The 122,719-nt window shown below is 43.9% G+C and overlaps 1 long non-coding RNA gene across 2 annotated transcripts; it reads right to left on the bottom strand.

Moving 5' to 3' along the window:
• Nucleotides 1–1,995: 1,995 nt before the first annotated feature.
• Nucleotides 1,996–113,915, bottom strand: LOC105257725. 2 transcript variants are annotated; one of them, XR_889686.3, is made up of 3 exons: nt 113,649–113,915; nt 113,166–113,197; nt 1,996–3,747 (listed from the first exon to the last, which is right to left on the bottom strand). It is a non-coding gene; the product is annotated as an uncharacterized LOC105257725 (long non-coding RNA). The 2 variants fall into 2 exon arrangements; XR_002192845.2 differs by lacking the exons at nt 113,166–113,197; nt 113,649–113,915 and adding exons at nt 43,735–43,790; nt 65,430–65,666.
• Between the last annotated feature and the right edge of the window lie 8,804 nt (nt 113,916–122,719).

Raw genomic sequence — 122,719 nt, 5'->3', positions numbered from 1 at the left:
TGTTCTACATTTCTCCTATCTTTACCTGAATTCCTTTCCTCTCTCCCTCGCTATCACTGCAATTGTCCTCGGTCTCCCTGCGAGTGTTATAGCCAGAGGCTATAACACCGCTTCTCGGTATATGGCCTCATATCGATGCGACATCTTCCTTCCAAACCGTCTTTCCCCTTTCTAAGTTTGCAAACCTAGTTTCTTCTCCCATACGTCGATGTTGCGATGTTGTAAGCCTTCATTTTGATATACAGTGTATCTATGACGCGGATATCTTTTTTCTTCCTTCCAATTCGTTCGCGCAATCGACAAGGAAAAGCAATGAAGTAGGAAAACCGAAGACTGGCTCCTTCTCTCACTGTCTCTGCTGATCTATTGCTTCGTGTATACCGGATCGATACGGACCAATCAACTGCCACAAGTCGACCATGTCGTCCTCGATGTGACCGGAAGAAGAAACGCCTCTTCGGTTCTTCGAATTCAGCAGGTTTGTCTTCCAGTCCTTTCACATTTGACGCTTTTAGACGCAACTTGTTTCACGTTTTATGACTGAAGTTGGATGATTTACGCCACCGTCTATATTTCGTGATCTGACTTTTTCTTTGTATCCTTCTTTCATCGATACGGAAGATAACAGAAAAGGATTAAGAGCAGCATGCAATAAGAGTTTGTAGTTTCGAGGATGTATGTGTTTGAAATGTCAGCCGTACTTAAGAAGTTTCTTTGTTTTCGTCGGCGGAAAACCTGTTTGGAATTCGATACAGCAACGGAATACTTTATGTCTTTCGAGCGATGCCTTTAACTCGCGGTGTATCATGTCATGAATTTTCTTTCGTGAAACGACTCTCTCTCTCTTCCTCTTTATAAAATTCTCAGAAAATCGTTTAATCGACTGTTTCTTACTCCACCGGGATCCACCAATCAAAATATTTATAATATATTACGTCGATTACAAAGAATGTCAAATTTATCGTTTCGAATATTAAACTATCCTTGATTTCCATTATTGCAATAAAACAGATTCAAACATATGTACTCCTTCCATTTGTTTTAGCGTTTAATCTTACTGCATAAGATTTGCTACATAATTAAGGATACGTTTCGCCAAAGTTAATAATATAAGTAATGGAGATTGTTTCAAAACTAATTGAGATATACACTTTGGTAAATTGTCGCGATCAAAATCGTTATAGTACTTTAGGGTCGGGAACAAGAAATACGATCCTTATTTAAACGACTATCAACCGCTTTTATATTCGTGCGAGGAACGTTGCAAATATAATTAATGTCGTAAATAAGATTTTTTTTTGCATGAATCCAATAACAGAAATATAATATGTATTTTAATACGTTGCGATCGATAATATTGTTGAATGGTTTAAATAAGCAGCCCGTAGAAAAGATGGTGCATGATCGACGTCACTGATCGCCAAGACGATAAACAATTCTGTCGCAGTAATTCCGAGTTTTCTTTTCACCATGGAGAAACTTGAGTCATACGCATGGCGAGATTATTCGTTCGCGCCCCCTCTTTCGTATGACATAGCGACGATACTTAGCAGGTGCCATGTGAGATACGATGTTGTCGCAAGTAACGACTGTACCGAGGAGAAGTACGGTCGCGCGGGTCGAACTGGCCGACCTTCGTCGACGGTTCGACGATTCTGAAAAAGCATCTGAAAAAGAGTTTGCAGGGGTCGTTCCCTGCAAAGAGAAACGCGTAAAAGCTCTAGATAGGAGAATATAAATCATTTGTATTTGATGCCAATATGGATTAAGATAAAAAAATTATGTAATGCGTAAGAGAGAGAGAGAGAGAGAGGGTTGAAATTTTTATCATAACTAGATCATTACAAATCGCGTGCTATATTTAGTTCCTTTTACTATACAATATATAGCGTAGCAAAAAGAAAGTTAATTCTAAACAAATTTACTTTAATTTTTTAATTTAATTTTTTTATTACTTTTACATTTAATCTTTTTATTATTATTGGATTACCAAGTTATAGGTAATCTCCGCAATGACAGTTTCTTATGAAGCACGGTGAGAATATTTTTCAGTTTTCTTTCTTCAACTTTCTTTACCTTTATTTTTTTCACAAACTCTCAAAATTCATATGCTTTAGTAGCTGCAATAACTAATCACGAAAGCAACAATTTTGAGATTTTCGAGTATAATATACCTTTTTAGATAGGGGCTCATTGACAATTCGTTTGCACATTCATATTTTAAATATTTTGTTTTAAAATATTTAAATGTACTAATGTGATACTATAAAATATAAATAATATCAAATTGAATTTAAGAAAAAATTAATTTTTTTACGTGTAATCTTGACTTGTCTATTTAATTCAAAGATATTCCTTGCGTGAGTCTTTGATACATGTTAAGATTTGTACAAGTGACATACATGGTTAAAGTTGAACAAGAGAGTTTGTAACTTGAAGGAGAGAGAAAGAAAGAGACTCTAGCGCTATATTAACCCTAATGGCTCGCGTGGATATAAAGCACATCCCGCGCATATACTAACTCGTTATTATTGCCGCATAAATAACGCGATAATCCTGCCGTGGCGATGGAAGTACGAGGGTTCGGCTGAAGCTGCCACGCGGAAGCTGCCTTCGTGGCAACCCCCTGTCGACGGTAGCGAACCAGCCAGTAGGAACGAAGGATTTTGCAGAATGATACTCGACTCTCTCTGAGAGAGGCTGACTAGCTTAACGAACTTTGGTATTACGTGCTATGATCTTTACCAATGTGCGTATATGCGTTAAACACGCACTTTCAACACAGATATAATCTATATAGGTAAGATACATGTAATGCGAAAGCAGCACAGCCATTATCTTCTTTGCTAATTATAAGCTCTTTCCTTATCGAAATTTATAGCGTTAATTCTTTTGCGATGCTAAATTAAATTTCAGCGATTTAAAGATCCCAAGATTAAAAGTGAAATTTTTTTTCGAAACAAATGTTATAAACAGAGTAAAAAAATACACGGTGTAATTGCCGTAACCGATCCAGTGTTTATCGGTATAAAAATAATTAAAAGTATCCAAAGTGCTTTCGTCCGTTGGAATAATTACGGTGACGAAATTCGCGATTGGACGTCGGGGAGAGAGTCGACCGTGCTTTAAGCTTTCGCGGCGCTTTCTTGATATCGCCACAATAAAAGGCAAGTCGGACGTTGGGGCAAAGACAGCGAGCAAATGGGAAGGAAACAGGTAAGGAGGAGAAAGGAAACAAGACCGAGAGACAGAGAAGGGCGCTCCATCGAGGGATGCTGGAGGGCTTGCTGGAGGCTCTGCCTTAGCTGGCAGGGCGTGCGTCAATAAGCGTCCATCAGCCGTAATGGCAGTGAGCGCCACCTCGGATGCATTTAGATGGCTGTTTAGCCCCGGTTGTCTCGGTGTGGCCTGAAATCTCCTCCCCCGCAACCCCTTGCCGCTGCCAGTCTAGTCTCGACTGTTGTACAGCCCCGTAAGATCCAACGTCGTCGCCACTTCTCAACCTCCATCTTTTGTAGACAAAGCTGCCCGAGCACACCCGAGTAATTAGACAGTCCGGTATCATTTTACCTCGCGTCTTTTAATTAATTTGTATAAATTCTCGAGTAGATGCCATTCTGCGCTATGACTTATCCGCTTTCTCGTCAAAAGTTCCTCTTTGACGTCGACCGAATGTACAACATTTTGCTTCAGTTTCGCGGGATGTATGAAGAAGAGGAGAGACGATAGCTACAATTTCCGTTCAAGCTGAAACAAAAAAATTAAGTAATAAAATTATATAAATATGCTCATTAATTGTGAAACTAGTATGACATATTTACTTATCGATATAAAAATAACAAATGCAGGAGTTCAATTTTATTTTATATTATACGATTGACACAATAAGAAACTATTATAAATATCTGAAAATCGTAAACGTATAAGTTTGATTGAAATTGAAATTTGTGTCAAAAGAGCGACAAGTTTGATAATCAGTTTCGAACCACCTATTACGGACATGATACCCGTTCAATATAATAACATTGATGGAGAATAAAAATAATTTATCACATAAACATCCATAAAGTAGAGAATTTAAAGCATTATTAACGCGCATTAAAGTTTATGGCACAAGTCGTAGCATCTGAATTTGAATATCATTCGCGCGCTTATTTGGCATTTCTCCGGTTTTTTTCGCTTCTATTTACAACCCGCAGTTTTATGCCAGGCCAAACAGCGATCATTCCATCCGCCTCCGTAATCTAGCATCGTTCCAAGTACGACAAATACGACAATCCACGCCTGCCTGCCTGTCTGCCACAGAGAACCAACTCGGCCCGCTATCTGGTCCTTGTATATACCAGCGTGTTTTGAATGGTTCTCTTTTTCGTTCATATGTCAACGTGCTGTATATCGTCGAACCCGATGGAACGTCCAGGCCGCCGCAATCGTCTTCCCTGCCTACACTCGCAATCAGAATGGTCGTAAAGTAGATATCGCGAACCGCCGAAAAACCGTATCCGAAAGCGAGAATTCGGCCCCGCCGCCCAACTCGGTGTATGCTTTTGCACACACGCGGTGTATGCAAAAAAGCCGGTCGAGGGCTGCAGGATCGCCGCTGAGCTCGGGCTCGCGAGGATTAAGGACATTATTAACGGGCGTACCGTGGACCGACATACTTACGTCCGCTCGGAATGCCCCGCGATAAATACAACGGTGGCTGCCGAGCGACGAGGAGGCTGGCGTTTAAATAAAATCAGTATTTTATGTTACGAGGGCCGTTCTTCGATCGAGGCGGTGCACGACCGCATACGCAGGATAATACACTGGCCGCAACAACCGTCCATCCATCCGATGTCGAACGACGCGCTTATAACGATAACGATAATGATTCCTGCGCGTTGGTCTAATGGTATTTACATTTGCTAGAGAAATCAATGGTCCTGATTTAGAAGGGCCCTCTCGAATAGACGAAAACACAATTATAAATCAAGTCGAACGAAAAAGGGTCATCGTCAAGGACCGTAAGGACGGAACGAGAGACGTTTCGCTCTCTCGCTTTTTCCCTTATCTCCCTCGTCTCTTCCTCTCTCTCTCCTTCTCTCAGTCCCCTCTGCCAGATGAGAGAAGGAGGATGGACCGCGATAAGGCCCGGGCTAATGAATGCTGACGCGCCGCGCCGATCGTGCAGCCACCAAAAAGAAGTTTGCCGGCCCTTCGAGCGCGGACGCTCGCGCGTACACGTTCACGCTCCGGCCGAGTGTACCTCGGACAGAGGTTTGGTCCGGTGTAACTCCGAGTAAATGTGGGTCGTAATGTATGCCGTTGACGGGGCCGCCCTGTTGGACGCCCGCGCCGACACTAAACAACCTGATGGACCGCGATATCCTGCCACCGACGCGTCATCAGGATGAATCTACGTCCGAGACGCGGAGTTCGACGAATACTCGGAAATTGTCCTCTTAAGAGAACACGGCCGTGTTCATAGATTAGCGCGTGTGCCGGGCATTCTAGAATCCAGTTGACAGTTCGCGATTAAGTAGAAATTTAATGAACGGATATAAAACAGGTTCTCGCATTTGACAGCCGTTGAATAGACAATTCGAGATAAAGACGAGAGAGGCGGAATAATGTCGAGGAGAAATTCGAGCTGCTTTCACGAACTAATCTAAGGAATCGTAGTAATTTTGCCGGCGGAATTCGCATTTATAAATAAGCAATCGTATCGGGAAAGATAAAAAAAAAAAAAAAAGAGGACCCTGAACGGCTCGATCGAAGGACACGAGACTTTTCTAGTTTCCTCCGCGCATCGAGTCTCCCCGCTATCGGAAGGAGACGCGGTAAAATTTTCATTCTCCAACCTCGATATCGATACTTGAAATATACAGGCGTGTGTAGTAGACCACGCCATAGGTACGAAATATTAGACAAGAGGTCCGCGGCTGGGAAGGTATCGGATGGGCAGTGCCCGGGCTGGATACAACAAAGTTGTGGCTGCAGCGATGATTTAGTCCCGGCCTTAATGGAGCTATAAATACTAGCTTTTCGATAGCGCGCGGAGGATGAGGATACCGGGTCCCGTCCTGTACGATACTCGGCAGGACCGTAGGTTTGGATTTTGCGTCGCGGTTACTTCGCAGATTAGGAAGTAGCCCAGCGGTAACCTCGAAATTCGCGAACAATTATCTATTTCACGAGAGGACCGCTTGTTGTATATTTCTTGGCGTATTTATTATTCGATCGACCATCTATATAGCGTACATGTAAAATCGTTGCATACTTATGTTAGTCTAATCTTCAATTATGCGATTACATTTTTTCAATCTTGTATAATTCATTTGTCTTGGATATATACAAGTAATGAATGGGGAAAATATTTCATCAAATTTAAATATTCAAGTTGACACATCTCTTTATGATTAACGTCTAATTTAATCATAATGTAGGGTATGCACAATATATAAAATATGAAAAATTGAAATTATAATAATTACATAATTTTTCGCATAAAACTCTAATCAATAACATTGGCAAAATAAACCAGTCGTAATTCGATAGAACATTTTTTATCGTAAATGGCGTTCACACCCATTTGAAAAGATCCTGCAAGCGAAGCTCGGCTGCCTCGTCAAGCGCAAACATTTTGCACTTATCTCAGCGGCCGTAAATATTGCTCATAGAATATTACGGGGCCATAGATCTCACCCTGTGTCATCCTCACCCTCACGCGGTGGCGGTATTCGAGCCTTTATCGAATAAACGACCTGCATAATCACCACCCCTTCTTTCTCGCAATCGCTCTTCTTCTCATCGATCTCCTTCCCGCGCTCTTCTCTTCATTTATTCGCAATATCACGCGCATGCAGACTTTCGATACAAATCCGGATATTAATTTTCCATTATTACAAGTTTTGCAAAATTTATAAATCACTAATTTTTAAATCACTTTTATACAGGTCTTTTACGTTAAATTTATTTTATTTTACATTAAATCTTGGTAATATTTTCTCTCAATTTAGACTAGGAGATTACTGCCTTGCACAATTTTTACATTTTCTCTAATCAAACGATAACGATATAAAAAGCGATAAACTTTCGACTTATCAACCGTTCAAAGTCCTTAGATATAAAATAAATCTTTGGCAATAAAGGGAGAATAGAGGAAACGAGTGAAAGAGGGTAGCGAGCGACAGAAGAGCAATTAATGGAGAGATTAAAAAGTCAAGAAAGCCGAGTAACACGACGCCTGGATGGTCGCATCCCGCGCATAGCGACAATGTATATGTGTATGTGCGTGTGTGTTTGTGTGTTGTGCGTCTACAGAAGAGGAAAGGCGAGGAAAGATGCTGCACGGTAATTAATGGCGGAGCCAGTTTGTCACAAATCACATAGCCCGTCCTATAACTCACTGGGCTGATGTATATTTAAATAGAGCCCGATAGACCGAGAATGCCTTCGTGGTACTGTGTATGCGCCTATTTCTACGACATCAAAAACGATACGGTTGACGAACAGCGGCTTCCATTCTTATACTAGGTTTATAATCTTTGCATACATTCTTTGGCGTTGGATTGAAATAATCACGGATCCCATTATATAACACATCCGCTATATCACGAGAATATGCATATATATATATATAGTTCTTGTAAGAATTAATTTTTATATTGTAAATGTTTATTATATATTCCCTCATTAAAAATTTGATACATTTTTTAATTACATGCTTTTGTTGTAACTGATATAAAACTCATATACTGATATTGCATCATTGCATCGTATAAAATTCATTACTTTTAAACGTGTAAAATAACATTTAAACGAATAAAAGATATTTTTGAAATATTTCCTTGATAAAAATATCTTTTATTATTTTAATTTCTTGATTCATAATATTACATATCATATGGCAATATCAGATTATGAAAAAATTAATCTGATATAAAGTCAGTATTGCAAATTTCGCTTTCTTGTAAATATATCACGCAATCATGTAAGACTGGGAATAAAAGTTTTGATGCACGATAAACGCGCGAGTTTCTGCCCACAGATAGTTAACGACAAAATTCCACATTGATAGTTTACCAATTTCAGAGCCGACGTTAAATAATCGCCGCCCATACGAGCGCGTAACATGCCGATATCCGCCTCGAGTCTTGGTCCGTGAATTTACAATAATGGAAATTACACGGTCGAGTACTTTGCATAAATTTCTCGCAAGACTGCGGAGTTACTTTTGACAATGTAAGATATTGGTCGCGATAAGTACGACTTATCCGTGATTACAGCGTACTGTGAAGCAACGCGACATGAAACGTCCTTGATTACGAACTAAGGACCACCGAGACACTTCATATTTTAAAGCCACGGGATGTTCGCGCGCTGTTTAGATACGAGATTCGCCCATCGTAGAACGAGAGATAGCGCGTGCATTGATATTGAATATATTTTGCACGCTAGATACCGCACTATGGTATTAGTGTTTATTGCTACCGGTATCCCTCGGAACCTGTTCAGCCCTTTTACCACGCGGGTCGTGAATTAACTATTCCCGAAGCAGAAAGAGACGACGAGTATCCTCAACGACGGCAATGGATTTCGAAGCGATCGATTAAAACAATATGTTTATGGCGCGAGGTGCCTATACCGACTGCACCAAGATGACTCTTAAAACAGTGCTACTCGAAATGATATTCAATAATCTATTGAAAAAAAAACAAACTTGTCGCTTGTTACATATTTCCAAAGGATTCATACAATAGCAAATGCACAAGTATATAGCATCGCGAAAAAGCTGTAATAAATTGGTTGGCACATCTTCATTCGACGTAAACGAGTAAAACTGACGTTCTCACCTGACTTGAAGCGCGTAACGAATTGTGTTATCGTGTTATATACGAAAAAATGTAAAAAGAAACAGGTAGAGAGAGAGAGACAATGGCTTTTGCAAAAGCTACTTGTCGCTGTGCCGTTGCAGCAGCCGGACTAAATGTAACACAGTCGTAGCATTGCGATAAATCGACCAGGTACGAAAGTGATTGTAATAGAACTTACAGGAAACAGCTGTTACAATGCATGTCGTTAAGTAGTACAGTCGCTTTACGATCGCCGCAAGCTAAGTAGTTTGTTATTCTCAGACTACAAACCGAGTAATAAACAACAGCGATAATTGTGATAAAATCTACTTTATCGTTCGCATTAAGGGTACACGGTAATGCCACGATTACAACTTACACGCGCAGTTATCTTTAATCTGGGACTGAATCATTTAAGACAACCGCGCAAGATGGACCGGATCTACGAATGCAACGGGCTTGAGAAAAGCGATGCTACGAATTTTCGAGACAACGATAGGTACTCGGTTTAGATTCGTTGCCGGGTCCTTCGAGTGATTGAAACAAGTACTTTTGCTTGAATTTAGACATCTCATCGCGAAAATAAATAATGCTCGTACATATTTTACACCTATGTAACATGCACTATTTAATTTTTGCTCCAATAATGTGTACTGTGTGAAATTGTAAATTACTTAATAATTACAAAATTATTTGCTTATAAAATTTAAATCCACGCATACAGATTGTAATTTATCGTCTTGACGCACCATTGATTTCTTCCTCTACTTCAAGGAGACTGTGATAAGGCTGGATTACTGTTTCCGCAGAGTCTTCGCGTTTGATGAGGTGTACGCGAGTACATATTTTCGGTGCCAGACATGATAACCCCTATAGACAATAGAGGGATAAATCGAAAAGAGAGCGAGAGAGAAAGACGCTCCGTAGGCGGACGGACGCGAGATAACGCGGTACCGCCCGACACACATCCATCTCGCCACGGTCTGTAATTATCCATGTTCAGGCGAAATAATATACGAGTGTGAGAAAGAGGGAGGGCGGGCGGACGTTATACGTACGGGAATTGCACCATAGCCACAAAGTCTTATACCTCGAGTATGGAGGCGCGACGGGACGAAGGTGCTTGCTATGATCCTCCCTACGCGGTGGAAGATCGCATAAATCCAGAGACGGTAGCCTTCCCCCTTGCTTCGATCTTTTCCTATTACCCTTACCTTGGAAACACTTTACTTAACCATCGGCTCCATGTGTGCTCTTTCTTTTAGAGATATTAAGATTCCGTTCTTGCGTAATTTTTTAATAGACTTGGCATGGATGGATTTTATTTTTTAAATGGAAAACAGAAATTATGTAAAATTGAAAATCTCTACATAATTTACTTAATTATATGAGATAATTAATGACATAATGCGTTTTAAGAAGCTGAAGAAATATGTAATTATATTTTAAGATTTCAAATTTATATAAAATAAATTATTTGAAAAAATTTCAATTAATGTATGTCTTTATTATTTTAAATTTCTTTTTACTCCAGAGTGATAGGAATTTCAAAAAGATAGATTAAAATCTCTGCTAAAATATAAGCTGAAAAGCATCAATCAAAAGCGTTATCAATTTGTAATTTTTTTCTGTTATTATACAACATTAATTAAATGTGGAAAAATAGATACTTTTTTAACCGATTGATACATTAGCTCCAATAAAAAATAATAAAAAGTTATTCTATCAATTAGAAAATTTTATTAAAACAATATGCACCATATAGAGAGAGAGAGTAATCAGTGTTCTCTGATGTCGGAGCAATTTGCATCCATTCGATCACTTCAGTCATCTCATCGAGGAGGATATGTTTGTTGTATCACGGCACGCAAAGCTGCGCTAATTCCAGCAATCACGGATTTTCCTGATGATTGTCACCGTTAATTTCCCAACAACATAGAGCAACGTGTCGTTATCATTTCATCCGATACATTGGCAAGCGTGTTGGACTCTCTCTCTCTCCGTTTTCAGGATTAACGGCGACGTTGCGGCGCCAGTCTTTAAAAATCGCAGGAGATGATGCAGAATCCCGCATCTTTTCCTGAGTGGACGACGATGGAAGGCGCGTACTCGGACGACCCTCGATCAACAATCAATCGTGAAGCGGCCGCGATTATTTCACGTCGGTTTAATTAGCACGCGGCGCCGGTACGCCTGATAAAACTCAACGGAGAGGAGCAGCTATCTCACGGGAATCTGATTTATAGCGAGTGACCATCGCGCACACGCAAACGCGCTGCGCGTATGCACGCTTGTATCTACGTGGACGTGACAACGAAGCGAATGTCGGCGTCGTCGTACGTGTGCAACGAGGGAGGGGATCATTAGAGCGTACAAATATCCCGAGCGGGGAACGGAGTTTGGGGATTCGATGACAGAGAGCGAGAGGGATAGACGTATTCCGTCGGTTAGAGCATCGAGGGGTGCGGCTGGAGATTCAAGGGGGAACAGGTGAGGCCCCGGGTCGCTGACCTGTCACCTTGTCCGCGTCACCTTTCCTACGGCAAGACTCATCCTCGGGCTCGACGTATTCCGCGTTCGCTCCCTCGGCCGACAAAGCATCGCTACAGTTGGAACGTCATGAGTTCGCGGGATGGATAATAAGAGGACGATCGATAAAGAAAGGCAAACCGAGGCTCGCCATGATCGAGGCCATTCGTGAGCGCACATTGACGGCGTAGCTCTCGTTGAAAGAATGATTGCGCGGCGACGTCCGTACGGATAAAGAGCCTTTCAGAAATAAGTAATCTTGATCGCCAGTCCATCATTTATTAGCCGCGACGTCTCGCCGCTATGTATCGCAACAATAGCTCCAACTTTCTTCGCGATTACGTTTCTGAACTAAATCGTTATAGCGTGTCGTAAGGATCGGAGAAAATTATTGCAGCGATTGTCTCGTTTCCGTTTGCGACCAAAAAAATTATCACGTCAATCGAGAGAGAAATGATCGAATAATATTAATATATCGTAATTCACATGTGTATATTATAAGTTTAAAAATCTATTTTATATTAAAAATTATCTATAAAATTAATAATTTCGTGGCTAATTCAAATTTTGCATCTAAAACTCGATGCAACACACAATATAATAATGACAATTCGCAAACGATAATAATTTCAATAATGCTTGCATTTTTATATATTATCGTTTGACGTAAATCAAATATAAAAATTTCAAGTTTTGATACTTTCTTTCATTTTTCCTCATCCTATCAGCTCTTCCTACTCACGCCATCTCTTGACCCAGCAGTAAACTAAGGGGATTCTTATAATATAGTAATATAAAGAAATGTAATATATGAGGGGGAATCTGTGCCGCGTCTAGTGTTTGTGTCGCGATATGATTATTTTCATTGAGATTTGAAGGACGAGCGAATCGTGTCACACGCGCATTGACGGCAATGAAGCGCTCCTGATACAGGAAGCAATAAAAAAAGAACTGCGCATAATTTCCCTCGTTTCTCAAGACCTGCGGATGATTTATTTATATCCCGCGTTGTATTTCATCGTTAACTGTCACATCTCTGGAAACGGCACATTCTCATGGCCGATCCACCGATAATGCGCGTGCAGGCCATATCTCGTTACAATGATATTTAATGCATACAAACCGCGAGCGATAAAATTAGCATTCGACAAGGCGGCGTTGCTTAACGAATGATTAATTCGCCTACGTAATGTCATGCTCCTCTTTTCCCCGCCACCCCCAAATGCCATGCCGCGTGTGTCTCGTATTCCTAGATCGCGCTCGCGGATTAGATCGTTGATACGACAATCGCGAATCCGTTCCAATATTAAACGACCAAACTGGTCTCGCTGGTCGTGCCGAATCGACAGACTTGTACAATTCGCCGTTTAGTTGGCGATTGTTTGTACTCATTTTCTGTTGCGACTGCGGTTCACGCAAGAGAGATCACGACCTATTCACTTATGATCTTACTGTAATGCACAAATGTATATAGTCGGGATCGTCGATGCTTGCTGCCTGCGCGTTATTATCCTGCAGGTTCCTCGCAGAATTAGGGTCAACGATCACCCACTTGTTGCCCTTAATTTTTTTTCTCCCACTCGTGATAAAATTAGAACGTTTCTACTCCGACTGATTTCGTGCTCTCTTACAATTTATCCCGACACGGATCCTTAATCGCGTGCAATTGGTGCGCCGCATTTTGCTGATTTTATTACAATACCTTGCCCCTGTTGATCCGTCGCATTATGACTAAGAAAGAATAAATAACGACAACACATATATAAAAATAAAAAAAAAATATTTTTTAAATTATTTCCATAAATATATCATTATTTTTCTTATCACATATATAATACTTTCATTTAATTATTAAACGCTTTTCTTTCTATCAAGATTTTTTTTTCTAGTAGATACTTTTCAAATATCTTTAATGATTTATTTTTCGCACACAATTTTGCTTAATTATCAACTTAATTTTGTTATATTTAGCTGTCGATTTTCTCTTATATTCTGTTTATATAAAAGTTCTTATTTATGTATGTCTTGTATACGCAACTTTGTTACACCTGTAAAGAATTTTTTCTTCTGCTAATGTAATGCAGTGTCAATCTGCTTGAGACGTAATAAAGTGATCTATCCACCTCGATCCCCCGAGGGATGAAACGACCACCGTGGAAGAAGATCGAGGAAGATCGTGCCAGACCATGTACCCGAGTCTCTTGCCCGCTCTCTTCTTACGTCAGCCTTTCCTGCTTGCCCTTTCGCTCTTTCTCTTTCTTTCTCGCTGACTGAGACGTCAACCCCCACCCTTCAACCTCTCGGCATATAACCTTCCTACCTACTGCATCTACCTACCTACCAAACTACTGATCCTCCAGAAAGAAGAGGGAAGGCAATTTGTCGGTCCAGGCGATGCGTATCTTACGCAGCACCTCCATCTATGATATCTACGTAATGTGCTCTCATCTTTCATCCTCGTACGTCTTTTCAATCGAGTGTGCGCACATTTTGATTGTCGAAGTGCTACAATTACAAGAGAATATTTGAATGTCATTTTATGGCAACAACAAACATCTATGAGCAATGCAAAAAAGACTATAAAGAATATAAATTTATCCTTTTTCAACTAATATGGAATCTTGACAAATTTAACATTATTGAAAAGAAACACATTTTGAAATTTAAATTCTGTAATAATAAACATCTTGCAAATGAAATGTTGCTCTATGTAACCAATTTTATTAAAGTTTATTTTTTATTATCGTTAAATTCAAACGACTATTCAAAGGATTAAATATGGCACCGAAATATTGAAAAATAGTTAATTTGTCGTAATTAGAGGAGACAGCCCTTGAAAGATTACCAAGAAAGATTACAAAAGGATGACGCGAAGCCAATGAGCCGAGATTGCGAAATGCTGTTACCAATAGCAGCGACTATTTCAAGCAGAGGTTAAACGCCGTTCTTCGTAGCATCGTGTTAATCCTCGACTATCCTCGTCACGACAGAACGGACACCCGGAGGGATCTCCTCGAGTGAGTTCTCCATTGAGCGATCCTGGCGCGGTGCAGCTCGGGGATTCGCGCCTCGAGAGGCCTTGAATTCACCGGCAGTGATTTGCCAAAAAAGAGAAGAGGCGCGCGAGAGAGAAAAGGAGGAAAGGGGGAAAGGGGGGAAGGAGACGAGAGGAAGAAACGACGCTTGTCAAACGCGACTGCGGACACCGGTGCACCGCGGATATAATAAAGATGGCGATATAGGAGTCATAATGTAGTGGTGTGCTTGCGATGCACCGGCGCGCATTCCGACGTTCCTGGAGAAGGAGGAGGAGGAGAAAAAGAGAGGAGAGAAGCGAGACAAGACGGGGGATAGTGTCGGAGAAGGCGAAGCGTCGTCCTCGTCAGCCTCTCACTCACTCGGGCTCGGAGCCCGAGACAAGCCCTTACTAATGGAGGAAATAAATTTCGGATTAAATCGTAGCCCGGCTACTTTATAAGGCTGCTCGCTCTCGCTCGTACAGCGAGGCGAGGTGCATGTGTGACGCCATGGGCTCCTCCTGACATCCATAGACGGTCCACCATGTTCGGCGAACGGCCATCCGCCCTCTCTTCCGCCCTCCTATCCTCTTCCCCTGCCATTTCTTCTTACTCTCCTTTCCAGGCTGCGATCCACGCTACGGTTTGTCCGCGCGTGTGTCTCGCCTCTCTCCCTTCCTCGTTTCTTCCTCCGATCTCATCCTCCGATTCTGCATCCGTTGCCGATGCGCACATAGATGGACAATCAGTGTCCATGTGAAATGGAATATACTCGCGCGTGCTTCCGAACACGTGTACGTGTGCGATAATACGAAAGAGAGCGTGGCGGAAAAAGGAGATGGAGGAGGTACGGAGGAACGAAAGAGGTGGGATACCGAAGGGAGAAGTGGTTAGTGGAGGAGGACGCCGGGGGGAGGCAGGGGGAGGGGGCAGGAGGGACCACGCTGCGCTGTCCTCCATAAATCTATCAGCCGCGGTTGTATAAATACGACTCAATGAGGCGGCCGTGAATCACCCTGACGTGCTTCATAAGTCCCGGGAGTTTATTAAACCGGCGGGCATTTCTCATGTCGGGGGATAAGATCAATACGGCCGCGCGCGGCCACGGTTGCCCCTAACCTCCGCGGGATCCCTTCCTCATCCCTCGGCATCCCCCCTCGCTCCGGTCGTCCAGTCTCACGGACCTAAATAATAAGGTAAATAATAGGAAATAATCGCCGGCCATCGCGTGAGCGCGCCGCGGGATTCTGCCTCTCCTAACGCTCGCTTTATTCCAAGATGCTGCGATCGAACTAGGGGCACCGGGGGGCTCTTATCCAAGAGGGAGGGAAGCTGTTTCGCGCAACGACATTCTTTCGCATTACGTACCGCGTATCGCGATTACCGTATCGCATTAAACTCAAAGTAATGGGCGATGTCGAAATTGTTTCGAGAGCAATGTCGGGGGAGACGCGTTCCTCTCTCTCTCTCTCTCTCTCCGGAGCTTTAAAGTCTCGTTTCCGAAGTAGCATAACGGAGGAATTCAGTCCTCGCGACAACGAGCAAACGAATGCGAGAGTCGGAACGCTCGTCGTCGCGAGCGAGCTGCGCAATTCCAAACGCATAAATCCCAATTGACGCGTGCCTCGCTAACGAGGATATAACGTATGATGTCCTCTGAAAGACGTTCAGTCTTATAAACGACGCAAAAGTTTAGTCTCACGGTGTATGCCGTAAGTTGATACGCCGTGAATTACAAAAGGCAAGTGCATTGAATTGCGATAAATCATGATACGAATTATAAATAACTCCTTTCGGAAATATTAACTTTACGCATCTTTAGTTTCGGTCTATCACACCTTTGTCCTACATCTCATTACGACGCTCATCCTCTCGTAACGTTACATTTTGAGGATAAAAATTTTATTACGCATATATATTCTCGCGATATGACTCTATTTTTGCGCAACTCGCGAGATGCACAGATATCTCTAATTGCTACGTAGCATTACGAAGGTCGAACGGCTTAAGGCGGGTTGCGTAGAGAGACAAATGGCTGATGAAGACTCAGGAAAACAAGAGGCGTCTATATAGGTGATGGCGCAGGTCGGAGACTATATTCCTTATCCGGAATTGAGGGTTTAATTCGAATCGCTGCACGGAATCGCGCCCTCCTTCCGATGGTAACGCGGTCTTTAATTAGAGACCGATAAATTCTGACTCGGTAACCTCCCCTTTCTTCGGGATGTCAGATTCTCCGTCTCTCTCTCTCTCTCTCTCCCTCTCCCTCTCTCTCTATCTTATTTTTTTACGGTCTCTTTCTCTCAAGAGTGTCCAGTCTGTTAACCGATTAGATTGCGAGCTAAGAATAAGACGGTTTATTTTTATCCCACCAATTTCCCAGTCGCGTTATTTTCCATTCGCGTTGGATAGTTTCGATTACGAAATAACGCAACAAACGTGCTTTGCGCATTCGCATAATATAGATACATTCATTGTGGGCGTCATACTCGTATACAGTTGTTTTGGCATCCGATTATCTACTCGGCAGCATCGGCAAAGTTGTGATTTAGTATTTTCCACGCCGTTAATTTATTGCCAAGCCTACCACGTTACGGTTAAACATAGTTCATTACCGCGAGCTGTAATTAAAGCATATAATAACGAGTCGTAACCCTCGAGGCCCCCGCTCTTGTAAATCTTGTGGCCGACAACCCTGCTTGTGCTCGCCAGCCCTCACCTCAAGCGCCCTACTTTGAGATCCACGAAGAAGGTGGGAAGACGAAGTTGAAGATTGGCGAGCGAAAGAGAGAGAAAGAGAGAAAGAGAGACAGAGAAGAGGAAAGGAATCGTAAAAGAACTCGAGCAAAAAAGCGTAAAGGAGGAAGTTAGCAAGCTCGTTGAAAGCGAGAAAATAAATTAATGAACTCCTAATCAAAATGGTTGTTCCATTCTCTCCGTTCCTTTACGTATATGCGACGTGTTGAAGTTTTTAAACATCAAATACTCGCGCGCGTGTCGCTTGCATTATTTATTCTTAATCCAATTTTAATGGGACAAAAGTAACAGACGCAAATTTATTTTTACACAAAGTATATAGGATTAAACGAGAGAAATACTAATGCCTAATGTGTTGAGAAAAAGAGAGAGATGTGTCTTTTCATTTAAATTTCAAAGTCTCGTTATATAATTGTGTCTTACGCACGCAAAGAAGATAAATTTACTTTATTTTAGTATCACGCAAGAGTCTAAAAGCTTTATCAAAAATCTATAAATTGTAAAAGCTGTGTTAAGAATTTAACTGTCATAATTCAACTGTCATAAAATTAAATGTTGAAGCTCCGACTTGAACGAAAAGAATATATGCAACATATTGGCGCGAAAAATATATAAATCTGCTCTTTTTCGACGTACGTAATTAAATGACAAATTATCGCAAGCGTGACAATCGATTCGATTATATTTAAAAGAGAAAAATTGGTATTATTATTTACATAAAAATGGAAAAAGGAAGGCGCAAACGCGTGGCCGTTCTGGATACGCACATCTCGTAAGAAGGTAGAAAGATACGAGAAATCGCTAGTTGGCGATTTACCTCCGTCCTCTGGGGCTTTAACGCGATTCGTGCTATCCATGGATGAACACGCTGCGACGTGTTGGCACGAAAGACGGGGATGTCTGGGATGGTGGCTGGGTTCGGAAGGAGGATGAGGAGTAGATGGAGGTTGAATGTTTCTTCTAGGAGCCCGCCGCGCGATTTATGGAGCGAAGTGACGGGAGGTGTTTATTGTGCAGCATCTGTTACGTTACTCTGGCTCTGCAGGCCCTCTCCTCGCGCGCTCTCCCCGGCCCTATTTTCTCTCTCTTTCTCTCTTTCTCCCTCTCGCCGCCACTCTTTCTTCTCCCCTTCCGCCGCCGGCTTTCTTTCTCTCTCTCCGCCGCTCGTTCGTTCTCCGAGCTCTCGTAGGTTCACGCCAGCCCGCCGTCATACATACAACAGACGCCCTCGATTTATAGTTTTGAATTAGATGGAAGTAAAGGAAAGGTCGCTGGTTGCCGTTGCGTAAATTTCAGCAACGCCGAGCTTTCGACCTCTCGTCTCTCTCTCTCTCTCCTTTTTTCCCAATTTCACCCCCCTCCCTCCTTCTCCCCCTTCCACGCTTCTGGTTTCCGCGCTTTCGATCCGCCGCACGAATTCGCGCGACAATTGAAAAAGCTAATTGTCTTCGCTTAATTAAAATCCGGCCATTATCTCGCGAATGTGTTTAATCACGCGTATCGCGCGAGCCCGCACGTCTGCCACGTTAAAATTCCGTTCGCGCCAAGCGCAATTTTGCAGATGCAGCTTAGATAAAAACATAATTATGAAACGTAGGAAGAATACACTGTAGCGGACGTTCCGCGGCCCGTTTCCGCCGACAGCGACCGCACCGAGAAATAAAGGTAAGGTAAATCTGCTCCAAGTGTAGCGATGTAGGAAAACAAGTTGTCACCGCCGACTTCCACCTTCTTTATCTCGACGGTAGACGAGTATTTACAGTGGACGAATGGTATCGAGATTAGCGACGACGTCGTCGACTTTGAAGACTTGAAGATTTCTCAGCTATTTGGATCCCTTCGATGTATCAAATTTTCTCTTTTCTCGAACAAATAATGATGTATCAAATTTTGTGTCAAACATGTTTTATTTTCGTTGGCAATTTTAATCAAAAGGATATCGGATATTGAGTAGAGTCATTAAAAATGTATAATGAAGAAGGTAATTGAAATTTATATGAATCGGTTATAAATTGAAAACAAAAGCTTATAATGTTATCTCTTGTTGCAAATGTGCAATATATGATTTTGCGCGTTCTTAATTACAACAAGAATTGAATTTACATATTTTTTACCATTACGTATGTATATATAAAATTTGAATAAATAAAAAGCGCAAAATAAAAGTCCATAAAAGTATTTACATGGATAAATATGCAATAAGAGCATTTCAGCGGCACGCGACGTGCACAGCATTTGACACAGTATTATATTGTTCTATTATAAATTTATTACATCGCGATACTATTCATTTACGATAACTCTTGGCGGAATAAAAATTATATATCGATTAGCTCATTAACGGGCGAGCGCGTTCAAGGATTATTATATGTCGCGCTACTATAAATACACGGCTTACCGTTTATTTTTATCGATGCTGATCGACAATTGTCGCATCTTTATATCGTACTAGAAAAAAATCATATTCGCGGATCGACCGACTAGTTACTATAATTAGCAATTTTGCGCGCCGATAATTGGCCGGCCGAACGTGATACTCGAGCGAGATCTTAATGCTGGCAAGGGTGAACCACCTGGTGAAGAGAGCTCGCGTCTCTCGTCGTCTGTGTTGCACTTTTACGAAACGCTAATTGGTCGTCAAGACGTGAGAGGACATTCCAGGAAAGCGTGTACACTGTCGAGACGAGTGTTTCGTCGGCCGTTCATTAACGTGAGAAAGGGTAATGCGGATTGACATCAGGGACGCATGCCGCGCGAGTTACGCCGAGTCGTAAACGCATCGTCGAAATTACGCGCTCTCTTAGGGCGGTGCGGGACGCTCACCTTTCCTCTCGATGGATTTCAACGAGGATAATATCCTGTCATCGTATAAGCAATCTCGGCATCCGTTAATACGAGTCTTCTGGGTCGTCGCTTGCCTGTAATTTTGCTCCGATGGGTGCCCGTAAATGCGAGGCTTCGTGCTACGTCGATAGTCTCCTTTTAATGATGCAAATGGACTATTTGGGAATTAAAGAAACAAACAAAAAATTACAGCTTTTGTATAAAAATTACTAAAGTAACGATATTTTAAATACTTTGTTGTTCAATCAACAATAAAAATTGTATCGACTGAATATTGGCGTTGCAGCTTACGATATAATGACAATAAATGAAGTAAATCTAGTTGTACAATGGTACAACTAGATTCCAACTCCCTCTCGGTATATTTCTCCAACAGAATAATCCAACTCTCTCAATTATTAAATTATCTGGCCAAATTAACAATTCAAGATTACGCGGAATCTCGCAAGGACCAAGATAGACTTACATAGTCAGGATCTAAATATCTTTACGTCACCGCGGACTATTCCAATCGCTGGGCAGCATTTCGATTTCGGAATCGGAAGCAGCGAGATCGCTCGCGCTACACCGGTCCTCTTTGCAGTCTCGTGGCGGCGTCAAGTGCAGGCGGCGGTATGACGTCAGCGCGCGACAGTCAACAAAGACCGAGAGACGCGAGAACTAGCGTGGATGTTGGCTGAAGAGAGGGGTAGAAGAGAGGGACCCCCGTCGAAGTCCGCGTTCCTACGAGCGCGCATACGAACGTTCTCCGAGAGGGAGAGAGGGATGGTCAGGGGTGCGAGGGGCGCGGGGGAAGAGATGGGGGCGCGGGGGAGGGGGGGGAGCGACTTGCCAGGGAGAGAGACGTGTCACTCACTCACTCCGTGTCACTTACACAAACAGACGTACATCACGGGCAGGCAGGCAGCTAGCTACGTGTTCCCTTTTATGTTCCCACACGCGCGCTCGCATAAACCTGTCAGTCTCGTGTCACGTGCAGCGCAGTCATTCACTGTCGCCGGCAGCGTACCGGCACTCACGACCGTCCTGCTGCCGGCGGTTGAGAGGGCGAACCCTCCTCGCCCCTTACCTGATAAATAAGAGTGCCGTAAGAAGCGCGTTCCTAGAAATTCCGACCAAGTTCGAACGAGACCGCGAGTCGGAAAGTTTTAACTTTAACAATGCGCAAATGGGTGTCTATTTTTTAACCGAACAAATTGAATAAAAAATTTAATGTTAAAAAATACGAGTTGTCGCGCTTAAAGGTAATTCGCGTTACCTCGAGCAATTAAAGTTTTCCTCGAGCAAAGCTATATTTTAATACAATGTGTATAATGAGTTAAGAATGTAGCACGAATTGCAGGTAGCGATAAATTTGTATTGAATCTAGTTTAACTGGTTGACAGATATACGTAATCGTTTAATCTAGTTATATATATATATATATATATATATATATATATATATATATATATAATGTGCGATTTATTAGTAATATTACAGTTCTCATGGAAACATCATTAAGTTAAAATTGATAGAAGCGTAATTCATTGTAGCTGTAAATGACAATTTAACATTTCCTTCAAATTAGCATAACAGGCAGTGATTATTTGCACGTTATCAGAGTTAGACACTATCGCCAGACAACAAAATAATTTTATATGCGCTTTCCTATTACATGTGTATTTTAATTATATCGCAAATCATTATACAAGATAAACTCTTACAATTCTTACGTTTAAGATTCAAAATTAAAACGCCTAAACTTTGTAGAAGGAATATTCAATCAGCAAATGACACGCGAAAAGAAAAGTTGAATCGAAAGGATAGCGATGGAGCCGTTGGCGCGGTGAAGGGGCGGCAAAGGGGAAGATCCTGATAATTTCGCCACGTAAGTTAGATCGCGGATTATACGTATATCAAGCTCGCGTCCACGAACGAACAGCCCTCGAGGTTTTATGAGATATGAAAATGAGGACGGCCGTAATAAAAGTGATGTAGGAGGCTCCTCAGAGTCGTTCCTGAAGGCGCCACGAGTCACTCGTCAGGTTTATGCGGAGACGTCCATCATCCCCGTGACGTACTTCATTGCCTCCTGGGCAAACTCGGGCTCTCCGACTTGCCGCATCCCCCTTTCCTCTCTCCCCCTCCGTCCCACTTCTTCTTCACCGCCGCCTCGCACGATCTCGCCCTCTCTCGGATCCTCGATTCTTCTCTTTTTGATAGATTCTAGTTTCGTTTTATGCGAGCTCTTTTTCTCGCCCTGCTGACTTTTTCTCTTTGCGAAATTTACTCGCGCTAAAAAGTACTCGTCGCAATGTTCGCGCTTCAACATTTCTGCATTACGCGCACAGTTACATAGAGTTAGCCCAGAGAAGATTTCTTTCACGTCACGCGGATTTTTTTCAAGGGAACAACATGGCGGAAAGATGTCTCTCGATAATCTGCATGATTTCGAGCCAATCCAAATTGCGGTCGTTCATACCGATGATATCCGAGGAAAAACGTAAACGTGGAACGCGAGATTCCGAAGCAAAATGTACGGAATTAAATAAATAATCTGAATATGGATCCTTGGTTTTTTTCCCCAACGTCACGAAATACATACGAAGCCATATCCTCGAATCGCTCCATCGCGACGTCCACCCTCGATGAAGCCCGGAGCCGAATCCCCGGTGATCTACGATTTTATTCGCCGATATACCATTCGGTCTTATCTTAAGATGGAAGCCTTTTTTACGCCAGCGGTCCAGGCCACCTTGAACGACAGGATCTCGACGGTATCCGCTGCGAGTCGAGAGTCGTAAATACGTGTTATCGGCGACGGGTTATGAACGTATCTTCGGCCGCAAAAAAGGGGGCTCCGGAGCGACGGGTTACGTACGATCGCGTTATATCGATAAACTAAAGTAAAACGAGTCCGGGGCAACAAATTAACGGGCCGCCTCAACGTTGATTCGCGAGATCCCCGAATGACTCATGGTTGATCATAATTATTACGCGGGCTTAGCGGCTCCGGGCGTATTAATCGTAAATTCGCGCGACTTACGAGCGTTTGACGGCGCGCAATCGGACCGTTTCTCTCTCCAGGGCGTAGGTGGTGAATGTATTTTTACGAGTTCCCCTTGTAACCACGTTCGGAGAAATGTCACCTCGAAACTAACCGAGGCGATTCGACGATCGTAATTCAGCATCGAACTGTGACATTTTGCAAATCTGCATCGATAGGCCGGCGACTGTTTGTCGTGTCCGTTCGCTAAGTTACGACTTTATTCGCGACAGCGACGACGACTCGAGGAATCCGCGCCAGAGCGAGGTCACCGTTCTTTATGGATCGCGCGTTCACGGATACACGGGATCGACACCATCAGCCGTGACATTGTCGACTGACGACTATAATTCTGACTGATCTATGTCCTTGCCACGCTGCAACACGTATCAAAGATTCCAGCGAGCGGTTCGTCTTTTTTATAATCCCGGAAACCGATCATTCGAATACGCACGGTATCGTGTGGAGAAATCGGCGCGACGCGATCTTGAAATCCGACTACTAGCGCAAAATTAGCATTTACGACTCGCGAATAAATATAGGAGCGTTAAATAAATTGTCGCGATTTTTCGACATTGATTGTCAGATGCTCAAAATTCAGACGTAAAAATAGACGAGCGGAAGCGGAAAACTCACTCGCGATCCGTATTTCATTTTGCTCGATTGTAAATTCATCATACATCTTTCATCCCAAGTATAATTTAAAAGAAAAAAATATTTTTGAACCTTTCGAAAAAATAGAATTTTCCGACACGAGATATATTTGACACCCTAGACTCATTAATCAATTACAGTTATTAGAATAAGGGAATTTGACGAGTAGAAAAGTTGAGGATAAATATTAGATTTTAAATTAAAAACTTGTTCCTTAAATTAGCGCTTGCTTCGAAATTCTATGAATTTTGCAAAGATAAATACATTGTAAAATTTGCTAACAGTATAATTGGTTTATACCATTTCTCTTCATGACTTCATGATGCTCGTTAATCAAGTAATTATCATCGTATGCAATTTGATAAATTGCACAACAATTTCAAACATTCAAATTTATTCTTCAAAATTATTTCTGTGTATATAATCTATTTTGATGTTATCATCACTCTGATTAATTCTACAACTTTAATTATTTTTCTTCAAACATGAATTGTCTAATCCACTAATCTTGGCACAGCATATACTCGCCATCACGCGTTACTATATTTAATGATGAACTTGTATCATTTTTTGTTAAATCCAAATGGTGGAGTGTGCCGTTTCTATGAACAGCGCATTCGATTCTTACGAATCAAATTTTTCCACGTCTCGTTGGCATCCCTTCCATTCTCGAAGCTGGTACGGGACGACCCTTCGTTTTTCTCGCCGCGCAGCAACACGGAAAAGTGAAATATTCCCGTGTAAGACACGATCCTCGATGTACGCGAATACGAGGGTTCGCGCGGGAGTGCGATGGCAAAAGAGTCGCTAGCGAAACGAGAGAGAAAGAAAGAAAGAGAAAGTGTGTGTGTGTGTGTGTGTTGGGGACAAACTCGGTTACGAAGAGGATCTCGGCTGCGGGTAGAAGGAAGCAGAAGGGAGGCTGGGAAGAAACGTGGGCGCAGATAAATCGGTTTTGCCGCCGTGAGAGGCAGCTCGTGCGAACGTGTCTCCATTAAGGCAGGCAGAACTCGCCTTGATCTCGACGAGAGCTCGTTTTCGCGAGCCTTCTGTCCCGCGAGGTATAGTGTGGACGAAGCTTTAGGAAGCGAGGTGGTGGTAGGAGAGAAAGAGAGCAAAACTATTCGCAGGAGTGGACGCGCGCGAGGTGACCGCTTGACAGACAGCCGAGGCACTGACCCCGAGCAAGTTCTTGTTCCTCTCTCTCTCTTTAGCTTCATGCTCTACCCTTCCTCTTTCCACAATTTCACCGCGTATCCTGTGTTAACTGTGACTGCTTTAAATATACCAAACGATGGATTTCAAATGAAATTTGTCTAAATTTTAATATAGTCACGTGCCATGCCCCAACAAATTTTGGAATCCATTTTCGCTATTTTCATTTTGTTTTAATACGTAGATAAATGTATTTTATCATTCTCTTATTACTATCATTTATTTGACACTCTATTTTCCGTTAAAATAGATACTTTTAATTTCACTCGACATTACATTTTATACGATATAATATATAAGATATCATAAAGATATATAAGATATTAAAAAATATATCATTTAAAAAATTTTCCAATTTTGTTTATCGCAAAAATTTATTTCCGAAAAATAATATTTTTATCATTTTTCGTGCGTAAGCTATTTCAACGAATTCCGATTGCTTCATCAAGTTGTAAATTTCGTTTCCGTATATCCCGAGGCTGCTACGGTTATAGCTTATACAAGGTAAGTATCGTGCGAACAGTAGCAATTAGGCTCGACAAAGTTTTCATCATGCGCCTACGGACGATAACGACAACGAGAGAGAGCCGTGATGGCATCATCATGAAAATGTGGCATACTTATTGTTAATGGGCCGCCCAGTCTCGCGTCTTCACGGTGGCCGTAAAGTCTCCGCTCGGAGACGTTCACCGCTGAGGACACGAAGGAGAAGGAGAAGGAGAAGGAACAGGCGCGAAGAGAGATGGTTGCGCTATTTTTGCACGGGCGCTAAGAAGCCATCTCTTTCTCTCTCTCTCTTTCTCACTCGTCTCTCGTTGCTATCGCGTTACTTCTACGCGAGGAACCCGTCGCTCCTCGACAGGTGACAGCCTGAAATACGACAGTTCGATGTGGTCACTTGTCTCTCAGTCGTGTCTCGTCGCGAAATAAAACGTTCTCCGTAGGGAGAGCAGGGGAATGACGAGAAGGTGCGGGAAGAGGAGAGCGAAGAGGAAGACTTCACGCAGTGGGATGCCGCGGATGCTCTCTCGCATTGACTCTTTCCCGCTTCATCGTATCGCGGAGTCTGTTCCTTTGGCCTTTCCCTCCTTGTTGGCCCGATATATTCCCTCCGCCTCTCCTTCTCTCTCTCTCTCTCTCTCTCTCTCTCTCTCTCTCTCTTTACGGACTTATTCCGTCTTTTCCTCGCCGCGCCCGATATATTTACCGCCTCGTGTCGCCGAGTGGATCTTGTTTGTATCACACCGCTACTTCTCCGGGCCCGCTTGCCGTTCGTCCTCCAAAACTGTCTCGCCGCCACGATTTATGTTTCCTCCGACCCAGCGGCGGATTGATCCCTTTTTGTTGTCGGATGTGTACGTGTGCGGTAGCGTCTTCCTCCCGCGCATCTCTCCCTCGCGCGGCCCCGTTTCGTTTCACGCGCGAGCACGGATCTCCCGCGCGCACGACTGTCTGTCCCCCGCTCGTCACGCAGTCGATGGCCTCCTTGTCCCCTCGCCTCGGCTTCTTTCGAAACTTCTTTTCAGCGGTTCCGTCACCCTCCTCCCTCCCGCTCCCTCCTTTTCTTCCTTTGACGGCATTTATAGACTCGTGACTTCCGTATCGCGTGCAAGAGATTTACGCGCGGGCGCTCTTGGACGGACGATTGAGCATTACGACTTCTCGGTATGCCCGGAAGCTTTTACATCCTGACGGACAAATAATTTACAAATTAAAATACTCGCGGGTATTTTTCTCGACGTTTTAAGAAACGAAAGATTCAAATATTTATTCGTTCCACACGTAAATCCAGCAAATTCTGAAACTCCTTTTATAAGATTATCATTTATATTTTTACAAAAAATCCATTAATTCGCGTATAAATCCATATTTATCGCTCGCAGTTTCATTTAACATGTGCCTCGAAAAAGAGCGAATCATCTCATTTATTACTCGCGTTTCTCAAACGCGCCATTTTCACGGTCGCGTTCCACATGAACCTTTTTCAGCTCGTGTCACGCGACCAAGACGAGAGCACGACTCCGACAACGATAAAACCGCCTTAAGGTCGGCGCGAGCGGAAGAGGAGACGCCGAGAACGGAAGAAAGCGCAGGAGAAGGAAGCGAGAGAGCGAGAGGCGCATTTGTAAATGCGGCACGTTCGGCTTTTAAACCTATCTGCATGACACGCAGGCAGGCCTGCACTTTCGAGTTACGATCTCGCGCGCGCGGGGTTTCGATAAATGCTAAACGCGAACACGTGAGCTTTCTCGTCGGGACACACTTTATTGCCGAGGCGACCAAAGCTACTCCTCCTTCCCTCCTCGCGAACAACCACCGACACCGCAACCACCATCGCCGCATCGTCGTTCGCTGCATATGTACGCGCGAGATACATAAAATACGCGCGTATATGCGTTTCACCAGCATGGACCAACACACGCTCGGCCTCGGCATATCCTTCTCCCGCGCGTGCGAATGCGCGGAGGCAAACGGGCCGAGGAATTTTTCAGGCTGACTGACGAGGCGGGATCCTCGTTACTCGAGTGCCATTGTAAGGTTCAGGGCGTATACGTGCCCTTTCGCGCACGTCCACCACGTGCGCCCTGCCTTGTCGGATGCACCTGCATCCGCACCCACGTACCTGCTTTGTTTTGATCTACGTCGACGAGTATAACGTGGCGAATATCCAATATCTATGACCTTCAATCTTGAAAGCGTTCGCATGCATTTAATGGAATATTGAAAATACTCGAGGAGAAGAGAAAGAGAATTTCTGAGTTTGGCCAAGTTTATATAGCGATAATTATAAACTGCTTTTCTTTGTGTTGTCTTTTTTTTTTGAAATTATGGAATATTATTCGCATAAAGATATTACATTATAAATTTAACGTTTGAATTTATTATATCTGCGAAAATTGACAAATAGATACGTAATGTGAATATTAAAATTGTAATAATAGAAATTCGTTATTTTTGGCCAATCTCTGACACTGTCGAAAATAAAAAAAATATAGACATAAATATACGTCTAGATGAAAAGCACGCTTTTACGACACGTCGTCATTCTAATTTCAACATTGCGATAAATAAAGACTTCTCGATTACCACTCGTACCTCTGTCAACGCGAATACGAGCACCGGCGGCCTCATCTCCGCTCGAGTTTCTGATCCCTTTGCCGTACCTTGACAACGACAGAATTACTGTTGTGAAACGTCATAAACGTCTCGGAACAAGACGCGTTCGCGAGTATGCGAAAAAGATCAAAAAAACGCAACAGGATACGAGGGCGAGAGAGAGAGTGGGAAATGCGGGCCAAGTGGCAATAACTGTCCGTGGCTGCATCTGCTCAGAAGTCATTTGCAAACATCGCGAACGACGTAAATCAATCGCGAGCGCAGTTGTCACAAGTTTTCGCGCGCCGCGGGCAGATTAATTTTCACTTTGATACGCAAACCTTTCGGGGAAAGATGAATACCGCCTCTCTGAAACGCTCTTGATTCCCTTCGCCTTTGACCAAACTATTGCTCGTAAATTAATTTGCGATCTCCTGTCCGAAATGCAATTTCTACACAGTTACACAGTTATTTTCATTCGAGTCATATAATGTATAAACATCTTTATCTTTAATGTTTTCAAATTCGTAACAAATGTTATATATCAACGCTTAGATATGTAAATATATCGAAAAGACGTTTTGTTGCATCTACAAATTATAAATAAGATACGTATAAATTGAGTTTGGCAGACGAGGCATAAAATATTATGAAACGTGTACTTTTCATTAATGAAATATTCTACTAGGATGATATTAAAGGATTAAATATCTATTCTAAACTAGACGAACGAGATGAAACGAATCGAAAAACAATTCTCGAGCAAGACTAGCGAGAAAACGTATCGGCGAGATAAAGAGAAGACTTAATTTTCTTCAAGAGTATATCGATTCGCAGTCTATGTCGGGACCAATGACCCTGGATACCGGTATCTGCAGGCAGATGGCTATTGCAAAGAGCTCGAAGCTTTTTATGATAGTACACGTTATTCTCCGTTTGCGAGGCATTTCATCGCTGACGTGCACGACCCGATGGCGATCCAATTTATGATAATGAATCCGTGAATTTACGGCCGTCTTATAATAGAGATACGCGAGATGGTGCGAGATGGTGCTCGTGTAAATTTAGAGTTTGCCTCCGCGTGCCTACGGTCCATCCGTCCATCTGTGCGTCCATTAAGTCCGTTCCTTTCCTTCGATGGATGGGTGCAACGCCACGACTGACGTCAGAATACATTCGCTCGACAAATTTGCGTTCTCGCATTCCGCCGTGCAAGGTCGCTCGAATCATGCAAAACGATAACTCGTAAACTATAAAAACTATCGTCTGATGGCGTCATGTATATTTTATTATCGAGAAATTATTATTAAATATCGCAGCTCGTGGCAGCAGATTCGCGTAGAGCGCCCGCAAAGAGTTTAACATTCTTGTATCTGTTGGAGCGTTATTTGTCTGTTGATTTAACCCTGCAATTATAACGCGATTTAATGAAATAACTTTGCATAATGATATCGTTAAAATGAGAAATTTCATTTAGATTAAGCGACGCACGCGCGCAAAAATAATTTCATGTAAATTATCCTCAATGCGTCCCAGCATTGTACGTCTAAAAAGGCTTATCGTGATTTTACAAACACTTAAACGCTCCAGCGATAAATGTTTTATAAATCAATTTTTATTTGAACCAAGAGCTTCCTAACTAGTGGCTTTATATTTCTAAAATGTCACTTTCTTCAAATTCACATCTGTAAAATTTTTCCGTCAAGTTTTCGCGTGATATGCGAGAGCGATAGAGATACGAGTGTTAATAATGCCTAAACAAATCATTAATTCTAAACGACGACACGTCTGGCTCGGTCGAAAAAATTCGCCAGCGGTCCACGTTCAAGCGTTGCCCGGACATTTCCTCTACGTGATCAACGCCGACGACGCTACTGCTATAAAAGGCGACTCTCCTTCGTATCGTTCGCGCCGGGCTATCGATATTTAGAGGACGCTCCTGCGGCGGCCTCTTTATCCGATAGCAGTAAAATCGTATTCCAAACCGACCGTAAAGCTGGAGGACATCGTCGAGCTCGAGAATGCGGGAGCGGCGAGAGGGTGGGACGCGGAAGAGGGATAGACATATACTCGGTTTGCAAGACACGTCGCAGGGTTGACCCAACCCCTTCCGCCGGTCAGCTCGCTCTTGTCGCGCAGTTCTCTTTCTAATCCCTCTTTCTCTCTCCCTCTCTCTCCCCGTCTCTCTTTCGTCCTCTCTGCAACGGCGACCCCTCAGGGCTGCCCGTTACTTTAGCATCAACAACAATCTCCACCGGCCAGCGCCGTTATTCCGTTAGTGTCTTAGTGGCAGCGGAACCGGCGGCACCAATACACTGGTAGATGGGGTTGTCAGTGGTGTGCGCCGAGTTCGAGTGGACTCTCTCCTCCTTCTTCCTTGTCCGCCCGTCGTCTATCCGTCCCTCTTTTTCCCGAGGGCGCTCGCCCGCTACTCGTCCTCCTCTTCCTCTTTGTCGCTCACCCTCCCCCCGCTCTCATTCCTGCCACCCGAGCGCCGACCGGCCTTTCTGTCTTGCTCGGCCACGGTCCACTCTCCGGCCAGTAATTAAACAGCCACGAGGCGGGCAAATTGAATCAGTCGAAGAGACAAGGGAGCGTCGACGCAGAGGTGACGGCCAACTAGCCGCAACTATGGTGTCTATAGTGAAGGGGCCATCGCGTGGTGCTCTCGCGTGGGTATAGGTGCGAGGCCGGGCCGAACGAGGGGCAAAATGCGGGGGTGGGATGGGAGGGGGGCAAGAGTCGCTTGGCTTACAGGGGCTAGGTGGACGGATACATCCTGGTCACCCATCCACCCACCGAGAGCCCGGAGAGAGTTCGAGCTATGGACCGCCGCCCATCGCCTCGTCCTTCCACTGGCGTCGTTGTCTGACGATGTTGCATTAACTCCCCGTCCTCTCTAAGTGCTAAGTTTACCCCAAGATTGCATAATGCCTAGCCTGCGTGTAGACGAGCGTGTCGGCGATATATCCGTGAACGAGGAAACGTTCGATTATAGGCGTGTGCGCGTGTATGCGGGTAAACGCGTCACTTTTGTTGCGTGCATTTTGTAGTCTATTTGATAGGCCCGTACGTCAAAATGATACGCTGCAAAATGATGGATCATTATTGATAGCGGCCAACTCCCCGTGGAACGCATGAAGTTTCTTCCTACTTTGACAAGTAGGATGTGTAGGAAAGAGTAGTAATGGCGAGACGGGGACGAAATTTCAGTTAGAAAAACCATCTCGCAACCATTTCGTTTTCCTTTTGCAGAATTTAACGCGATTACACGACGCGTGATATAAAATAGAAATATATCAATATATCTTATTACTCAACAATTATTTTTTATTCGCAAATTGACGAATTTCGTACATTATTACTCGTGCATTTAGAATACGCGCATCATTTTTGCCAAAAGTGTCGTCATAGAATTGTGCGATTTTTTACGAAAAACAGTAATGCACGCGATATGTAAAAAAGTTTAATCGGAGTCTTAAATAAAAGTAAAGTCGTACTAAAGTTTTACACCCAGAAAAATGGTGAGCGCGCGCGAAGAAGAATCTAAATACCGAGCGAGCTCCATAACCGCGGCGAGGCGCTATTCCCCGGGATTCATCGAAGGCACCCTTCGTTACGACCACGGTGGTGTAATGAAAATATAACAGTTCCTATGCCGCGGAGTTCGTCTGGCAGCCTTCTGGCGCATCAACCTGACACATAAACTCTTATTATGCTATACGTTACCGGGCGGGGGCGCTAATGGAGCCACAAGTCAGCCGGTTATCGTGGCGAGCACCTTGCCGCTGCACCCGTCTACTTATTTTATATTTAAGCGCCGTAAAGAAGGAGCTACTTACCGGACGAAAGGGATATTTAATAATAAATTTTCGCGCGCCACGACTCTGGCCATCAGGAGCGCCGACGTTGAGCGTTTATCGGCGGCGAGCGACGATCTTGATCCTAATTTTTCTTATCGCGTAAATGCTGCGTAATCGAGCGCGGATAATGACGCGCGAATAAAAGCGGTCTCGCGAACGATATAAATATTTCAACGGCAAATGGGAGCCTCTATTCGTCCTCAAACTCCAAGCGTCTATCGCGGAGAAATTGAACGGCGCGACAGGCCTCGCTGTCATTCGGCGACCCGTCGTCGAGCTCGCGCGAAATCGATAATCGCGAGCGAAAACGTCGCCATAAATTCCGCGACGCGGCCCGTGTACGGCTGTATGAAAATTACAAAGCTATTAATTATGACCGCGATAAATTAAGCAGCCGTGGGGCCATTATAGAGCGCGAGCCCCGGTGAATTGTTGGTAAACTTGGTCCAAGTACGCAACACGGGCGTTGGTGGTGCTCTCTCGGCCCAACGCGGCTCACCAGGCATATAATAATGGTCGGTTAGAATGCTAATATATGTCCGGACGGCGGTGGCACCGGGGGACCTTGCATCATCGGAGGACCCAACTGGGCACTCGCCCGTTCCTAGCCGGACACCGTATAATCTACACCCCGAGACGTTATTACTCCCCGAGACACTAAAACCCCGTCGATGGTAGCGAGAGGGAGAGGGGGAGGGAGAGGTAACACCGCCACCGGCGAGCCTCGTTCGCTGTCGAAGGACCGAAGCTGCTGGCTCCTTCCGGCCACCTTGGTCCCGACCGCCACCTTCGAGCCACTCTCAAAGTCCCGTGAGGCTAATTGCCGAGGACCCGAATCCGACTACCTCGTAGATTCGCTCCCGCGCTCACCGCGTCGAATGACCGGGCAAACTTGAGAGAAATTGCGCCGGCGAATTTATGGAGAACCGCCGGTATACGCGCCGGTATACTATGTACGTAAGTGGAGAACGAGCGAGCTCTTTCCGTGATTGTTGGCGCTCGATACCGATCCGGCGGTCACATTTCAAAGAGCGACCCTTAAATCTCGCTCCCCTGATCCGTGGATCCGTCGTGGATACGTGTTTCTGAGCGCCTTGATCGCCTCGAGGTCGAAACTTACTTGGCCAGTAGCGGCGGCGGACACTGGACGGACATTTGGACCTGGCATGAGACTTGGCCGGCAGATACGACGAGCGGAAGGTCGTGGAGGGCAGAGACGGGGAGGAGTGACGGGTCTCGGGCAAGAAGGAGATTTCCTTGCTGTCCCGTCCACATGCTCGATTCAGTTCACCGTCGAGTGGCGAAGTAAGGAAGTGTAGGTTGTGCGGCGGTGGTCGAGAGGGCCGACACAATGCCCACCCTGCCGGGGGCCACGTCAGCTCGAGAGCACCGACCAGGACCTGGCTTTGTACCCGAAGATGTTCTAAGAAGGACTCGCAAACAACCGTCATCTCGTCGTGCTTCTTCCTCGCGTACATGTGCGCGGTCTTTGTTATACAACTCTGACGTTTGCCTGACTCTTTATCGAATTTTGTGAAAATTAATTAATCCAAATACATCGTATATATCGAAGAGAGAAAAAAGATGTAAAGGAAAAATGTAGCGTTACATTTTTTTATAAAGATTAATTATCGGCGTGGCGTGCCTCCCCTCGAATCATCTCGTCGCGCGCGATCGCGGATTCCGAGGCGTTTACATTATTCCCTACATCTTGATACGGTTTAAAATCGTCCATCGTTTAAAGCTGACTTTATGCGGTATTAGGCGAGACGCTCTCACTCGAAATACATGTTGCGTGCAGAGTCGAGACGGTGCCAGGCATACCGGCTTTACACGGGGGACGACAGGACGCATAATATAACGGACGTGCATAAATCCACGTGCCAGTCAACAATGTGCATAAATACTGGCCCCTTGTAACGTGGTCTCTGCGGGTGGATAGCCGGAGCGGACGGAGAGGGGGAGAGAGAGTTGATGCCAGGGGTGGTTGCCGGAGGGACGGTTTAGGGGAGAGTTGAGGTCGCGGCGGAGACTCGTGCAACAACTATGCGGTGTCGCAGTTCCTCACTCCGAGGGGACAGCCTGTGGTTATGCTCGTCAGTGCGCGCGCGTTCGCCGAGAGATATCTCGAAGCGTTCGCCTTCGGCTGGAGATGTTTCGAATGAAATTTCGAGTAGCAGATAGGTCGATCGAGAGGCGACTCGTAACGTCGACTTCTCATGGGACGTATAAACTTCGATAATTCTCGGCGCGCTGTTATCTCGGACTCGTTGCAAAGTAATAACGACCCAGGTTCCGCGGTACTTTCCAAAGAAGCAATAAGGGTAGGTCCGTTTAAGTAACAGGGAGGGGGGGGGGTACCCTTCGAAGGTGCGCCCGCGCGCGTTCGTAAATACATATATACGTTTCAATCTCCGGCGTAATCCCGGACGGGCGACGGTATTAGAAAAGTTTTCCCCGCTACTACATCACAACGCTTGCTTAGCCGGCTTACGCGTGCTCCCTGTGTACTCCGCTCCGCCTCGCAACCGTGTTACCCGAGCGAAACGAAGCGGACCATCGTCCGCGGATCGCCGACGAAAAATCAGAAACTACGAGCGTTGTCGATACGTAATTCCGGTTTTCTCGAAATACGAATGCTTCCGCAGCCGGCCGGCGCGCTATCTTCTCTACCCACCCTCCTCTCTCCCTCCAGTCCAGAGGCCAGGAGGTAAAGGGCACCAGGGACCGGGACACCAGTTTCGCAATCTTATCCGGCCGGTTCCCCGTTATCCTCCGGTGTGTACACCGTCTAGAGCAGATATAGGGTGGCCCCTCGCGCCACCCTTTACACGTGCGTTTTCTCTCTGTCTGGCTCCCCACGCGTCAACTACCCTCTCGGTCGCTCTCGCCAACTCTTTCGGATTCCCGCCTACGCTTCCCCGAGTATTTCGCCGATCTTTCCACGAGAACACTGTCCTCGTAAATACTCGAGTCCCGATACCCGGGGATATCGGCTAATATTCTAAGAGACGTCCTATCGTCGACGTTCGCCCCTATCGCTGGACTACCCTTCCCTCCCCTCTCCTTACATTTCGCTTCTCCACCCCCGCCGCTCGGATCGACCGCCAACGCCGACACACACACCGCGCAACGACTCTACAATATTTATATTATCCCAACAGGACACTCTCGGGTAACACGGACATGATTGCAATCCCGTTCATATATCTTCAGCTATACGGCCGCGCGCGACTCTACACCACGCTGGGGACATATCAAAACCGGCGGCCACCTTGCAACGGTAGCACGGACGCGACGACGCCATCATAATATTTTCAGATAAACCTACGATTCCGTCTCTTTCCTATCCTTCTCGTTTCGTGGCCGTCCACGGCCGGCTCCAATACACACGGCTGCGTTTTGCTCCTGGACGACGCGTAATGCCTTCCGAGCAAATTGATTGAGCACTGCTTCAAGCTTCTTCCCGGGAATTTCTTGTTCCGTCTCATATCGCCTCGCCTTCCAATATAAACAGGAAGAAACGACCGACCGCGCTATTTATATCCGACATAATATTGCAAACGGAAATAAGAATTGTGCCAAATAAACATTGATGTAGATGAAAAAAACTTAACATGCTTGGCGTAATCTGTTTCCTTGTACGTGTGAAATTATAATTTTCTTTACTTAACCATCGTGGTTAAAAATTTACATTTTTTTTTACGTTAATTTTCGTCAGAGATTAAAATTCTAAACACGGGAAAAAAATGAAAATGTAATTGCGGGAAAAAAATCTTAATGAAAAGTACGAAAGAATTTTATCTCAAAGTACAAAGTGAAAGATTAAGAATAAAATGTTCAACGTTTACATGTCGAGGAAAGCATGGAAAAACTGTAAGATCGTCAAAGCTAATCTAATATGATAACTTTGAGGATCGGTATCATCGAGAAAGCACAGACGACTGTTTTCAATTGATGGGAGGCCAAGTCGACAACGAAGAATACCTTCGCGTTAGCGAGATCTCGGAGAAAGGGGTGAGAGCTCGGGCGGAGAAAAGGGGTAGTAAATGAGGCGGAGCCAATCGTTTCATTGCATCAATAGTCGTAGCGAAGTTATACCAACTTTCTTGATAAATCCCGCTTACTTTGCGCCATAACATAACTTTACAGAATCGGAACCACGGCCATGGAAGAATTGCGATTTGTAACTTTAGATGAGGTCCCCCGCCACCGGCCGCCTTCCTTCCTCCCGTCCTCCTCTTCGATTGTATTACCCCGCTCCTTCCGTATCGCCGTGCTATCCTAAGGTACAGGAATTTTCCTACGAGCGTTCCTTCCGCCGGATTTCGACGGAAAGTCCTTCGGGATCTCTCCCGGTTACGATCGTCTTAACTCCTCGATCTCCTCCGCCGTCTAACGGGTTCATAGTCCATGGACAAATGCGGAGAGAATATATATACGGGGAAAAAAGAGCTACATAAACTTCTAGAGTACGGGAGCGTGGCCTCCTGACGATTGTATAGACGATTTGCATACAATGCATCTTGAATCGATACTGAATTGTACAGGTATTTCGCGGAGGACACGTTTAAAATGGCCCGACTTTGACTATCAAATATTCGCATTTTTCGCGTGGATTAACGAAAGTGTAATATTTTTTAAATTTTATTTTAATAATACCTTCCACCTCTTTCTCTCCTTTAATAACATTTACTACAATAAATTTTTTTTTATTATAATTTTTTTAATATTCTGAAATCCATATTTAACAAAGATATTAAATATTAGTCTGTGCCTTTGTTTGCGTCGTGTTTTATTATCTCTTAATTTAAACGAGTAGAAATTTCAATGCAACACGCGAGAAAACCATAAATCTTACGATTTAAAAAGATATTCGCATTCGTAGTCCAGGGAGTGTTAAGTCGGATTAAAAGCATTCGACAGAACGAGATGTCTCCTTCTTGACAGGCGCGCACACGCTAGTTGGTCGGACGGACCGGCGCTGATCTTTCAGGAATTCCGGCTTTCCGTTTCACGGATTTCCGTTCCGTGACGTTCGCCACCGCGAAGAGGGCTTTCGGCAAATTGGCATTCTTCTTTCGACCGGGACGATCGTGGATGCGAACGAGCCGGTTTGACGTTCGCCAGTTCCTTTGAACGGGAGATCGTCGGTATCCGAGTGAAGTGATCTCCGGCTGCCAGTGATCTCGGCTCTTTTCTGCTCGTCTCTCCTCCTATCCCTCGCCTGGAACCCCTCTGTTTTCTTCCTCCTCTCTTTTCCACCTATCTCTCTTTCGTCTCGCTCAGACGCTCTTCTAGCACCGTTCACGATGGCATTGTACGCGACTAATTAGTCGAAGCGCGAGATCGAGGAGTGAACGGCTTTAATTAACATTCCTGGCTCGCTCACCGCCGCCACCTTCTCGGAAGGGCAAATTGAAGGCTGTAAATGTCGGGAGAATCGCTCGAACCGAGGCAATGGCCCTCCATACCCTACGCGCTCGCCCCGAAATTAGACTTTCCGTCCCCGGATTTGAGCGGGCTCTAATTTTTCGTTTGATAGTTAAACTGGAAAAGAGAAAAAGGCAGATCTTTTTCACCAAACTTTCGAGATATCGCATTGTCTTTAGAATCGTTTCAAATTGAGTTCACGATACTTTTATTACGCAGTAATTTCAATGTACATAAAAATGCAGAGTTCTTCAATTTCTTACACTTTTATTTGTCAAAAATAATCTCGAGTGAAGAATATTCAAACGATACATTTTTATCGCAATTTGACTTTATCGTATACTATTTATTATTATTAATATAATTTTTTCTTTAAGGTGACACACATTTCACAGGCAATTGGCATGAAAACTCATTGGCAAAACATTAAAACACTCGAAAAAAATTTTGCTCCTTCATCTCTTTCATCTTTTTGATATACATTACAAAACAGCAGATGTAATGCAATTTTGTGTACAATTGTAGCAATTGCAAAATAAATTGTAGACGTACGCTTAGATGATATTCAATGTCAAGTAGAGTTATGTAGGTGGGTCGCGCACGTTGCGCAATTTCGATCATTAATCGCCGTCGATGGATTGCGTCGAACGCGGAAGGTTAATTTTCCGCGAATAATTGGGATCTGGTTGATCGATCTAAAACCCCCTGCCGAGAAGGTGGCGAAACGGCGTCTAAGTCATCCCATTCGTCTTCGGTAAGATACTCGGCAGAGGAGATCATCGATTCCGGTAGCGGGGCTAAGGAAAATTAAATGATGCAGACCCCCGTTGAAGGAGAGTTATTTGTCACGGTCGTTGAGGGAGTCCTCCCGCTTCCTCCTGCCAGCCAGAGGGTGGAAGTAGTTCCATCTCCACCTCAGCGCTCACTCGCCCCTTTTCCTACGCTGCTGAGAATCCCGCTGTTTAACCTAACCGAACCGCTATTTGTAACGAGTCTATTACATTGAATACGAAACGAGAGCGCGAACTTTGACCGGAATTCGTCGCCGAGTTACCGAACAAAGTCGGGGTGAGTCTTTTATTTGCCGTCTACGCTCGCGTCGGGAAGCGCACTCTAATAGAGAATTAATTTCTCGCGTTTCAATCTCGTCTTAAGGATTGTAATGCTATTAAATCGCCAATTATTCACAAGTAGAGTCGTACGTCATATTGAGATTATTCTAAACAATATGGTAAAGAAATGAAGATATTCATTTTTTATCGTTCTAAACTCACGTCAAGCGTAATAAAGCGACTGTTTATGCGATCAAATTTTCTATTTCAGAGCATACAGTATTTTAGAGCAAAGATAAAAATTTTAACTATTTAAAGATTTCTAAAAAATAATTTTAAACAATTTTTTGATAAAAAGTTTACGCGCCACTTGAATAGAAAAATTTATTTTCCACAATGCAAATATTAATTACACGAGGACGAAAGATTAACATGCGTTAAAAATGTCCTTTTATGGCCGAATCTTTGAGGGTTTCCGCAATATTTTCCAGGAGCGATAATTTGATGATTTAACGCGACACACGTTGGAAAAAATTGGACGATAAAAATTGTGCGAAACGAACGCGGAATCAAGCGCAGTTTTACGATAATGTGGATGTCGTGGGTGACGATCGAGAAAGGCAGCTGTGGATGCGCAAAAGTGGAGCGCTCGACGTGGCAGCACACCGCCACTCCGATAAACAACGTTGCATCGAGTGAGGGTATACAACTCTCTTCTCTCTTGCCCACTCCCCTCTCTATCTCTGCCGCGAATATAAATTCACAACACTTGCAAATAACTGCCGCGCGTTGCAGGATCGACGCGACGATCCCTCCGAGCAAGCGTTATCTTTTCCTCTTTCCGTTCTACGTTCGCATGACCAGACACCGAGTGGGCTTTTATTGGCAGTGCTCAGTTTCGAGTTAATGCGTGTTAATTTCATTACGTATTATTTGCACTTTATTTACTGCTTTCGCGTAATGTATTCCGTACAAGATGTACCTAAATTGAATTAAAATTGAGAGGCGTATCTCTCGACTAGATCGTACAACTAAATTTTCTTTTACAAAATTCCTATTGAATATTATATCATAAAATTGCAGAGGACTAATATTTAATTTAATTAAATTAAAATTTTATAAATATTTCGATTTATCTCGTCATAAAAATCTCGAAAATTAATTATTTTGATTTATATCGTCGTAAAAATCTATGCATCGATAAAAGAAAAAAGATTTCGGCTCGAACAAAGTTTGAAATGTTTCTTTTTGAACGTGGAGCAAATTCATCTTCTTTTACTTTCTACATTTATTCCGCAATTGTTATTACATCTAAATTATATATTTTTTATGCGTGCAAATCTAAAATAAAATTTGATTCGAGACAAAAGATTAAAAAGTCGAGCGCATACCTGTAATAATTTTAATACAGATTCAACTTGTGACACTCCCAATATATATGTATATTGTTTCCTATGCGACGCCGATGAATCTCACAAGTATCATCAGGCGCCGGAAGAATTATTAACCCTGGGCCGCTCTTCATTCCGCGACGTTACGACATTAACAGTTTTCGCTCTCCGGGTTTCCACCCTCTCTCGCGCAACATCACGCTGTTCGCCCGGCATTCCACCCCTATATCTCCTTTCTCTTTCTCCGTAGGGGGCACAGAGCGGCGAGTCGAATACGGGGCGCGCGGCAAGGGGGTGAGTTGCCCGCCCCAACCCTCGCGATAACTTTTTCCTTCTCCGCTTGTACCGTGCTCGAATTTATGCCGGACGGAGAATTAATGCGTGACAGATTTGTAGTTATTACGAGGAGGAGGCGGAGGCGGGATGGAAAGAGTAGGAAGACGAGTGGCCTGGCCTCACTCAGCCCGAGGGAACAAGCGGCGATAAGCGAGATGGAGAAACAAGGAATCCAAGATGGAGAAGGACGACGATAAGGGATAGTAGCGAGGGCGCGAGCCGAGGGAGCGAAAGAGAAGGAAAGAGACCAACGAGGAGGGCGACGGAGGCGCACCAAGGTTTCGCAGGGCATCGGAGGCATGACCGGGCAAGGCAGTGAGGCATTCGGGCAGCGCGATGGCGGCGGAAGTGAGCCCATTACTTATTATAACTGCCTGGCGAGCGAGCGAAGCGAGCGAGGAGCGCCTGTCAGGCATCCATCATCGCGACGAATGGCCTCGCTGCCAATAACATCCGCCGTCATCGCCAACTTTTCGCGGCCTTGCCTGCTGCTTGCCTCGCGCTCCACTCCGCCTCCCCCAACCCGCCGCCTTTACCCTCCGCACCGCCGCGCTACTTGTTTGTATTAATTTCCTCCGCGGAAGTAACCACGAGCGAGCGGACTCTTGTCCCTGCGACGCGAAGCGAAAGTCGAACAACCATCTCCGATTATTTCCGCGAGGTTTCTTAATAGAAAAGCTGCTGTGCTCGATATTAATCCGTCGCGACACGACGGAAACGTCTTCATTCGCGGCTTTAGTGATTTGAAAGAGTCGCTATCGGTGCAACTTGTAATTTCGTTCAATTCGGATTTAGCAAAAATTCGAGGAAATTCATTTTTTTCAAATTGTAAATGTGCGATTAAAATCAGAAACTGAAACATCAAATTTCGTGGAAATAAAAGGTACTTGAAGAATTTTTGCAAGAGAGACGAAACGTCAATTACATAAAATGTACACTCGATTACGAAACCTTGAAAGAAATGGCAATACGATGGCAAAAGGAACGACGCGAGCATGCATCCTGGAAACAATATGTTGGCTATATGTTTGCTTCGGAGAAATAATTCAAGGGACGATCGTGATTAAGAGGGTAGGAGCGACACGAGCGCACGATCTTGCTCCGTAATCGATGGTTTAAACGACCAATGGCTATCGCGCGAATCGTCTATGATACGTAACGAATACTGGCCTTCGGCGCTTCGCCAAGTAATGTAGGTATCGAGTGTTATGAGCGAAGGTATACGTAACACGTAAAGTAATACCTTTATCCCGAGCACGCGCGCGCGTATCCGTGTGCGCCGTTGCGTACATATGTATTATACGCCACGTAGTATAGGAAGTCGCTTTATGTCAGAGATCGATACTCATAAAATGTTTCGGCACGGTTAGGTGCTCCTTCTGCCCTGCCCGCCCTTCCTTCCCGGCCGATCCACCTTCTCCTTTTCTCCGCTTCACTGTCTCTATCTATTCATCTGCCTTCCCCTTTTCCTATCCTTTCGGTATCTTCAACGAGAGAGGGCCGTATCGCCGACGTATTTACGATCGTCGTAAGCCTCGATCGTAAGGTTCGCCATGGATGTCGATATCGAGCCTGTGCTCTCTTCCTATCTCCTTTCTTCGTAAACCCTCTTCCCCCCGCCTCTCTCCTTTCTTTCCATCTATCCTATCGCGGTCGTTTCTGATCGTTGCGCGCAGAGAGAATCTAAAGCCGCGCAGTAATTCCTCGATTCTCGATATTCGTCACGATTGCTTCTTCAATCGCGCATACCTGCATTTTTATTATATATTACTTCATTTTAATACCAAGTCTCACCCGCTGTCACGAAAGTGTCATGTCTCATACTTTAAACGAAAATTGCTTAAAAACTGTAATCTTAATTTTATCATATTCAAGAGTAGGAATAAACTTTTAATAGTACTTGTGTGTGATATAGATTTTAATTTTTCCATTATTGTAGTATTTTTCTAGCTTTGTAATAAAAACAATGAGAGATTTGTTACGCTTAATTATTTAGAATGGCTTGCTTTTAAAATTTCTGTACATATTTTCAGCGAAAAAATCAAGAGTCGGATAATTTTATTTGATATTTATAAACTCAACGTGATTAATCTTGTCGAATATATTAGAGATACTTGACGTCGATTCAATGAAGTAATATATTATGCATATACATATATTATGCATTGTTTGGGAGAAATCATTGGAACAAGGATGATCCAGCAACGCACATCCACCGCCGGTCAGTTAGGCTGGGCATATGGCAGGTCGTATCTATGTAGCCGGGCAGACAGCTGGAGTGACTCATGGCGGATTACAGTGATTGCTTGTTTATGGTCATTAACATCCTCGTGGTCCCATAACTACCCCGCATGGCGTCCCATCCCATCAGTAGGCCCCACCGTACGTGCTAGACTATATGCTTACGCTTATATGTGTTCGCAGGTACGTCGGATGCAGCCTGTACATCGGCACGTGCATATATACATGAGAGAGGGAGAGAGAGAGGGATAAAGAGCGAGAATATAGATCAATGTAATCTAAAGTAATTTGAATACAAGCCTTCAAATATATATGTATCTTTTACTTATTAATCTTTGGCCAAAAAAAATAATTATGTTTCAATATTAAAGAATACAATTGAAGCTTGTTAAATTAATAAAAGTATAAAATGTCAATTGAGAAGTAGCCATATTAAAACTTTCATTAAACATGTTGTTTGAAAACTTTATTAAGAAATGAGATGAATTTGTCGCATATACAAATGATGATAAATTCAATAATGATAAAGATGAATTTTACGAGAGAGGAAGAATTCATCTCGCAACATATGGATTGCGCGTTTCAATACATAGATGCGTTTTACGGAGCAATCACGACCACGTTTCGCGAATGCTAATGCGAAAGAAGCATTTCCAGCAATTTACCGCGAGAGAGTAGATCGCGCGCATCCTACATTTTTACAAAAGCGACGATTCGCTCAACGGTGGATTGTAAAAAAACCGTTATTTTGACGCCCTACGAGTAAAGCTCGTCCTCGAAAGCTCTCGGCAATCCGCCGCGAGAGACATAGATTGCGCGCGCGAACCGCATTCGGGGCAATTGCGATCGGTCGGCGATTCCGGCCGCGCGCGCGCGAGTGTTTAGCGCGGGCTGATTGATGGAAACTGGTCCTCCTAGAGCAACTGCTGCCCACCAACGGCAATTATACCCGCTACACGCAAGCACTGTATCGTCCCCGACACATAGATCGTCCGTGCTCGTTCGGCTCGGTGGCCAGTAACACTAATACGACCCTGGGACGCGTAACTCGCGCCACCCCGCAACACCGACATCGACCATCGATACCGTCAACCGATGCCCGCCGCCACCACCCTGCCGCCATCCCTTGATTGCCTCATTGGATCGCATTATGTCGGCGCCATTATCATAATTTAGGGATTTTTCACGGTCATCCTGCAGAGCACGGGCTTTGGCTCGTAGCCCGATTGCTCGCAGAGAGAGAGAGAGAGAGAGAGAGATGGGGAGAAACGCATGTCGATCGATCGGACGCGTCGAATCGACATTCTTTGAATTTTTGTACCCTAAGACGGCTTTATAGAAAAATCGATTATCAAACTTGTACAGTTGTACAGAGAGGAGAAGATGAAAGTATATAAAAAATAAAAAGTAGACGATTGAAACGTTGAAAATTTTCCCTTACCTTTTCCTTTTATCGCGATTGTCCGGCAATCGATCGTGGCATCGTTACGATAAGCTCTGTAAATGAAAAATGAAATCCGATAAGAAAGGATATCTTTTTCGGGAAAATCAGATAAAGAACAAAGCCAGGGACAGGAGCGTGTCGGAGAAACGGGGACACGGTTGCGCAACGAAAATAAGAGACGCCTCTAATAAAACATAACTACCGAGACGACGTTATGGATCGGGACGTCGACCTCCGGTATTCCACGACGTCAACCAGAGTTAGATTCGCACACGTACAAACGCGCGTACATGTGTGCGGACGCGAGGGGTAACGCGGTATAATATGATAATAACGCCCACCACGCGGGTAGATAGGTATAATTGTCGAGCATAACTCAGGGCGGAGCGACCTGGACGTCGGTGATGTACGCCTCGGTAAAGCGGCTCCGGGTCTACGGCGCACCGGACTCTCGCAGCCAGAGCTCGGTGGCAAGGGGGAGAGGGCTTGCTTATCGGGGGAAGGGGAGGTTGCAGCTTTCCTTAATTTATTGATATAATCAGCTCAGCTTTGTTAAACACGCATAATAAGGCTGCCAGGGGTGGCGTGAATAATCCGGCGTCGCCGATGAAAGTAATCTTAATTGGTCTACGAACGCGCGCGTCACGCGGAGCTTCGTCTAACGTAAGCGCAAGGATCCGCAGGGACAACGGCGGCGTCCGCGACGACGGCTTTTCCTTTTAACTTGAATTAAACACCACGCCAATTACGCTCGGTTTGCGCTAACGATACTCGGCGTCGTGTCGCACAGTTTGCATCCGATGGATCTGGAGCTTGCGATTTTCCGCACCGCCAAGTATGCCACTCGATTTCGTAATATAAGCGGTAAATTTGTACCGTCGAGCCGAGGGGCGTTTTCGCTAGGATAATCTACTATTAGGATTGGCTTCCCCGGGTTTGAGCCGCGTAAATTCTTTATCCGATTCCAACGTTTCGTGAACATTTCAATCCCCCCCCCCTCCTTTTCCTTTCTTCCTTCATCCACCTTTACTTATCTCTCTCATTGATCATCATATAAAGGGGGATTCTGTCAAGAAACAACTCAACATCAAGTTGTTTTTCTTTGATGAAGTCAACTGAAATTTGGAAACGTAACGTTGCAACCCTAATATTCACGAAAGCCTCAAATATCAAATAGTCTATTATTGTTATTGCATTATTGTAAGATTCAATATGTGTAAAAAATAAATGAATTTTTTGACAAAAGAATAATTTTTAAAAGAAAAAGAGAGAGGGAGGGAAGGAGAAATTTAAAAGAAAAGAACTGCAACAAGCTTTATGTGATTTCATTATATGAGTATGTTGATGTTAATCAATAATCATCATCTATTTTAAAAATATTTAAATGAATGAAAAACGTGTTACGTATATATTTATATATATATTTAATTTATGCAATAAAACTTAATGCTTTAAACGCTGCATTACTGCATCTGTGTTTTCTATGCAAAGCTCAAAATGATCAGATAGTACCGTAAACGATTTATGGCTTTTCAAGCAAGACTGAAACTCAGCGGATATTGCGCGGCGATATAGGACAAACGACGCGAGTAACGACGAGCCAAAAACTGAAATAACGGACGACCTCGTCGAAGTGCGACGCTTCGAAACATCAATCTCACGAGTTTTTCGGAAACTCGGTTTTCGCGATGATGCGCGGCTGACAAGCCGCAGAGGGTTTAGGAAACGATCGCGGGCCGGTGAATGCATCAGGATGCGACGCCGGTAACACCAGCGAGGGGGTACGAGGTGGAGGTAATCACTTGGTGATGTAGTTCCTGCGAAGAGAGGTGGAGAGGGTCGCGACGAGAGGGCGAACGTGGACCGAGGGGGTGGAACGGAATAGGGTATACGAGCGGCACCGCAGTGCACACGACCACCGATACACCCTCGGTGTGTGCCGCACCGAGTGCGAGTATTAGAGCGATTGACTGCCGGACGTAACCCGTACGTGCCGGCCGGTAACACGTGTAACATACTGCCGCCATGTATCTCCCTCTACCGTTCACGTGTTTATGTGGAATCGGGGTCGGTCGCCATCGCGGCGCGTTCGCACATCCGAAAGACGAGCCGCATTTTTGCCCTCCACAAATCGTCACCGAGCGCTATTGCAGGTAGGACAAAAGTGAAATTGTAACGTACGCGACTCGCTGCAAGAGTCATTTCGATTATTGTCGAGCACCTTTGTAAGAATGTAAATTGTTGCGAAAATAATATCGCGATAATTATGTTTATATTTTTTAGATCGACCGTCAAGCTTTTGACGTACAACTTGTCGCAGTTTTCATACATTTTATATTTATAATTTGTCGCATATCGATCAACGATTCTTGAAATAGACGACGATAAAAGGAACGAGCGTCGACGATGATTTTTGCACGGTTTGTCGATAATTTAAAACTCGGTAATAAACCTCCCCTCCCGTCGAGCCGCAAAGTAATCACCCCGCGAAACATGGCGCGCGCACTCACATTTTTTCGCAATGGAAATCGTTGGGTCGTCGAAGCGAGCGAAACGACGAATCAACCCGCGCGACCTCCGCGAAATCGCGCGCGTTACGAAACAAAGCTCGCTCGATCATGAAATACTGCTCGTGCCCCGGTCGCGTCCGGAGCGCACGGTGGCAGAGAGAGGGTAGAGAGGCGGGGTAGTTTAACGTCGGTAGGTAGGTGGTTTATAGTGATGCGACAAAAATGTAAATGCGATATCGTCCAGGATTCTGCGGTATAAATCTCGCGTTAATGTGTGGGGCGAACGACGTGGCGCTGACTACAGAAACGAGTCGAAGAGAGAGAGAAAGAGAGAGAGAGAGAGAGAGAGAGAGAGAGAGGTAACGCGGTAAAAAGTGAGAGAGAAGGAGAGATAACGCGAGAGCCGAGACGAGAGAGAGACTGAAGGGAGAAGGAGGATAAAAGAGAGAGAAAGAAAGGAAAAGAGATTCCGTCGTAGCGTTCATTAGGAATCCCTCCGTCTCCCTCAGCGCCACCCTCGTGTACCGAATCAGAGCGGGGGAGGGAACAGGAGGAACGGAGAGAAAGAGAGAGGAGCCTCCGAGCGAGAAGGAGAGGGTGGAAGAGCGAGGGTGCCGCGATAGATCACGCGGGCGGCAGCGCTCCTTCGAAAAACATCCATAAAACGCAGTAGGGCGGACTCAGCGACAATAAACTCTACATATAAATCTTGTCCTCTGACGCCGTGATACGCTGATGGCGAGCACGATAATCTCCGAGAATGCGGGTCCCTCTTCTTCTTCCTTTCCTCCTTCTTCTTCTCTCTCGCTCTCTCTCTTTCTTCCTTCTCTCTCCGTCCACTCTTTGCTCCCTCGCAACGCCACCGACTGTACTCTGCGCAGTCTTTCACTTTGGACGTTTCTTCGTCCCATACGCACCACCGTGTCCCACGATTGCATTTGCATTGCCAAAAGGCTCGCGCAGCTCGAGTCCACGCGCGACGTCCCGATAATAACGGATCCTCTCTCAAAGATGCATGTATATGCGCGCGAGCGTTGGGACGCGATTAGACGATCGGTGTAATCGCTAGACAATTCGTAAAAGCTCTCTCGCGATTCGGATCGAAGTCAATGACGCGCGGCATCGAGCTGTTGGTCGTACGACCGTGAGAAGAACAAAAGGGACGCGATTAATCTCGTTTCGCCGCGCAGAGTCGAAATCGAAGTCGTTTAGGCCGAAGAAGCGTGGCTCCGTGGATGTAGCCTGGAATTAAAGTCTCAGTCCCGGGGCCGGGGCCGGGGCCGGGGCCGGGGCCGGGGGCCCCCGCCTCCGCCGATCCACGGCATCCCTTCGACTCGTCTCGCCGTATCTTGGACCGTAATTCACAGCCCCGTGCCTGCTTGCCGCTCCCTAAATGCTTCTAACTCCTATTCCTTCGGCGGGATCGAACAATGGCGCGTGAAATTTCAACTTTGAGCCTGCGCTCCCCCTCGCCACCTGGCCCCAGGCCGACCCCGCAGGCAGTCGCGCGATCTCCTCGCTCGCGTAATTTAATTATTCACTCGAGAGCCGAACTCGGCGGATCTTGGCCGACTACCGTTCGTTCGCCGGCGTTTTCTTGCATTCAGCGGCGTTAACTCGTCTGCAGAATCCCGCGCGAGCTGGCCAGGGGGCAAAGGGGGAAAACGAGGGAAGGAAGGGATACCGAAAAAGTGTACCGGAGAAACGAGCCAGACATTTCCCTCCTTGCGCGTCTGATATCTTCTCTCCCGGCACTGCGTCACGTAAATCTTCCTCGCCGCGAGCTGCTGCTTCTGCTGCTGCTGCTGCTGCTGCTGTTTAGTTGCAAGAACGATTTCTCCGCCAACGCCAGAAACAGATAAACCGACGAGCGCTGCTCGTGCGAAATGAATCATTACTTTTTATCGGAGTCGCGTTGTTATACCGACGGTAATTAGCAAGCTTGCTCGAGCGCGCCGTGACGCCGAAATTCCCGTCGAATCGGCGCGAGCGGCGTGAGATTCCTACACTTTTATGGGAAAAGAATGTGACGAGGGTAGAGCGCGGGAGATATCGCCCGGAGAGAGATACGTGAAGGAGGCGAGTAGCGAGGGGGACTCCCGCAAATATCTTTTACATTGGCCACTTTCCATAGAAATGTTGTAAATTCGCCAACTTTGGCAACTCCCTTTAGGAGAATTTTAGATCGTGTTAACGATCGAACTTGCGTGCCTTTATTATTCAGACATTCAACATACGACTTTAGGGAGAGAATAGCGTGTAGTTTGCAAAGGATTAAATTGCTCCAGAGTCGCACAGTCAAATTTCACCGTCGAGATTTCATCCATGTATCTCGATGTTTAAAAAAATCAAGTTTTACTTTTGAAATCAATTTCTTCAATTTTATCCAAAATTCAGAGATTATTCGCATTGCTATCTCATCGATGATAAATGTGGCAAATTTATTTTGTCTCCTTCTCTGTCAATTCTTTTTCTTACGTATCAATTAAAATTTTAAGAATGTTGCAAAAAAAAACAATAAACTTATGATTTTTGCAAACTCAAACACAACTATTTCCGTTGAAACAATTTTCGAGAGAGAAGGGGAAAATGTTTCGCGCGCTTTTGATATTCCTTTAACTTGTAAAATTATCTTTTGACATGCATCGACATAACCGCATCCGACGTGTTAATCTCACGTGTCGGCTGCGCCGTTTTGAGATTCCGTCGATAATCGACGTCGGCGTCGGCGGTTAAGACAAGATGGATTTGTCACGCATCGCTGTCGTTTAGTCGATAAAGTGACGAGAGTCAGCCGGCGGTACAAGGTGCTAACTAGACAGAGCGGCACTCAATTATTACCGTCAGACCTCGTGTAGTTTAACTCATCCACCCCATTCCGACGAGCCCTGCCTCCCTACCTGCCCTCAACTAAACACTTTACGAGCAGCTTGCCTACACGTCGCGCGCGATCAGTGTCGTCCTTGCTACGCCTCTTATCGAGAATGGCAGCCCGTTAACAGCGCAGTCGGATGCCTCGCGCTCTCTCGCGCACCCACGTGTGCATAGGTGCCGACTAAGACATTGCTTCCTCGTGACAACACGTCGTCGTGAGAATGTATGTAGTACGACGATGGAACGGCGATTAACGCGCGAAATGCGTCGACGAGTCGCCTCCGAGAACAGCTGTCGATTCTCCCTGATCGATCCAACGAGAGGATACGAATAAGGAAACGATTTACAAAGTGACCCGTCGTAGCTAAAAAAAGGGAAAAATTCTCGTTTAATTCCTCTCTTTTCTCCCCATCTAGCTCTGCGTCCTACAAGCACCTGCGAGATTTTGCACCCGCGATCATCCCGTTATCGCTCGAAGAAAATTCTTGAACAAGGGAACCGTAAGAATCTGTCGAACCGCTCGGTAGTCATTCTCTCCGGCAGTATATCCTATTCTTCCCTTGGCAAGCACGCGCAGGGACGCGAATGTATCTCGAGCATTTTTCGCGCGATAGATGGCACAATGCGAAACAAATTTGTTGCCAGCACGCCGGATGATGTAACGCCGCGAAGATTTCTCTAAGGAATTCGTAGCAATGCTTGCATTCGTCGATTCGGATGGGGAGAGAGAAGAAGTCTCTCCACACACGCCGGCGGAAGTCTCCCGATACGCGCCGTTCATCGCGGGATCATGCAAGGAAAATTGGATGTGGAACTCCCGTCGAGATCGGTTCGAACCTTACTCCGGAATTTCATCGGCTATACAGGAAGATCCCCGTAGCTCATGCTTTTTATCGGAAGTTTAACTCGATAAGCTAATGGAAACTCTGTCGGTGCTCTAGAAAATATGGCAAATAACAAATCGAGGATGCGGACGCGTGATGGAAATACTTAACGGTTTTAGAGATCTCTTTATATTATCTCTTACATCGATGAATTAAATATATACGATATATAATATGCTGCAAAAATGTACGATTGCTTCCTCGCGAGGAAGCTTCCCGACAGCGAGTCATTTTTACGGACGAGAAAAATCACAGACGTCCCAACACTCCAATAGGGTGTAAAAATAAATTTATACTCGAGACAACATTCATTGCAGATGATTTTAATAGATCCTCCTTTAAATTATCCGCGTACATTTGTACAGGATTATGTTTAATGATATGTTAATATATCCGATGAGAGATATCCGTGAGAACTGGGTACGTGCGCGCAAATACGAGTTATACTTTCGGATTCGCGATATTTATGACGGGAATCCTTTTATCTTTTGTGCCCCTCTCTTAATCTATACATTTAAATTTAAATCCCTTCTGCGAAATTTAATTCTTCGAAAACACGCGCGCAGCGTACATTCTGTTACGCCTCTTCTCTCGGTGGCAATTACCGCCAGCCGTGCTTTTGGTCCTACGACGTACGCTGCCGGTTGCCTCGAGACAACGAGACAATCAATAAACAACACGTGTAGATAACAATCGTAGGATAGAAACCCTCTATTTTCCGGGATGGCCACTGTAATTGCCGTACGTGTTTCGGCAAGCTTCACTTGCTCCATGCTTTCCGGTTTGCGCGAAACCAGACGTACGAATATCCCGACGAAAAGCGCACATCTCGAATTGGCAATTTGTCTGCTCCCGAGTGACGTTTGAAATAGTAGCGATGAAAAAAATTATTTAACTTTCTCCTTGTAATAATTTGTTCGCGCGATATATAATTTTGCTCTCTAAAGTTACGCGCGAGTGATAAACTTGGCACGAAAGTAAGATTACATCGATGACTCCATCCAATCTTACATCCTTAAATCATCATGGATGACATTTTCCCTTTCACCGATATTCATCTTATTTATTTTTCGCTTCCAATAATGTAGCCGTGAAATAAGTGGGAGATAAATTACGCGAATGGCCAGGAAAGAAACGTTTCTTCGGAACGATCGGATAAACGTGGACGAAGATAAAGCGAAAACGGCATCTTTTCGTCCTCGATAAACCGACTTCTGGAATCCTAATAAGAAATACAGCGGGCTACCATAAAATAACGGGCCTTCTTCAACAAAGAAACACCGTGTATCGCCGGTGGCTGTTCGTGGAACATCGAGAAACGTGCGCGCGGTCTCCACCGACGAGGGTAAGAGATTTCTTCCCCGATGGGGATCGCGGGGGTAGGTAGGTCGGAGGGAACAAGAGCGAAGCCCGGGAATAAAGAGTGCGCGGATTAAGAATGCTTCCTCGGAGACGAGTTATAGTCGCTTCCTTCCCGTAGTTGGAATTAATCGGCCATTCCGGAGGCGATGCATTAACAGAGAGGGCGCGCTACCTTCCTCCCCCGCGTCTTCCTTTCCTCGTCGCGCCATCCCTCCACGAGTCGAATGACTCCTTTTATTCCGGCCTCATTCACTTCGATACCCGCGATCGTTGACAATAAAACTTCCATCCTGGCGTACGGCTGTTTCGATTGTCGAGGAGGTTTGCTGAATCGTTATTTATTCATCGACACGCTCGGCTTGTAACGCGCTCGCTACGTATATACCGGTATACCCAGGGATTAAATCTAAATTCACAGAGATACGATTGACGTTTCGACTAGCAAGATTGAAGTTTTGAAAGACTGCACTGATATTGAGTAGCGAGAGTATCATAAACGAAAAGCTACATTTTTATTTAAATCGCATACTCGATATTAATTTATAATTATTACAAACCTTTCAATTCGAATTTTTTTTAATAACTTTTCACGTATAACGATGCTATATGTATATTTTATCGAAAAATACGGTTGACAAATTGCTACAAATAAAATGTGTAATCATCTACTAACGATTAATTTATCATTCTAACATTGCGCGCGTAGCAAAAGAATTTAATGCGTCGACAACACTCGCATATTTATTTCGTAAGGCTCGTATTAAACATATGTACTCCGACTCGCATAATCATAATGGCGAAAACTTGGCAAATATCTTTGGGCTTGTGTTTTTCTTTGGATTAATATAGAAAAATATAAAAGCGCGCGCGTGTGAGGTGCGCGTTCGCGCATTAAGACTCGCTAAGGGAAGGCGAGTTGTTAGAGGAGGTATACCGAGGCACGCGATACGAAATTTTGATACGTGCTGTGCATTCTGCCTCTATCTCATACGCCCTCGCCGCGTCGACGAAATCGCGTAAACGCGTGCTGTCTGTAGGCGGTTAGTGTAGACGCAGTTGGTAGCTGGAGGGTGGTTCAGCGGGAGGGGAGGACGGGATCGCATGCAAATATACCGGGGAAACCTCGAAACTTAGCGCCGGCTAATTACAATCTTGACTTCACCCCTGAGCTTCATAACGGGTAACGGCTCCCGCCGTGTCTGCCTTACCAACTTTTTGGCTTATTGTCCTTACGTACTGGCCACGAGGGATATCTAATCTACTCACACTTTCCCGCTCCCGAGTACACACCTTCCAACGAAAAGCGCGATCCTAAACCAGCGACTTTTGTTCGGCTAGCTACTTTCCGCCTCGTGTATAATTCGTAATTCGCACACGACGAGACCTTTTTCCTTCGCTAATCCCGCACCGAGGTAGCGAAATTCGCCGTGGACTCTCTCTTGACTAATTTTAAATTCATCGCTATCTTATATTCTACTTCAAAGAAGCATACATTCATGACCTCACGTTTGTCTACAAAATCTCTTTTAATCTGATTTCATAAATATACAGCTCTTTTCATTCTTGCTCCGAAGAAAACGATCATATTAATCTCGCGCGATTCAATTGTTATATACGTTTCATCAATGGCAGAGTTTAATTTAATTGTCCAACTATTTATTACGTTGCAATATGAACAAAATGTTGCACGTTTATTTCGAAAAAACTCTTGAAATAAATATGACTTTGGAAGAAAATTACATTGTCATTGTCTTATCTTTCTCGAGAGAAGTTTATGTTATTTCACGAGAAGCAATGACGTTGGTCGAATCGGATTCGGAGCGCTTTCGCGAAATCCATGGAAGAAGTTTTCACGGTGGCGCTTGCGCGACTTCGAGTAGCTTCTGTCCAAGAGAAGACGAGACAGGAGGCTGACGGGACAGGCGGTCCACTTAAAATCGATACCGGAGTGCAGCCGTCTCCGTGGGGTGCAATTCCCATGCAAATGAATTGCACCGACACTGGCTCTGCGCAGCGAAAGGGATTGATTTTTCCAAAGTTTCGTGGCACTGCGTCGTGAACCTAGTCTGGTAAATAAGATTTTGCTAGACTAGAAACTGATGCATTACTCGCACAGATGACCAAATCATGTCGAATAATCGAGTCTTTTTTTTTTCATATACAATTTCTTACATATTTCATGAAAATTTGAAAATGTAGCAAGAAATTTTATCGATTCGTTTCTTTTTAAATGTCAGATGTTACGAAATATATATATTTTAATAATTATTTCAATTAACAATAATAATGCAAGAATATCATTTTTAATAATTAAATTATTTACTATACTTAATGTTTGCAAAAAAATAACAATATATGTATAGCTTGATTAATATAAATAAATATTATATTTTCTAATAGTTGGAAAAATATCTCAACTTTAAATTTTTTTTAACGTTTACAAATAATATAATTAATAACGTAAGTGATTATGTAAAATGTACAGATTAAATAGCTAAACATGTATTTATTAATAAATATGTAGAAATATTTTAGTAAATATGAGTGTCAATCTTGCATATGAATTATAAATTAATCATAATTATTAACTCATTTGAAAAAACTATTCAATTACATATATCCAACAACATTACTCGAATCCAAAATCTCTAAACAGGATTTTTCTCAGCGGATGCAAGAAACTTACATCCAACCCATGTCGCATCCTCTTCATTATTTGAGCAATAGCATGATTGTTTATGGTAATTTCCGGATAATCAATATCTCTGACAAGGTTCGTAAATATCTTTAAACTTGATCTCTGGAAACGTGCACAATTTATCCCTATTAATGAGCGATCGTATCTCATGTACGTAACATCATATGTGTAAATGCGAAAGCTATCTGGATCCTATCGCACGAGGAACGTGAAATGTCTAATTAACAACATAAATTCATAATGCAACGTGATGTTTAACAATTTCATTATGAAGAAGTCTGAAATTAATTAAATAAAGGAGAAAATCCTTGTGGTTTCTAATAAGTTTCATGTTTCTCAAACATTTGCACATGATATCAAATAATATCAAAAATAAAATACACGTTCTTTTTTTAAATACATTAAATAATGTAATGATACCGAAGCACGAAGCAATCTGCGCGGCAATAAAATGAATCATAATAAAGTTAATAATCATTTAAAGGATAAATAAAATGCAAGCCGCTGATAATTATTAACCACTGATGAGTGGCCCACATAGACGCACATGTTTACACGAACTTACTAGACGACGAGGGTCGCTTATGGTGCCCGTCGCATCGTTTCGCACCTCTCGGCGCATCAAGCAGGAAGAGAGACGCATCGCCATTATTATTCCGAGTGATGATTATACGCGCAACCACGGCTGTACTAATTATCCGGGTCATGATGGATCGCTTCCGTACGGAAGGCATGTACCCGAACACAATACTTAGTTATTTCCATTAAGGGCCCGATGCAGGGATCGTAACACCGACGCGTAACAATAATTAATCACTCGCGTATTAGCGGCCAAGGTTCGTTTAAGCCGGGACAAGCGTTTCGAGATTAGGTGAGCGCAACCGACGCCTGCTTCGGAACTGGACTTCCGGCTCTCGACACTTGGCCGGCGTGCGATTATCCGGGCATTTTCACGGAAAAGAGTGGAAAGCATACGCACGATCTGTGTCTCGCGAACACGCGTGTAAACGAGCATCTTGCTGCACTAGAGCAATTGAAAATTTATTCACAATTACATCATTGATTTTATCTCGTTTGTATACATCTCGTATTTTTTTTAAAACTATTTATTATATAAAATTAATTTATTTTTAAAACAATAAATTAATCGCAAAGAAAATATATAGATGTATATGTATAATGTATTCATAAAATATACATGTAATACCACCGTAATCATAAATTATCGTAAAAAAATAAAATAATACATTCTATACGCAATGTCTATGTAATAAAATTTCAGTTTATCATAGAACAATGAGATAACTCTGCATCCCTTAATCAAATTTGCTACAGTATTTAATGTTAAAAAATATATACGCGCAATATATAGAAAATATGAACATTTTCCGGAACGGTTCGCGAGCGGGACATATAATTCCATTATGTAATTCTGCATGTTACATTATTCCTACCGCATGCACGATGTTAACTGAATGTTCCGTGTCAATGTGTTTACACTGCCCGCGGCTATAGTTACAATGTAAATGCTCTGTCCAGAATGTATACCGTTTCGCGATTCACATTCGAGAACATCTCATTGAGCGAATGCACCCTTCCAACAGAATCACGTTTGCCGTTAATTACTGCATTTATAGTAGATACGTAATTTATATTATGCGGCATCTGTCCGATAAATCTTCAGGTGTTTGACATCACTTTGTACCGCGTTGAACTATATTTATGGCACAAAAAATGAGTGACCGTCTGATCCTAATAATGGAAACACGTGTTGTAACCGATGAAAATAAGATGAAAAAACTCGAATAAAAATTTATAAATATTACCAATTGAATTTGTGCAAGATTTGTAAATCAAATATGTATAACGAGATTGTTTTACTTGCTTTTTTGCTAAAAAAAACCTGTTTAGATTACTCAATAGAAATATTGCATAAAATGATATCAATTTTATTCTTTTCAAAAATATTCCATCTGTATTCATTCTGGATATGCAGGTATATAAGTTGTGAATATCTTTAAATAATAATCTTATTCGGTTATAAATAAATTTTAAAACTGACAGTACGTGCATTATATTCATCATTCAAATTGTATTAATTTCCGACTATTGATCGCTGATCCATATGAAATTGATAAAAACGAATTTATATTTGCGACAGGAAATCTCTTTCAATATTGTTTATTAGGAAAATAGAAAATGCAATTTACATTCATTTGGAGGAAATTATCACTGAAAAATATTTCTACAAGTTGCAAATACCGAGATCAAGACGCATAAATCAGTCGCTACGACATTGCGAAGCAAGACACATGTCGCGCGCTAATGCGAAATAACCAAGTAAACACGACAAAATTCTCACATAAGAAGAGTGCAGTTACATCTTTGTAACATCTCTTTCTATTATTTTTACAAATTATTTCTATCATTGTGACATCTCATCAGCATACAAAAAAGTTGATTCCAGACATTAATAGTATTTTCTCAAACCTAAACAGACTTAATTGATGAAGAAAAAAAATCGAAATTAAGTAAAAAATGTCAAAAAATAAGTATAAAAAATTACATGCGCTAAGCTAATTATTAGTATAATTTATATTAACTATTTTAGACAATTTCTATTTGATAATTTATTCTGGAAAAATTTATATATATATATATATATATATATATATATTTATTTATTTATTTATTTGATGATGTAGTGTGCAATTGAAATTTATAATTATTTTTTGAACAACGTAAATTCCAGTTATTCCCAAAGCAAAGTAGCACGGCCAAAAGTTCCGGCTTATAATCATTCGCAGTAAAAAGAAAAGATTCGTATATCTTTCGATCTCTTCGCGGTCTTTCTAATTTATAGACGGACCAGTTCTCGGATCCATAAATCGAATCGTGAGCTCGTACGTGTTGGGCGGGCGAGAAGAGAGCGAAGGAAAAAGAGGAGGGGACGAGTAAAACGACGTTTTTACGACGAGCTTGCCTGCGTAAACGAGCGAATCGAACTCCTTCCTCGTCTCCGCTTTGATCTGTCATCCTCGTCGTCGCGCGATGAGACGAGCTCGCCGCCCGTCAGCATCAACCGTGCAGGCTCCGTCGGGCCAATTTATGATAATGAATCTGGAGATTTATCGCCGGCTTCTCGCTACGACGAGATATTAAGCGAGCCAGCGCAAAATTAGAATTGGCGCAAGCGAGTCACGTCGCTGCTCTCTCGCTCTCGTCTTCGCGGCGACGTCTTCGTTACACTCGCCGAATATTCATCGGGAGATTCACGGCCGCGATTAGCCCGAATCAATTCTGCGATACGCGCCAAATATTTGTGAAATACGTTAGAGATTTCTACATTCTTTTGCTGACAAAAATATAATCCCAATGATTAAAATATTGAGATGATTAAAATTTTTTATCTTGGAACTCATATTAAAATTCAGTATGATTCAGCGGAAGAAATACACGTTTTTCAAAAATTATATGTTAGGTAGCGCATATGTTTGAAAAGATACATGAATCCAAAATTGACGTGTAATATATAATTCAATAAAAACAAGTAAGATGTAAATATGTAGATAAACAAATGTATAATTATTAATAATTTAAATTGAAAAATTTCATCATTTCTCTCGACTCTTTTCGCAAATTCCAGTTTCTAGTCGATTATCTCTCAACTTAAAAAATATCATTCCACTGTACTTTCTCCTCTTTTATTCTATAATTGCATTACTATCGATGAAACATCATTTTGACGTTTCCACGTATACAGAATAATTGAAACTTTTAATTGAATCGTAATCGACGGAGTCGACAATGCTGTAACGAGTTGGACAAGTCGTTTGGATTAGATACATAAGTGAAAAAAGAGGCAGCAGCGAGTACAGCGCAAATGCGCGCGTCGCCGAAATTTTCTTGCGCTGCGAAGAAGAAAGGAGCAGCGCGCGACGACAATGCATTAACCAAACCGTCGTGCCGTGAGTTTGGCTCTACGCTAATGAAACGTAGCAGAAATATCTCGGTCGTTTAATTAGAAGCAATAAACGGAAGGAGTTCAATTGCCCGGTGTATCCGTACAACCTCACCGTTCCCGAGTCGTTTCACCCGTCTAGAACGAATACTATCCGGCTTCTCCGCCGACCTTCCTCACGATCCACCCTTTGCCATCCTCCGTAAGGTGCCTTACACCATTACCATCGTAAGACCACCTTGGCGCTTCTCCTTTTCTGCCTATACGCTTTCCGGCTCCCTCGTTCTTCTCGCGTTCATTCTCACTCCTTTCCTCCTCCTCCTTCTCTCCTTCTCCTTCGACTTTTGAGCGTTCTCACACAAACCTTCTCTATAATTCCGATACGAGCTCCAATATTTAGTGCCCGGTTTCTTCCTTTACCGCGAAACACCTCGATAGGAAGGATAGCTCCGGGGAGCGAGGAGGGCAGGGAGAAGGAAACGACCGGCAAAGAACGCAGAATGAACCCCGAGGCCCTGGCGACGTTCGATAAGTACGCGCTACCGCGATTAAGCTTTCACGAGTGCCGGCCGAGATCGTGGAAAGTGCCATTCATCCGATATGCACAGACAACTGTGTGACGCGAGACTCCGTTACGGGACCCCAAAGACCCGCCGCAGCTTTGCGCCGAGAAACGCCGTCTTGCTATGCGTTAGACGGCCGCAGACTCGACTACCACGTCGACGTGGACTCTCTATCGAAGATAAATTATCGCTCGTGGGAATATATTATTTCCTCGGCGACATTCCTCCTCCGCCGATTGGATTTTTATGAACGCGAGCGAGAGCGAGAGCGAGCGTTATCCTCGTTGCTGATCAAGTCGACGCTTTTTCCGCCGAGATGTGTCGCTTCGATAGAAAAGAACGGCTGGTACATCTTGATCGTGCCGCGTCACGCACGTAAATTTATGAGATTAATCAAAAGCGCCGGTATCTTACACTACGGACATACATATATTAATTTTTCATATCAGTTATGATTTTTAACGAAACGTGAAAAAGATACGAAATTGTTGTGTAAACTCCCGGAACTCGCGGAACATTGAACTCCTAAAGAAATATAATGGCATTAATTATTGGAAAGATATTGAAATAAACTTGCGTTGAAATGAGATGCAATATCGTTACGGTGGGTGGAAACAGTTGGACGATGAAACACGTTGGCGTCAAAAAGCGAGGGAAGCCGTGACGAACGCAGTGTATAATCAAATAACGAAGCAACGTACGGTTTTATGGCCTGGTCGAGGTGTATGTGCCGCGCGACGTGCGCAATACGGCGCTTGAAACACAGACGATGTACGAAAATGTGAGTTTAATAAAAGAACGAATGTCACGGTTACACGCGACGAGTTAACGACCGAATTAACACATTTCGCGGACGAAATGAAAAAACTGCCTGCGCACACACACACAGAATTTCCTCATTCTTTAGAATTTCACGTTGCGAATGATAGATTTAGAATAGAAAAAAAAAGGTGGAAAACAAAAAATAAACCTGATGAAAATAAATTCAAACGGATAATTTTGCAAATAATGCGATAGAAATTTTACTCTTTTTACTTTTAGTGCAAGTAATTTTAATTGATAATTATACATACATAATCGCGCAAAAATTTCCCCACATTTTTCTAGGATTAATAACACCGTAACAAATATACGTAACGCAAAGTCCCTTCTCTCGCACACGCGAGAAGCGCAAAAAGAAATCAGCGTTTGCCGGTCGACGTATCCTCTCGTTGTTTTTATACGCGCGGTTCGCTTTTTAGTCTGCGCCGCGAAGATGGCAGAATGGCATAACGGCGATAGTCTGGCCAGTACATTAGCAGCAGGTTTAATTACAAGGCCAAAGTGGTGGCAGCAATAGCGGCGGCAGCTTGGAATGGAATGCTCGCGAATACTCGCTCGGTGCAATATTGATTCCCGAGATTGTCCGTTCACGGGGGAAAAGAGCGGAAAAGATGGTCCCCTCGAGTATGTGAACTGACACGGAGGATTGCGAGAGAGGGTGCGAGAGATCGCGCTTGGCTCGCGAGACACGTTCATTGTCTCCTCTCTTCGCGGTCACCCTTTCCTTCATGATCATCAACTACCTCACGTCCCGCTGCTGGATAATAGCCTCAAACCAGTGCCAAGCGGCAAATCAAACGGCGAGAACTAAACCGTGCGGAGAAATTAAGAAATTGCCACGATTATTCCGCGTGCTCAGGCTTTGCGTCATTTGAAAATTTCTCAACTTTTCGGTTCTCCCTCTTTCTCTCTCTCTATATTTATAATATTTATATTTATATTTTTGCAATAATATCTAATTTTGCAATTGTAATTAGAAAGTCTTTTTTATTTCAATCCCTTCAATTAATACTGTGATATTTTTCTAGAAATTATGAGACATTAATTTCATATTTTCCTATTTCATATTTTCCTCCATTTTGTTTATAATTGACGTGAAAAATTCGTATTGACATCCAAGATATTGGCAAGATGTCAGCATTTGTCATATGAGCTTCGCAAGTATAATATAAGCACGCGAAATTTTTACATGCGAGCATTACATCCGGCGCACGCTTTAAAACGGCAATAAATATAAGGCATTGCGTACAAAAAAGAAAGCATCTTGTACATACAATGGATACCGGTACCGTCTCCCAACAGGTAGCGGGTAAGGTCGACGTACCGCGGACTCGATCGCTCCTTCCATGCGTTACCATCCGCGACCGGTTGTCCTTTTCGCGTTCCGCCGATCTCTCCGCCGTCTTTTCCGCTCTACCTTCCTTTCCCTCCGGCCGCAAAATAAATCGTGCCGGCGGGCGATGTAACGGGGAACTTACGAGCGTAGATTCGGAGCAGAAAGACAGGACGCATCCTATGAATAATGGATCGTCGGTGGCTCATTATACGGGTGAAGGGTCAAGGGCAGTTTTATATGTGAAAACATGGACGGTCGAGCGACCAAGTGGCCGTCGTAGGGCTATCGCGTTTAGTCTGCGCGGCAAAAGCTCTTCAAGTTCTGAGAAGGGAGGGACGTCTGGCATCTGCGTAGTACTCGGCGTGTTTTGTCAGGCTCGTAAATATCTACCGATACGCTCGATGCTAATCCGAATACACAGATGTGCCTTCGTCTTGCCTGTTGCCAATTTGTATATATACGAGGTATATCGAACAAAAGCCGTGTTCTCGTAACGACTGTAATCCCGCTTGGATTATTTTTCGCCTGTCAATGGGATGATGCGCCTTTCAAGATAAATCGATATAATTTTAACAATTTTGAAACGCGTCTGCGCTTATCGCGAGAAATCTATATTTAATTTCAGATATGTAGCAAGATGGAAAGCAGGACACGTATTGCGATAATAAATGCTTTATAACGTTTTCATAAATATTCAGAAACAAAAAATAAAAGTATATAAAATTAAAAATGGAGAGAGGTCACAAGCTAGATTTAAAACTCTCGAGAAAAATAATTCGCGCTCGAAAGCGATTAAATACCACTTTGCATTATCCAAGTTATTTTCCTTGCCGCCCATCAAAAGACATTGTGCAAAGTTATTTCATCCTCGAGCGCGTCACAAAGAGCGCAATGATCGACACGCCACTTGAACGTCGACCTCGCAACGCGTCACACGAATCACCCGAGTTTCCGTGGAAAGGTGGGATGCTTCCTCCCGCGAGATGGAAAAGGAGGACGAGGAGGAGGAGGGAAGCAGGACGATAGTAGAAACGGCGTCATGAGCCGGTATAATTAAGGTAGAAGAGATCCGAGCGAGTGGCAAAGGTCTAAGGGAAGAAAGAGAGAGGGAGAAAGAGAGAGAAGTGCTCTAGATCACCGGACGTCTAGCAGCGGAGCTGTGAGCGCAGATAAGGACCGCTACGGCGACGGCCAAGATGGACGGCCGACCGGTCTCAGCACTAGCCGGACTCTCTCCGCTCCGCTACCACGTCGCTAGCAAGCGAGCGTCTCCTCCGCCTGCTGCCCCCTGGTCTCTAGAAGCTTCCTGGGGATCCTTATTTATACGCCGTCGGCCCAGACTAACGCCCATTGTCCCATTTCACCCCCGAGGTAATCTGCCGGACGCAAATCTAAGGCCCTGATCCTGCGGGCTACCGCGAAAATCTATGACGCCTTTAATTTACACGCACCACACCCCCACCCTCTCTCGCCGCCTTTGCTCTATCCCTCGAGTCGCGACTGAGAGAGATTCCGACCGATCCTCCTTATGCGGCGTGTCGAAGGTTAACGAACACTCCCTCTTTCTCTTTTTTTCTCTCGGGCGGGCTCGTCCTTGACCGACTCGTCATAATAATCCTTTCGATGAAGGAGAAAAGCTGCTTAAAAAAATGTCGCTTTAAAAATTGCCGATAGTTGTATAATTATTTCGAATAAAATGGGTAGAAAATGATAAAGCACTTGTATCACACTTATGCATCCACGTAATATTGTGCAAACATATTTAAAATGATTCCTATAGTAAATTTAAATTTCGCTTAAGAATTGAAATATTTCTGAAACTCCTGTTGCGAGAATAATAAATAAAAAAGTGAACAAAATGACAGAGAAAGCTCGAGGAAGAATAAAATTATGATAAAGACAATTAATTGACACGTAGTACGTTGTCACTTTCGATTGCTCGAGATATTTTACAACAACCCTTAACTTGGTGTCATTCGGTCGGCCACAAATATTGAACTTTCCTAAGCACACTCGACCAGACTCGACCAGATGCGATCCATAGAGACGAGCGTGACGGTAGGTGAAGTTGCGAGTGTGCGTGTGTGGGGGATGTTACTTCCAAAATCGAGGTGGCGCGCCGGGGCGATGGCTCGGGTCAAATATTAACGTCGGGCCCGATAATTGCGAAGTAGATTGTAGGAAGGGCGGGCTCCGCAGCCGCGGAGCGATCGGGCAAACCCGGGCAAGTTCCTCGTGCCTGATAGCATCTCGCCCTCTCCATAAATATGTCGCAGTGAGCTTAACCCCCTTGCCTATCTGCGAGGCACGAAGTAGGGGAGGCATTAATGTCAAACCGAGACGCGAGTTATGGCTCCCCCGTCAATTCCCAATGAATTCAGCGTTTTCGGCAGGGAATCGATGCGTTCCGACGAACGAGCTCGCCCGCCAAATCGCACGCCATTTTTTACGGTTTTCGTCGTTTGTAAAATGCGCGGCGCGTTGCCACCCTCTGTTGTCGAATGATCGATTCTAGCCTGTGAAAAGCCCGCTGTTTTGACAACGGTAGGAACTGTATTAGGTAGATGATACATTTTTATGCTACGCTCGGGAGAGAAATATGGCGCGATAACGCATATAGACTTTTTTTTTTTTTCTATATATGTATAATAACTGGTAATAACATATTGTATCTTCTTGGAATATTATTTGAATGCTATTCACATTTTTATATATCGTCGAGAGAGAGAGGGGAGAGATTTGTCACAGAATAATTGATGAATCATGTTTTTGATTTTTAAATAAAAAATAATTTTCACTCATTTTTCGTACATTATTTTTGCACGTTTATTTTGACGCAAGAGAGAATTATTATTTATTCAAAATTACATGTAACAGTAAAGTTACTCTCTCACGGACGGAGAAAGAAGTAGGTTTTCATTAATTATAAAAAAAGATTAAGCGATAGAAATGATTAATATTATACATTCGGCTTACATCGTTATACTTATTGTTACGAGGATGGACGATGTAAGTAGAACGATCGGAAATACGAGAGCAACTTAAATTTTCTGTTTTTGCACGCGAGTTGTCGATGGCGATCATCGATCATCGTGTCGTCGTATCGATGTGGTACCCGAAGACGTATCTTGTGTTTGTGAAACGACGAAAAGACCGATTGATGTTCACCTTTCGACAGTGATGGAACGCGACATCGTTTCTTGACACGAGCGAACGCCCGATTATTTGATCGTTATAATTACATGTTGACGATACGATGCGATAGCGAAGCTGATACCGCAGCGAAATTGTAATTTTATTAAATTCTTAAATTTGGTCGTGCATAAATTTAGAGGCCAAATTTTCTATTGTGTCAAAAAATTATTTCAGGTGTTTTCTATCGTTACTATATATTCGATCCTTAATCGCAAAGAATGTCTGGCTCTTTTCAAAATATTTTGCAGAAAGCCTTTAAGAAAAATCGTGCGACGTCAAAAACGTATTTCGAGTAATACGATTATGATGCGGGAGCTTCAATGTCTTCGGAAAGGATCTTCGCCTTTGTGCGCCGATCGATGATCGAAGGAGAAGCAACTTCGCGGCTTTCATGCGGGATCATGCGAGCCAAGTGCAGACGCGATTTCGCGGCGATTTCTCGTAGGTGATACAAATAACGCAATCAGTATGCAGGGGGTTCATGCATATTTCAGAGGGGGTTACGAGGGTGGTCGCCGCTAAGAAGGGTTTATGACGGGGGTTGATCCGAGGATCCCCATCAAACCGCACGAGTCTGAATATCGAGGCGACGCCGGGGGCGGGGGCAGACCTCTTAACTCCTGCAAACTCATTACAATAAATCAAGCTTTGTTCTTCGACCAAGCGAGGGCTGGCTAAATTCTGCGGGTGCTAACCCTTCTGCCCAACCTACCTTCATCCCCGTGTCGTCTGTGCTCCGCACTCGTCTGTTACTTGACTTTTGGCGTCCGCGCACGTTTGTTTCTTAGAGTCACGGCGTATAACGATCGTATTTATCATACTTTACGGGGATCGTGAATAACGATTATTGTAACGCGATAAGTGGCTCGATCTATTCATCATCTCCATGGAAAAGGGATTACATATATATTAAAAATTCTAATCGAAGCGCGTATAGCTCATTTAAATTGTTAATGAGTTTGTTTATAATTATCGTTATAATTATTTCTCTTTTGCTTTCGTCTATAAAGGACAGGTATACTATTTATGATTTAAATGATATGTTATAACGAGCTTCGCACTTGTACTTAATATTTCAAGAAGAATATTTTTGATTTTGTAATAAAAGTAAACGTACATTGAAAATGGAAAAATAAATTTTTATGTCAAGTAGAAAAAGAATTATATATATATAATTTCAATTATTATTATATATTAATTTAAAAACTTGGTTTTCTCTCTTTCTTGTCTCTTTTCCTCTTTATCACTAATAATTAAAAATTTAAAGAAATAAAATCTTATGAAAGAGAGAGAGTAGAAGAAATTATACCGAAAAAAGTACTTGGCAATTTAAATGATTGGTTCGGCTGTTTCAGTATGAAAAATTTAGTACTGAAATTCAGATCGAGAAAGAATAAAATTTCACAAGTAAAAAATACTGACATTGTATCAGTAACGTGCAATATTCGTGATTCACGTCGTTGAACGATTTGAAAGAATTAACTCACCGCACAGTTCACATGGACATTGTTGAAAAACGGCAGTAATGTACTCGATGCGGAAGCAAACGAGAAAAGAGGGGAAGGAGGCCTCGCTGACTTTGTGGTTCGCAGCACGGATTTGTACGAGAGATACAGAGGGATATCAGGCAGATGCTGCATTCTGCGGAGCTCCACGTGCTACAAGCGTCGACATTGACTAATGATGGCGTGGCGAAGGGGGCGAAGGGGGTGCCGGAGGGCCAGACAGCGCGCCCTGGAACAGAAAATTCACCCAAGTTCACGCGACCTGTTGCACCCCCTAGCTCACCGTTTAACCTATAACCTGCCCGCCAAACATGGGTTTAACCTCGCCTTATCGCGTTATCGAAGTGCTCGGACCGGCCGCGCTTGCCAGTCGATGTTTACTTTCTTTCTCTATCTTTGGCGCCGGTTGTCAATCGACTTTTTTTCCCGCATTATCCTTAGAACCTTGAAATCTCCATTATTTCTCAACGTATTAATGTCTCGATCTTTCTTCTTTTGTAGCATTAAAAATTAAGTCTATCGAAATATTATATTTTTTAAGCGACAATACGTCGCATTCGTCTCGGACTTTATGCGTGCTGTCGTCCAGTACGCATCCAAATTTCTCTATCGGATTATTGTCCGATCGATTTATCCAGAGAAAATGGCAAGATTATCGGTGCTTCCTTCCATAGGTTGGCTTTTTCTTCCGATACCGCCCGTCTAAACCAATTTGCTGCAAACACGTTCGGCGAGATCTCCCTCTCGCTCGACAGCGACAGGGCGAGCTCCGAGTCGACACGCACGAGAGGAGAGGGACGAAGCTGATGGAGCCGCTAATTACTGCACTTTCCTCGGACCTGTACCCCGCTTATTATTCAGTCCGAATCAATCCGCGCGCGACGACCGCGAACGAACGGGTGGGCGCGCATCGAACGAAAAGCAAATTAAATTCGGCGGCCACGTTAACGCGATTACACGAACCCGGAGAGATCCCGGCAAAAATATCAATCGCACATGTAATCCCGCTTAACGAGTGTACCTTTTAATTAATCACCATTTTCAATATTTCACCGTCGCCGCGAGCGAGCGTGTTGGTTCACGCACGCGTTCACGCATGTGCGTACGCATACGCGAACATACGTGTGATTTAACGCCGGCAGTCCCCGCTATATATGCATTCTCTTCCTGAGCGGCGCGAAATATCGCCGTGGCATTATGCGTATATTATCGCGAGCACGCACTTCGTGATTGAATGGCCGGGTACATATATGCGTTGCGCGAGCTGCGTAAATATCACGACTGCACACGTGACTCTTAAGCCGCGCTTATCTGCGCAACGAGAGATTCAATTTGTCCTCCCTCTCCCCTCTCCCCCGATGTACAATTTATGCGAAAACTTTAACGAGATCTAGTCCACACACGCGGCGACGCGCGATTATCGTTGGTCTCTTTGGCCAATGATTTATACGTCGTGTAGATTGATACGGGTCTTAAAGAATGCGACACTGCAGCACGTTTGCGTAATATCGCGCTATTATATATTTGCGCGGTATATTTCTCTTTGTTCTCTCTCTTTGATCCGTCTGCGAAAAGAGACTCTCGTTATTAACAAATTTATGCCATCGCATAAACTATTCGGTAAGGTGCTACGAGTATTACGAGATATAAAATAAGCGCGCGTAATCTCTTGTTTACTCTTGGAGAAATTATTATAGGGTTAAGAGCGTCGCTCCCCGATATGTATATCTTGTTTCCATCGTACGCTAATAAGGAAGTAAGAAATCAACGCGCGCGTTTATTTTACATCTGATAACTGAAACGCCGAGGTCGTAAATATCGCATTTGCGGATTTAATCGCAATTTCAAATTTTTGCGACACACACACACATGCACGGGGCGATTAAACTTTTATCAAAGTAAGATATCAATTCATAGCGCAATCCTCGAACGCGAGGCACGCCTTCTACGTGCCCTTCCTTATTGGCCATCCTTCTTACCTCGAGATTCATTCTAGCAATTACCGCGGTCCTGTTCTACATGAAGAAATCAATCTCTCGGACATACCTAACCCTGGCTGCAGCCAACTTCAAAACGCTTATTTCGCTCTTTTTTCGATTGAGAATATGTTCCAAATTTTTAAAATTTAATCCGTTTAACGACATTTCTCCGAGAGAACATAAATTTCATTTATCTCTTTTGAAATTTTAACGCAAACATTTTGTCATTTGCACAAATAGTGCAAGCACGTCTCGAATGTTGCGACATGGAAAACTGGATAATCTGTTTCTATTTCTATCGGTTTCAATGTAAAGACAAGCGGGCTTGAAAGCAATTATTTTTAAACGTAAAACGTTCTCGATATCGATTTAATGAACAATAATATATTAAAAACCATGTCGACATTAATATCGGATTGATAATGCATGATTTGAGAGCGCCCGAAAAAGAGATATTTAAATGTCGAAAATCGATGTCATTGTAGAACACGCGATAGATATATTCGATTAGGAAGCTCGAGATAAAGGAGAGCGCCTTTTTTCGCCATATCATTCAGCGGGTAATCAAAATTAAGCATACGAATAAGGTGACTCTCTCGGGAGATAATCACTTCCATTCAAGTACTTAAACTGACTCAGCTGTGTCAAAGCGATTCCGCCGCGGAACAAGAGGAGAAACGGGGTTGTGAAACGTTTTAAAAGCGAGCCGCTGAGTTCGCCGGTTGATGAATATTCATGCCGCTATATAATAACATTTTTGAGCCACTGTTTAGCTAATCCTCCGGACTCATTTATCGTAGGAGGCAAGGACAGCTATAATTCTTGAAAACGCTCCAACGGCGTTACTATTATTATTATGCGAATAAATACCCCGGGATTAAGTGCGATGGGGAAACGCCGGGGGCGTTTGTGCGGCCGTTGCATTTTATGGAAACAAACGTAAAGTAGTTGCCGCGCGCGATTTATAGTTGTAGCTCAGGTTCGGTGTTGCTGACGATTAACGAGCGCGGCCGCATGCGACGCGGTAGGATCTTCGATTAAAATGAAGAAATAATTTGCGTGAGAAGAAACGTTTATCGACGACACGCAACCGCGAAGCATCCCCTCATCGGGGAAGAGATGGGGGAAGGGAGCAGCGCGATTGTCCGATCCGAATGTCGAGGGTAATTGCTGATCCGTTTCGGCAAATTTGCACTTGGACTTTGACTCAGAAATAGCCGGTGGTTATCGCAGTACCCAATAATGTTCGCGTTAGCGTCAGCTTATTACCCGGCGGCACTCGATATTGTCAGTTTGGCTAATGGATTGATACCGTCGACGCGACCTCTTTTCCGTGCACGTTTTTGCATCCCTCCGTTATGCATCCGGGATACGGTTGCGAGCGAATAACTGCGGGCGAAAGAAAGACGGGAGCTTTCGCGTGCGACCCCTCGTTCATGACCGGATTTGCCTAAGATCTTGGCAAACGGCGATTCTTTCTTTGCGCCATTATCGCAAACCTTGAAGCTAATCCGTTTCTAGGTTTCATTACCGAGAGCGAACGCATCGGAAAGTCGCCAGCAAACTCGGCTGAGAGCGAGGCAGCGAGCAACCCGGGCTCTTTAACTCCCTGTCCTTTGCTCGCCGCCTCCTTCTTCCACCAGCGACCACATACACATGTACGTGCGTACACCGAGAAACAAAGGGCGCGTCTCTTCGTTTAATGCTACCGCAGTCAGGCCTCGGAGAGATTATAATAATCTCGGTTTACGTAGCGTCTCTCGAGCTGGTTAATTTGAGGAGGAAACTTCCGTCCGTAGAATCCGCGAGTCTCGCGTCTGCTCTTCCATGCTCTTCCATCTCCCTCCCTCTCTGCCTTCCCCTCTGACCTCTTTCTCATCCTCGCTCCCCGTCGCTCTTACACCTAAGCTGATCCATGGCTAGAATCGCCTTAATCTCCCGTAAACTCGCAAAATTCGCGATTGCCCGAATCAGACCGTAAAAGTGCCACGTCAAGGACTCGAGGTATCTTTCTAAGAATGGCAGGCCTTCTTTTTTTCCGACTGACAAAACAACTTGGCTGCACGTGTATATACACACGGTAAAAAACATTTTGTATTTCTGTTCAAATTTTCTCGTGTAAAAATTGTTGTGTTAAATTTTTAACATATTCTTATGTTAATATATTATTTTGACATTTCTGCGTCGAGTTAATATATTCATCGTTTCTAAGAGTTAAAACAACACAATTAATATGTAAATGCACGAATTTTTGACGAAATATGTTACATGTTAAAATGAACAGATAAGTTGTGTTATTTTTCTCTCTATAACAATTTCCATATGTTAGATCGACATATCTCTTTTGTTATTTATTATAAAAATGTAAGAAAAACATTTTCTTTTAATTAAATTTAATATTATAAATATTTAACATAAACTTTATTTCCAGATAAAGTTTAAGCGTTACACTTTTGTATTAATTTTTAAACATATTACTTGTGTTATTTATTGACATACTTGCCTTCTGTTAAATTAACATTAAAATTAGAGTGGATAAATTGGGACATGTGAAATACGTTAAATTTAACACAAAATTTATACTGTGGACTCATCAATTTTTAACTACATTGACTACATTCATTTCAATCATTAGGCAAATTCGATAAAAATAAATGAGAGAGCGCGTTGAAAATTTTTAGCGGGAAAGATGTTGAAGGTTGTCCACGATTAATCAAATTGAGTATGGTGTATTCTCAACCGGATAGAAAGAATAAATTGTCACGTTGGGACGATTCTTGCGTCTTCTCTTCTAAAATTCTCCGCTCTACTTCGCATCTGCTTTCGTCGACAGAGTCCATTTAATTCACTCTGATTATTTGTTACGAGCGTCCATCGATTGAATCTACTTTAATGACTGCCAAGACGAGGAGAAGGCATTTCACTTAACCGTAAAAGAATTGCGATTAAGCACAAAGCCGGGTCGGTGAGGGCCGGGGATAAGAGAAGAAAGGGAAGGGAAGGGAAGGGAAGAGAATTCGTCGCTCTTCACGAGGACAGTTCCTCGAGAATCGTCTTTCACGAGGATTTTCGACGAGATCTCTCCCCTCGCCTTTAAATCATGAGCGCCCTCATAATTTCCGTGGAGTCAAACAAAAGACGCGTAAACAATGGCCACGGGAAGGATGAGAGCCGTCGGTGTCAAAGGAAGCGCCGCTTAAAAGTTTAATTCGCTAATTGAACCCGCGGCGTAGTCGTAGCGCCGACAATAACTGCGCAAATAAACTTGCGAGTACTTTCAATCCGTTTTTCCTGTCAAAGGAAACGCGCGCGCGGTAGGCGCGGCTGCAATTTCGTTCCGAACGGAAAGCGAAAAGGGGGATGAGCGACTTCTTTTCCCGTCTTGCCGACGAGAATTCGAGCGAGAGGAGGATAAATAAATTAGTAACTCGTTGTCTATTCTCCCGCTGACACGGCGCGTGCCCGTTCCCGTGGAATGAAAAGTACATGCAAAGTTTGAGCGGCGTCGAGACACAAAATCCATCCGTTTCCTTCGGCCGCGCTTCCCGTTCCAAATTATTCCTAGTCGTTATATCGTATTTTCGCACGGAGGACCGATTTTTATCCGATTACACGCGTGCATTCGATCGTATTTTCGCACGGTCGATTCTGCGTTTTATCAAATTTGGCGCATCAACCTTTTAGAGAGACCGAGGTACTTTAATAATAATAATAATAACCGCAGCCGCGAGCGCGCGCGCGAGGTTTACAACGAGCGCTTATTTTATTTCATATTCGCGATTATTGTATACATTATTTCATTTTTACGCGGTTTTATCACGTTCATCGATCGTTCGCTGCCTTAATGCGTATTACCGTTCATTCTACTTTTATCACGGCTATTTATTTTCTGATTTATCTCATCCATTTGCGCTTTCAATCACGTATTATTTTATTTCCGCAAAGTCTGTTCCATTTTTCGCGATTCGGTCATCGTCAATCATTTATTTCCGCTTTATATCTATTGTCATATTTCATTCCGGCGATTTATTTTAATAAACTCCCACGATATAAAGCTACAAAAATATATTCCGACATAATTTGTTGACAGCCATTCACGCGTCCTACGTCCAAGTCAAATTACTTACGGAAACAAATGTAAATGGTTATAATTCTTATACATATATATATATATAATATGTATCTCTAAATGGCATACGCTTCATCATCATTCGTCGCGTTACTTTGATCGGCGAGTCGTCTTAACGACGCTACGACAAACACGAGTCCCGATCGATGTATGCATTTCTGCGTTTGCCCCGAAACTCCAGCCATCGCGACAACTTGGTCGCGAACAAAGAAAGAAGACGCAGTCTCTCCCTATCCACGGAAGAACTTGCCGCGATGAATATTTCAGCACGAGAGTCGTTACGCTTGGCCGAGCTCTTGACGAGTAACGATCTCGCGCACCAGCCAGGGATGGAAGATCGGCAACGATCGGCGATACAGCGCGCGCATCTCTCGACTCGGATAGAAATCCTCGTCTCCTCCGCGAGCAACGTTATCAGCAAAGTTTTGGAATTTCAAATCGGCCATCCCCGGAACATTGGTCCTGTCCCATCCCCCGGCCCCTTGATCTACCGATCGTTGCTTCCCGGTTTGACGTGATTCTCTCTCGTGTTTTTCTCTCTTTACCTCGTCGGGCTTTGACGCGGAATTCCCGCGCGTACGCCAGTCCGTGAGGATATTCCGGCGACGAGGAAGACTCCGGCGGCATCTTTCGGTCCATTGGCCCGACAGAATGATGTAGATTCGTCGCCGTGCACACGTTCCGCACACGTCGCGCGGCGGAGGCAACCGCGCCGCCATTCGTTCCGCGGGATGACAGACGATGATTTGTGGCCGGTCTCGGCCGCGAGCAGTTTCCTGATTTTTATGTAAGAGGACCAGAAGACGCGGCGCCCGGAGACTTAGGTCCCAGACGATCGTAAATTAAGCCGATACCGCGTTTCAACGCTCTCCGTGTCTCGATACACGCGTTTCGCGGTCGCGAGAGTGACGGCTCGGTTTCGCAAGTCGACGCTTTTTAAATCCCCCGCACCCGCCTCTCATCTGAACGGCGAGATGCGTGTCGAGGATCAACGCTGTAGTCAAAGTTGAGTGACGTATAATATGTATAATATGTTAATGTTTCGCATCTCGCGTTTCGAACAAGAAAAAAATTCAACCTCATTCTTCGAGAAGCGTTCTTTTATGTTTGCAAGTATAGCGTATTCAAAGTAACTACGTGTAAAGCTCGAATAAATATTCCACAATATGCATACATGTAAGAAATGATATTTAGTAAAAATGATGCATACGATGCTGTTTGTCTCGACAATAATCTTTCGTCGCAAATGAGATTATATCGCATTAATTAAAGAAAAATATAATTGCTTGAAAAAATATAATTGCTTACTCGAATGAAGCCATTTTATATAGCTTAATCGAGAAAAATATATTCTTATGATTTAAGATTTAATTTTCTTGAATGGAAAAAAAACAATGTTTGATAGAAGATAACATTTTTAAATCAAAGATTATAATTTTCTTAAAGTGGAATCAAATAATTATATATTCTTGAGGTGACAATTACAATATTAAAATAAGACTGTCTGAATATCTAAATTGTCGCGTATATACGAAACAATGAACGCGTTAGTTGAAGTATACAAGTTTCGATTTGACACTTATATTTTTTTCTGTGTTGGAACGACTGCTTGAAAACGAAAAGTGACAAGCTCAATAATTAATCCAATTGGAAAAGAAATTGCAACGAATACTTAATCACGTATAATTGTGGTTGGTTACTTTTGAAATGAATTGTGTCAGACAAATGTAATAAACGCGATCGAAGCGTGACATGTGGAATAAATCTCAAGACAAAGTAGGTCGTATTATGAATTGAAGCGACTCGGTCCGATCGTTTTCGCGACGGAAAACGGGTCGCGCGTTATATTTATACGCTTCTAAAAATCGCTACAGTCGCGATAGAATAATGAGTGACAGCTGAAACATTGGTACTCCTACATATTGCAGCTCCGTTCCGATTCTCGATGCGCCAACGTCCCCGAGATTTGCCGAGAGGCGAGGGCGGCGAGAATTTATACTCGCGCGCGACGAAACACGTCGGTTAACGCGGACAGACGCGGACTCACGCAGACTCACGCACGACGCTTCGCGGGAAAGAATCTCTCGCGACACCGCTGGCCGACCCAACACGTTTTCTCACTCGCGTGCAATGAATCAGGTCCTCATTTCCGAGATTGTTTCCCCGCACCGTTCCCCGATACATCATGCAACACGTTGCGCGTTTCTCCACGCGGCAAGTTCAAGTCAAGTTTAAGCTGCCGTCGCGCAAGACGACGCAACCGAGAGAAGTTACGCGGCTGAGGTGATATGTGTCAGGTCCACAATACTCGGGCGGGGACTCGACTAAGTAAATGTTATTTCCGCCGGTGCATAATTGTGACTCCGTCGAGAAACGCCGTGACGTTAATGTTAAGGACGACGGGGAGCTCTGGCACGAGACGGAAGACGCTGTTTCGCCGACGACGACGCCTACCCTGCCGCCGCCGTCGACGACGACGAGTGGTGAAAAACGGGCTGCGCGAAACAGCGAGTTGTACACGGATGATGGTGTCGCGCGTAATTAATCGTTCGCAGACTCGCATTTGTCCCGGTAACGAACGCAAATCGGACCGGATTCGCGTTCGCGCGTCGTCTCCGTGTAACGAAACGCGATGGGGCTTTCAAGCATCTTTCTAAAATGAAATCCCGACACTGAGAGTTTCGCGGAGGAGGGCAGATGAGGGAGACAGTTGGCATCGCAGTCGCGTTCGATACGGTGTCGGACGTATAAGAACGCATGAATTATTTTCCAACGGGATAAGTAATTTCCAAGCGTCGTGGAACGAAGAGAGCGGGCATAGAGGGGCCGCGAGGGGACGCGAGGGGTTTGTTTAGACCGACGAGGAGTAGTACGTAATCATCCGCAGATGAAAGAGCTGTCGGAGTGTCGAGGCGAACGAAAGGCAGCACAACAGAGCCACTCTGTGCTTTGCCTCGAACCGTGGTCTTCCCCCTTTCCACCTCAAACCCCGAGGGCCTACCCTCTCCGCGCCTTCCTCTCCTTCCCTCCCATCCCTCCTTGCCGTCCCTTTAAATTAACCGATCAATCGGGCCACACCAACATTTCCTCCGACATCAAACACGCGTCGCTTTGTGATAATTAATCGTCAGTCTTCGAATGGCGCTAGCGAGCGGCGGTTATTGGCAGTCTGATGAAATTTTTGCGCGGAGGAAATGGCGACCAAAAGAAAAACGGACGCGGGACCGGCGGGAAAGAATACTTTTTGACGTCAAAGCACGTCGAAGAACGTTCCGCAGGATTTCACCGCTCTCGCGAGCGCGCTCACGTATTACGGGAAAATCAAAGGTCGAGACTATTCGCCTTGAGGGCTCAAAATACTTTTGATCTCGCATTACCGTATTATTAATTCAACGAGCGTGACATGGGAATTAAAGAGCAGACAGTCTCCGCGCGCACATACGCGGATCTTATCGGTATCGTCGCGCTCCGTATAATCGAAATCGGAGATCAAAGCGCGCGCTTCGGTTTCCTTCCCCTCTCTCTCTCTCTCTCTCCTTTCTTTCTTCCTTTTATTCCCCGCGTATCGCCGACTCGCGTACCGCGAGCAAGAAGTCATTACGCGTACGTGTTCGCCAATTACGCCGCGTTACGCGCAATCATGCGGCGAATCGCGGCGAAAGAAATCGGAGAACCGCTCGACGACGCGAGACGGTTAGTTTTCCCACCCGCCTCCGACGACGAATCGCGTCTTCCTTCGCGTCTTCCTTCCCCGTGTTGTAACAATTAAACGGAGCTACCTCGTAGAGTGCGACGTTTGTTTGGAAACTGCGCGAGTTGTACAAGATTCTAATTATTCAACAACATATGGTCGTGCGCGCACACAAGGCGTATCCCGCTAATAATAGCTGTCCGGCTTGCGGTTTACGTAGCTGGAATAGTCCCCGTAGTCAAGAGGTTCGTGTAATCCCTCTGTGAAAGCTCACCCTCCTATGCCACCAAGTCGGGAAGGGTGACAGCGAGTATAGCAAGGGCGGGTGTACCTTCGCGGCACTTCAAACGGAATCGTCAAAGCTTCATCGAGTAAGAGTAATGTAATTCCCTTGTTACCGTATATCCGATCCACGGCGCCCGGTCTATTGCACGGTATCCGCTTCTGAGCAGGAACAACAGCATTGTCTCAAACCGCATGCTTCCCGTCTCCGCGCGACAGCATTGAATTACGCTGCTCTTTCTTTGTCGCATCGCGTAACATCGCCGCAGATTCGACGAAGCTTTCACGCGCGCGTTTCTGTGTATTGTTTAAGGGCGTAAGCGCGACTATTGTCCCGATGACCTCGCTAATTTCAGTAATGAAGCGTGTACCGCGATAAATATACTTTTTCCTCACCTGCCAAATATAATTATAACGTTGTAATTGTAGTTTTTAATTATTCGCAATTTTTATTTCTTATTTGCGAAGAATGCTCAAAATTATGGCTTAATCGTTTTTCGAGCATATCTACATATCATTTCTTTCCCGCGGTAATAATTGGAGAGACAATGTGTTACGGAGACCGAAAATCGTTACCTTACGAGCGAGACATTTTCCGACATGCGTGTGATTCGAGACGAAATAATCGTGATCCTCGTCCATTTTCACGGAATATTGTCCGTTATTTTTATTTGGCAAATCCTGAAACTTTCCCGATGCAATTGGAGATTCCTCCCCGACCGTCCAAGGCGAACCGCCAAGGGGACGGCCGTATATACATGTTTATTATTTAATAAAAACGTTATTGTGGTGAGCGAGGAGACACGGATCGTGCAATAACAGCGTCGCGGAGTAAGATTGGCGTCGAATCCGGCCAAGAGCAGGACAAACAGACGGACGCAGATATTGAGTTCGTCTCCTTCTGCGCCCTCCGAAGGATCCTTGTCCTTCCACATTCTTCCGTTTCGTCCCGGATCCCTCGTGTGTGTATACGTGGGTGTATGCGCAAGCGGAATTATCTGTATCCACCCGCCCTGCTCGTGGCTCCAGATGGCAGCAGTGCCCATTGCACGCGAAAGCCGCTGAAAATCACCGACGTACGATGATGCGACGGGGGTGTACCTCCCCCGTGGGCGAAAGCTATACGACCAGAAGGGACATTGTGTTTGGATAGACGAGAAGGACGGGGGAACGACGTTATATTGGCGCGGAGAGAGCAGTCCTCCGAGAGAGAGAGAGAGGAGCGTCAAGCGCGGGGCCTCCCCTCGCTCCGCGCGCGCGGTCTCCACCGCAGCTGTAACGTGATTCTCTCGAGCGGGACGATATATTATTTTAATGTTTTAATATCGTGTCGGTGTGGTCGTTCGGACAACGCGGTGTCCGCGTTTAGGATGTCCATGCGCTCCACTCGTCGTCACCGATCTGATTCGGAGAACCGATAATATCGGAGCCACATTTCTCCCTCGCGTCTGCTTCCCTTCTCCTCGACATTTTTTTCACGAGCTAACAAGTGTCGAAGGGGAATCTGTGTTTCACCCTTTTTGCGTGTCACAATAAAATGGTACATTTTGGAAGACTCGAGACCTTTTTAAATATTGTTGTAAATCTTTAAATATATTAAAATATGAAATAATGTAAATTAGGTAGAAGAGATCGGCACGGAAATGCAAAGAAAGAGCCAGAAATACAAGAAATCGAGCGCCAAAATATTAATTAAAGTAGAAACGGATGAGACATTTGGCATAAGAAATGCGAGACGCAATCAAGTGCGAAATTTGATTTAAAACGACTATGAAAAGAATCCACGCGTCGAAAAGAAGTGAAATATAAATCGAGTTGAATAAAGAGAGAATCGAGAACACGTTTTCGCGAATACAAGTGTCGTTCTCCCTTCGCTACGAATCCGTTAATATAGCGCGTAAACTGTAAATCTCGCGACGAGGAAGATTCTCGCGCTCTCGCGCAGCGAGACACATACATAACTATATGAAACGCACGGCGGTGTTTGCATCGCGGTGCTGCGTGTTCTGGAAAAGAAAAAGCTCGCGCACCGTCGCATTGTGCTCTCGCGGCTCCTGGTTCGCGGACGATTTAACATGGGGGCGATAACGACCGGGATAAATCAGCGCCCGTCCGAACGAGGCGCGGCCCGAAATCAATAATAATGGGCAGGAGCCATTAGTAAAATTAATAAATTATGCCACACATTATGTGCGCATTGTGAGTCGCGCGCTAGCTCGTCGGGGTAATACGTCGTAAATCATATTAGTGAATAATCCGCATCACCATAACCAGCCGCACGGGCAGCCGTTGCGTTTTGCGCGATGACAAAAGTGGTATTAACCGCTCGCTTGTCGTTAACATTCTCCGCGTCCTCGTAATCATTGCGATAATTGCCGAAATGATGCCAGATCTAAGAACGTAATCTCTTTTGACAGCGACACCTTTATAACGATCGAGAAATATTTGTATTTATTCATATTTATTATGGAAAATGGAATGTCAATTTCTTTCTCCAAATTTTATAGCGAAATGATTTTTTGCACGGTCAAATAAGTATACGTCAGTTTATATATACTGTCAAGTTTTCGCTTCGATTGGCTTTGATGATGATGTCATCCAAAACCGCGATGCGAAAATAAAATAAAATTTCCAACGCAGAATCTTGTCCGAAACATCTTTTCGCACATTTCTAAAGATTCCGATTAAATATCGAAAAGATAAATCCACAGGTTTGTCTTGAATTGAGAGAATAAATGGATGAGAATGTTTACACGGAACGTCTAACGAAAAAGCTTTCGTCGTGCTAATAGCATCGGCGCGAAAATTGTCGAAAAGTTTACGCGATGGAATCGAGTCGCGGTTCTTTTCCTCCGCAGAGTCCGTATTAGCGATCGGAGTAGCCGGTTACCGGTCGGGGCTGGGTATCTATCGACGAGCGCATAGCTTCCTATTAGCGGGGCACTTCATACGGACGGGATCCTGGCTCTCGCCCCGCCCCGCCTCGCCTCGCCTCGCCTCGCCTCGTCCGTGGGGCGATATCGTATAAATGTGTCGTTAATTACTTACCCCGCGACACCGCCGTTCTCCTCCATCGCCGTTCCTCCCCCACCGCCCCTCCTTTTCACCGCATCCCTTCTGCTCCACAGACCCGTCACCTCCACCGACTGCCTTCCGACTGCACCACCTACGCCCCTGTTTCTCTCTCCCTCTCCCTTTCTCTTTCTCTTTCTCTTTCTCCCGCGTCATCCCTCGATCGCGCTTCTTCCCTCTTCGCGCCATCTCCTCCACCACCTTCCTCCTCATCCTCCTGCAACGTTATGGCGCCGCGTGTTAAGGAAACTAATGTTTATTTGAAAAACTAATTGAACGGGACTCTCGCGTCTACAGCCGGCAATTAAACGAGATTACTGCAGTAGCGCTCGAGCCCCCGGGGGGATTAGATAGCACAGTAAGATATGGAACGCGTAATGTTTAACTACGGCTGCCGGCAGCCCTCTGAAGCGCCGCCAATAATTAATTGTTAGCTCGATACTGCCGCGGCGAAACCCGGCCGATATCAAAAAGCCGGAATAACCACGAGACAGTCGAGCGGCCCTTTTCCTCTTTACGCTTTCCTCTTCCTTTTTCGCCTTCTCCTCTCTTCGTGTCATTCGGATTTCTTTGTTTCTTGTTCATTTTCATCGTGATACATGAGAAATACACGCGCTTGAGTATCTCAAAATAAAAATGAACATTTATACAAACATTGTGCATCAAATGGCCAACTTGGTAAAATTATATTTTTGCATAGAGACTATATCTTGAATGATGAAATAAATGTATTTACATTTGTATGCATAATGTTTCCAAAACTATTGTAATACATACTATTGAAATCTCGAGGCAATCAAGAAATGCAAAGTTGATGTAAAAAATAAAGCATGCTTTTTAAAATTCTTTATACATATTTTTTCTCCTTGAATTAAATAAAAAGTTGGAGATACTTTTGCCTTGTTTAAACAATTTTTTTGACAGCAGCAAAAAATGCACCATAATCGTCATGAAAAAATGTCTCTTAAATATTCATCCAAATTATATCATTCTGCTTTTCATTCATTAATCTGGAAAATGGGACAAGTCTAGTTTGGAAACATTACTTTTAATGTGTGTCAGAAATATTTAACAATCGCAGCCGATACCGGATCTATACATTTCGAAAATAAACAAATTATATATATATATATATATATATTATCACAGATGCACATTTACATCTTTTATTACTTAGCGGTTTTAATACGGAGAGTGATGACGCACGTTCATTACAGAATCCAGCGCGAGAATACAAAACGAGTGCAATCAAGCGGCTTTGCGGTACTTTTCGTATCGACGCATCAACGCAAACGACAAAGTGAACAATCGCGCGATTAGCTTCGCCTCGCGAATCGACAGTCGTACACGGACGGGCGTTTCTTTCCAAACTCTTCGAATAACGATACACGTACGTATATCAGTTGTCTGAGAGTCTGTGCAGCGTCTCTTTTCCCCTACGAATGCGCACACAATCGAGCATTCCTCTCTCGTCTTTTCTCCTTTTCTCTCTCTCTCTCTCTCTCTTTCCCTCCTTCTCTATAGCTCTACTCATTTCGCAGGCAGCATTAAGTGCGACATGGGAATATATGTGTGGATGAGAATCATATATAGTACACCCCATACATTCCCCCGCGCGTATACACGTGTGCGCCCTCCGTGCGATGTGTTCGGGCCTCGGGGACGTCCTGCTGTCCCAGCAACCCTGTCTCGCCCTCGACCACTACACATGCCATTACACACCCATATCCTGGACAGACCATCGTCCGTCCCTCTCTCGCCCGTCGCGCCTCGTACTTTCCCTCGCCTCGTGCCGTTGCAGGATACACGAGCGAAACGAGTGTAGGGAGACGATACAGCCCGCTCTCTCGCCCAAGAGCTGCTGCCTCCGCTACTCTTGGACCCACGTCCCTCCTACCCTGGCGTGTTATACCGACAATATATTTAGGAAGCATGTAGGTTAGCTATCCCGTCTGCCGGGCCATCCTCTGGCGCGGTATCGTTCTCTTCCGTACCCCCAGAAACGACCTCGCAACCCACCCAGGGGCCGGCGGCTGCCGATACTTGCTCGCTGCAGATTAATGCAACATCGTAACGCGATAGTGTCCGCTCGCCGAGCCGCAACCAGGACTCACACCATCTCCGCTCGCTCTAGCCTCGCGCGTCACCCCGTCTCCCTCTCATCCCCCGTTCGCGCTATACCCCACGAAACGCCGACCCCGGCAAGTTTGTAACTTGTAATTATTATCTGGCTATACACAGCCTTGTGCTCAACTATGACATCATCCAACGGGAGACGAATACGATACTTCCGTGCTCCTCGCTACTATCCCGGCTACGTCGCCATCGATAAGAGCCCGCCTTCCGGAACGAATCACGGACCGCGGCTTGCGGGTAGCGCGACGAGTATTAATTTAACTATAAATATAAAAACGCGTCGAGATCGTTGCAAAAGTGTTTAAGCATGTTTTCTACCCATTTTCAAAATATTGAGAATTTAACGAAAATTGTACAGAACGTCCTTACATATGTTTCGAATCTTCGGCACAATTTTTCAATCGATTCACTATAGCGTTCGCAAGTTGTAAGAATTTTAATTTGCAACCGAATTGTGTGTTCTTACGGGAAACGTATAACCACATCGATTCAAATGACAAAAACACGTGGAAATAATATTCAGAATTTGTTGAAAATTTGCAAAAGTTTAGATACAGAGGAAATATTTGGTCAAACAATATTATACAAGTACATAATGTAAAAAATACATCTTTGCACTGTAAATAAGATCAAATTGTAATATTCCACACAATTTCTTACTCGAAATACACCAAAAGTGGATATATTCGTCAATATTGATGAGTTTTCAGCTACTTTTTGCTGGGATTGAACATACGAAACATCCTTAAATTTGATTAATTGGTCGATGAGAAATATTAGTACGATAAAGATAATTCGATTAAAGTCGCCTTCTTCTTTTTGGCGCGGCTCTACGTATGCGGCAGATAGCCCGAAAAGGATCGTTTCGGCGAAAGAAAGTTTCTCCTAGCGGGAAGCTCGTTAAACTTAATCGCTCCATGGTGGATTTCCGATCGCGTCGATGGGATTGGTATTTCCGTCGTAAAGTAGGTATTATATTTCACGCAACATCGAATCTCGGTCCCCTCGTGCATGTGAACGTAGTCAGATTCTCGCGCCCATCTCCATCTTTTTCTCTCTTTCATTCTCCGTTGGCCACCCTGCTACCCCCCGCCCGGGTGGAAGAGGGTCACCATTATCGCCAACCCCAACAAATTCACGAGAAGTAAAAGGGAGTTCATCGCATATGTGCGGCCAAGTCGTTCAGGGGTGCGAAAGGTCCATCCAGGAGATAGGCTGCCACGATAACGGTCGTATAAAGTAGAAGGAGACTTAAAGACGCCCGGCTATCTAGCGGATAGTCGACCGCGCAGACTCGTTTGAATAAGAGGGAGGGAGGAGTCGTGCCGCAATACGAATTTAATTTTCGGGACGCGCATAGTTATCGTACGTTTCTGCGACTCTTACAGCTTCTATTTTGCCGTCGTTACGACGGCGCATCGTGGAAAACATACGTTACACGACGCAACTTGGGGAATGTAACTGTGAAACCGGCTGTCCTGTAATTGTGCAAACAGCCTGTCGTATCCATTTAAAAATATTTAATTCTTTTTTAAAAATGCAACTAAAATCTCTAATCTCGAATCTTTTTATAATTATATAATGGAGATAAAAAAGCGCATTGTACATTTTGTTGCCATATATTGTCCGCGTATTGGAATTAATTTAGGAAATAAACGCTGCTTCTAATTTAGAAAATTGTTTTAGATAGACTCGTAAAAGTAAGAAGCCGCTTTCACTCTTGTATCGATATTGTACGTAAAGGAGGCTGACTATATACACGTCTTTACTACTGGCAGCGTGAACCGTACCCCGCTCCTGTGTGTTCGAGAAATAATTATTTTTTTCTCTTTCCGCACGGCTTCGTTTCCCCACCTTATCGGGACCGTCGTATCGACGTCGAAGGGTTGTTACATCGAATCCGACAAGGCCGTCACTCAGCCCTTTCACTCGTCTCGACATCGGAGCCTGACGAGGTAGCATCGAGCTAACGTTGTTACTTTATCGATCGCGTCTTCGAGTGAAAACGAGTCTAAGGAACGTACAATCGGGAAATTCCATAATGGCAAATCATCGGGTTTAATTTAATTGTCCCTCTACAACCCTCTTTTCTCACTTTTACTCTCCAAAGTGTCTCCCAAAAAAATGGATTCTTCGAAATATTTAAAATTCATGCAAACTCTAATCTCATTGTCAAGCGATAAGAAAGAATTGCTTTTATCTGCCTGCTTCATTCCTTTATCCCTCGATCCACCCTTCTAAAATTTAAAAAAGCAGCATTTTCGTATTGTGCAACTATATGAAATAAGCTTAAACTAAAAAATTCACAATTCTTCTTCAACTTTGAATTAAACGATATATGTGTGAGATATATTTTTATAATATAATACTTATATACAATATATTTTTATAATATAATACTTTTCAGATATAAGTAATTTTTTCTCATGTATATTTTCGAATAATATATTTCTATTAAATTTACTTGGCACCTTTAACACAAGTCTCATTTATACTTGTTTTCTTATTCCAGTCAACATTCAATTTGAACACGAAAGCAACGTCAATAATTACTTGGATTGCACACGCATTGAATTAAAATTGATTATAATTTATTTCCTCAATCAAAAGTCTGTTTTCTATTCTCTATTCGTACGTCTCTTTCCCAGTTTAGTTTGTCCTTGTCGACGAAGAACGTTGTCGTTGTTGTTGGTACCGAAAGCGCGATATTTCGAGCGTAAAACATCGGCAAACACGATGACGTTACGTAGGTGCCCACCTAACTAGCGTGCCAACGGCAGTGATAACGAATGGAAGCCACTCATTGGCCCGCGATTTATAATCCCTCGTATAGAGTACGCGTGTATGTGCTTGCGTGCATGAACGAGTGAGCGGTCGGATAAGAGTACGAGAGAGAGAGAGAGAGAGAGAGAGAAAGAGAAAGAGAGCTTCCTCTCATTCTCTCTTTCTCTCGTTCTCTTTCTCTTTCTCTCTCTCCCATCCGCAGGTGGAGATACGCTCGCGCCAACATCGACATTACATTCCACATTAACCAAATTATGATTTAAGGTCTCGCATTGTCGGCGTGCCGATTGTTCACATCCAAATAGTCCTCATTCAGGGCCCGATATAAATTATAATATGCGAGCAATTACGTTGATGCGCATAGTGGTGCACGTGGAACTTCGACGTGGAGTGAGGGAGGATGGCGAGACGATGACGGGGGTGGAAGCGGGATACGTTGGTAATTTATTATTCGCCGTTACTGCTCGAGCGTCGCTCGTTGATGTCGTGAAAGGGGGAAACGAGAGACGCGAGAATTTGCTTGATAGCGCGCAGCAGAAATTGAATAGCCCTGTTTATTCTCACACTCGATTCGCTTCGTTTCAAGCATCGTCCTCTCGCGACGTAAGAAATCGTCAAACAGATTAATCATCGTGTATCAAATTTTAACTGTTCGGCGACAAGTTTGATTGACGTTAACTTTCGTTAAGAAGGTGTGTTTTGTGTTTTTTTCAGCTTGCAGAAAATCCCAACGGAAAGATTGATCGAAGATGATATTAAAATAATGCTAAGTAGAAATACATCCGTATCGATATTTTGATCAAATATATCGCGTCACGGTATTGTGACTTTTTTTTTTCTCTCATAAAGAGACACAGGATTAGTTTATCTAAATTTCCTTCTCTTAGTTTTCTGTAAATTTCACATAAATCTAAATTGTTCCAAGATTGCCACATTTTTTTCTTATTTTATCAGTGAAATGAGACTCGCGCAAAATGCTAACAGTTTGAAATATTCAGAGAATGTCGAAATCCTAGTCGGGATTTCCGATACGGTCGTAACACGTTCCTATACCACTGACCGCTTGTGATTACTTCGTCGAATGTCGATCGGGGCTACGGCGAGCGGAGATAGGCGGCAAAATCTTCACCGTCCAATCCGCAGTGAGCGTACAGTGCAAGGGATCACGAGAGCCTGGGCAGCAATAAAAGTGATGTACGGTTCCGTGTTCGCCGCGTCGGCCGTTCGCCGAAGACGACCGGAATCACCCGTCAGGTTTACGTCCCTGACGTTCATCATCCGGTTGACAGGCTTCATTGCCCGGTAGCCGTGAAAGAGAGAGCCCGTTTTCCCCGCCGTCTGTCCCCGTCCTGAGCTCCAATGTCTCCCACAACCCCCGAAATGGCGCCACCGTCCGATAAACGGGCTTTCTTGCGATGATCTACGAGTCCCAATTTGAAGACAACTCGCTCTTGCTTCTTCCTTCCAAGAATTATAAGCGCAAAGTTGATACCCGTGGTCTTAATCTCCACTTGAAATTGAACTCTGAATAACGATACCATGTATTTCTTTTACAATTTTAATTAGAATATATAAATAAATACATTATAATTCACAAGATAAAATAAGAAAAAATATATTGTCATCCGACGAAATTTTTTTTAACCCTTTTATAGAGAAAATCTATTCTCTGGTCAATTTGATATTATACTTTACACAAGGTACTTTGCCTGTCAATTATTTTTGCTACACCCTTGTGTCGATTTTTGCTTCATTTCCAGTGTGTGGGCGAAAGTTACGTTCCTTCTTGTAATAAAATGCCTATCGATATCGAAACAAAATGTAGCAGCCGCAAGCCTCCATTAGCAGTATACATTTGCAAAAACGTTGTACGTCAGGCAGGCCTAAGAATATTTACTCGAGGGACTCGATTCATCGAATTTCCGTGGAGCACGCGCTAGCGCCATTTCCGTTCGCCTCGGTGGACGTAGACCGGGTCGAAGCATCGGCCGTCCGGCCGTAGATCCTCGGGCGCGCGATCGTTTAACCGTCCCCCTTTTCGTCCTCTCGTTCTGTAATTAGTGAAAGTAGGTAGGGAAGAGAGAAAAAAACTAGGAAAAAGGCAGCACGGCAGCGGGGGCGGCGGGAGGGGGTTGAGGTGGCCGGTTGTTAGGCGGCCGGAGGAAGCGGCCGGAGGGCGGCGGTAGAAGGGTAGCCATAAAAGTTTATGCTCTCCATATGTTGTAATATAGTCGGTAGCAAGCGGCAGGGCGCGGGGGATCGGTAAAATATGCGGGCAATAAGTATGGATTGTTATTAACACGGGGCGCGCGGTGTCCGCCGCGTTTCTGAATCCATTACCTCCGCATGGCGGCTGAAATACCGGCCGATATATCCGACCTGGTGTGTACATCGCCACACCGATGGGTGAGAGAAAGAGAGCGAGAGAGAGAGAGAGAGAGAGCGAGAGAGAGAGAGAGAAAGAGAGAAAGAGAGAGAGAGAGACGGGGAAAGAGAATGAGAGGAGGTGGGGAAGTGAGAGAGGCAGGGAGAGGATCCGCGGAGAGCGTATGAATGGATTAGCAGCTACGGCGGGTGCGGTGCGGCTGAAATTACGATCGGATTTCACGTACCGTACACCTAGACCGCGTACGTACGAACGTCCTGGAGGTGAGATACGAAAAAAAAAAGAGAAGGGCCAGAGTGTTTTCATTTCCGGCTGGGGCTTATTAAACGTTGCGCGATATAACCGACCGATCGTGTGACCTCCCCTCGTTACGATCGAGGCCCGATATTCTCTCCATCCATTCGTGCTCCGACCCTCTCTCGTCGCGACGCGTTCAATCAGTCAGAAAGTTATAAAGATTTCTCTTCGTCCGCGGCCACCAACGTTACATCCAACAGCGGTGCTTCTATTACATAATTGTTTTAAAAAAAATCTTTTATTTAGAAAAATTAATTCTGTCCTCTTAAACAATTAAAAACTCTGGGCAAACAAATTAATCTCATTAAGAATGTACGCGTAATATTCAAAAAATTTTTAACAATGGTGAAATATACGTGGCACATTTACACGTATAAAGTATCATGTGTCAAATTCTCATGAAAGTTTATTCAGATTATTGTCAAATCAATCGACAGCATTTGCGACTCCATTTCCAAGAACTAAGTAATCCTTTGCTTGCGCTGAACCTTCCCCTCCCCCCCGCCCTCTTCCAGACTCTTAAAATGAGAAGACAAATAATCGCGGTGGAACGAGTGCGGCAGGCGACTGATGGGTCTGGCGTGGTTCTAACTAGACGCAATCAAGCGAGGAGCCGGAGTTTGCGGCCGGTTACGAGAGGTGGAGAGGAATGAAGACTAACAGCGCGTCGCTCGGAGGCTAACCAGAAGTAATGCTACCTCGGATCAATCTCCCTGGACCGGAATCCAAAGCCGGGGCTAAAACCTATCCCTGCGGACAAGTTGGATCTCCCACGTCTCAACGAATCCCGATTTCTGCGTAGAAAACGTATCTTATTAACGCCCCAACATCTGAATCTTGCTCCCGTTTCGCAATTCTCCCCTCTATTTTTTCATTACATTCATGTAATAAATTATTTTCGACGTGTCTCGTACAAATTTTCGCTTGTTTAATTTCCCGCAGTCTTCTCACGTTAACTTTACCTTACTAATGCGTCAATTGCGAAATAGACGATATGAAAAGTATCAATTTGAGCGTCTGATTAAATGCAAATCACATTCCACGAGTATTTGGATCGCAACATAGAATTTCACCATCGCTACGTCAACGAGGAAAGAAAGAGAGGGAATGGGAGGAGATAGGCAAGCTGCGAGCAGATTAGAAAGATTTCGCCTGTCGGGGATAGCTGCCGGCGCTGGATTCTTTTATTCTAAGTGTGAATTCCTCGCTCGCGGAATTTTCTCCCTCCCTCTATCCTCGCTCCTCCCGTTGTACATGCGCGCACGCACACGGACGCCCGCGCGCGTGTACGTGCGCTTGTCAGCGACGACGGAGCCGGAAACGGCGTGTCGGATGAGACGGAGTTAACTCAGGTTGATTTACCCCGGCGGTGGCGCGGCGCTCCAGACACGTAGCGCCAGATTTAGTGAGACGTCGTGACGCCACGACGGATACATAGATATCTTCCAGGAGCGTACACCTTCACCCTTGCACCGTCCAGGCGCTGTCTGCCGCGACGAGAACGTCGCTCTCTTTCTCTCCTCTCCTTCTCGCCCCTTTCGCTTCGCGATTCTCTCTCTCTCTCTCTCTGTCTCTCTGTCTCTCCTTCGTTCCCGCAAACGGGAAGTAGCCTGTTCACATAAATTAGAAGGACGACATCTCGAGAGCGCTACGGAAGGACAGAGGACGAGTGATGGCGAAAGAAGGAGAGAGGATACGAATACGTTGGATATGATAGAAAAGAAATAGCGGATAACGCGCGTTTAACAATGTTCAATGATACGCGAAAGAGTCGCGCCGATTCACTCGGGCAACGCTGTTTTCGAGAATTTGAAAACGATAGATATTTCATCTACGTTCTAAATGATTGGAAATGTAAGAGATTCTACGAGGGGATGAATCGATCACTCGAATAAAATTCTTCAAATCCTATTCCGTATTATACCGGTCACGAATGACATTATCGTTGATTATTCCCGCTATCGAACCGTGTCCGAAATCGATAATCTGCCATTCATTCGTCCCTCCTCCCTCCGGCCCGGAATATAAACGAAAGCAAAAAAAAAATCCATATTTAATGCTCGGGACGAGTTTGAAACAGTCGCGAGTTATATGAGCAACGAGAGTAGTCGAAGGCACGCCAGCATAATAATAAAGATCCGGCCCATCGCGATCACCTGTTCATTTCGGGGCGTAAAGCGGGCGCGCGGGGAGCCGTGCGACGCGGTCGGGGATCGTTGGGGTATTTATCGCTATCCGAAATACATTCATTTTCATTTCGAACATTACGCGCAGGTGGAGGAGAGGGCGACCGGGGCGCGGGGAGAGTGATCGGCGCGGGGGTGAGAGGGGAAGAGGGAGCGAGGCGGGGGAGACAGCACCGGCAGGGTATTACCAAGAGCCAATGATATAGTGACTATTACCGTCACTACATACCCGAGCACAGAGTGATGGCGGGTGACTGCGTGCCTCGATAGCGCTAAGCCTCGGGGCAGTAAAATACATTGGTCCGGTGGCTGTGATCCGGCCGTATCAATGCTCGGCCGTTATGTGTGACCCGCCACCCTCCAACGGTCCTATCCGCCCGCGCCCCTCCGATCTCTCCCGTTCACCGTCGCCACCCTCTTTCGGGCCGTCCACCCTACGGCCCTGCGATGCCTCAATACGACCGCGTTATACGGCGCGTCACTTTGTGATGTATCGGCGTGCCATCTCTAGAGCAAGATAGAGGGCAGCGGCAAAGAGAGGAGAAAGGGAGATAACTGCGGGGGTTACGAGGAATTGTCAATTTTATTAGCGATCGCAATGTGATTCACGCGCGGTACTAACCGTGGTTGGCCTCCCCGACGTATATATTTGATTCTTTCCATCAAAGCTGCTCTCGGCGGAAAAGGTGAAGTGTGATAAAAACAGCATCGTCAAATCAAAATACAAAGAGACGTATCGCTCGTATCTTCTAATAATAAACTTCGTTATATCGTACGTGCAATTAAACGATTAAAGTCGTCATATGTATCATCAGTCATTAATAGCATTATAAATATATTATCGCTGTTGAAACGGTAATATTACTTTTTCCATATCTTTGTCATTTAATAATTTCTCTTCTCGCTTTTAGTTAATCTACCCCCTAAATTTGGGAAAAATCGAAACTTTTACACGTATCAGCTACAGAGCTTTTTCTATTAATGAGAAATGTGTCACGGTACTACGAGAGGCGCCACGAAGGAGAGACGAATGAAATTATCGGATCACGTTCCAGCTGTTCATACGGAAGCTCGCAGTGACAACGATATGACGGCTCGCTGCGGTACGTGCGAACATAATGCGGACGGGCTAAAGAACGAGGGTGGTTGGCACCATCCATCGAAACGTCCGGGACTCGATTCGCGGGATCACCGTTAAGACACCGCAGGGGAAAACGTGCGGCTGACTGAGCGCGTCCGCCCGCGCCGGTAAGAAAAATTAATCGCATTCTTCTCCCGGCAAATCCAGGCCCCTTTATCCGTGGCAGCGCGAATACCCTGTCGTTTGTCAGGAATGGTGAATTAATGATGATTGCTACTCGGCTCAGACCGAATGAGTCCCACGCTCGCCCCCTCCCCCCCCCCCCCCCGACGTCATCCCGCGGCCACCGTAGCCTCGTTCGTTTACTTTAATGCAATCATTAACGGGACGCGGCTAACATCGTTCTTCCTACTTTTTCCCCGGGTCGCTGAAACGTGTTTCCATTTTTCCGCACGCGTTCCGCCCGGGACGCGTAAAGAAACGCGCGAGAAAGCTTTCGTGAGACGACCGAACGCGTGATCCAACCGATTCTCCAGTCTTGGGTCAGGTTGCTTCGATGAGGCGATTAATTCGTGAAATATTTATGTTTAGCCATTTCTCCAAGTGTCTAAGAAATTATTAATTTATCATTAACATTTGAGAGCTCAAGTCTTAAGCATTATATAATTAATGGACATGTGTATAATGCATTAGCAACATTATTCGCAATCTTTTCGACAATAATCTCTCAACTGGATAACAATTTTCTAGACCGCTATAATTTTCTTACACTCTATAATTATTTTCTTCGTGGAAAATAAGAGAGGGATATATTTCTGGTAACTCTTGAATATTTGACGCATATGTTGTGATCATAACAATCTGCGATTGAATACAAATTGAACTACGCGCACCTCCGACTGGCTGTTGCTTATCTAGCAGCGTTTGCCTAGGGATAATGGACCTGACAAGCATAATTTGGCGTACCCTCGTGCGTCGACCGCTGTCATAAGCGTACTCGACGGTATTAAGTCGGGTGTTAAGGCGCGGAGAGAGCCCGGCGTGGACGGCTCAAAGGTTTCCCTTCCGTTTCTCGGTGGTCCAGTACGCGCGATTAGATCGTCAACTGCGGGATAATTAAGGAAGACGGTCGGACGAAAATCCCCTTCTCGCCCTCGCAGCGCCGCTCCGGTCGCATGCATATTTAATGAGTTGGCGAGGCCGCGGGCGTGGAAGACGCTCTTCTTCCTTTAGCTCTCGTGGCACACCGGACTGCTCCCTTCGTCCGGAAATTACTCAAGTTTCTCACACCCGAGAGCTGTAGAAGGAGACGGAAAGAACGGGCGCGACTGCGGTCGTCCGAGAAGCGACCCGGACGACTAAAATCAAACTACCGCGTCTCGTTACGGAGCGCCTTCGCTTTGTACGACTCGCGCCGACGAAAAGTTCAAAGAGGGAGAAAAGCTCGCGGGCACGAGAGATCAATCGGTCATGTTACGTTTGAGATTGCGAATTTATGAAATAATACGGTTGGAACCTAGCTATCGAATGCTAGGAATTATGCAACTTTGCTTCGTACGCGTAAAACATTATTCCAATAATTTTTTGCGTGTAAAAATATATTTCAAATTGTAAAATAAAATTTGAAAAATTCACGAAAAGCACTGTTATTATTTATATATCTTTATCTTGTGTTTTGATATAATGTTTTCTCTCATTTGTGATAAAATCAATCTTAGGATTGTTTGTTGAAAAATATTCAATTGTGCAAATGTAAATGTAAGTCTAACGTATGTAAAAAGCAAAGCGGTCGTTTATAACGTATCGCAAACAAAACTGGTTGCAATTATAGCGGTATATCAATACCAGATGGGAATAGGATCAAAAGTGGTGCGCGATAAGCAATTATTAACTATACCCTATAACAGCGATTAAGCCCTTTCCGCATCAGGCGAGTAAAAGCGTTCTGTTATCGACATAGTCGCGCGTCATCGCGCAAACGATGATTATTTGTTTCGACTGCGGCGACGAATGCATTTGTCAGCGCGTGCTTCGTGAAACCACGCATTTGCCTCAAGGGCGTCATCGTTCACCAGAACCCCACGTTACGTTGCTCCCTTGAACGAGAGAGGGCGAGAGCGAGATCGCCCGTAGAAGGAAAGAGAGACGCCAGCTTGTTCGCATCCCAGCCAGTAGGTAGGTAGGTAGACACCCACACCAGGATGAAACCACTTCATCGCCGTTTAAGGCAGATAAGCAGCAGCTATCCGTAACCTCTCTTCAGCTGCGAGGAGACCGGGCTTCCTCGGAAGCGCTGGAAACCCGAAGTGAAAATTTGCGAGACGTTTATACACGCTGCTAGAAATAATTGCTCCATCCTTTTGGATTTTCCGTGAATCACTTTCAGCGCGACAACGCATGTTCCTTCGACTTGAAAATTCGCATCAAATAATTTTTGAAATTTAAACGTATGAAATTTATAACGTTGTGTCGCAAGAAAATATCATTCTAGGGTGAATGTAAACGATATTTTTTTAGAATAAAATTAATTTCTTATATAAATGTTGGCTCGATTATTTCGGCCGAAACAAGATAAATATTTTTCGTAAACGAGCGAATCTCGTTTCTTTCGATAATTTTAATCAGGGCAGCTCGTGCAAATGGACAAAATAGTATAGGTTCTTCCAAGAGTCATAAATATGTGCGATCGTATAACGGAACTGACAGTGAAGCTTCCGTCCGCAAGAAGCGGCCGTAAAGCGAGCGGCAAAAACGCGACAGCGCAGAAAACATTGAAGGAACTAGGAAGTGACTGCTAATTGCCGTGCAGCTGCAATGCTATCTGCACTCCCTATTTGTCAGGTCGACCTGTCGAGCTTACTTTATCGCTGGAAAAAAACTTGCGGAACTTTGGCTCTATGCGATATTCATCTAACCGCGCTCACTTTTGATTCTCCATCCTTATTAGCGTGTTTATTTCAAGGAAATTGCGATTTAACTGATATTTAAGTAATACCCTTTCTTTGATATCTATTGTACGGAATTTTGAGATTTAAAATTTTTACATTGATTTTTTTTGTAAATTATATATTAAGAGCAATTTTTCATAAATTATTCAATCACGTTTCATAAGAATTGTGAATTGACAAGTTTTGAATCTATGTAAAATCAAGCGACGTTATTTCCCAAATGAAAAATTTACGCGTGTTTTTTACCGTTTTTATTGTTTTGAGAAAATTATAAAGCGATTTGGATGCACGTCCGATCCAACTAAAAGTCGCCAACTTGGGGCGCAGTTTCAAGTGGAATCTACGACGAGTCTATCCATTGTTCCACGTATCGGCAACCGGCGCATGATCAATGTTGGTGAACTATTCGGCGCGATCTGCACGTTGGAGGACTTATGCTGATGTCGACCGTTCGTTCTCCGTTGCAGACGCGGCCGTGGAAGCACCACTCCTCGAACAATCGCTCTAAGATTCTATGCCCCACGCGGAATGGCCGTTAATTTATACCGAATTACGAGCCGAATCCCCCATTATCGAGTGCGGCATGTGAATCGAAAGTTTGGCGCCTGTCGAACTTCGACGAGTTTCTGATCCCTGTTCCGGTCTTACTAACTCGCGCGCATTGTCTCGCAATCGTCATTATTTGCCATCAAACCTGCATCTCGTCGAGCCACCTGAGATATTCATGCGCGATCCAAGCTCGCTGTCCAAGCTCGTAAATATAAATATAACGTGTAACAAGAGGATGTGAAAGAAAGAAAGTGTCGCTTCCGACGCTTTCTGTCCATGCAAAAAAATTGCGCATCTATTTCTTCACTCGTTTAAGAAAATGCTCAAAAACCAGAACATCAATTTATGAATATTTTGGATGAAAAGCGCTTGCTATGAATAATTATATCCGTATAAAAAGTTTTTATCAGTTTTCGAATGTTTATCGAATATGCAAACGAAAGCGATAAATTTCTATTTGCTTCTGATACGCCAATCGGCGGAGCGGACGTGCAGTTCTTTTCAACAGTCGCGGATCTGAGTTATTCGCGTCGCAATAAACAGATATGCCGTTAATAGCACCCAGGCTGGGGGTGAGACTCGCACAATCATAGTGCCGCCGCGCCGGTAAAATAGTAACAGCAGATGGTACAGCAGAGATGAAATAGCGGAGGAGAGGAAGAAAGGGGTGGAGGGAAGGGTTGGCTCGGTGGCGAGGCGAAGCAAGTTGTATCTCACAGATCTGTCGCGTGATTAAGCTTATTAAACGCTTAACTCACGGTGGGCTGGTTCTGCTCTCTGTCTCACCCCCCCCCTTGTTCCGCGTTTCGTTTGCTCCAGCGCTTGCATCGCAAGCTCTCCCTCGTGCCATCTCTCTATCTCCCTTCGTCTCACCGTCCGTTGCCATCGTTTTGCAGTCTGGCAATCGAGCGGACGCGCAAGAGAGAAAGAGAAAGAGAGAGAAAAGAGGGAACGGGAGGGGTGGAGAAGGAGAAGCGATGGGCGCAAGGATGATAGAAACTGGGAGGAGAGGAGGATCCGGGCCGGCGAGGAGATCGAGGGAGAGGCAAGACTGCCAGCAGCCCTGCACCCCAAATCATTGTTATTACGGAATATTACGCGGCTGTATCAGCCGTGCAGACTCCGTGGCCAATAAAGTGCGGTTACGTCCCTAATATGGTGAATCTCAATTTTCAGCGTTCGCTCCGTGCGAGACGCTCGAGACGCTCCTCTACTCCTCGCGAAAAGCGAGGAGATAAGATGACGGAAGGGTGGACAAGGTTCTTTCGTCGGGCGACCGGGAGGCGCGGCTAGTTGCGGGAACCGCAATACCCGCGTTGCGAAATTAATCCGCGCGGCTCGTTATTACGGCAGTTACCGCGGCTACGCGCGTTTTGTTGCCGAGCGCATCGAAACACACCCAAACAATTCTTCTTTGTTAATGGCGTCTGTTTACGATATAAAACTGTTTGTTCACGATAATGGCCGTCGCAATGCGTACCGATAATTATTTCGAATTACGAAATCGCGGAATGGGCTTTTACATGGAATTACGGAGAGCGCAATCATTCTCGCGTGCATGCGAGTGTCGATCGCGGGATGGCCGCGTTCCGATTATTTTGCCCCGGCCGATTCATCGCGCCGGCCGCTAATGGGGAAACAAAATCGCACCTTTCATTACAATGGAGTCCGTTAATGTACACGCATGGCAAAAGAATCTTATTGCGGTCGAACGATGAGAAAAATATGGCTAATTAAAACCCGCGTTTGGCCGCGCACGGGAGATGAGAAGCGAGAAACAAATCGACAAATTAGAGCAGCGAGAGATGGCCGCTTTTTGTCGCGTTTCGGATCGAAAAGTTTACAAGAGTTTAATATATAGTTGAGGGACGCGGGTGGAAAAAAAAATCCACCGCGAACCCGCGAAAATGGACAACGGATATGTAAATGCGAAAAGATGCCGGGATCAGATTAATAATGGGAGCGCAACTATAAAAGGCTATTATCGTGAATATCAAGTTTACGAGCGTGTAAATGGCAAAAATTCTAGCGAAACCTTTCAAAATGACGCGTAGCAGATTCGCGCAAAGATAATCTCTCGTTTTACGCTTCGCAATTCTCGTTTCCGGATTCGCGTATCACAACACGACGTTCGCACGGATGTAGCCGTTTCTCTCGCCGCGAAGGTCGGACGTGACCCAGCCATCGTAAAATTCGGCCGCCACAGCAGCGCCGGATTTTCTGCGGAATATAACGCCGATTAGCCGTGCCGTCGCTCGATAAAATAATTTATCGAATATATTTCAATTTCACGCGTATTATGCCGCCCCGAAAGAGTAATTCAATGGAAAATATAAATATTCATTTGCGGGGATTTAAAGCGAACCATTTCGCTCTGTCTCTTCCTTCCCTCTCTCATCCCCCCTCGCCCCCCGCGCTCTCTTTCTCTCCCCGTTCATCCACTCTCCGCTGACCATTCCGATCCTCGCTCTCTCTCCTCTCCCCTGCCCCTCCCCCCCCGCCTCCTCTTCCATCCCGCTCTCACTCACTGATCATCCCTCTCTCGAACGACCGATGATTTATACCGGTAAAATAATAATTTAATTTCACCGCAGTTGGGCACGATACAAAATTGCACGACAAAAATAATAAATAAATTTTGCACCGGCCGCTGATGTCGATTTCAGCCCGCTACCGCCGCGCCCACCGTTCCCCTTTCGCGGCCCCCGCCGCTCACTCACACCTGTGCGCACCGATCACAGAGCATTTTTATATACCTGCCTTTTTTTATTACCAAAAATACCCGTAGGGTACCGGCGGCCCGGTCAGTGTCGATTACACGGATACGCAAGTTGCTAATACATTCTCCGTACATACAATAGCAAGCTCGGGAAAGCTCGCTATGTCGTGCAAAACGCGAAATCACGGGGTTTGCCAAATAAACTCGATTCCGAACAAATCGGTCGCATTTTTTTCGCGTGATAAAGGAAACCGACGAGCGTGGATTTTGGATTGGCATTAAAAGAGCTGCTTCCCAGATTGTCCGATTTTCCGAACACGTTCGACGGGATGTCTGCTTTAATTAACGAGAAATCGCAATTTGCACGTCTGGTTCGATGAATTATAAACGTTAGAATTACATTCCGAATGTGACCTATAATATCAAATAGCGCTTGCGCGTTGCAATTTCTCATAATAGAAATTGTCATTAAATTTTAACTGCGCATTGAGTTATCGTACTAATCGAAAATGTGGTCAAATTTTCTATAAATTAAAAATTTTCAATTTTATCCGCTCCTCCACTCGTGTTATACATGTTTATGGTCTGAAATTTAAATAGGCACGACAGTTTCAAAATGTGTTATCGTATTTGGAAAATAAAAATGTGTCAAAATAGCAGAATTGAAGGAGAAATCGTTTGTCTCGAATTGGAAAGATTCGGGATAGAAATATCGCATCTTGCGCGTAGAGAGATTAAAAATATAATATCAAGAATCGTAAAATTTGCGAGCGCGAATGGTCCTTGGCATCGAGACGAGCGACACCGCGGAGTTGTCCCCATGTGCGTGAAATGGTTTTGCGGGGCCCGACACGATGTTACTATCCCGAGCGCAACGCTAATGGTCGCTGAACAAACATTCATTACAGACCCTCCTAGCACGGGGTAGAAGCGATGGCGACGATGTCGACGATAGCGATGGCGGCGGTGGTAGTGGTGATGGTGGCAATATTGTTATCTTAGATTTATAGATGTAACGGATGGCGGACACTGCCCGCTGTGTGTGAGGATCGGCCGTTCGTCCGAACATTAAACGGGGTACCGTCATAGTAGCTCTTTTACCATCCTCTGAAAATCGACCTTCCTCCGTAGAAAACCGTCGCGTGAGTTGCCGACATGATTGAAAAAGACAAATTCGGACTCTTACTCTATGAATTTTCCGCACAAGCGCGGATCCAATACCAAAAGTGTATCACTTTGCCGACTTTTATGCATCACACATAAACGTGATAATAATTATATACGCTTATTATATTGCTTTTTTTATAGTCGTTAAACGATAATATCGTTCGATCGAATCAGGTTCATCGAGTGTTTGAATCGAATAGTTTTTGGAAAAAATGGAAGATACATTCTCTTTCGGCATCTAAAATTTGATCACCGGCGATAATAAAAGGGTATTTCACGCGATTCCCAAACCATCCCTCGAATGCGCTTTCTCGGCGTCTTTGTTTTCGGTGGAGAACATCGGCTCGTCGACGACCGGCCGGACGACCCCGGAGCCGCGGTATCTGAGACACTTGACGCCATTAGCGGCTCCAAACTGCTCCTCGCGCAGTTAAAGTGATTTGCGACTATCCGTAGCCAGAAACCAGCCCTCTCCATATCACCCCCTGCCCCTCGCCTCGCCCGCGCTCTCTCTCCCTTTTGCCACCGACGACCCCGCTCGTCGCTCTTCCTTCCGCACCGTCGTCGGGGAGAAGCCGACGACGAACCCTGAACCGCGCCAGCCACCTCGCCGCCCTCCAGGATTACCGGGGAGACCAATTATTATTCCCACGGCGAACAATGGCACGACGACTCGAAAACGACGCTTCCGCCTCGAAATATCGGTTCGCTCTTTCGCCGGGGCGCTTTGTCCGCGCGCGACGCCGCGCCACGTCTGCCCTTTTGCATTTTTCGGCGATAAATATGCGCGCGCGACGTCGAGAATCCGCGCGCGGCCGCGGGAGCGGTATCTCTCAGAAACGCAAACGAAAGATTCTCAACGAGAGAAACCGCCATCATGCGTTCCTAGTCCATTATACCGTTGAAATACGGCTCGTTCTTTGTTGCCGCTGATCGAAATCGCGAGGCGAGGGAGAACGATACCCTTTACGAGTCGCGGTATCGCGAGATCTCTTCTCCGTTCTGATCCGACGATATTCCCGCGACCTGCTCCACCGCCACTTTTATTAACCCTTTTTAATGCATATTAACTAGTCTCGAGCTCAGCAAAAATTAATGGAAGAATTACAGCGGGCCGCGAGCGGCCGGGAGAAACCGAGGGGAGAGGGTCGGAACGACTCTCCGGGCGCGCGGAAACGCATTCGGGAATATCACCGTTAGCACTTCCTATTAGCGGGGTTCTTCATTGGCCGCCGCAGCCCTCTCGCAAACGATATCGTATAAACGTGTCGTTAATTACTTACACCGCGTCCGCGAGAACGCCCACCCTCTCTCGGCGAAAGAGAACCCTTTCCTCGATTACCTCCCTTCTCCGCTCCACCTCTCTCGTCACGACGCCACGTGCTAAAGAAACAAACGTTTATTACGACAAAAAAGGCGGCACGTGCGCGACGGCGACGTTCCTCTCTCGCGCGCTCCGCCTATTACTTCTGCGCCGGTTAAAGGGGATTATTCCCGCGGATAGTCGGACGGAAAGATGGCCAACCGCGACGTCATTTCGCCTCGAATCTCCCTGGAATTCGGCTCCTCCGGCCGACAGAACCGAGAGATTCGCCGTTCGATAACGCTCGATCGCGAGCCCGGAATATTCGCTCGCCCTCGATCGATTTTTCGCCGGCGTTGTTTCAACGCAAACGTTTCGGCGCTCGAGGGCCGACCTACTCGATCGGTCGACATAATTGGAACAGGCATAAGTGTATGTTTATTACGCTGGCTCTCGTAAAATTATGTAGTTTAATTTGACAAATTGGCGATTATGATTAATGAGCATCGGCCGCCAGTTAACCGGACGGCCGTCTCCCGTTTCGTTCGTTATCATCGTGCCAACCAATTATCCGAAATTTGACGATGTGGACGGCGGTTGTCGTCTGGGTGTCGCGATAGTGGTCGCTCGGCTAGCGTCACTGTGATCAGAGTGATGACCAAAGGACAAATATCATCGGTCATAATTATTCGTGTAGCGTAAATGGATAAACGATGGCCGACACATGTATAACTCGATTCTCGCCGATTCTTACAAATAATATTAATATTCATAAAATACTTTGACTGAATTAGAAAGCATCGAGTGAATGTATAATTCGAAAACATTTTAAGATTAATCGGATTAAAAATCGGATTAAAAATGTGTGTTTTAATAAAATTTTATTTCAATTGGAGGCATTACATTGTTTCCCCAAATACTATGGTATGATTTATCATTTAATTCAAACGAGGTATATAGTTTTTTACTTATACCAAATCTTTTACGTCTCATCTCTGTCAACTTACCATTCTAATCTCACTTGCCGTTATGCAGCAATCTACTGGATTACAAGGGACCAATCGAGTACAGCCATTAGTTTTTTTGCCGACGAATAAACGAGCTTCCGTAAAACGAGGTGACAAATGAAAGAAGCCTTAATGCGGAAAACTACGTTTTTAGTGCCATGCGTTAAGAGCGCCTACGTACGAATCGTCGGGGTTACGTTCCACGTAGGAGCGAGTCGACGTGATTGATAGTGGTTTGATTCAGTCAACGGAGTCCGCGAGCACGCCCGCATTTTCCGGCTGATGTGCGGATCATTTATCATCTCCGGCGAGGAGATTCCGTGGAGACCGCTCTTTTTCTTTCGCCCTTTCCCCTTAACTTTCACGTCGCATTCTCATTGCGGCATTTAAGCGGTCCATCGTTGACAGGTTAACCGCTGATCTCTCAAAAAATGGCTTGTAGAGGAGAAAAAAAAAAAGAGAGAATATTCCATCACGCCAAGAGCCGAAAATACGTTCCGCGTTTCTCGTTCCATTTTCTTGGCGAGGAATCGCCGGGTCCTTTCTGGTCTGGTACCGATTCTGGGACAGCCTGCGCACACAACGGAGTCGTGGAAAAGCGTAACGTAGTCGCACTAAAATTTCAGCTAAATAACTACGCGTGACGCCGGGCGCTTAAGCGCCGAAATGAACGGGCGCTATTAACGATTAAAAACAAAAAAGGAACAGCGACAGAACGAAAGGGAAAAAGGAGCAACAAGGAAACGGTAGAAAAAGGCAAAATATGAGCGCAGTTAATAACACTTTGCGGGAAATAATACTGCGAGAAAGGCCGCTTACCGTGACAAATAACGGCCGTCTCTCTCTCTTTCTCTCTTTTTCCTTCTCTTCTCTTTCCTGTATATTCTCCGCCCGCGCCTTCACCCCTTTGTTGCCCCTTGTGTGGCGTACACCCCCTATCCCTTCTCCATTCACACCCCTGTTCCGCGAACCGTTTACATTCCCCATGCATTTTTCCGCGACCCTCCATGTGCACGCACTCGAGATGCGTAAACGCAGCTGGTCAGTTCCAGCACTCGAATCAATGAATGTGCCAGAGAAGAAGAATCAGGCTATTGTTGTAGGTACCATACTTTGTTTAAATTGATACAGTTATCTATTCGGAATATATCGTGACAAACGTGTATCGTGTGTATTTCTCTACGCTATTTTATTCGTCGAACGAAAATATTGCAATTAAATTATCCTCTTCTTTTATACAAATTTGTATTTTCGTAATTTCAATTAATTTCGATTAAAATTAAATTAACTTAATTTTTAGTCTTCAATAACCTTTAGCAAAATAATTAATATTTAAAACATTAAAATTTGCAACGAATAATCTCCCGTAAAGTTTCTTTCGCGAAAAAATTATTGTGAAATTTATATATTATAAAATTTAAAAAGAGCATTTATACGTTTCAAAATAATTTGTACGCAAATTTTTTCATGGAGCTTTTAAGGATCGAATAAAATAAAATATGCTCCATGATATTCAACGTCGCGGATCGTGAAATATATTCGTTTTGCCTTGCGGTCGCAAAATTTATTTGTTTAGAGCTGATTGGGTCACCCTCGAATACGACGCAACACATGGTAGAAATATCACTCTGAAAATCCGGATCGGTCTAGCTCTCGGGTCGCGCCGCTCGATTTTGCCTTATCACTGTGGATTTATTTGTTTCCTCCTTTTTCCCGCTCTCCATCGAACCTCATTAGATCGTTCGGCACTGTCGACGCGATAACAACGTCACCCAGCGTTCAGCACGCGCCCGTCAGCGCTCGAAACATTCACAGTTGACAGATGTCACGTGCTGGCCCGCGTCAGGCCTGTCACCTGTCAACCACCGGTCCGGACGAATTACGCGCTACAACGAGCATGTGTTACGTCTCGAATAATGCGCGGAAAATTTCAGCGAACTATCATTATATCGGCCGATACCGCGCGCCCGTGTACGTACCTTTGACAGAAAGCTGATGGACAAGCGGAGAGACAGAATACAGTTCCATCGGCCAAAGTTTACGTGTGACTCGGCGCGCGCGCGAGAGGGAAAGAGATAAAACAATAAAAAAATATATATTGCCCGTCGGCGCCCACCAATAATTTTCTATAAAACGTTGGCACACGCCGGTGATACTTTCTCGCGACGAATACACGCGAGAGCGCCGATTGTATATTACCGATTGTATTTAGAATCCGTGTGTTAACATGCGAAAAAATAAATTCCATCAAGACAAGTTCGCTAATTCATTCTCGCCAGTTTTATAAATTGCCCCATAATTTATAGACGTCCAAATTTTAATTTACTATAATTTGTGAAATTTGTAAAAATTATCGATGCGATGAATAAAGAAATAATAAATACAGTAATATTACTTGAATCAAACTTTTCTGAGATACATGTTTCCAATTTAAAATTGATTCTTTTGCAATAATTTTTTTTTCAAATCAAAGATTAACTGTAAACATTAGTGTCAAAATGTAAAATTCTTTCGAATGAAATAAAAATGAAGATTCAAGAGACAAAAATTTAAGTTTGTTCGAATAAAAGTTTGATTCAACGTGTGCTTTACTTCTCTTTAATTACAATTTCTCTCCAATTATAATTGTAACATTCTTCAACGTAGATTAAATATATAAATATACCTCTCCTGTGGTTATTCCCAACTATACAAAATCCGTGCAAAAGACGCGCGGTCGGCAGCGGAAAGAAAGAAGAAATGACTAACGTTTGCGCGCTGTAAGACACGGCAAACGGCATTGAAGAAGGCGCGGGGCAAACAATTTCAAACACCCGGCAACGAACATTACAACGCGATATTACGTGGGATGAAATAATCCAGCCGGCTTCCGCCTCGTGAACAGGAGTAAACGAGGCTCCCGTGCTAATTGCCGCGAAAAGGGTTAACGCCGTTCGCTCCCCGCCGTCGGCTCTCTCCAGCTGGATATCGCCATCCATATTTAATTAGCCGGCTGCGAGTGTTCTTCTTCCCCGGCGAAACGCCCACGTGGGAAGGGGCAAGAGGGGAACGGAAAAATCATTACGGTTTAGTCCGAGGTCAACCGTGGCATTTTCGCGCAAAAGTCGGAAACTGTAACTTTTTCATCCCCTTCGCGCGGGGGGGAGGGGGAGGGGGGAGACGCGCGCGCGACCCAATTTGATTACGCTCGAAAATACAAAACGCTGATACGCGCGCGGGATTCCTCAAGTGTGCGGTTAAACGCGCGCGCGAGGCGCTCCGTGCGTAGGTGAGATTGCACACGGGGTACATGTGTTCCCGCGCGATTATCGATTTAAAAGCGATTCCTTCGTCCCCTCTTTATTTCGCCGCGTCCCGTCCTCTCTCGCCTCCCCCGCTCCCCTTTCCACATTAGTCTTGGCTCGGCGATTTATTCGTATCGTCGCCATATCCGAAGCATTATTTCAAAAGAAGTGTCCACACTCGCCTAGGCGAACCGAAGAAGGAAGGGGTGGGAGGGGGAGGAGGAGGGGGAAGGATGGAGGCGAAGGCTGTTTCGCGGGTGGAAAAATATTTCTCACGGCGTTTACGAGCCCGCCCACTTCGGACTTGTCCCATTCTTCCCTTCGTTCTCTTCCACCCTTTCGGGGGACGTTCTCCACCGATGTGCTTGCGCTTTTCCTGACTTTATTTCACTCGGAAAAATTATCGTCGCGCTCGCGCGCGCCACCTCGCCCGCTTCGCTATGTGCGACTGCGTATCCTACGCGCTTTCGCGAGTCTGTATGCGCGTCCACGGATGTGTATCTGTATGTGTGCGAACGACGCAAGAACAATGGCACTGAATTGGCGTCTAACCGGTGAGCAATAGGTGCGTCCCTTTCGTACGAATAAAGGCGCGCCCGTTAATTAATGGCGCCGATAAATCAGCACCGGAATAATACCCAAGGAGACAACAGGAATAGTTTATAAAGCGGCTGCGGACTGCCGATGCCTTTGCCGCTCGCTTGTCGCGACGCGACGCGAACGCCGATGTCTCCCCGATTGACCTCCACCCAAACCTCCACCCGTAAAATAAGAAGGGTCGCCTGGCGGCCTTTCCCTCTTTCCGAAACAGAAGGTACTGTCCGTCTTTATCTAGCCAAGATTAGATTCGTCGGGAACATTTAATCTCTCTATTTATCTTAGCGTCTGCCCTCAAACACAACATGCTATATAATTAATGACGATCTTTACGTTTATTTATTTCTGCTGATATACACCTTTCCTTGGTATATTATTACATTTTTACTCGTTTTTCTAGCCTACCATAGATTCCGAATTAAAATATTTTTAATGACAATTGTTACATTTTACTATGTTTGTTATTGGTCGAGAGATTGTCACAAATATAATGTTACCAATAATCATAAAGATTGTCATAAATATATGTTATCAATAATCGCATCTAAAATAAATTAGAATCTAAATTTAGAAAAAGTTGTAAAAGCAAGATATAAAAGCGATGGTTTATCTCTATAGAAAGTCGCAACTTGTGCGATATCCGCGCGGTCATGTCCTTCGGATATAGGCCGCACCCCTCACGGAAGTCGATAAAGAATTATTTGTATCAGATACGACGTCGGTCTTCTGGTTGACGTAACGTTAAAAAAAAAGTCCATGGCGATTCTTCAAGGCTCGATATATAGATACCGCGCGCGCGCAACCGACTTGTCCTTTTTTCCTGATCTTGACAATTTCATCGGATCCGCGTCGCTCGGCCCAATAATTGAGTTCTTTGTAGCTACGTCTCGCGCGAGTTGTTGCATCTAGGTTATAGAAACTGTCCGACTGCAAGACACAGAAGGACAGATTAACGGGTTATTGTTAGGCCGATAAAACGAACGGCCAAGTAATATCGACGGCATCGCCGTCGACCCCGTCAATTCGTCCGACTCGTCGTGCAAATTAACTCGCCAAGTTTCGATTCGATCGACCGCGCGCGCAAACGAGGCAGAGCATTATCTCGCGCTGGGGAAGCGAGACGAGAGGAGAATCGATGTCGCGCGAGTTTACCCCTGCGGCGATTTACCATTTTTTTTCCTCTCCTTCGACCTTCGTCTCCTTTTACCCCTCGTCTAATTCACTTCTCGGCTTTTCGAGGTAGGATCGCGGGTAGGCGGCGAATTTATCTTAAAACGCAAAGTGAACCTCGAACGCGGCCGCGCATTGATATACGCGCGTAATGTCTATATTTTTATTATTTACGGACCGCGAGATAAGTGAGAGAGCCTCCTCCCGCGCCAACCCCCGGCCACCCCCGGTCTCTCTGCTAGCAGCCAAGCAGCAGTCGGGGCGTGTATGGTAGCAACATGATAGAGTCCACGGGGCAAGAAACGCGGGCATTCATTTTGCAAGCTCGACACACATTGGTAACCTCTCAGCCCGAAGTTACCCTCCTCCGTCCTCTCTGTTCCCCATTCCTACCGCGGTCCTCTCTCCTTCCACCCGCGGGTCCCACCATCGTTGCCACCACTGCTGCCATTGTATCGAAATATCACGTGCCTATAAATCACCGTGAGCACCGCATATTATACCTCCGAACTATTCGCGAGGGGTGGCGGCGGCGGCGGCGGCGGCGGTGGCGGATGGTGGGGCGAGCGGTTCGATCGAAACTGACGCGACGTCGATTATTTTATTTCCCTCCACCGGCTTTGGCCAACAGATGGAAATCAAGCACGCAGCTCTGTCGCGCGATTCGCCGCTCACATTCCATAACCCGCGATGAGGCACCGAGGGATGCCGAGCGAGCACATTTTTTTTTCCTTCGACACCTTTTTATTTTATACCGTATTCTTTTTTTATATGAAATTAATGAATCACGTATACTTGACAAAACTTCAACATCCCTAAAAAGTATCATTTTTAACGAGATTAATTTTCCAATTTCGAGAGAGAAACGATACATTTAATGCAAGAAATATAATAAGCTTTTAATATTAAACAAATTAAATCTTTTATATAATCGTGTATTCTTTATATTGAGATAAAATTTATGCAAAATAAATGGCAAACAAAAACACTTTTGAAAGTACGATTAATTTTAGCACTGCAAGCTAGCGCTCATCCCCCTTTTATTCGCAACAAAGAGAGAAAGCTACGTGAAAAATTTAAAAGGCACTCTAAAGACTCGTAAATATTAAGCAAATCAAGCCTACCGATATTTATTTAAGCCCTTTTCTCCCCTTCATCGGCCGTAACCTTGTAGCGAGTTTCTGTTTCGCGAAAGAAAACGCATTTCCCGAGATAATCGGCTGCGCTATCGAAACCGCCCGGTGTCCACGGACAAGATTTATAAGGATAGTTTATTGTTATTCCACCCCACTTGGTTTTATGGGTCTTTGCGATGCGCAAGGAGTAAGAGTGCGGAGCGGAAAATACTCTGATGCACGATGGACCAAGGGACGAGCATCGTCCAACAGTCTTGTTTCTTTCTGGGCTTTTCTTCTCGAAGCTTAAACGCGATCCTCCCCTCTATGACCTCAATGCCAGTCACGGTGAGATAGGGATGAGGAAACAACCGCTCACTCGAGCAAAAAGGGCCGGAAAATCTCCAACTGATACCGATAAGAGTAATTCGGAAGGGAAAATGCCATAAATCTTTTTAATTAACCCAAGTTTTAAATTAAGGCGTATCCATCGTTGTGATATCACGTAAAAAAAAAACATAGGTGGCGTCTCAATATATGAGTGGAATACGTAAAGTGTAAATGTCTTGTACGTTCGAATAAAAATAATGAGAAATATATATATATGTACCGTTTTTAATATTCGAATTCAATTAACAAGCCAATCTTTCAACAGGTGCATCATTATAGTTTGTAGCCAACAATTTTTTTGCAAAAATAAATATTAATTAACCCGATATGCATTCTCGCAATTCGTCATCTTCGCGTATAGCCGCGAAAAATAATTTAAATCATTATTGATCGAATGCAGCGTTGAAAAAAGCAACGCAATAGCAACGCTCGTTCGACCGCTGTTTCCGCATTAAAAAAATTGGCAAAGTGGAAGTACAAATCATCGAGCGACTACCGGTCATTCGGAAATGTTGGAGTGGCCGAAAGAGGATGGGGCCGGGCGAGTGGGGTCGGCGGGGGAGAGGGGGGGAGGAGGAGGAGGAGGAGGGTGGTGAGCATTTGCAGTAACAAAATGCGAAGCGCTGCACGCGTTAATTCCCGTCCATAAAAGCCATCGACAAATCAAACCTTCGACGTGATTCACTGCCGGCATAAATACAACTAGATCAGCGTGTGTACGAGAAACGTGGTATGAGCGATGGGTCGACAGGCGTTTGCATCCCCTACCCCTTATCCGCCCACCCCCTGGCGTTGCAGCCGCCGCCGCCGGCAGCGTGAGCCGCCCTCAAACAACGCGGGCAATCGCCGCCAGCGGCGCGAGCCATCCTCAAACAACTCCAATTTCTATATCTGTGCAACCTCATTACCGAATTATTACACTATTGTGTTCAAAAATTTGTGTATGCAATATGGATCAAATTTGACGCGTATGCCTTTCCAAATGCCCTAGCCTATTTTTCCGCAACGAATACCGATATAATTAATAAAATTAACTCGTATTAACCTATATTGCTTTACAAAGAGATCATTGAGAAAATTACTGTGGCGCTTTGATTATAATATTTATCATATGATATCAAGATACATGCAAGCGGTATTTCTGGAAAATAGATTCGCAAATATTGGGTTACTTTGATAAGATAAATAATTTTTTTTTGGTTGAAAATATGCAAGCGCGGTATTTCTGGAAAATAGATTCGCAAATATTGGGTTACTTTGATAAGATAAATAATTTTTTTTTGGTTGAAAATATGTGGATTATCTTGATCAACTTTCGACAATAATCTACGATATATCGATAAGAGATAAAGATGTTTGGCGAATTAAATACCAGTTCCTCTTAAAGAAATTGTTATACTTTGATTATGAGAGAGAGAGAGAGAGAGATCAATATAAAATTGTTCAAGAAGCATTTTTTGCGATTGTTGCCAAAAGTGCTTGACGTACAATTTCAAGACAAAAGCATTCCGCGTTAAGGATACAGTGTAGCAGAATAAAGTCGAAAGATACGATACAAGTTTTCCTTGCGTATAAAGTGCGCGCTTTCGAGAACGTTTATCCGTCGCGGCGCGCGCCGGATGTCTCTGAAATATATTACATTATCGCCGTCCTGTTTATGCACGCTTTTAAGGACGCGCGCTTTTAAGCGCGCGTTTTAATTCACGCTCATGCTTTGAGAAAGCGTTGGTAACGTCCTCAATTGAAATCGTTAAGCTCCCCGCGTTCCTAATTCAAGCAAGCGGATAAGGAAGGTACGTGGGCCGCGGTAGCATCGACAATGTGGAGCGTAATTATTCGGGAAAGATGGCACTTTGCTCGGCATTTTGTCGCCTTGGACCCCTAATGGCCGGTGGTTGATAACAAGGTTTACGGGCCAGACAGCGCTGTCCACTGAGAGATGTTGACAGCGGCTTTCAACCTTCCTGGCACTAAGGCTAGCTCCGATCCGATCACGAGGAACGCGCTGAAATTACTTGACTTTACAAAGCCTACACGTGCCAGTCCGCACGTCGGTCTATGGAATCAAAAGTATCAGCTTCGATAATTAGCACAAATTTTCCCGCTACAGAATAAGCACTTTTTACCCGTATTTTACGTGTGAAAAGATTTTACAGTCTCCATTTTATTGTACGTGTCATTCGTTATACGCACATCATATATGTATAATTAATTAGTTAGCATTGCGCCATTTTGAATACGAATAATATAAATAATAGCATTTTAAAACTGATATTAAATGACAACTTCAAATACGTATTAATATTATATAATCAAGTATTTTGTTATACTTTTTAATGCTAAGCATTTTTTAAAACTTTAATTAAATTTGCCCAATAATCTGTCAATAATCCAATTAACAAGCTTGTTAAAAACATTTGTTTTATAATTCATGAAAAATTCAATGAAATAGAATTAATATTTGCATGGTACACACGTGATGACGTTTTCAGATATTGATTATAATTCTCTCGATAGTCGTACAAATTACGACCTTGCATTTTAGGGAAAATGAGTAATAATTGGAATATATACATACATGCACAGCGATGATCGGATTAATGAGATGGTCGGCTTATATTCAAATCTTTTAAACGAAATATTACAACTGCAACTGGCTTAACAAATTTTTCTAGTCTATTTTTATTTCGCGCGAAGGCTACTGGAAAGAAAGTCAAGAGTTAATTTAATTTATTCCTAAATTTTTTATCAGTCTTCTTATCTGTATCAGCCTTTTTCTTTAATATGGTTATAATGTTTCTTTTTCGAGTACAAAACGAGAGAGAGAGAGTATAAATATTATTCAAATATATTATTCAAATATGTTTATTGCACATTAAACTGAACGTGATATTTGCATCGTTTAAATACTGACGAAATTAATTATTCTGAAATTGAGCTTAGTCATTCTAAAATTGAAAGATTTAAGCTAATTCTTCCGTCTTAATAAAAATATCGATTCTAGCAATTAAAACATTTATTTGTTGAAATAAATATTATTTAAAGTAATGATATGGGGGCGACAGTTGAAGTTGCTAAACGCTAAAGAATCGAGATGCGGAAGGAAGAGGAGGACGTATTTGCGCAAAATTTAAGGAGTCGCGCTCGCACAGTCGACTGGTTTTGCGGGTTGCGAAATTAGAATGTGTCCCGGTTATTACGAGCGGCCGCGAAGAATTAGCATATAGTAGCGCTCGCGTATACGTGGTCAGACGTGTTGCGCGACACAAGAAGAAGGCTTTCGCGCTAATCTCCGGTATGGCACTAAATGAGGTGGTGGATTTGTTGGAAAGAGCTTATACTTACCGGGGACACAGAGAGAACGCGCGGAAAATATGGCCCGGAGAGAGTAGGTGGCGAGTGTGTGGCTTCTGCTCGTGAAACTCCAAAGCTCGTATCCACACGTGGACTAACAACAATGGGATGATCCTGCCGGGATTACGCGATCCGACACGACGGGGGAGGCCTGTAGAGGTATCGTTGTTACTGCTTTTCCGGTGTTACGATACCCGGCGCGTGGTTTAACAATCGTGCGTCTAGCGAGACGTTTCGGTGGCGATCGCGTTGGAAAGCTGCAAGCTACTATTTCGGGCATTAAGGATTTCCGCTTACGAAAATTTGAATAAGCGCTCCAAAGTCATCTCGATAGCGATGCAAAATGTAATCAGCGTTAACGCGAGATGTTTGCATGATAATCAAGATTATCAACAAAGAGACGATAAATGATCTTTTTAAAAAAATTTATACGTTTCATCTCATCTTTTAATTTTATATTTGGAATAGCGTTATTTGATTTTTATTTCCTGTTTGCGTGAAATGTTATCAATTGTAGAAACATAATGATAACTTGTTTCCGTTAATTTTTTCATTGCTTTTTATAAGTAGACTGTACTTTTTACAAATCCGTCCCAACTTTTAATTAAAGATAAGAAATGCAAGTTGCGCGGCGCGATCTTGTTTTACAGTCGGGATCGCGTCAGTAAAACAGTTAGTTGAACGAACCGTTACGAAACGTTTCCGCGATTTCGAGGTGAAGCCGCACGCATGACCGAGCGGCTGGTGGAGGCGCCGGGCGATTTAGTAGTCGACGTTATACCGGTAATAGATACAGAGGGAGACAGAGGCGAAGAGGACGGGAGGATGGAAGAGAGAGCACGGAGCCGAGCGTGGAGGTAGGTACACAGAGAGAGAGCCGGGTGGTGACGTTGACTAATGATGGTGGTGAGAGAACACACTCCAGTCTAACCCGACCTGTTGCACCCCCAATAAACCCCGTCAAACGACGTGCCGCTAAATAGAATCGCGCCGCGTCTTTCGACCCCTTGACTGATTCACCCTGACATTCCGGAACGCGAATCCGAAACTGGAGCAGAGAGTCACGAAGATACTCTCGCTGGCTGATTAAAATTTTGATCGCGTTCCACCCGACGCCGAATTTACATTATAAGGGCGCAGAAAACTTTCTTGGACGCCTACTCAGATATATTCCTCGTTTTTTAAACAGCCGTTTATTCAAGGAACGCGAAATATTCTCGACTCGTATAGCAAGTAATTGAACGTAAAAATGTGTATGCCTTCCTCGCTTGTATCTGCCTAATCGCAAATTTAGTTTTCAAGAATAATTTATCTAATACGTTTTAAAACATTTGCAATTTTTTAAAAATATCTGATTTTATATGTATGAATCTAATAATCATGCAGCATAAACACTTTTCATTATTTATATCTATGTAACTTATCGAAGTAGAACAAAAATTATGAAAACAAAATAAAACTTAAAAATTGTTGAAATTAAAAAGAAATTCCACCAAATCGATAAGAAATCTCTCTCAAAATTAAGACTAAAATTAAAATTATGTAAAAAAATAAAATTTGTTTAAATTTGTTATTTATCAAGATTTCTCTTTTCATAGTCTTTAATTTGCTAAATCATCTTTGTAATTCTCAACATCTGTCATCTATACAAATGTCCGATGCTGAAACATTTTACGCATTTCTCGTGTATTTTCCTTCAACGACGAGCAACAAGACCGATATCTTTTCGAGCGATCCTACGGCATTCGTGATTCACGGCAAATGCCATGATAACTTGTCGGCATCCTCGATTCCCTTTTACTTTCCGCAAAAGCTGGGGGCAGACGCGACGAATGCTCGTCGCAAGACGAGCGAACGCGGTGACGTGGAAAATTGTCCGATTATTCGCGGTTAGATAAAGAGCTTCTTCGGGGGTGGCGGTAAACTTGCGAGGGGGGTAGGCGGGAACGGAGGGAACGAGGGAACGTTGGCGGCGGCATCGGACTGGCTCGTGACACCGCGTACCGGGAGTGGCGGTCGCAGTCGGTGCTAGAAGGTCGTATCGGATGAAAAGCCGAGCCGACGGACTCTCATTCTCGAAGGACGGGCCTGGACGCACCCTCAAGCACCCTCCAACGCGGATTCAATCCCGGAGATCCACGAAATAATCATCCAGCGCTAGTTCATCCCTTCGCTTGCAGAAGTCTCTTGCGGATGGTTCCGTCCAGAACGTCTGGCCAGAACGAGACGTCTGTCGCTCTTTCTTCCCTTTCTTCTCCACTACATCCCCTAGCACCTCTCTCTCTCTCTCTCTCTCTCTCTCTCTTCTTCGCTCGCCTTTCTCTTATTATCCGCGTAGGACTCGTCAATTCTGAGATAAAACGGTGATATCGAGCGCGCAGATCGCATTGTCGACTCCGTCCTGGATCTTGCGCGAAGGACGTGGCTCTTCATCCTCGATATCGCATGTACGAATTTTCCGACGTTAAGATTCTTTAATTTCTAATTTCGCCGCGAGTGGATTAATTGCTGTATTTGGGGAATTAAAAGCAAAATGTATAATTGGTTGGCTATTAACAATATGAACTCACTGACTTCCTCAAAAAGACATTTTGACTCGATTCATACCTAAACAATTAATTACGCGAAATTTAATTGCGCTTACATGAGCGTTGAATATAACGCAACAATCTAATTAACTCTAATCTAATTAAAATTCGCGCTATTAGAATTCCACCTCACTGACGCCGAAAATTGCCAATGAGAAAGACATTCCGACTCCCAAAGCGAGTCAAAGGGAGCGCTCGCGCAAACACGCCTCGCACACGTTCAATATACCATCGCGGGCTATCGAATCGTCCGAATCCAAATAACATCGATAAATATTCCTCGCCTTTCTCCCTCTCTTTTTCGTTTTCTCGATCACTCGGATACTCCCCGAACGTCATTTCGCCGACTCGTATTCAAAAAGAGAAGGGCCGATCTAGATACGAGAAACGTAAAGGGAATACCGGAGTCGCCCCGGAGATTCTTTCGCTCGTGCACGGTCTTTTTTAAGAAAAAGACCGTGGCAGTCCCTGCACGAGGCATCCCTCCGCCTGTGCTTTTCTCCGCGGATTTTCGCGAGGCCACCGTGTTCGATTCTACGAGCGCCGGGGGAGCGGCGTGACGGTACGCGATGCGCATTTCGAATCGCCGCGACGCGCCGCGAGACGCTCGGCCTCGTGTACTTACTTGCCAGGTACGTGTACTACCTTGTTTACCACGCGGTCTTACACACCCTCCTTGCCGCATGGCGCCATTGTTCTGAAAATCAAGAAATGTGTCACCGGCAGCGAGGGTAAAAAGCTCCGGGAGCCGGGAGCCGTCGTGGCGTTGTCAAGCCCAGGAGAACGTTACTCTCCTTTCTTCCTCCCCTTCCTCTCCTCACTCATTCTCCTTACTCTCTCTCTCTCTCTCTCTTTCCGTTTCTCTTTCCCTATCCTCTCTCATCCGCTCGCGCACCCGACCGAAGGAGCCAACCCGTGCCCGGTTAACGTTTGAACGGTAAATTATCTTGAGGACTTAAGCCCGCGTTAGTCTAATGCCGAGATCCCGGCGACTCGTCCTCCTCGGAATCTTAATTCCGTACCGCGCTTCCTCGACCGCACGTTGCAATATTATTCGCGCCTTGCTTGGTCTTTCGGGGCTTATTTTCGTGCATCTATACATGTGCCGTCAAAAATCTCACGATATCAATGTTTATTATAAATTTCGTGATGGAAAGAAACGAAAAGAAAGTACGAAAAAGTACTTTCAATAAGAAGGTATAACGTGTATAAGTTATAATAATTTATAATTATAGTATAATAATTATAATATAAATTCAATGATTAAACTTGCTTTTTTAATATTATATTTACAACGACTTGTAAAAATAGATTTAATCGATACGTATCTGATATTTTCAACATAATGCGTAATAATAAATTACGAAGTTACGCTCGAGTTAAGTCCCTTTGTTTTTTATTTATATACATATTTTTTTTAAATTTTAGAGTGTAATTTTGAGTCTGCCCCCCCAATATGAAAATTTTATACATCGTATATAATAAAAATTTATTTAAGACTCACCGGTACGATGCGCAATAGCAGAGTTGTAGTACCTGTAAAATACAAATGTATTTAAATTATAAAATAGAGTCCAAAGTAATATTTTTAAAAATAATTAAACAGACATTTATCAGGCATTTTATTAACAGAAATTATACAATTATTTCCGAAAAAATTCTTTTTAAATACTTTTTGGAATGTGTAAATAAGCATCTCTAATTCTATCTTTATTTTTTCTCTAATTTTCTCTTATACATAATTCAAATAAAAAAATTATAAATCTTAAGCAATGTTGAAATATTTATATATTTATATATATTTTTTTATTGTAACAAACTCGTATAATTATTATAAATATTTTAAAAGCTTTTTAAAATAAAATCTAAAATATATATTTTATATATGTCTCATAATTATAATAATGTAAGACAAACTACCGCGGAGATAAATACAATTACTTTCACAAGTAACAAATAATACAATCATAAGTTATAAATTTCTCACCTTATGGTTGCTTCACCTGATGCCATCCCGAGCCTGCTCCTTCCCGTTGCTGTTGTTCTGCAGCACTCGCACGATACGCGTCACTCGCGTTGTTAATTACGATTTCACGCACTTTAATTACCAGAAAACGCAGCGATTACACGACACTTTACACTCGATATTAAACATACATGACGTGTACTTTACGTCGCGATAGGAAAATAACACAAAGATTATAATAATCGCGATGAATTAATTAATTGCGTTTTCACGATATTCCCAATGCGAGGTGCATACTTAATATTGTAATAAAAGAATAATACGAAAGCTATAGTTGTACGAAACTCACGATTCACACTTTAAGAAATTTATTACGATAATACGACACAGGGAATGTTGCTCCGTACTCGCTCTCTATCACCGCGTGACTGACACGGTCACGCCAGGAACAAGGTCACGTCAACAGTAGCGCGCTGTACGCCTCAAATTCCTTTCTATTGTGTCGAATTTTACGACGCGTTTCTGTCGACACTTGGATTATATCTCGTTATCATTCGTACAGCAAGTTCGAACGAGCAAGTAGCGGACGCGTGTTACTCGGTGTATGTTCCATTATCATTATATACTTTTCGAAGTGCAGATTATAATTATTATGTAATGTGATTATAGCTGTTATTATTTAGTTTAATATTATTCTCTCGTCGCAATATAGGTAAAGCATCATGTGTGATTCGAATGATCGAAAGTGTAAAGTGTCGCGAGCGTTAATTTTGGTAATTAATGCGCACGTAGTCGTAACAAGCAGTGTTCTTGTGTGAGTGCTACAAAAGAGCAGCAAAGAGGATGAATAAGAGAAAAGAAGCAGGTCCTAGGAGGCAGCAGGCGACGGCAAAGCACTCGTGAGGTGAGTAAATCATAACTCATTTTATTATTTATTAATCATAATATTAATTGCTCTTTGTGTAATAGTAATTTATTTTACTATATTATGTCATAAAATATGTATATATATATGCTTCTATATATATACAGATTTATGTTTACGTGTAAAATATAAAATATTCTGAGATTGTTTAAGGTTTACAATTAATTAGAATATTTTCATAAAAATATAATATTTCCATAAATTAATTTAAAATTATATTTTTCTTTAGCATATAATTTTTATAACAAAGTTTATATTTTACAAGTATATTTTTATATCGTACAGGTCACACAATTTTGTTTCATATCTTACAAATATTTTTGCAGTGAGTTCCTATTTTTTATTTTAATCTTCAAATAATAAGATTTATAAAAATACACGCGCACATATAATTGTTTGGCCATTTCTACTGACCTGTTTAGTAATAGCAAATTCTTACTCAAATGTTTACTTCAACAACGCTCCAAACTTGAATAAAATAATTTTATTATACACTAAAAGTACTATAAGCTTCACGTTGTCGTCATTCGCGCCGCAAAAGCGCTTCGACGAAAAGGTGCAGACGGCTGTACGATAAGAAGGCGCTTTTTCAAGGGATAGGAAATCCGTGCCTTCGTTACATACTTATATGTATATGTATATACAGAAGATGGGAGATTCGCGCTAGCGCATACCATTATAGGTAGAATGCTGCTAGCGGGTTAGTCGTTATTAGTCGAAATGCTAGCTAGAGGTGGTTAAAGCAGGCGATTCGTATGCCAGTCGGTCCTTCCATCTCGTGAAATCGCGCGTTTCTGTCAGTCACAATGGCCAAGCGAGATTGCTCCCCCCAGGAGAGCACGATGCCGCCTAATCAGAAATTAAATCTTAACCTTAATTCCTCCTGAAAACGGGCGAGCTCATGCTAAAAGAATTCTCGATCGATCTCGTCCAGAACCACGAGGATCGCGAAACGGTTTTCTCTTCTCTTGAAATTTCTTCGCGCAAACTTAGACTTGAGACACTTTGTGACTTTGAGTTTTCATCGAATCAAGAGAGGTACGGAAAAAAATATAATAATAATAGTTATCAGCGCAATAAATCTATATATATACATATATTTTATGAATTTTAATTTTTTTATGAGTTTTAAATTAACACAATCTAAATATCCATTGTATAAATTTCAATTCTTACGTGCCTGTGTCAATCTTCTTCTGAATTTATATTACGCGTTCTCTATTTTTTTGCGCAACATTTCAATTTAATTTAATTTGATAGCATTCATAAAGATTATCAAAATCTTAAAGACTTTAATTATTTAGTTCAATATTTTCTAAATTCTTTAGAGAATATTATAAATTCCATGTCGACTCTTGTGAATATTTTCTTGCACGATTTTACTTTATAAACAATAAAATTAAGAGTCGATAACGGGACTATCGATATGTTACAAGTAGCTTACGCACATACTATTGGAGCTTAATAAAATTCCTGGTTCTCTTCTGCAAAGAACCTTCAAGTATATCGTACAAAGCTTAACATTCCAAAATCTGTTTTCGTATGGTCGGCGATGTTTCGAACACACGGCCGCGTCGGTCGAGTTGATTTCGCGAAACTCGCGAGCGGGTGCTCAAGTTATTGGTAATCCGCGCAAGAGGATTCACATTCGATTTTATTTCACAGTTTCCTTTATGCGAAAGACGTAGGATTTCTATTAGCTTTGTGCCCTGGTTAGATTGAATAGCCGCAGGCTTCCACGGGCATACGTTCGCGACTGTTTCATTTACAAATGTATTTCCCTCTCAGAAACTTTCAATTTAGCCGGATGCTTCCTGCGATGGCAGGGAATGCGTAACCGGGGGCCCTTTCATACACGCGATTCATCTCTGCTTAGAAGGTAGAAACATTCCCTTTCCAAAAACAAATCGAAACGACAGACGAATTGCTTTCCGCGATCAGCCGTCTCGCGTATTGCGATTACGAGTAGATTCGGTTGTGGTCAGGCAATAATGTGCGTACGAAATACTTTGATATGGACAATTTTATTGGATCGTTTCATGAATATTTTTACGCGTCACAAGACAATACGAACGTTTAAAAAAATTAAAAATAAATTAAAAAGGATTGTAATATTTGTTGGTTATTTCATAATCACAATTAATAAAATACGATTACCGCATTCGTATGATCAAATTTTGAAACGAATGAAAATTTAATCCATCTTCTATTGCTCTATATTTGAGAGAAATTTATATCTTTATAGCTATACAAGAATATAACTTGGCAAACTTTGACCACGCACACAAACGAAGTTTCAGATTTTCCTTGTAAAAATAACGGCTTTAAAGCAAACCATGCATTAAGGAAGCGCGATAAATCGAATGGACAAAGTTTATGAATGCATACTTGCGTTTCGACCAAGTTCGCTATCTGATTCACCCAATGTACGCCTTCGAGAGACGCCGCGAAAAAAGTTCGCGGACGAGAGAGTTTTACGAGAGCCCGGCGCCGAGTTTCGTTGAAAACTACGTGGCAAGTCCGTCAATTATGAAGCGACCTTTAATAATGAAAGCAACGGAAGGAGTTCCCTCGGGCGGCATCACCATCTTTCATGCTTACTGTTTAACAGCTGAGCGTCTGCAGGCCGTTTTGACTACCGCGGTACCAACCAACCCCCTATGCCCTATTTGCCCCTTGCCGCCTGTACACCTTCCCGGACACTTTCAGCTCACATCGACCCTTTCTTTGCATTAACCCATTCCTGTCTCGCCATTTTCGCGATGCTAGGTGCCTGCGTTCTGCATCGCCGTCGCGAATCTGACGTGAAATGTCGCCACATTTTTACACATAAAAAAAATTAAAATGTTGAAATCAGAAAATATAAATCCAACTAATCTTCTAAAAAAGATGATAGCTAAATAACATAAAATAATAAGTCGACAAATAAGAATTTTAGAATTTAAAACGGAAAATTTGCACGTTTTTTAGCGTCAAAATTTGTTTAAAATCAAACTAATTATAGTAATGAACTACATATCGCAGATTTTTATTTGTATTTTTCTTCTTATACCACGTGAAGATTTTTTGATAATATATTGCTGCTTGTGCGGTACTCTTTACAATTTCTTCGCTTCCAGACGCGAGCTCTCCTTTCATGAAAAATGAAAATCAAGCATGTCGGCGAAATATTCGCAAATACAGACATGGGTGCGCGCGTGATGGTCGACACGGAGCTTTTTTCCAGCTGCCTGTTTTCGTAAATCCTCGTTTAATGTTCTCCTCAGCTCGCGACGACACTCGAAACAGTCATGTGGAATGCGTGGCTTCTCGCGACGTCATTATGGGGTAAACTTGGGCAACCATTCACGCAACCGAAAAATTTACCGTGCGTAAAAAGGGAAAAATTATATAACATCTTACGAGATACATCCTCGCTAAGAAAGCAGTTAAAAGCAAATGATATATTTTGCTGCCAAGGTGGAAAAGAAGAATAGTCTCTTAAATATTTTATTATTTAATTGAATTTAAGCGTAATTTAATTAATTTATAATTTAAAATTAGAGTATTTTTTTCCTTTAATTAATTTGTCCTTTGAGAAAAATGATTGCTCAACATTCTCTAAAAAGTTAACTATTATAACTTTTAACATTTAAAAAGAAAAAGTTTGCATTACATTTATCCGAAAAAAATATTTAAATATCACACGAAAAATAATTAAAAAACGCTTTTAAACAACAGCTTAAAATTTATGTACGAAATCTTCATATTCAAGGCTCGGGCGGATTTTGATGACGATGACCGAAAGTAAGAGCCCCGGAGTAAAGTAAAGTCTCAAAATCCGCTCCCTTTCACACGGGAACGTTCAATCTCTCCACGAGTATAAACGCAGGGAGAGGAAGCTGCGGGACGTTTAATTATTTGCGCTATCACGCCAAAGACGGACGATAATCAGATATCGGCAGGGAGCGTCGCGCGCAAATAACTCCGCTTGCGCGCAAACTCATCCCGAGCCATGGGTGCCCGCCCATCCCCTCGCGTCCACAGTCGCTCCGCTAGCTCTGGCACACATACATACATACATACATATATATATATATATATATATATATATATGTATATATATATATCAAGTCAATAATTAACACCAGTTACAACTTGTGGGAATAGTAACGGCGTTTATGCTCCCGGGGACGTCGTATTTCAGGGAAATGTGCTCGTGCCGTCGTGCTGTACCGGTCCGTAGGAGCACCACGAGGATTTGTCGCTTAGCGGAGGAGGTGGGTGGCAGAAGGGGGTGCGAGTTGGAGGCGTCGGTGGTTGTTCGGAAACACAGAGAGGCACTGTTCTCTCTTTCTCGCTCTCGCGGTGCAGCGGGACGGAACGGAACAGGGCGGGACGAGAGGGGTAAGGTGGCGCGAAACGCTTCTGCCACGGTTAGGTCGCCGGTAGCAGATGAACAGATACGGAATATGGGTGGTGGAAATATAGATTTAGGCTAGAGGCGACCGCCGCCGATGTCCCCCCCTCGCTCGTCTCCCATCTCTTAGTCGTTCCCTCTCTCTCTCTCTTTGATTCTCTCGTCCCGCGCTCGTACGTTCTCCATTTATACGTGCGAGGAACTCGCATACACGCGCCTCGCATCTTTCCGTGTATGCGTACAGATAGCGAATCCGCGGTTCCGACCGCCTAAGTCCTCAGGTTTACGGCGATTACGGATTCGCAGGCGATCTTACAACCCCGCGCACGACTCGACGTTGGTTGTTCGTATGTTTGGCTTGAGTTTCGGGTTTGTGCACCGCCACGGTTTCCGAGGAACAGGAAGCAAGTGGGACGCGGGAGGTGGCAGCGGGCGCCGGAGGTGATTTACCGCCGGCTTACGGGGGTGTGAGACGACGCCACGACGCTGGATCGCCTATGAACGGGTTAATGGAGCGAGCGGGCCGCGCCATCCAACGAGCACGGCTAACGAACAGAGCCTCCTCTCCTCAACCCCACCCCCAATCTCACCCGACCCGGCTTCTCCGTCTTCTTGGTTAACTCGCACCCTCACCGCCGACGGCCGCTCCTAATCACTAATGATAACAATATTACCGGCGAAAACCGAGCTAAGACCGAGCCGCTACGTCAGAGGCTGATTTAGTGCGACCCTTAGGAACACCGCGATCGCGCTCCGAGCCGCGACTTAATCGCGTCGCACACCGTCGCGAATAACCGACGCCGTTAATCGGCCGAGTTTATCGGTGCGGATAAAATCTGCCGACCCGTTAACTCTGTTACAATCATTCGTAAAGGAAACGTATTTGGGCAAAAAATCAATTGTCTTAAAAAAGAATCTAATTGTAAGCAAATTTATAAAAACGCAATATTTATAGCGCGCGTTCATTTAATAGCGCACGTGCAAATTGCAATTAAACGCAAACATGTAATCATTTTAATGACGTTTTATTAAGAATGATTAAGTTTAGAATGAAATTTTTACGTACAAACTAAATACTTTGCATGTGCCTTCAATTTGACTCTAGAATCTTTGAAAAGCATTTTTTACATTTCTTACTAATTTAGAAAAATTAAATTATTTTTCAATAAAGAAAAAATTGTAAAAATATATATGTACGAAAAGGGAATTAATTAAAAAATTTATAACACGCAGCGTATGCTGGTCTGAATTTTTTTCTTGGGAAAAAACATTAATGGCAAATATTAATTATTATGTGAAAAATTGCGCGCAAATATTTTGTACTTATCTAAAATGCTTACCATTGAAAATAAATGTTTTAAATGGCGAACTATAATTGTATTATAGTCTTCTATATTAGATGGGATAGAAAGAAAGAGCTTAACATTTAGCACGTTGATTCTCGCGCGACTTGGTGCTCGTGATATATCGCTCATTTGAACGCGCCGTGTAATTAACGTAGAGTCGGACGACGATAGCATTTTTACGTTAACGTTACGTTGCGTTTTATCGCGACGATACTCGGACTTATCTCGAGCCTGCCCGAGTATATCGCGCGCCCCAGTTTTTAATATATCCCTCGATACACAACAAGATGGTCGGTTTAGCGGACTAGAGGGGGATTGGAGTCGTAAAAGGGTTTCAGGCCGTCGGAGACGTTACACCGCGCCGTTAGGTAGGGATGAAACAGTTTGTGCTAAATCAGAGCGGCGGTCGTTAGAGAAGATATAGAGGCTAATTAAAATAAATCTTAGAAAGGAGTAATTATACGTGTATTAGCTGGCCCCGGTAGCGGACGTGATGGACGACGCAGCGGCAGATGTACCCAAACGGCTCTTCATTCCTACATTTTCCTTATTGCTGGACGGACACGTTGCACCCACTGTTCTGTCCAACCGACCTCATCCCCCGGATTAACCCCCATGTCTCGCAAACGGCGCAAGCGGCGCACAAACGGCCTGTGCGCGAGAATCGCGCGAAATTATTTCTGCCAAAATCAATTCGTCGAAATATCCTCCGCGCCCGTTGCCTTTTGAGCTCACAGACAATTAGAGTTTAGCCCGCAAGCCCAATTAGTGCCTGATCAAAGTAACATTTATCCACGGCTCTTTACTTCCGTTCTCATTAAGCTCATCAGTGCATCGGATGGGCACGTGTTCATGGCGCGATATTAATTTACCTTTGAAAGCTATCGAACAGGCGCGATTCGCAAATTCGAGCGACGACTCGCCAAAATTCCCAATAAAATAACCCAACTTCGACCACCGCGCACCCTCCCCTCGGGCCACCCGACGCACCGGGTCACCCCGCGCCGCGCCTCGCCCCCGATGCAGTCCTGCTACGGCCAATCCCGCCTACCTCTCTGTGTTGTTTCTCTCCCTCTGTGCCAGGAATCAGTGAACTCATTATTACGATAAACTCGTATACATATTTATCGCGATGCATTATTACTCTTTCGCCGACGGTCCAGCGCGGTCATCGATTGTGAATTTCATTTGGCGACTTAATGTACCGAATAGTAATGCCGCGCCGTGGTACTTTTCATTAACGCGCACGCTGTTTACGGCAATAAGCCCAATTAAAAGCGTTGTCGACGTAAACGTTAAATCGGTAGCGTTATCGCCAACTCAGGCGGTCGGATATTTCATTCCGCGCTTTCCTTTGCCATCGCGGAAAGATTCGATTTGCCGAATAACGGGAATGCGCGCGAAATTCTATGGAAATAAACATCAAGTTTCGCGCGCCAATTGCGTTAATTCGACAAATGTGCAGGTCGACTCTTCCAAATGCCTAGCGTAGCGATTCTCTCCTTTATTTAGAGATATTTAAACTACCTAATCAAAATTTACCCGTTCAATGATACAAAGAGGAAACATACACATGTGCGTTTAAAAAATATATTATCCAAATTATATGTATAAGATATGCATACAAGCGTTATATACTTTAAAAGCTATGTATATAAATTTAAAATAACTTATTCTATTTCTCCGACAGTTTTTGTACTCCGATATAAAGTAACTTTTGGATAAATAGTTTCTCAAACACAACTGTGTTAGCCGCAGCTATCGCTTATACTTACATTCGAGAGAGAGAGAGAGAAAGAGTCGCGCTAGGAAGTTTATATTATCTTTTATTTATTGCATCAGTGATACAATATGGGCACAAGCGCTTCTTCCCGGTGTTTATCGAAATAATGCTCCGGCTTGCGTTCGATTCGGTCAGCACCAGCTGTAGCGCTCATTGCCTCTAATATCAATAAATTTACAGGTGCGTTGTGCGCAAATGGCTAGGCACACTGCGTGCATCAGTTCAAACGAGTTTAATTCACCCGAAAACATATGCCCGATACGATACGATCTCTCTTAATGCGATAAAGATTGGCTTCCTAATAGTCGCCATGAAAATGCGAATCGAGTCCGGTCCACGATTGGCTCGAAACTCACAAGAGTCGACTAATAAACCTTGCGATAATCGTAAAATTAAATGCGTCATCTAAAGCATTATTTTGTTTTGCTTTCGTTTCGACGTCGATCCAAATACATTGATATCTCTTTGAGTTGAGAGATATAATATCAATGTTATCATTATTATTATTATTATTATTATTATTATTATTATTATTTATGTCACTCAGAGAATTGTTGTCATACTGTTTCGTTAGCGTTTATAATTTATTAAACAAGTTGTGACACGTTGTATCACTGATATTTGTCAAAGAACGAAACG

Source organism: Camponotus floridanus, unplaced genomic scaffold, assembly GCF_003227725.1.
Source record: "Camponotus floridanus strain SB8 unplaced genomic scaffold, Cflo_v7.5 scaffold38, whole genome shotgun sequence".
Lineage (NCBI taxonomy): Eukaryota > Metazoa > Arthropoda > Insecta > Hymenoptera > Formicidae > Camponotus > Camponotus floridanus.
This window is presented reverse-complemented; position numbering and strand designations above follow the sequence as displayed.